This window comes from Cupressus sempervirens, chromosome 5 (assembly GCF_028749045.1).
Source record: "Cupressus sempervirens isolate cs-2001-9-10 chromosome 5, ASM2874904v1, whole genome shotgun sequence".
NCBI classification, from domain to species: Eukaryota; Viridiplantae; Streptophyta; class Pinopsida; order Cupressales; family Cupressaceae; genus Cupressus; species Cupressus sempervirens.
This window is the reverse complement of record NC_143122.1, coordinates 550010759-550147104: the sequence shown is the minus strand read 5'-3', so window position 1 is coordinate 550147104 and position 136346 is coordinate 550010759. Positions and strand designations below refer to the sequence as shown.

Genomic DNA, 136346 nt, shown 5'->3' with positions numbered 1-136346 from the left:
TATTCTTTTATTTTGTACTTGGATCCTAGAATGTTGTATCTTATCATGATGTATATTTTTTAACATTTCATACCCTACAACTTTTGCAAAGGATGAGTATACATTTTGGTTATACCATGTGGCATCTTATGTACTTTTATATTCTTTCATGTAATTTTGTACAAATGGTTATTCTATGACATGGACTTTGTTTACTCATCAGATTTAATCTTAATTAAACTTATGTGTGTAATTCAATGTTATAGAACCCTTGAGAGATGTAATTGCTATTGTATTGTTTAAGTATGTATATGAGTTCTTGCTTATGCTTTGTTACCTCTTGATTATTTTAAATCTTTAAAAAAAATGTTTAGCAAACTTAGTGATACTATAGGTTAATTTATCTTGGGTTCCCTGGTGGGGCATTACATTCTATTTGAAGGTGTAGAATCCATTGGTTGGGTTTATAAGTGTTTGGAAGGGTGAGTTTAACAAATCCCTAGGTTAGAGCCCCTAAATGTTAGGGTTTGGTGAATAGGAGGATAGATGAGTGTGACACCTCTTAAAAACTTGAAAATTTGTTGATTTACATCATAACTGAAGACTATTTTGTGGTTTGGAAGTTTGAGTATGAGTGATCATAGGATTTTCTTCACAAATTGAGGTTATTTAAGCCTAAGTTGGGAGTTGCGAGGTAGTGGATCTATGTATTGGTCCAAAGGAATCTATATTGAATTTGGGATATATTGTGTAGCTTGGAAAAGGGTATTTGAAACCCTTTTTTTTTTTTAAAGTCATTTTGGGAAACTTTGAAGAAATTTTCTAATTACTTCATGGAAAGGGCTACTAAGAACGGGTCTAGATAGACTAGTTTGGTATTGGGGATAAAACACTTCCAAGTATGGCTAGGGAACTTGAATTTAGGTTATGTTTAAGTATATTGAAACACTTATAAAGATCAAAGTCAACATTTAGAGTTGGAACCAAATATTGGGTTGAGTAAGAGTTGTGGCCAAAGATAAGATTGAAGTTTTCAACCAAGATTAATGTTAGGCAAATCATGTGTAGAAGGTTGAAAGGAAATGGACTTGTTCAAAAAATAAGTTGATGTTTTCTTAGTTTCCTAAAATGTTAGGGTTCTCTAATGAAGCCTTTGAGATGTGCCTAGTTCCTTGAGGGTGTACCAACCTATTGCGAAGCCCTTGAGTTGAATTAGAATTCCATTGAGGTGTTTAACAAAGGGCTCTACATTAGAAATCTTTCTTGTGGTAGGGATGGTTGTTGATTGAGTGGGTGTTTCCATAAGGGATAGGTGACTGGCATGAAGGATATCCAATCAGCCAAGTTGTAATGTCCCCTTTTGGGACCTTTACGAATTTTCTTCAATTAGTATTGATTTCATTATATTTTCCTCTAATATCTTTTCCATTGTTTGATATTCAATATATGTGTGTGTGTGTGTGTGTATTTTCAAAGGGTCACATCCTTTCATAATAGTTATATTATATTAATAAGGTTATTTATATATCATAATGTGTATTATATTAATAATTATGTATTATATATTAATAATATAGATTAATATTAATTATATGTGATTATATATTATATATGCATCAGTTTAATTATTTGTGATTATTTAATATAGATATCATTTTCATATACTATAGTACATAAAATAGTTGATATATATGTATATATTAATTATGTATAGCATGACAATTAAATATCTATATATATATATATATATATAATATTTATAATTATATAATATATAACGATTTATATTTGTAACTTAAAATAATTATAATTTATTCTATATAAATTATTGATTATTAATATTATACTCTTTATTAAATTATATACTAAAATGGGGATATCACAGCCATCCCATCTCGAATTTGCTTGTCCTCAAGCAAAAAAATTCACATACAAACTGCTTCGTAGATACAAAACATATTTGCATACAAAGTCCTAAAAGATTTATCAAATATACATCTTTACTGAATGAAAACAAGAATATACACAATGCAGACAAATGAAGACATAGAGCAAACATGATGCAAACACACCCCCACCCCCCTAACATCCACATTAGCATCTAACATTCTTTCATTCTTTCATCCGATAATAAATATAACACTCATTAATTATCATGTGAAGTAAAAAAAGAGAGCATCCACAAAGTAATCTCATAATGTCCAAAGCTAACATCTAACATTCATTCATTCTTTAACATTCATTAACACTACCACATAAAAACATAACATTCAATAACATTAGCACATAAAATATTCAATAACATTCATGAAAACTCATTAACAAATAACGTTATTTAACATTAGCACATAAAGATTTAGTCATTGTCAAATAAAACACATTAAAATTTTATTTTGTTTATTTTCTTCCATCTATTCTAAGTGAAAGAAATAAGTTGATCGTCCCTTTCTACATCACGACCCTCTTCCATTTTTCTCTTTGTATGCACTAGTGGGTCATGGTCACTTGTAGGCAGGTCATGGTCCACTTGTTCAACACTGGCAACATGCTCTAAAATATTAACAAAAAAGGTTAGAGTTATTACTATACTAGTTTCAATTAAAGATGTTTAATTGTATTAAATATAACATAAACAAAACAATAGAAAATGATTACCTGGAGTCTTAGAATCCAAATTAGGACCTTTTCCATGTATAGACTATATTCTAGAAGCATCAATATGTATTCCAATGTCATGTGCATTGGTATCATTTATTGCTTATTTAAAACAAATATAGATAATTTATGTTGGAAAACAACATCTAATAGACTATTGGCAAAGTATTCAATTCAAAATAATTTTCATTTAGATGTTTAACCTCTGTAATAGATCTATCAAAACTTTGATTAGAATATCCTTGATTAATTTTGTAATCATGTTGACCAAGTTAGTGGATTCTATGATAATGGCATCATAATCCTTCTCATCAGAGCTCTCCTCAATGATAGGCATTGGTTTCTTTCCTTTTCGTTGAGCATATATCTATAACCACAATATTATTAGCACTATCAAACTTACTCTAATACACTCAAGAAAATAACATAATAAAATAACATTTTGCTTCTATCTAATTTGAACAATTACAATGAGGTTTACTTGGTAGGAAGAAGAGTTGGGATTATCAATATCTTTGTCTGTGCAATGTGGTTGTTGATCCATGTAGCCTTGAGAGAAAGATCAAATATAAAAATACTATAAAAAAACCTTAATAATAAAATGTTATAGCATAAACTCTTACTATTCATAATTGTATTAAATAAACTATCTCTATACGGTGTATTGACTTATACGCACCAATCCATGAGACTATGAGGGAAGCTCAAGAAAGGGGATTGGGTTCCTGCATATGTTAGCTAAATTTTTTATTCATTTTTTGATTGATAAATGGCCAAAGCCTAGATTAATGATTGTTATTTGTTGTAGTTAATTATTTTTATGTGTTAAGCGACTTCAAACTCAAGACCTCCCACATGATAGGATCACAAATTACCATTATGTTGTAGCCTCTTGCTTATATGTTAGCTAAAAATTACAACCATTAAAAAATGGAATTCATCTACAACTTAGAATGCAAAATAATAGAGATTTACACTATAAATATTTTGAAATAACCATCCATAAAGATATAAAGCTTAGCTTCTATAATTTTTTTCATGGAACATGTCAACTAGGAATTGTACCTAAGTCAAAGCACCTGACCATTCAAAGAGTAGACTTTTCCTTCTAGAAAGGGCTAAATAATTTTAGACATTGTACATGTCAAACTTAACACCTTCTCCTAAACTTGTTTTAACTTGACTTTCAATTTTACATGTCATTGACCTTTTAAGTAGCCATTATAAATTTGCAAGCCAACCTACTACAAATTAGATTAGATTTGTGTGCTCTATTGCATATAGATATTTTAATTAAAATGCATCCCAATATACTAGATTAACCAACAAATCACTGAAAACAATTTGACTAATATTTCTTGTAGAGAATTATAAGATCATTACACCAACCTCGATCACATTTGATTAATTGTATTCTTTTGGTTTTTCCTTAATCTATTTTCTAAAGCCATCATATAAATCCAACTTGGAGTCTTTCTTTATATACATTCATTCATTTAAAATCATAGTAGGACACATGATTAACTTAGGAATCATTGAAGAATATTTGAAAAATATTTATCATAGAGAATCAAGAGATCATGAAATCATCCCACATCATCAATTGCATTCTTTTTCTTATTCTCAATCATTGTTCTAAAGTCATTGAAGCAATTGAATTAAGGGGATAACTCACAAGAACATGACCTTTACAATTTATTAGGGGTGCAGTGACACCTAAGCAATAAATTGGTCACACAAGGACACTAAGCATTCAAAGAGGCCCATGGATATTGATAAATATTTATTGCAATGTCTTAAGGCCCATCATAACCTATTGTAATGGTCAAACTAAGGAAATATATATGAATCCAAGACCTTAGGATCAAATGAATGTAAGGGGAAAATAGTGCCCACATGGGAATAAAATAAATTTTAATGGTCTTAGATAGGATATATTAGCCTCAGAGTACATTTGGAAGAAATTTGAATAAGTTTTAAGTCTATTTAATAAAATGAATGTAAGTTAGAAATTCAAGTTTTTGAATTCTAACTGTTAGTAGGTTTTTGGAGGGAAAGTTGATTTAGACCTTTAAACATATTGTTAATACCTTCCAATTGACTTGGATTGGTTGGAGAAGTTTTTTTCAACCCTATATAGCCTGGTCAAGGCACATGGTTGCAAGGAGCACATATTGGACAACATTTGGTATAGACTATTTGAGGAAAAGCAATATAAGTTCATTGTTTCTACAATTTCTTATGACTCTTTTATTGTTTCCCATTCCTTTTGTTTTTTTAATAATCTAGAAACATCTACTAATCCTTTTTGAACCATTTTTTAATGACCTAAAATAATTGTTGTTGTTATTGTTGTATCCACACAAAAAGTGATGATAGGGCTTGGGAAATTGCTTGATTTCTAATTAGTTTTGCCGCTTTCCACAAGAACCATAATCATCTCATGGACGTAAGACTCTAATGCCAATGATATGATCATGTCACGACCTTTAAAATGGTAAAATAGCTATCAAATTTTCATATAAAGTGGAGAAGTTGTTGGTGATCACCATTTACATGCTTGGAAGGAACACTAATTCATGGCTAATGTACGGTGATTGAGGGTTTAGCCATTGCACAAAACCATGTTGTGTTTTAAATTGTTATTACATGTTGAGAGGATGGAGACACAAGTTCTTTGGGTTAGGATTGAGAGTGGAATGCCTACATTGACCATGCCCTAGTTTTCTAGGGTTTCTAAAGAGCAATTTAGGGCTTTTGCATCTAGAAAGCTCATAGAGTCAAATTAATTATAGATTCATTTAATTGGACACTATTTAAATTTTTTTCCAAAGTGGTAAGGTTTGGGGATAATATTTAGGAGGGGTTCCTTTGTAAATGTACCCCCATTTTAGGCCAAAAACAAGCACACTTATTTAGTTATGGAGTTTGGTCCAAAATATCAAGTAGCAATCTTTTAGTATGTTAATGAAGAGTAAACTTACTATCAAGCTATGCAATTTTTTTAAAAGTCCTTTGGGAAATTTTTGAGAAAATAATTAAACTTGTTGGAGGCCTAATTGGGGCTAATAGGCCTAATAGGTAGAGCTAGTTGGGTTTTCCTTGGAGATGGGCACTTCAAACTTTGTAGCCTATTTGATTGGGTTGGGTTAGTTTAGGTAAGGCCCTTGAAATCTCTAGGAGTTAGTGGGAAGACTAGGTATTTTATTTGGGCTATGTAAGCCTTGAGATTGTATTGAAAATATTAGGGAAAGTACACTACTTTATGCAGTTTTGTCATGGAAACTTAGCAAGCCCTAAATTGCTCTGCATCAATTAGATGGTCCAAATGTGATTGTAAAAACTAATTTCCTTACCAAATTAAAAGGTCAAAGTGATAAAATTGTAGTATTCAATGTTTTGCCAAATCATTCTTGTGACTTACAATTCATATCAATGCATCAATTCAGTTTCACACTTATGAAGACCAATTCTCAGCTTATGTAGGTGAATGAGAGAAAAGTTTGATCAGTTTAAAGGATCTAAAAAATCATCTAAACAAGCCTTATTATAAATTACATTTCAAATTAATACATCAATTCTAATTTCACACTTTGAGAAGACTTGTTATGCACTCATGTAGGTGAACTCGAGAAAAGTTAAGTCATTTAAAAGGCTTTGAGAAATTATTAAAAAATAATAAAAATCCTATATTGTGAAAATTATATTCCTTTCTTATGTATCTAAGGGTAAAATATTTAATAAAAATTATATTTATTTAATTTTCATAGATATAAGATATTTATAAATCTTGTATATTTTCCCATAGACACACATCGATACATGCACACACAATGTTCATATACATTCTACAATTAATTTAGCATCTAATTCATATTATGTATATCAACTTTAGTTGTTTGTTAAATGCTTTATTATTTAATTACTCTATAAATATATATTTTTTGTATTCTTTATTTATTTTATTATCCTAGATATTTATATTTCATGCAAGTGGTTTATTTTCCCTTACAAACACATGCATACATATATCAAAAAAATGTAGGTAAAAATAAAATGCTTTTTAATCTCCATTTTAGACTTAGTTTGATATGTACATTTCTGTACATATGAGTGTATGACTCAAGTTATTCATATGCCTTGTCTACACTTCCATAGTTTTTCCCAAGCATTTGTAACTACAACATCTCACGTAATTACTCTATCCTTTATACTTTGATGGATATCTACAAACTATTCCAAAGTTCCCATTTTAACGTAGGAAGGCTAGATGGTAGTAAAGTTCCCATATCAAAATACATCCAAGGCCAAAAACCCATTGGCATCCTTATTCCCTTCCATTCATTCACATGTAAACATCTACACATTAGGATTGTTTAGAGATTAAACAAATATCAACAAAAGGATTCTGATTGCTATTTAATAACAGTTTACTACCTGTCCAAAATACTTGTGATTATAGCTTGATATATCTATGAAATCTCTTATTATACAATCTAGAAGGATTATATGTATTTTCTTATTTACAAACCATTGCAAACCTTTCCAAATGTCAAATTAGTCAGTCTATACCCCTCAACCCTATTCACCACATTTCCCCTCAACCCTCATTAAGTGTTAGTTTCTCTGATGAAGATTATCTTTTCAGTGTTCAAATTTATCAAACCCCTTAACTAGAAGTTGGTTTATACTATATCACACTGAAAAAAATGATAATAATAGGTCAATCATCAGATGACATAAGAGATGATGCAAGGAAAGTTGCTAGCAAATTATATTTTATTTCAGATTATGTTTTCGTGAAAACATTAGAAATTAGGGTCTTTTTGCATAAATTTAAATGAAAATAACTTAGAAGTACTCTTAGAGAGGTGATATTTCCAATGAGCTAGAATTTCTACAAGAGCTTAAAAAGGATATTGATATGGAAATAAGCACAATGGTTTCAAAAAGAGGAAGAGAATTGATGCAAGAGGCAAAAATAATGATATTCTTAGGGTGCAGTATCAATTCAACCTTGATTTTTGATAGTTCTATCTTTAATAAAGATACTAAACCGGTAAATTATTGATAAGATATACATAGGATCACACTTTAACCCCGATGATAAGAGTTTTCTCACATGGGCATTACGTCTTCTTAATAAAAGGCCAAGATTTATTGATACTAAAAGGATCTTCAAACACCCTATGATGCAATGTGTATGCATTTCAACAATGACCCTTCTTATGAAACTGTTGTCTAAAACCTTTCTCATGAGATAATGTGTTATGAACTCTTCATTAGTGGGATGAAACCCAATTCTAGGAGGCAATTGTGCATCACCCTTATCATAACTATAACCAAAGTTAAGAGCCTCCATTATTGAATTCTCTTCCCAATATTTTCACAAAAAACATAATAAAACAAATGGATTGTTTAATTGTCCTCCACTATATAGGCTAAGGTAGCCCTGCCCAGTTCGTTAGATGCCCACTTAGCTTGTTGCAAAATATGATATGTGGGTTATGAAAACATGTTGTGTTGGCTTCTTATATGGGTGTTAGGAGAGGTAGGAAAATAGGATGGGATGAGATATGTGGAGAGGCAAAGATCAAAGATGAATACATACGAATCTTATTACAAGTCTGAAATAGATTCCCTCATCCTAGTGTGTACATGTGAAAGAAAAGCATCACCATAGACAAGCTTGCTTGGTGGCAGAAGAGTATGCATATATATCATTATCATTAAAGGAGGGGGAAGGGAGGTTTTTTTTTTTTTTGAGGCCTCCTACTGTTCTTGTTGGCCACTAATATGATTGTATGCAAGCCACTTGTACTACACTGTGTATACAATACTCTTCCTTTTCCTTTTCCCTTTCTCCCTTCTCCATTGAAAAATATCATTGTAGAGACATATATCACAAGGGCACAACAAGACACAAAATATATATTCACCCCTAAATCATAAATGAATGGAAAAACTAGGTGGGGGCATAAGTTATAACACAATCAATCAAAATTTAATGACTTTTAGTTTCCCTTCCATTCCCCCAACTCAACAAAATCTTCCATTGTTTATCCCCCTAGGTTTTCTTTATCATTTATTTGTGTGTATGTAAAGAGGAGAAAATGAAGAGCCTACAATTAGAACACGGCATCAAATTTGTGTACAATAAAGAGTTATAGGCTAGGGCATGTATAAATGTTTTTTTGGTGTGTGTGTGTGTGATTCATATACATGTTTACATAGCATGTATGTGTCTTAGGGTTAGTACATAGATATACTAAATGAAAATATGAATGCCATGGGAATGGGCATGTTGTACATTTGAGCTAGGGAATTGTGTTTATGTTGCAACTACAGGAAGTCATCCAAAAAAGATGGGTGCCACAAATTGTGTTTCTTAGATGCAACAAGGGTTATAGTGTTCTTAGGACATAAATGATGGTATTTTTGCACAATCTTTTTATGGTTTCAAGCAATTTCATTTTCAAATAAAATTTGGTTTCAAGCTAGGCACTTTCATTTTCAAATCACATAAATTAAGTTTCAAATAATTTCATTTTCAAATCACATTTAATCAAATTTCAAGAAATTTTGTTTTCAAATCACATAAAATTTAAGTAGTACACATCCTTACTCAAGTAAATTCGATGATATGTTGGCTTGAAATGTTGAGCCACTCACATGGGAATTTTGCATTCAAACCTCATGCTAGAATTGTGCCTTTTGTGTGTGATCGATGTGAACATGATTTGGTGTTTGTCATACATACATACATACATACATACATACATATACATATACATATATATATATATATATATATATATATATATTTGTGTGTGTGTGTTGGCTTACACAATGTTGAGCCACTCACATGGGAATTTTGTACTCAAACCTCATGTTGGAATTGTACCTTTTGTGTGTGATTGATGTGAAAATGATTTGGTGTTTGTCATACACACACACACACACACACACACACACACATTTGCTCATAATTCTTGGAATTCTGACATTCTCAAAATAAATTTTTAGAATTCCAATGACGTTGGGGGGAAATTGAAAAAAATACCAATTTCACAAAATGTGCCCCCTCCATAGGAAATTTCTGTTAGAAAATAGGGCCAAATGTAGTACTAAGAAGACAAGAAAAGTGTCAACATAGAAAACCTTAACCAGTTCTTTAGAGATAATGAAGGTCCTCTTAAGCACCATGAAAACCTCAAATGTGAGCAACTCCCAAAGCCTTGTGACCCAATATGTCTCATGGTAATGAAGTACTTCATGCTTAAAGGCAAATGTAGGTTTTATTATTTTTACCACATACCCTTAATTACCTTTGCAATCATAATTCCATATTTTATCATCCATTGTAGAGAAAATATAATTTCCATATTTGATCATCCATTCTAGAGAAAATATAATTTCCATATTTAATCATCCATTCCAAAGAAAAATCTATTGAGGAAGGGATGGGTTCTCCTAAAAACCAAAGTGAAAAATTGACCCCCCTTCAGTAGTGTCTTATTCTATGCCTCTGTCATTTACATTCAGCTAATGTCAATTTTTTTATCAGCAAAAGGTCAAAGAAAAGATTAATTATTATTATGTGTTGTCATTAATTATTATTATTATTATTATTTATTAAACTCAATTAGATTCGAACCCAAGAACTCTTAGATAGGTGGCTCACAAATTTATTGTTGTGTCGTATGCTCTTGCTTACATTCGGCTAGTGTCTTATTCTATGACTATCATTTATATTTAGTTATTTTTTCACCTAGGCCAATTATCATGTAGGAAGACCCTAATAATTCCCTACAAACCTTTTAGATACTCCTTATCCCAACAAAAAGAAAATTCTCAAAAACCCCAAGATAAAGCCATGTCATGTCTCCCCTAAAATCCCTACAAATACTAGTACTTAAGTGGAGTCAATTGACTCGAAGTGGGAATTAGAACCCAAATAAGAAGAAAGTAAATGCCTCAACTAAAAAATCCAAGTTTACAATTCAAGAATTTGACTTTGACATTGAGGCTAGTAAGGAGACTAGTACCCCCATAATGTCTACCAAGTTTGCTACTTGCCTCATGGGAAAATTGAAAAAGAAGAACATGGATTCAAAGTGGAAGGAGGAGGAAGAAATTATGAGTTAGGAGAAAAAAGATAAAGGAAAAGGTATGGAAACTAAAAATGAAAAATATATGGAGATACAGGTAAGCTTTAAGCCTACAAATAACTACTCCCATGGTTTAGAGAGCATTAGAATGAGACCCTTAGACATAATGAAGGAGATGATGTTGGAGAAACCCATTGCTGCTAACACTACTATTGTTAAGACCTATTGAGATCTTCAATCAGTAACTTTTAATAAATGGGTTGCTACAAAAGATGAGCTCAAGAAGAATAAGGCTATAATTGTATAACTTGAAAGGAAAATTGGGAGTATTTCTAGATTTTCCATATAGGTAATGCATAGTTCAATGAATCATTTGTGTTTGTTGTAAAACAAAGTATTGGGACATGATGACAAAGAGGGTAATTATAAAATTTAAAAAAAATAAATAAATAAAATTCATCACAAAGGATTGGTCTATTGCATTGCATTTAGTGACAATCAATTACAAAGGAGACTCATAGGTTTGTGTCCCTTTTAATGCTTATTTGTTTTGTTGCAATTCACCTCTATGATCATAGTTTGAAGACTATTAATATTTTTTTTGGTGTTTAACTATGACACTATTAGTAATTATTTTTATGTTTATTGATTTCGCCCCTAGTGGCCTTATCATTAGACTTTTAGTGGCTTAGATGGTTGACTAGATAGGAGTTCCAAATATTTTAATTCCCTTTTGATGCTCTTATTGATTGTTATGTGCTGATGTTTTTAAAGTTGACAACTAGATGTGTTGTTATTTTGTTGCTAATGTCAATATGTTAATAGTACACCCTATAATTGTTGTATTAATGATACAACACCCTTTCTTTTTCTACTTTAATGCAAAAAAAATCCCCTTGAATTAATCTATATACATAAGTTTTTTTTAATTTAAAAAAAAAAAAAAAAAAGTTTTTCTTTCTATTTTTAAACTAAAACATTACATAATGCAGAGTATTCATATTATGCTACAAGAATCTAGTCAGTAGCTATCACCCTACACCATTACCTCAATACATTCGAGAACTACATGTATAGTAACAAAATATAGTTAACTGAGAATATTTAGGGTGTTTAGGGGTAAGGGAACTAATTCAGACCAGTTATTTTGCAAGATAAAGAATATGGTGAGAGAGAATATTATATCTTATGGAAAAGGGCACCAATCTTATAATGCTTGGGAAGAATTAGTGTTTCGGAAATAGAATTTGGATGGTCTTAGTCTTGTTCAAAATGGTCCTAACCTCAGGGATTTTCCAAGATGGGATTGTCCTCCTAAGGATTGGTGTAAGATTAACTTTGATGAGGCTTCGAAGGGCAACCCAGGAACAACGGGTTGTGGTGTCATCATTAGGAATATGAATGGGGACAGATTGGGTGGGATGGCCATTCCTATTGGGGTTCAAACTAATCATGTGGTAGAAGCTAGTGTGGCCCTCTATGGTCTTAGCTATGCCAAAAGTTTGAATTTGAATAAGATATGGATTAAGGGGGACTCCCTTAATAATATAAATTACCTTAATAAAGTTACTAATCCCTCTTGGACTATTAATAATATCATTGGTCTTATCAATTCCTTTGAAAATTGTGTAGTCACTTACAACTTTAGAGAAACTAATCAAGTTGTTGACTGGGCTGCTAATGCGGCATGCAAGAGTGATGAAAAGTTAATTTGGAATCAAAGTGATATTATTCCTATCAAGGGGCTTTTATTGACTGAGCACGACAAAGCTAGAAGTAAACAAAAAAGTTTCATTAATGATGAATATGCCATCAAGGATTAATAATGATATGGGCAGGATTGAGAAGCGATAGGTTATTATGAGATGGACAATGTATTGTCATTCATTACCACACAGATTGTGGGTCCTTTTTCTCACTAAAATCCTTGGCTTCAATTTTGACACTGGTCCTTTATTGTAGTGAGTGTTTTTGAGAATTGAGAGCCCTTTTTTTAGTGCGAAGAAGATAGGAGGAAGGAGAAAAAGGATTGAATCAACGAGCTGCAAAGAATGGAAGAAGAATAGTGAGATTTGGGACATTCTGGAATAGGGGAATTTGATAGGATTTATGGAGAAGCTAAAAGGTAGTAACCCTACCATTACCTGATGATTTGTTAAAACTTGGAAAGATGGGAGTATATTGGTGGGTAATCAGAGGATGGAGGTTTTTGAAGAAATTATTGTTGAAGCAATGGGTCTTGACACTAAGGGTATTAACTTATATCAGGATAGGAAGCTTTCAAATCGGGTGGTTGAAGAGTTTGTAGAGATGGTTAAGGAGCGTAACAGGCTGGTAAAAATTGGTAATTCATACTTTAGCACACTCCATTTCCCAGCGTTGGAGATTTGTTATGTTTGTGGTGATTGAGTATCTTACTTTAGGTGGCCACTTTACTAAGATTTATGGACACCATTTTATGTTGGTTAACCATTTTACGCATAGGGTTAGGGTTAATTTACCCTTCTACCTGAGACAATCTTTGGGTAACACTATTTTAGCCATTCAAAATGATCCTGAGGGTGATCATGCTTGTCATAAGGGTTTAATGGTTCTAGTTATGAATCTTCTGAAATCCAAAAAAGTGGATAGTCCCCAACAGAGCAAGAAATCTTTAGATTGTGAGATGGAGGGATGTGAACCAAAGGAGGAATTTGACGAGGATACAAAGGATGAGATTGTTGAGATTGAGATTAAGAAGAGGAAGAAATGTGATCCAAGGAGCTTGTCTAGGAAGAAAAGGAAGGATAAGGAGACTGATTATGAATAAGACACTAATTCTGAAGAGGAGCAGGAAGAGGGTATTGATAAGAGAGGTACATAGGGAAAGGTTTTAGGAAACAAAGGAAAGAATGTTGAAAGGGATTTTGTCCCCTCTGATGATCAACTCCTAATTAAGAGGATGGACAGAAAAAGGAAAAAAGTGCTTGCTCAAGATTTAGATGTTGATAAAGGGCTTAAGGAGATTGAGCTAGATAGGAACAAACGGGGGGGGGACATGAGGATTACCTTGTGCATAACAGGGATGAGGAAGAACAGGTATTCTGAAGGAAATCTTTGGTAACCCAAGGCTTATGATGAAGGATATTGACAATCTAAAGCAACAAATGCAGGACATCTCGAGAGATTTTGATCAGCTCAGTAGGACAGCTAGCTGGGAAGAGAGCGTTAGGTCAGCACATTGATAGACTATCTAAGGTTATAGGCAATGCTGAAGAGGTAAATAATGTGATGAAATGTGTTCTACCACTTGAAGCCAAGAACAAAAATTTGGATCAGCTAGGCAAAGACCTTCAAAAAAGAGTGGATGGTCTAGATATCAGAGTGGGTAACTTGGAGAAAATGGTTAAGAAATTGGCCGATCAGAGCTGCACTATCTTGGAGATAGTGGCTGAAAACTTTAACACCTTGTTAAACAAGCTTGAACAAGGTAAAGGTCAAGACTCTAAGGATATGAAAGAGGACCAGGGTCTAAGCAAGTGAACAAGGGCTAATTCCAAGAAGAATGAGAGTGTGGAAGCAAAAAAATTGGATGATATGAAAGCTTCTGTAGAAAACATGGACATCCTGGCAGACTAAGTAACAGATCTTCTGAAGACACTATAGCTATCTTGGGGCTGTCTTTTTGCTTTCCTTTTGATGTCTTTTCATGCATAGTTGTATTTTGGCCTCTTGTTTTTAGTTTGTCTAGTCTGCTCTTTTTAGGTTCTAAGGCCTTCTATTTTCTGAGCTTCTCTGCTCTTGTTTCTATGATACTTTGTACAAGGTTTTAGGTCCTTTAAAACCTATTTTTACATAATCAAAACAAAATATAGTTAATCATTCCAAATTTTGTCAAACCCTAATAGAAACACCCTATACACAAAAACAAAATGGGACTTGTTTACAATATATATATTTATCTATTTAATACAAAAATAGCCCCCCATTATGCATTTTTTAACTAATTCTATACTATGAACATGATCCAACAGGAAGGTCCAACCAGAAATTGTGTTCTTTCTCCTCTCCTAGATATTTGACACTGAACTCCATACCAGAAAGGGTTATGTTGAGGCTTCCCTTGATTCACCCTTGGCCAAAAGCCCTTTTCTATGTGAAACACTTTTCTTGGTTTTTCTATTGCCATAATTAATATCAATCCTTCAAGCCACTATAGTTTAACACATTTTTTCATGATCCACACCAATTCATCCTTTTACCCTAACTTCAATTCTTGTGCTAGAAGCATGGAGGCAATATCAACCTTGGTACAATATCTATGATTCAATTTGAGACACTTCACACCAAGGAGAAGGTAGATGGTCCTCTAGAACTCCCTATTATCTAGTGAAAAAAATCTCATATACTTCATTGTAATTTACCCCAAAAAATATTGTTGTTGGCTAGCTATACAAAGGGTGAAATTAGCTTCCATTATTATTGCAATTCACACTATTACTCACCATTCATAGAAAAAACAACCCTAGGAAATATCTAGAAACTTAAAGTAAAGATTATAATTTTTGTGTTTGCACATATACTAAAGTCATCATCAATGTGACAGATCAGAAACAAATTTCTATTAAGAAAATATAGATCCAACCATGTCCCATCATTAGTTGGTAATCACTAATTTATGATAATATACTTTAGGTTCAAGATTATTGGGGGTGGGGAATTAGTAATCTATTAGATTAAAAAAAAAACATTCAACACATGCATGCAATGCAAACTAGTGAAACTATCAATAGGACATGTAATAAAACATCCACACAAGTAATAAAAAGACATCAATAATTTTACATGGAGACCACTGGTTAGAGGGAAAAACCATGGTGGAAATTAGTACTATGAGTATTTTGTAGTCTTCTAAAACATACCTAGTTAAAGGCTTAGCCTTGTCAAGAGCTTACAATAATGCCTTATTAGACATAGACCTTGTTAGGTGTCACCCAGTTAAGGAAATTTCCTCTAGCACTATTAAGATATTTAACCTGTTAGGAGTAACCTTATTGGATGCTTTCATACTCAAGCTAATGAGCCACCTTATTAGGAGTAAACTTCAAATCGGTTAGGATTCTTCTCACCATGTTGAGTGTGACCTGATTAAGGGATTTATACTTGAGGACTTCTTAGGATTAAAAAATGAAAGTGATATCATTATAATACTTCTCAATTTCTTGTACACATCCAATTTATCTCAACATCTTCCTCTAATCATGGAAATTCAACTACTGGCTTGACTATACACACTATTCATGACCACTACACTTGCACCTACAATATTTTTTCTTATAAACACATTCTTCAATCTTTAGGTCAACCAACACCTTGACCATAATGGTTTAAACTTGAATTTAATCTTCAACCCACCAAAATATCTTACCAAACCCTAATCTATCCTTTAACAGATCCACTTAATCACCATTTTGAATCATAGATTGATTTAACAAAGAACATATGGCCTTTACTTTTTCCAATGAACACACACGACTTCAAGAAATTTGATCACAATGACCAATGCATGACCAATTCATCGTAACCCACTTTTTCCATATTGTTTCCACATCAACATAACTTTCCATTGCAAAATATTTACCAGAGTTAGCCTAAACACTATCAATTGATGATCAAACATAACTTATTCTAAGTGTTTTTTCATTTTCTCCTGAACATGCTTCAATTGATCCAAAACATGTCTTTCTATAAACCAAATCATGTACAATTTTTACACTGACTACATAACTAAGTATAGATTATAAATCCCAAATTTCATCATCTAGATCATCATAGATTTGATTTACCTAATCAAATCATTCATTGCTTTCCAAAATCTGCTTAATCTGATTTTTTTTTTTTTCACTTAAATCCATCATAACTTTTTTCACATTTGTGTGTAGTACATGAAATCATACATACATCATCTTGATACATCTCTGAATACCCCTTGTCAACCACACATTCCTTTTGTACAAATACTAGACCAATGCTCTTCGTAAACTTTCAACCAACACCCTTCAATTTGACATCAATGACAACACAATAACTAATCAACTGACCATCAAACATGTAATGCAACATCTCTTCAACATAATTTGCATTAGTTATGCTAACAATTTAGCCTCCCTTTAAAAACATAAACACCACCCCTAACTATGCCAAGAAATAGGAGCAAACCCATGTTGTATTGATCATTTGCACCTCATCATTATGAAGTCATGTCCCTGAAAAAAATCTACTACTCTACCGCCATACAAATCATATGTACATTACCAATGAAAGAATATGTCCTCTTCAAACCATGTGACTGCCTTTATTAGTTAAAGGCATTTTAAGCTATAGATGATCACAAAATTAAAATTGTTTCCCTCTTTGAACTCCAAAGACATGAGAAAGGTTGACATACTAAATATCAATACTTCTAAAATCTTCAAAGGCACTTCCATTCGCTTGAAAATACATCGCCCATTTTGATAAAATATCAACTATTTGATTTCCTTCTCTTAGTATATGAGTGAATTTAAATTTTTTAACTATGCCTACTTGACGAATGATATTGGCAATCTTAGCAATCTTCCATGCATGAATCTTTCTTTTTGAAAAGCATTGACTATTACTTGAGAGTCTCCTTCCAAATAAATTCTACCTTAATCGATTCTTGATTAGGCTTTGTCCACATTATGCATGGCCATAAAGGTACGTTATAAATTTCAGATCCTCTTATTATGAACAATTTATATACAAACTTGTTTTGTTACTGTTGTTAAAAATAAAAAATAAAAGGAAAACCTTATTTCTTATTTTGGTAGGTAATGGACTGAAGCCTAGATTATTTATTAAAATTAAGTAGATTTGAACCCATTACAGGGCTACAATTTACCATTGTGTTATAGGCTCTTGCCTCAAAGGAAAACCTTTTCTAAAATAGCTTTTGAAAGAATTAGTAATTTTACTATCTTATGAATTAAAATTGTTTTAAAAAAATAGTTTAAACAAAATATTAATATAATAAATGCAAAGTTTAATTTTGCATACAATTGTTTTTAACATATATTTTAAGTAATTTAAAAAAAATTATTGAAGATTTTTTAATAACATTTAATCCATTTTTTTTTAACTTCTTAGATTTTTTTTAACATACGCAATGATTCTAATTTGTGATAAAATCACTAAGACAATTTTAAAAAAATATATACAATGATTTCATTTTGTGATAAACTTGTCATATAGATGAAATGACCTAAGTGTCTAAAAATCACATATTAACAAAGACACAAAGGTTATCAAAACCCTCAATTTTTATTATTATTGTCCTCGTCTTAAAGATGAATATTTTAAATGTCTGAAAAACAAAGATAAACAAAGACCAAAGACACGAAAATTATAGGATCATTTTCAAGGTGAACACCAACAACAAAATTGATTCTATTTACAGTTAGTAGTTTCAAAAGTTATTTGTTTCTTTTGTATATAGTATACTGTATAATGCCTGTTTCTTTTGTATATAGTATACTGTATAATGACAAACCGTAAACCCTAAGTCCTCAGAACTTGAGGAGTAAATCTTAGTTGCAGATTTATGTTTATTATGACAAATTATAAATTAACACAATTATGTAACTTAGGAATTAAACATCGAATGTAGATTTATGCTTATTACCACACATGGATCATTTTCAAGAGGTGAACACCAACATCAAAATTGATTCTATTAATGGTAAGTAATTTCAAAAGTTATTTATTTCTTTTGTAAAAAATATACTACACAATGAAAAAGCCTAAACCATCAAAACTGGGGAAGTAGATCTTAATTGCAGATTTATATTTATAATGACAAATTATAAATTAAGATGATTATAGTGTACAGTAAAATAACAAACCCCGAACCCAAGTAGATCATAACTGTAGATTTATATTTATATTTATCAATTTATTTACTTAATTTAACAAATTATTGGTTTCTTTTGTTAAAAAAAAAAATGTATAGCAATGTGCCTTAAACCCTCAGATTTGAGAAAACTAGAATATGCATTTATGCTTATCATATAAATTTCAAATTAGCGTGTTTGTATTGATTGTAATCTTTAATTTTTTTTTTACATGACACTGATCCAAACAAGAGACGCGATGCGTCATAGTTTCTGCCTAACACATAATGGTTGTAGAGGTGTAGATGAGTGAGAATAAGGTTAAATAGTTATAAATTAACATTGTGAATGCAGTAATTTTTGCCTAGAAATGCACTTGTGATATGATATGATGAATCATATTTTGTTATTAAGTTCTCGTGTTATATTATTATATATTTGGGTATTTAAGCCCAAGAATAAATGGCCAAAGTACCTAATATGGCACTAACTACCTAATATCATACTGCGATCAATACATATGCTTTAGACAAATATCTGAATTATAGAACTTGAAGAAGTGATGAAGCATTTGGAGTATCACATTATATGTTTAAGCATGTTATGCATGTTACTAGAGAACCATAAGTAGTTGGAAAAACTCCCTCAACGATCAATACATATAAATTTGATGTTGATGAATAAATATGATGTAATAAATAAGAAATAGAATATAACTATTTAATTTTAATACATAGTTTATAAAAACTTAGTAATAATTTACATATCTTTTAGAATTGAATTATTTCTTTTTTGTACTTATTTCTTTAATATTTTTTTGATGTAAAATATAATTATTAATTTAATATCAAAATATATATTTAAGTTTTAAATATATTTAAACAAAATGATAAATTATTGAAATATAAAATATTAATAATAAATGATATAATTTACAAATTGTAATACTTATCAATTATACATATTACAAACACTATTATAAAATATAATTAAAAAATAATATTGCTTAATTTATTTTTACAAAAGTAAAATAATAGTAATAATTTAACTAATTTTATTAAAAAATCAAAGTTTTAAAAAAATTAGAAATTCAAATACAAAGATATAACATATTGAAATTATATTGTTACTGAGAATTAATATTGATTAGACATGTGTGAGGTGGAAGATAAAATGATTGAAAAAAAATCTTATCAACAAATGTGGAAAAGATAAAGTTGTAATTAAGGCAAGATGCAAGATGAAGTTAGAAAATATTTGTATTTTTGTGGAAGAATAGAATGGACAAATAGAATGGATGAAAAATGTGACTTATAAAATTAAAAAAAATTAGAAAATGATATAAACATTTAAAGTTTCATATAATGTTTTAAATTATTTGATTTGATTGGTCAGTGTCAATGTCATATAGAACTTGAGGAGTAAATCTTAGTTGCAGATTTATGTTTATTATGACAAATTATAAATTAACACAATTATGTAACTTAGGAATTAAACATCGAATGTAGATTTATGCTTATTACCACACATGGATCATTTTCAAGAGGTGAACACCAACAACAAAATTGATTCTATTAACGGTAAGTAATTTCAAAAGTTATTTATTTCTTTTGTAAAAAATATCCTACACAATGACAAAGCCTAAACCATCAAAACTGGGAAAGTAGATCTTAATTGCAGATTTATATTTATAATGACAAATTATAAATTAACATGATTATAGTGTATAATAAAATAACAAACCCCGAACCCAAGTAGATCATAACTGTAGATTTATATTTATATTTATCAATTTATTTACTTACTTTAACAAATTATTTGTTTCTTTTGTTAAAAAAAAAGAAAAGTACAACAATGTGCCTTAAACCCTCAGATTTGACAAAACTAGAATATGCATTTATGCTTATCATATAAATTTCAAATTAACATGTTTGTATTGATTGTAATCTTTAATTTTTTTTTTTTACATGACACTGATCCAAACAAGAGACGCGATGCGTCATAGTTCCTGCCTAACACATAATGGTTGTAGAGGTGTAGATGAGTGAGAATAAGGTTAAATAGTTATAAATTAACATTGTTAATGCATTAATTTTTGCCTAGAAATGCACTTGTGATCTGATATGACGACTCATATTTTGTTATTAAGTTCTCGTGTTATATTATTATATATTTGGGTATTTAAGCTCAAGAATAAGAGGCCAAAGTACCTAATATGGCACTAACTACCTAATATCATTCTGTGATCAATACATATGCTTTAGACAAATATCTGAACTTGAAGAAGTGATGAAGCATTTGGAGTATCACATTATATGTTTAAGCATGTTATGCATGCTACTAGAGAACCATAAGTAGTTGGAAAAACTCCCTCAACGATCAATACATATAAATTTGATGTTGATGAATAAATATGATATAATAAATAAAAAATAGAATATAACTATTTAATTTTAATACATAGTTTATAAAAACTTAATAATAATTTACATATCTTTTATAATTGAATTATTTCTTTTTTGTACTTATTTCTTTAGTATGTTTTTTTGATGTAAAATATAATTATTAATTTAATATCAAAATATATATTTAAAAGTGATAAATTATTGAAATATAAAATATTAATAATAATTGATATAATTTAGAAATTGTAACACTTATCAATTATACATATTACAAACACTATTATAAAATATAATTAAAAAATAATATTGCTTAATTTATTTTTACAAAAGTAAAATAATAGTAATAATTTAACTACTTTTATTAAAAATCAAAGTTTTAAAAAAATTAGAAATTCAAATACAAAGATATAGCATATTGAAATTATATTATTATTGAGAATTAATATTGATTAGACATGTGCGAGTGGAAGATAAAATGATTGAAAAAAAATCTTATCAACAAATGTGGAAAAGATAAAGTTGTAATTAATCAAAGATGCAAGATGAAGTTAGAAAATATTTGTATTTTTGTGAAAGAATAGAATGAACAAATAGAATGGATGAAAAATGTGATTATAAAATAATAAAAAATTAGAAAATGATATAAACATTTAAAATTTCATATAATGTTTTAAATTCTTTGATTTGATTGGTCAAGTGTTAAGTGACATGAGTACTAACAATAATATTGGAGGAACTAAGGGACGTTTAGTTCACATGGAAAGCTTGTCCTATTTTCTTTACCCCTCCAAAGGAAAGAGGGAAAAAATGAGAAGCCATGGGCAATGGTACAACTGGAGCCTTGAGGTTTCTGACACCGATAAAAAATGATAAAATAGTTTTTCATTTTATGCACACATGTCGAGATATATTAAGCCCTGGAGTACGGCTGCTGAAACCGGCATACCACCCTTATATACGGCCATCCAGCCACAGTTCATACGATATAACTGGTCCTACAAGTGAACACGAAAAGTTGGAGCTTAGATAAGTTACGATTGAACTAGTTAGGTTTGCTGTCGGTGTTAGCTGGGTTTCTCTGCGAGCCTCTGTAATGGCGTCTTACAAGACTAAGCTTCAAGAGTACTCACAGAAGAGGCATTTGCCATTGCCAGTATACGAGTGTGTTAATGATGGTCCTCCTCATCTGCCAAGTTTCAAGTGCTCTGTAACTGTCGATAAGTTGAGGTTCGAATCCCCCGCTGCTTACAGTCATAAGAAAGATGCAGAGCGGTCCGCTGCTCATGTTGCCATATATGAATTGGCTACCAAACACCCTGAATACGAGTTTGCGGTAATTCTTTTCTGGATTTACTCAAATTGCTCTAAAGATTTTGATATTTGGAAAACAATAAAGGGGTCTTATGTACAGATTTGGTATTTTGCTTGAGTGACCTTTAAAACTTAACATTTTGTGGTTAATCATGGTAACTGAGAAGAGTTGCGGTTATTCATGGGTGCTTAAAAAGATGCTGATATAGGAAGTGCATTTATATATGTAAATGTTTTTGTCTGACATAATGGCTTATGTGCAACTGTGCGTATATGTGAATGTGCTTCAATATCTTTATGACTCTCTAGAAATTTTCATGCATCCATTACGCTATGAAAGCCCTTTTGGTGGGTATGCAGAGAGGAGATGTCATTGTCATTAGGGTGGGGTCAATTTCCTTTAGTATGAAGTGTGCATTGCTTGTGAACAAAAACTTTTATTTTTATAAACATACATCCATTTGCATCCATTGTGGTATGGTAGGAAAGCTCTTTTGTTTTTTTATTCAGAGTTATGATACGGAGATTGTAAGTTGTAGAAGCATTTGGAAGATCTACATTTTTCAGGGTATTTGAAGGCACTTGTTAGAAGCTTATATGAAGGGAAACTTAATTTGTTTATGGATGTGTAGGCTTAGCTGTTATTAGGGCTATCTGATTCCTCTTTTGATGTCGACTTTGTTTTGTGCATGAGAAAGTTTGCATAGCAAATCACTTGGATAAGTTTAAGAAGATTTTAGTGTTGTTTTGAGCCCTTAGCCTTACTAAATCAAAATAAAATAAAATATTATACCATAGTGTTGAGCCGGTAGGTTTGCTTGGGCGAGTAAGACTGGATTTCTGCTAAGACAAAAACCTGACAAGTTTCATTTCTGCAGTAAACTATAAAAGCTCATTGCAGTCACTGTGAGAAATAATTGAAGTCTTATAAATGCCCAAAATCAGCTTCAAGGAAGAAAATAGGAGGTTATAATGGAGGGATTGCGGATAGGCAGGATGTGGAGCCAAATTTTACATTTTTTCCCTTTTTTTCTCGAATACTTGGTTTCATTGAATGCCTTTCAGATTCTCGAGTTATAGGCTGATTTGTGAGTCCTGCTTTCTTGCCGCTTGAGCACCTGTAGAGAATAGCCATGTTTCCCGGGTGAGCCAGCTAGATAGTTTTAACCACCATAACTTGGGACTCCTAAGTTGCTCATGATCAACCCTGTCCGGTCTGCTATACATTTGAAACCTCTACTATGGGAATTTGATGCTAAGGAGATCATGGTTAGCAAGGAAGGAAAGAGTGATGTTGGGCCAGATACTCCTTGCCAGTACAGTTTTGCAAATAAAGGTGCTATTTTTCAAAGCTTAGAGTCCCATAACTATAATATAAACATTAATATGTATACACATGCACATATCCATGTACACAAAGGTGTATATGCATGTACAAATGCTTACAGACAAACACACTCCCTGTAACATTACCTTGTATAAGCTACTCATTTTATTACGTTGGGTGTATAATTCCTAATTTTTGGTCAAAATATTAATAGGATAAAACAAGTCAAGTAATTTCATTTTGCATCCACAAATGTAACACATATAGTGTTGTGTGTGCATACAGACAAATATTGTTGCCTCCACAACAACATTTTTGCAAACGCACAAATGCACATGGAAAAAAGGTACAAGTGCCACACGTAGAGAGACAACCTGATCTCAGGGAGGAAGTAGTTGCAAGAGTTTCCAATGTGGCATACCTTTCTAGTAGCACAACACATGAGTAGAGAGTTGTTGCCAACTTAATCTATGAAGGATGCACTCAATACAATGCAGTTCTAGCACACAAAATACCAGAAAACTATAGCAATTGGTTCATTTCTTAGATTCTTTAAGCACAATGTAGAGATGAGTGGATTCATTAAGAGAAGGAGGACAAATGATTTCCCATTCATTGGACTCTCCCAAGTACCTTACAATGATCATTTAGTCATTAGGTTGAATCAGAACATTTGGTTACCCATTACCTCTTCGTGTAAGAGGGAGATTAGGCACATTTAATCATAAAGCCTACTCATTCACTCTTCAACAACTCATGGAGAGGGCGATAGCAAAAGCTCATCCACATAAGCTCTCATTCCTTTTCACTAGTAAACACATCATAGATGGAAAAGAGAAGAATATGTTCATGTACCATAAGTAGCAAGTTCACTGATTAAAAAAGTTCAATTTTGAACTCAAATGTCGCAGGATTCATCACACTGCACACATACACACATGTTTCTTTTTCCAACATAAGGAGGAAAATTAATCATTGCATTGTCAATCAATTGACCTCAGTGAATACTTCAACATCACCAAAAGTATTAGAGAGATAAAGAGTTTTTTTATAACGTCAGACAGAATAAGATATTGTTTAGCATCATCGTTTGTAATGTTCCCAACACAAAATTATGTCCCTTATTAAATTCTTTAAACAATTTTATAACAAGAAATGAAATAAACGGGGAAAATATAGCCAAATTTGCACAGAAACTCCACAAACTGAATTTTATTGAAATTTTCTGATATAAATACAGATATCAGGTATGATTCATTGGTTTAACATCCACATCCACATCATATTTGCAACAAATTCCACAAATCTACTGGAAACTACACCCAAACAGGATGAATCACTTAGTGTTCAGATCACTTGAAACTGCCCAAAACACACAGAAACTCCTCCAGCTTGCACTGAATGAGCTATTTTGCCCGGGAGAACAACAAACACACAACACCGCCACAACCAAATACTCTTGGAAAGACCAACAGCCCAACTTTCAAGGAAACTACCAAAAACTACTAAAATCTGAATTCTCCTGAAACCTTCAGCTCAAGTGCAATTCTTAGGTGGAATTACTCTATGTTAACAAAGGGTTTTGTCTCTAGCCACCTGAAATTTATTGGTTTTTGTCCACAAGCCCCAATCTCAACACAAGCACAAGCTCTATGTGAGAGATAGCAAATATTCAATAGTTGAAAAACAACTAACTTTTGTATTTAATATGCAGTAGGACTAGAATGGACACACAAATGCCCACACCTTGCTTTGGAAGGTTCTGCAAAGTGGTTGCCAGTAATTGGTTATGAAAAGTATCTTAGCTCTGTCATTGTCATTAATGTTTTCAGTCATAACTGTTATATGGGGCCAATATTAAATTATTAAGATAATACTAGAAGATGCTTCCCAAATCCCCATGCCCCACCTTATTAAATATTAAATTTGTTGGAAAACGTAAATTGACTCATTAAGCCAAACAAAATTAAATATTAAATATGAATATTCTTCCTAGTTCTCTTGATCAACAAATGGGAAAATAGGATGGGTTAATATCGGCCCTGAACTTGCCCTTTTTGGAAAGGGGACATGACACCCTTCCAACATTGTCCTAAGAGTAAGAACTACCCTTCCATTAATAGCAACAGTTCACAAGACATGATTAATGTAATTGCAACATATTGGTCTCAAACTTGCTATTTTTGGAAAGTGGACGTGTTGCCCTTCCAACATGGTCCTAAGAGTAAGAAGTACCCTTCCATTAAGAGCAATAGTTCACAAGACGTGATTTGTGTAATAATTAACCTAAAATGCTACATATAAAAGAGAGAGATAGGGAAATGGCCTCCACTACAATTGCATTTGAGAATACAATAAGATAGAAAAGAGCACAATGTAAAGCCCCCTATGGAAACATTACTCAATTTAGCCCTAAATTCACCTAATTAGGTTTTAGAATCTAGATGATGCTTGGGAATGTGTATTGTTGAAGTAGTATCCTGATCTTGACTCTGCAACCAGGTTAGTATCACAAAATAAATAAACATATGGAGTTACATTTCTTAAGACATTCCATAGATGCAATTTGAAATTACATCCAAACCATGCATCCTCATTATGGAGCATTGGGTGCTGTTGAGCCCGTGCAAAAAGTTCAGGGACCTGGAAGCACATCTGTCCTTTGACCTTCTGCTTAACACGGATGGATCTTTGACTACTTGCATTCCCCATAGTTATGATATCTCTTCTTAACTGGTAGGTTGGAGTTTTAAGAACAATCAGATATTCTCTTTTCTTTGATGGTACTGTATTTCTATTTCTATTTCTGATCTGTTTGATATGTTGATTCTGAGACTGTATTCTCTTGTTGTCATCAAATGCTGATTTCCTTCAATGCTGTCTTGCTTAATCACAGCCTTCTTTACCCCCTGTAGCCTATCCTATGGTTCTTTGAAGATAGGTGACCCTTTGTGATTGCTGCTCCTTTAAAGAGTCACAACTCTTCCTTTGAACCTTCATTATATTTGTAGGAAATCCCAGTCTTTACTGTTTACACTAATGTAGGTCGGCCTATATTAGTCCTATTGCCCAGATATAATATTAAGAGAGAATATGATTTAAAACTTCCACCAAGGCTGCAATTGAATTATAATGAGGGCTGTTAACCCTCGTTTGGTGGGACATGATAGTCTGCCCTTCCCAAGATTGCTTGTGCTCCAGCAATTATACTTTGGGATAATCATGGATAGAGTATTCAAGATGACTCTCAATGGAAGATGGATTGATTTTTGCAGTCCCTAATCCTATCTCACAATTCAACTTCTCCTGGGATGCTTTGATATTACTACCAGTTGCAGATTTGAATCAAGATTTATTTCAGCCTCCAAAATTCAAGCTATGCTAATAAATCTTGAAAACCTAACCCAGAGCTGGTAATTCTGAGACAAGATTTTCTCATTCTCAGGGAGGAAAGACAACTTTTCATCGCGTAATTGCATATTATCAAACTGAAAATTCAGTATTCTCACATTCGGTAACTAATTCAATCAGAAAGTTCCCAAATTTCCTCGCTAACATAAGTATGGTATTAGATTTGGCCTTAAAAATATAAGAAAGACTGTCTTGGTCATGTGATTAAAGATATTGAACACTTTTTTGTCTGCTTTGATGCAATGGAATACATCTTTGAGTTATGGTTAACATTTGTGTTTGTTAATATCTTTGATAGATTTACTAAATAGCATGTGGAAGGCATTTGATTATTCCCTATGGTTTAGTAATTTACCCAATTCTAACTCATGGTTTTGTACAATGCTAGAGAGTCAGAGACCCAAATGGCTTGCTGCATAGAGTCTAATGCTAGTAGTTACCATGTTTCTTGGTAAGAACTCAAAGCAATGTAGATTAGGCAGTGATATAACTAGGCTTATGCCATTGTAAGATTGCTGTAAAATTCTGTTTGGTTTGTCTTAGTTCTGTTCCCATCGATCATACAATGGTGTGCAAAATATGTTGGTAATTAATCAACAACTTCCTATAATGATTAATGGGTAGTATGTATTGTATTGATTGGAGTCTGCAAACAAAAGGGTTTCCCATAGCATTCTTGGAGCCTCCAATGTGCAATTAAGCTGTACAAGGTAAATGTGGTTTATTAAGTCACCAGAAAGAGAGACACCAATTTGGTTTATGAGATTCCCTTTATGCAAGCACTTGGCAAGGGAATCATTTTTCCATGCATCTTATAAATTGTTCAAATGAGGTAAATCCTGCCATTGTTGGTCAAAATAAGCACAGCTTCAAGTTGCTACAATTTTCCCACATTCGGTTCTGCAGGGTAAATTCTTGTGTTTGTTTCTTTTTGTGTAACTAATCTCAGTTACTTACTAGTGGACTCTCATGTTGTACAATTGCTTTTGTAAATCCTGGCACTTCGATAGCTTGGCAACTCTGCATTGAAGTCTGTTTTGAGTAGAGCATTTAAGGAACAAAAATATTCATCAATCACGCATCAGACTAGCATGTAAAGGTCTGTACCAGTGAGAGGAGGATGGAATATCTATTCTACTTATGGATTAGAATGGCATAAGTTTATTTGGCCTTCTGTTTCTAAGGTTATTTAGGTGCCTTATCGGTAGGAGGGCGAAATATTATTCCTCTGTAGATAGAGATATCCATTATCCATGGGAAAGTGGAATCAAGGAGTGACATAACACGTGACTCATGAAAAAGAGATACCTCAAATATTTGAATACTCTGATGAGCAAGGATTCATTAAAATGGAGATAGATTGTGAACATATGTATATGAATGGCTTTGTGTTCTTACAGCTTTATTAAATTCTTAGGAAAGCATTAAGTTTGTATAGCCAAGAAACAAAACTAAAAGAGAATGAGGTTGTATTAGTCATTTCTAGCCACCCCAAGATAATGGAACAATATTTCTATAAATTTCTTACGAACTTTATCCATGTTGAGTAGGAGACATCATCAGCTATGCACTTCTTTTTATTGATTCATATTTTATTTTGTTTTTGTTGCTGGGCTGTTTATTCATCCCCAGTTGGTGACTTATAAACATTATTGTTTAATCACACATGCATGGCGACCTCATGCATCAATGCATTACAATGATTTCTCTTTTTCACAATTTCAATCATTTTGGATTCTGTTTTTGAGCAGTATTTCACCTGGTCCTGCACTTTTTTGGACACTTTCTTTCCCACATCAACAAGCACTTGCAGAGTTTCATATTCCTTTAGTTGCTATGACACAGCTTGCTTCTATCATGGCCGTATAATTAATTTTTTTGTACTCCACCCTGTAGATTTAGAAGAAATATATGGATTCATAGTTTAATATATATGCATTCAGCTTAGACAGTAAATTGTCATAGAGAATAGTTAGCACAACTTGTGAAGTGAGAAAGTGAGCTTTGTCCGCTGATGCAGCAGTATTAATCATAGAAAGATACTGAGTATTGTTAGTAACATGTTTAGGAATATATATGATTAAATGATATGCTATTATTTAGAAAATCATTTATCTAGATGCATTAATGTTAGTCATATGTCAGAGTTGTGAATGATGTATCCCACCACAACACTTTCCATTTAATGGTATTTAGTGGATTTTATGTTATAGCGTCTGGAGTTATCTTTTTATGGGTGTCTCTTCATTTCATTTGTAAATCTGAAAGGTCATTCTTTGTTGTAACTGCCCGACCCTTCATTATGAAGATGAGGAAGGGTCAAGACAAGCATATACATGCTTGATGGTGTTCGCATTGGTGGCTGATTATTGTTTTCAGATAAGTCTAGCATTTGGTAATATTATAAATCAGTTGCTCTGATCCTTCATTAATATAAGTGATTTTTTGGGCGTGGCTGGGTTTTGTCCCCAAGTTGGATAGTTTTTCCAGGATAATCCTGTGTCTGGTGTTTTTAAGTTCTCTATTCTCTGTTTTGAGCAATTTCTTGTATATTTCTGGTTCAAAATGTATTAGGAGGTATCTTCAGCTATGCACTTTCAGTACTTCTAATTTTATTAATTGATTCATATTTATTTTGTTACTGTTGGTTTGTTTAATCATTTCCACTGGTTGACTTAGAAACATTGTCATTCCATCACACATGTATGGCAATCTCGTGCATCAATGCATTACAATTTGACTCCTCTTTTTTTCACATTTCAAATCATTTTGGCCTTTGTATTTGAACAGTAGTTCACTTTGTCTTGCACTTTTTTGGAAACTTTCTTTTCACACACTAACAAGCATGTGCAGAGTTCCATAGTTACTATGACACAGCTTGTATTCATCATCGTCTAATAAGTAATCTTTTTTTTGTACTCCACCTGTTGACGTAGAAGAAATATATGGATTCATACATTTACATATATGCATTCAGCTTTTACAGTAAATTGTCTTCTTTTACGGTAAGAGATTATAGTAAGCACAACCTGTGAAGTGAGAAAGTTAACTTTGTCTACTGATGCAGCAGTATCAATCACAAAAGATACAGAATACCATAAGTAACACGTTAAGCGATATATATGATTATAATGGTATGCTATTAATTAGAAAATCATTTATCTAGATGCGTTTATGTTAGTATCTCAGAGTTGTGAATGATGTAGACTTGTGAATGATGTAGACCAGCATGACACTTTCCATTAAATAATTATCTAGTGTGTTTGATGAGTTCCCTTTCTTGTAGCTTTGCAATATAATTATATAAAAGACCAAATACAATTGTTTTTCATAATGTATGCCAGTAGCTGTTGTAAATGTGGCGTGACTGTCATTCTGAAAAAATGTGTAAAACTATCATTCCTTATGATCATTATAGGTTTAAGTTTGATTTTTGTTTTGTTTTGTTTCTTTAACCGAGTAACAGGGTGGCAGGAATGGTGCTTTGATACCGTTTGTAATGTCCCTTATGGGAAACCTTACTCAATTCGCCTAAATTTCCTCGATTGGGGTTAATTTGATGCCTGGGAATGTGTATTGTTGAATCAATGAATCAGTATCTTAATCTTGAGCATGCAACCAGGTTAATATCACAATAGATAAACATGAAATCCAATAATGCACATATAGAGTTAATTCATTAATGATATGCACTTCACAATTAATCACTAGGGACATGGAAATCCCGCCTTTTAAATAAAATCCACTGAATTCATTAATGATACACACTTAATAATTAATTATTATGAAAATATAACTTTAATAATAATTATAATATTTCAATTCCATCATTAATCATCGTAAATCATTTCTAACTTAACTAGGAGGTAGCCCGCTCCATTTGCTGCTAACCAGGGTGTCTACTATAAATAGTAAGGTTGGCCCTTTTCAACACACTTACTACAACACACTTACTACAATTGATAAGTATATTAAAATGTTGCCAGAACACCCTAAATAACAATGTCTCAAAATACGCCAAGGATTTGGGGATGAAAACATGGCCAACTGCCAATTGCGACACCAGATATCTCCAAAACAGGGCCCTCTAAACATCATTATTAGCATATGAGGACCTAGTGATAGGATAAACCACTGAAAACTGATGCTCATGAAAATTGGGCTCTTCTCGAAGCTTCTCCAAGCTCCCAAACTTCATTAGAGCTTTTCTCAAGCTTTAAATCTCTCTTCTTTGTTCCCCAAATAGAATAATCAAATAACACAGCGAGTCCCCTTTATGTGAGGAAGAAACTTCAACTCTAAACTAGAATTAACCCGACCCTGACCCAAAGATCAACTCAAAATGCCATTCAAAATAAATAAATCCAGAAGGGCTAAGAAGGATCTGAAAAGAATACCAAGATGCTTGAAGTATCAATCTTAAATTCTATTTTAAGAACCCAAATATCAAATATGTTCCCTGAAGGGTCATAAAAGTTGAAATTCATTCAAAATGAACTAAATGAAAAAGCACTAACATTCAAATCTTCTCCAAGAAGTACGGAAATCGACCAAAACACAGGGAGAAGACAAAAGAGCTATAATGATGCAAGTTAATACACGAGCAAAGGGTATCTACAAGACCATTTAGACTGAGCAAATTGGTCAGCACATGGAAATAAGTCTAAAACTTCCATTAGTATGGTTGAGATGATTAAGTGATATTCACGATGTTCTTCTTCACATATCTTTCATTGACTATTAAGTGATATTTCACAATTAAATTCACAGTTGAACCTAAAGCAAAATTTACCACAAGTGGTTCTTTTCCTAATATTTTTGCCACAATTGGTTTTCCAATTGAGAATGACTATCATTATGCTTCTTTCCATGGTAATGCTAGTTGTTGTTTTTTTTTTTTTTTGAAGAATGTGGATTTGGGGATTGCCTGAATGCTGATAAGCTTGGATTGGTTCCTTAGTGAATTTTGTGGTAATGCACGTAATTGCTTGATATGACATCCTGGTTTATTGGTTACATTGGTGGAACTAAGATATTTGAGCACGTAACAATGACACATTTCCAAATTGAATTGAATTCTATGTGGTAAAAGAAGTTGAAATATATAAAATTGTTTTGTGCTGTGCTGGATGGAAAAGCTAGAATTTTGACTTTGTAGCCCAATGGATCCAGGCTTGTTTCCGAGTTCAATTGGTTGGCAAACTTTCCCCAGAAGTTGCCCAAAAAACAGTGAAATATAAATGTTTTGTTTTTATAAAATCACATTTTTGATTTTGTGTTTTCTTATGTCAGCCTTGATAGTTAGTATTTCTAATTAAGAATAGGGAGCTCTAAGTGTTAGCTAAAGCTAAATAAAGAAGTGGTGCATGGGCTTAGTAAGACAGCAACTCAACATATAAATCTATATCTAGAAACTTTATTTGGCATGGAAATAAAAAAAATGTTTTTTTGTGCTACAACATTTTTCAGATTGCCATTTTTTCCTTAATTTGATCCAGAGTAATTGAACTTCCTATATACTTTTGATTTTCCGAGTCAATTCTGAGTCAGAGTAATGCCGCTATGCTCTATGATCCTAGGTGTAGTAGCCAGCAGTATCAGCAAGTCTCAAATGAATTTCAAATGATTCCTTAATTAGGAATGATTATTATTTTTTCTATTGTGATAAACTGGCAGACCTCATCAGTTGCTTGGTGGCTGTTTCTGAGGACCGAAAAATATCATTTCGGTTTGGTTTTTATATTTTCTGTTGCTTCAAGTCAGAATGATAGAAGGTGACATGCCTTGGTTCCAAGGAGTCAATTTCCATTCTGATATCACATCTTAAGTGCACTGCATATTATTAATTAGTAATCTAAGATATAAATTAATGTCTCATTTTAATATTTTATTGATCCTCAACCATTTTGTAGTTATTATGTTCAATAATTTTTATTTTTTATTAGTGCTTATTTCTAGAAGAATTTACATATTGTTCCTACCATCTTGAATGTTTAATTATTTTATTTTCTCATGTTTCTTTTTTACTAGAAGGCTTCAAATGTTTTGCAAACTTTCTTAGTCAGTATTGGGCTCAACTGTGGCAGGCAAATGCAAATTGATGTTGAATTGCTGGCTCAAAAAACTTGTTTGGGCGTTTAATTGTCTTTTGGTTATCGAGAATATGGTGTGATCATTGTGACATATGATGATGTTCTTTTTATTTAAGATCCTAATAATTTCAAACATCAAGGAATATGCTTAATATCATGCTCTATTCAACAAAGCAGGTCACTCTTGGCAAAACATTGCTCACAGAACTTCTGGCAAAGACGGGCAAAGGGTCTCCTACATTTTCTGTTAGAAAGAATGGAGTTGCTCATTCTCCAGAGTTTGTTGCAGAAGTGGAGATCGATGGGGTCTCCTATTCTGGCGGTGTTGCCAAGAATAGGAAAGATGCTGAAGCAAAGGCTTCCTTTGCAGCATTTAAGGCCATCAATGAACAAGTTGGTAGGGTTTATCATTGTCCACATTCTGTTTAGCCGACTGCATATTTAGTAGGGTACACTGATTGTTCTTGTGACCTCATAAACGTTATTCATTGCTACTGACATCACTGCCCCATTGAAATATGGTACAGGTGGACCTTTCTTAGGGCTTGAACCTCCGTCTGAGAGCAGGGAGAGTCAGGAATTGAAACTTCTCCCTGAAGTGTGCAAAAATGTTAAATCTGGATTGATTACAACAAACAGTTCTACCACTAGCAAATTTTTAGTTGGGACCAATTCTAAACAGGCTGAGAATTCCTTACAAATGGTGATCATGACTAATGAAGATGCTGTTGAAAAGGGCCCTGGAATTTCAAATGCAAGTGATGAAAATCCGGCACCTCCATTAAAGCCAGAGAACCAGCTTCAACAAGAAACTATTCTGATCCAGCCAGGGCCGGAAGAGAGTAAAGTGAAGAATGAAGGTGTGCAGGAAGCTGATTTAAATGATTCTGTAAACAAGAGAAGTAGAAGTGAATCTGAGAAGCATGCACAGATGAATGGAACGAATAAAAAAATAAAAAATGAGGACATCTGTGGGATGATTTCCAGCAGCACATCAATGGGCAACTGATACAATCTTCAGTATGTTAAAGATGTTTACATATATCTGGATATCTGTTTGTTGATTTATGGCTCATTGTGTTGCTCGTAATTGGTTTCTATAATTTGTATTAAATGAAAAACAAATCAATGTATTTGTATAAACTATTAATTGAGTGCCTTTTTTAAAAATGTAAAAGTAAATGATTTGTATCAATCAGGTTCCAGTGCCAAAAATACATAATACAAAAGCTAATTGTGAGTCCTGTGAGCAGCACACCTCTTTGATAAATCCATCAGTTACCAGGAGGATTCCATATGAATTCTACACTGACTAACTGACCATGGTCAAATTGTTATGGCAGTTGTCTAACTATGAGGAATTGCAACATAGCTTAAGCTAGCAGGGTGTGTTGTAATTGAAACACGCACTGCTTGGATTTTTGATAGAGTTCATCACATGATATCACTTGATGTTAGGTTATCCAAGCCCAAATGCAATTTAAAAATATGTATGCATCAGCTTTAAAGCAAACAGTATTCAACATGACTATCACAATATTTGCCAGAGTTTGACATAGGCATGCCTGAAGGACATCATGTACAAATGTTTTGAAAGTTAAAATTGAAAGAGCGGATGGGGAAGAGATGGTAGCTAATGGGAATTTAGATGAGAATGCCAGAGCAAGAACATAGTAGATTGTAGAGATAGAGATGGAACTTTTCCATTTTTGATGGCGATGAATAACATAGATAAAGGTTATAAGTGTTCTTGTGAGCCAATGCTTGCCCAAAACTACTTAAGTCTTATTCTATATACAACTGGTTGGTAACCAGTATTGACACAGAGGTAAATATATGTTTTAAAAAGTGTGGCATCTATCTAATATTGGAAAGGAATAAGGTGTAGACGTTTATAAAAACTGTGGCATCTATCTAATATGCTAAAGGACTAAAGCATTAGCAATATGTGTTCACTGTTGTCATTGATGTCAATCCATTGTGTGACTTTGTGCATTAAAGTCAACTGGGAGTGTTGTATGTGTTAAAAGCTTTAATGTTGTTATGATTGTCAACCGTATGGAGAGTTGCATTGCTTGGTGTACAGGAAGCTGAATTATGCAGGAAAGAGTATTTGAAGTCTGATATGCAGGATAGAGTATTTGAAGTTAGAGAATTAAAAGTCTGATATGTACGAAAGTATTTGAATTTTGGTAGGAGCTTTGGTATAGGATGTTCAGATATTGTTCCAATGTCTTGGCGGTGATGAAAAGACAAGTATAGGCGACTGGTATATCTGAAGTCCTTTAGGGATAATGCCTTGTATTGCTCCACACAAAAAGTCGGTAGCTTGCGGTTTTGATTTTATTGCGTGTTGTTCGTGAATGGTTCACTATCCTGTTTTTAGGTCCAAAAAAGTCTAGAGGTTGAGGTTGTGTTTTGTTGTTTGCTGACAGTTAGGCTGGCTGTCAAGAATGTTCAGGATGGTCTAGGACTCTAGAGTACTCAACATTGATGTTTCTGGGTGTGCGGTTTGTTGGACACGTTCTTAACATTTGTGCAGTGCTCCAGTTCAGATATCTTAAGTTGGTGTATTTTGTAAGGGAAGTTATGTTGTTTTATGTTGGGCACTGTCGTCTGTGTTTGTCTCTATCAGACTTAGTGGTGTGTGATGATTTATTTTATGACTTATTGGTTCAGATATGCTTTGAAGGAAGAATTAAGAGGTGATCGCCCTGTGGCATGTTGAGATCAACACAAAGTTGCGAGCATTGGTAAATTTTGGGTGGATTGGTTAACGCGTGGTTATGTTTTGTTGTATTTTTCGTTTGTGCAGACTTTGGATGCTATTTTTTCAATGAGGTGTTGGTGTCTCTAGTGAGTTGGTGCTTACAAATCGAATGGGGGGTTGGTGCATCTAAAACTGTAAGAAATTATTATTTATATAAAACAAACATATTGCTGTGAAAATCGTGTGATTATGTTCTTTATTTTTGAATAGTTTGTAACTGCAATTAAATTTGAAAAATGAATTTTATTACTTATTTACCCTCCCCTCCTCTTTGTGTAATTGTGTGCTCAGCAGTTGATATCAAAGCTGGCTCCTTCAACTAGTTTTACCAACTGGCAGTGCAAACTTCAGATTATCACACATGGCTAAATAAGTTATAGACTTTCTGCAAATAAAAATTGACTATTTAATAGAACAAACTATGCATTTTGGAGTTTGACAATGGAAACCATTATAAGTTCTTTGGGTATTATATTTGGCAAGCCAATGTGAATGGATATATGGCTTAATCAAACTCTCAATCAGATGCTGCAAGAAACAAGGCATATGAGAATGGTGCAAAAGCAAAACATACAATTTTATGTGGTCTAATTGAGCTTGTGCTTGTAAAAATAATGCATTGTGAACCTGCCAAGGGCGTATGGGATAAATTGAAGGCCATTATTGAAGGAGATACTAAAGTAAAAAATGTGAAACTTCATCACATAGAAGGGAATTTGAAGGCCTTAGACTAATAGAAGAAGAGGACATTGCAGCATGCATATAGTAGGTTGATGGGGTAGTTAATATTATATGAGGCCTTGGAGAAACATAGATGAACCTGTAATTGCTCAAAAATATTAAGTTCTCTACTTAGAAGATTCAATCCTAAAGTATATGCAATAGAGGAAATGAAAAAATTAGACAAATTAACTATGGAAGAGTTAAACAGGATACTCACAACATATGCTCACAACATACGAAATGAGGATTCAAGTCGATATTCAATCAAAAAGCGAAACTGCATTTAAAGCCTCAAAGAAATTGAGAAACAAAGAAATTTTGATAATCTCCAACGAAAACATGGATAAGGAGGAAGCATTGTTTTTGGGAAGATGAGGAAAAACCAAGGGAAACTACCATTTAAGTGCTTCAATTATGCGAATGTTGGGCACTTCATTAAGAATTGTCCATATCTAAGAGAAAGGGACAACGATGACGGAGAAAAAGAAAACAAATTCAGCCTCAATTATGACAATAATAATAAGAGAAATAATGGGCGTAAGAAGAGTCTTTATGCATATAGAGATAATAGTTTTGATGAGTGACTAGGATAACTATAAAGATGAAATGCTATTAATGGCATTTGAAACTATAGGGAACACTCTAAAAATTAATGACAATGTGAATTGTTCCCATGAGGAGGAAAGTGTCATGCTTTGTCTTAAAGGTGATAATGATGACAAGACCGAGTCGTAGATGAAATAGAGAGACTTGAAAGAAGTCTGTAAAATATAAACACTTGTTTCAAGAAGAGTGCACAAATGCCAAATCCTTTAAAAAATTAGAAAATGAAAGTATCATGTTAGAAAACTCAAATTGATGAGGCAAAGAAAATGGAAAAAGATATAAAATTATAATTATGTAAGGATGAAACTTGTGATCAACTTGAATTTGTGCTAGCTTCTCTAAGAAGTGAATTAGAAAAAAACTTGCATTAAAATGATTGCAAATCTCAAATTTGAGAAATTATCTCGAATCTTGGAAGATATTGTTAATAGCTAGGGACTATTATTTAAGAAAATGGCTAGGTTGTGAAGAAAAGTAAAAAAGGCACGTTGATACATTCAAGGGTGCCATCAAAGAAGAAAATAGCAAAAAAGGAGTCATGAAAAGAGGAAGTAGAAATATATGTTGAATTCATGATAAGCCTATCAGATAGAAACGAAGAAGAGACGAGTTCCATTAAGATCAAGCAATCCTTCAATGAGCAATAAAGACATGTTCAAATAGGCTATAGGGCAATAAATTGTTGAACTCACATAAGGAATTCTACTTAGAACAAGAGTAGGAATTACCAAAATTGTTGATAGAAATTGCAACTCTCTTATTCCATTAATGGACAATGTTGAATGCTATAAATGCAATAATTATGGGCACATGACATGTTATCGTAGAACCATCTCTGTAAACCCCCTAATACAAGATGAAAGAAAACAAACCCTTGTCGTATGTTGGTAAACAGATTTGTCCCTGTAAGTGTTTCTTTGAAAATGATCATGTTCACCCTATGGGAAGTGATAACTGTGCCAACAGTTGGATAGATTGCAATCTGATCAATAGCTAATTGCAGTCTTCCTCTACATTTGAGAGGGGCAACTCCCTCGTAAGATGGGTGTATTTGTATTTTCATGTACTTTTAACCTGAAAGTACATAATGGATAATACAAAACTAGAGAAAGATTAATAGAAGAAACTTTAATAGTAGACAAACAAATGCTATATGAGATTCCAAAGGATAACAGAGGACAAAGGGGATTGAAGTACAAGATGAGTTGGATATGAGAAATCAATGAAAGAAAGGGGACATGTACCCACATACTAGGAAACAAGTAGTCTCAACATTTTCTAACCAAGATACCAAGGTGTGAATTTGTTTTATCTTTTACATATATCCAAAGTACTTGAAGAGATGATCAATTTAACATATGAGAAATTGATGATAATAACTTTAGAAACATATTCAAGACATATGAATCAAATATATTCATTATTATCCTTTTGAAAATCTACGAGCTCAAAAACCCTTTAGAAACAAATACTGAAGATTAAAGTTTATAGGTTCTTCAAAATCTTAGCAGAGTTTACCTTTCATAAAGTTCTTCCTATTTACATTACAAAGTGTTTATATTTATAGGTTTGGTCATATAACTAACTACTTTCCGGGTTAATAACTAACTTGCTTTTATGCATTTTGGAGAGATTAATTAACCTCAAGATTTTGTGCAAAAAGTGTTGGTTAATAACCTCTACAAAATTAACCCAAAGTTACAAAAGTCACTATTTAAATAAAGATTTTCCAACATTCATTGATAGATAACTGAAAATCCTTTTCATATGACATTAGCTGATTTAACAGTTATCTGAAATAACCATATCTATATCAATGATCATCTGAAAATAACTAGTTTAACAATTAATTGAAGATAACTGTATCCATTATCATTTGAAATAACTAGATTAACAATTAACTGAACATATCTGTATTTATGAACAACTGAAATAACTACATTAACGATCAATTGAAAATAACTGTATTTATGATCTATTGAAATAACTAGATTAACGATCAACTGAATATAACTGTTTATATGATCAACAAAAAATAACTATATCTCTGATTAGCTGAAATAACTAAATTATCGACTGACTATCCTTTCTACATACAAGTAAATAAATGCTTAACAAGAAAAGAAGAAAAGAACATACAAGTATCATTTAGAGGGTCTTAAGTTGGTTGTGCAAGCCTCGGCTTTGGTGAGAGGAGAAGCAGTGACATAGGCTTAACCTCCCAACCTTGGACCATACTTATCCCCACACAATCCATTGAATTAGAGAGGCCCTCCCTACCTTGGGATCGGGCTTGAGATGTTCTTAGTCCAGCCACTTAAGCATCCTGGTGTTTAGAATGTCTGCACAATTATGAAACATACATGTTTGCATAACTAGCACCACTGACACCAAGTGATCATTAGATGGCAAACATGCCTTTAAAATACCTTGGCCAAGGATTGAACGACTTGATCGCCACTGCTCGACTTGACAATAGGAAACATTTATTGGGATGAGCATGAGCTATTAAGTATGTTTAATTAATTAATTATTCATGTATGATTTCTCTTCTACTTTCTTGCAGAGATTCATTCTGCCTCTTCACCTTGGCTATACAGCCGGTGAGTCCTAGGTGTTTGGATTTTCTGAGCAATCTTCTCTATGCATAAATTCTAGAAGGATTTCATTGCTTAGAATACTTATCACGAACTGTGACCTGAAAGATTATGTTCTTGAGACTAAATGAAAATAATATTGGATTCTGATTTCCATATAGCATATTTCTTTTTAGGTTTTATTGCGTTTGGAAAACTCTCCCATAAAAGATACTATTTGACTTTTTCTATGATGATTCTGGATGTTATGAAAGTTAAGAAGAAAAATTGATAACAATGACATGGAATATTCAGCAAATCTTGTAACTTATTCATGGAAAGTAAAAAAGTCTCTAAGCCTATTTGGCTGCTATGGAAAATCGATTTTAAAATATTGGAATATCACAATCTGGAATGATTAACACATAACCTGATATAAATTTTTTTGATTTGTTTGAAGTTTGCAAAATGATTTGAATCAGCTTCTCTCCAGTTGCTTGAAGACATCACCATAGTGTATAGGAACTTATATGTTCAGCAAGAAACACTAGTACGACAAGGAGTACAAAATGATGATACTTATGAATGGAAAATGCAGATTGGTAATAGCAAAGAATCGGCACAAGAAAAAAAAATGAAGTCGGGTGTTATGGGGAGGCGGAAGAAATACTAAAAAAACATAGCAAACAAGGTAGTCGGTGTTTGAAATATATATATTGCCCGCTTTCTTCTCATGGCTTCCATTAAAAAGAAACAAGTCGTGACTTCTTGGCTTCCATAACATAAGAATAATTTGTAAATTTATTATGCCAAGTGTTAAATCGATTATAAACAAGGAAATACTAGAGTTGGAAGGTTATAATTCGAATATTATTATATTATTATAATTTGAATATTATTATAGTTTTATATTTATATATGTACATGTAAATATATATTAGTGAGGTGGCATTGTTATATAATAAGAAAATAATTTGATGGTGCCACTTCATTTTATATCTATATGTACACACATATATATATATAATAATATGGTGAAAGATCTTTTTAAATCTTGTGAGATACATTTTATGTTTTAACTCAATTATTTTATGTTTCTCAAATTATTTATTTAAATAGCGCATGTGGGTCCCATAGATGTAGCTTGTGTTCAAGTCGTTAAGTCCTTACCAAAGAGGTTTAAAGTCATACCTGTCGATTTTGTTGACTAGAAGTAAGTATCCCGTTCCGATGATCTCGTTTAGCAATGCTTCCCTCCCCCCCTTTCATCTTCTTCTGCAATCACCCGTGAAACACTTCCACCATAATAACAATTCCATTATAATTTTCATATAAATATTTGAAAGACTCTAAATTATTAACCAAAATTCCAAAATTATGCAACTACTAAACATCATACAGAAAATAATAGTTAACGACCATCTTCATTAACAATTAATACAACGGGTACAAGTAACTACCTACTTCACATGATCATGAAAGAAAAATCCATTAAAATCAACGATTATGAGCAAGTTATAAGTTAGGTAAAAAATTTGGGATGTAACAATTTTTGTGTACTTCCAACCTAAAAGTACATAATGGATAATACAAAACTAGATAAAGATTAATAGAAGAAACTATAATAGTAGACATACAAATGCTATATGAGATTCCAAAGATAACAGATCACAAAGGGGATTGAAGTACAAGATGATTTGGATTTGTGAAATCAATGAAAGAAAGGGGACATGGTCCCACATACTAGGAAACAAGTAGCCTTAACGTTTTCTAACCAAGATACCAAGGTGTGAATTTGTTTTATCTTTTACATATATCCAAAGTACCTGAAGAGATGATCAATTTAACATACAAGAAATTGATGATAATAACTTTAGAAACATATTCAAGCCATATGAATCAAATATATTCATTATTATCCTTTTGAGAATCTACAAGCTCAAAAGCCCTTTAGAAACAAATACTGAAGATTAAAGTTTATAGGTTCTTCAAAATCTCTGCAGAGTTTCCCTTTCATAAAGTTCCTCCTGTTTACATTACAAAGTGTTCATAGTTATAGGTTTGTTCATATAACTAACTACTTTCTGGGTTAATAACTAACTTGCTTTTATGCATATTGGAGAGATTAATTAACTTCAAGATTTTGTGCAAAAAGTGTTGGTTAATAACCTTTACGAAATTAATCCAAAGTTACAAAAGTCACTATTTACACAAATGGCAAACTAAAACCTACTACATCATAGAGAGGACAGGATATTGGCCTTTTTACAATAACAATGCATTTTTCTTGTAGCAATGAACAACTTTTTCTCTGCTGAAATCAATCCCAGATGAATCAAATGACCAACCTTTTTCATCCAATTGGAACTATGTCTTCATATCTCCAAAACAGTAAACATTGTTAGTAGCAGCATTTGTGTAGAGTCTCTTTTGACACTCTTTTAATTTCCTCATTCTGTTTCCTGTTCAAGCCATCTCTGATAATGGCTTTCAAAATATGGAACAGAATTCTTCTGTATGTATCTTCCTGTGAATTTTGTGAACAATCTGAAATAAATCGTCAAATATGTCATATAATTGACATCATAATAAAATCCTTTACATAATTCAACATAACAAAATGTGTGAAAACACACACCATTATCATAATAAAGTCCTTTACATAATTCAACATAACAACATGTGTGAAAACACACACCATTTTATCCACTTCACGTGCAGAATCTCAAATCATTTAATTTCATTCCTTGACATGACTTCTGTTGAATGAATCACATGCATCTTCAAGAGCCCCAAACTGATATGACTTTGATAGGGAGCCACAAACAAGGAATAAGTTGGCAACAATATTTTCATTAATATGATGAAGTCCTTTAGAGGTATTCTGTCAAACAGATTGTGTGCCTTATCTATGTGTCCTTAGTTTGCTTGTCTGCCAGTGAAGCACTTGGTTCACATACACATCAAACGTTGCATCTCTCATGATGACATTATTTGGCATTTTAGTCAAACACTACGAATAGAAAAGTTTTTTGAAGCCACATTTCAATGTGGCAGACCCCCAAATAGTTAACTTGTATAACCTGTACCTCGACATTTTACTTCCATGTTTATCTATTCCTTGCTGTACGAACTTTCTTAATTCCACAACACTCTGGTTCCTAATCACCCCTGTCGAACTCGTAGCATTCAATGTCAAATATCAGGGAAGTAATTTGATTTGTGTTTTAGTTGGTGCGACTGTCATTTCATTGACAGCTTTATAGACCCTCACTCAGATGGCTGTAACTTTCAACCAGATAATATTTCAAAGATCACTCTGGTGAGGAATGTGATTAACTAGGTTTCCAACAAAATATCCAAAGATCATCAAGATCCAATCGTTAACTTTTGAGTTATGACCTCTGCAGAAAGACTGTTTCTAATGTCATAAAAAACCCAGAAAGTCCCATTCTTCCTGCCTCCAACAGAGAATACATTGGGTTTCTATCCCGCGCAAGACCATTTGGCATGTTCTTGCATATTCTAGTGCATGATTTAGTCAAACACTTGTCACACACCTCATATGCAATTTCATTACTGTATAGATGAGTGACATTCCGTCAAATAAGTCACGTACAATGTCCATGCGTAGCCTGTGACCTTTCCAAATATGGCATTTCTGTGAGGGATTCTGTTAAATAAATAATGCTTTGCCTTCTGCAAGCTCTTCGATGAGTTTACACATCACAGCATCTGATCTGCTATTCCGACTACAAGGTTACTTTTATTATCAACATGTAAAATAATTTCACTTTTCAACACTATGCCAGCAGTGTGGATGATGGCAAAGGCTGGGAATTTTAGCTTTACATGGCAAAATTTTCCAACACAGTTTTTACAGTCTCCTCCATAATTATACATCATACATGCAATAATTGACTGCAAACATTTGGATCAGATTCCAAAGGTTTCCATGGGCTGTTTTAGTCTTTACAATCCATCTACCAATCAATTTTTGTTTTAAAGTTTCAGTGCCATGACAAGCCCGTTTTTGGTGTCCCTGCATTTACAAATTCTTTTATTTCTCTTCCATTGATGGATGTCTGTAATTTTGCTGCATTTTGGCATACGGAGATAACTTTTATAGAGGTAATTAACCTCTTTTTCTTTAAACTTTCACATTTTGGAAGAGGTTAAGCAATCCTTTCATTTTGCATATTCTTGGTACTTTCATTAACCTCATTAGTTATGAATGTAATTAGAAATACAAAACGAGGTTTATGAATGGATAGAAAGTACACGTTTTTGGATGATTCGTTAACCTCATTATTTTTTGGGGTTAATGAATCGATTAAAAATATGTATTTTGGAGGGCATGATTAACCTTAAATAGCTCTTGATCCAGACATCAGATTTGGAAAATTCAAAATGTAGGACGGAGCTAGGAATGAGCCAGAGACTTTGGAACCATAAAACTACCAAAAATTTGATATTTTCTTGACCATTTTAAAGCATAGAAAGATGAAGGAATAGCATAGGGACAATGACTCTGCAAGTGATCTTAGTTGACGAGACCAAAAATTTTGAAATTTTGGTCGGGCTAAATACTAGGCAACATAGCAGAAAAAGAGAAGAATTCAAAGCTATGAAAGAAAAAGAAGGAAGACAAAAAAGAGAGATCTATGTCAATGCAAGTTGCATTACATGCCCAAGATGATGAACAATATGTGGATTATGGTTGTTCCTATCACATTATTCGTGAGGAATGGAAATTTCTCAAATTGAAAAGAGATGTAATTGTGAGTTTCAGAAAGGAAGCATAAGTCTCGGTAACATGATAACATAAATAAGTAATGTGTTGCATGTCAAAGGGCTAAAACATAATCTTTTGAGTGTAAGCCAATTGTTTGATCAAGGTTATACTCTTCTATTTTATGCATAAGGATGTCAGATCAAGAAAGAAGGAAAGGTCATGGCATAATGAAACAGGTCCAACAATCTTTACATCTTAAGTGAAAATAGAGGCAAGAAATCCTGTATGGCAAAAGATGGAAGTTGGCTTTGGCATAGAAGAATGGGTCATATCAATTTTAACATTCTAGTCAATTAGTGAAGCAAAAAAGAGTCACATTCAAATTGAAGGAATATTCATCATCGAAGCCACATTGGAACTCATTCCTATAGATCTTTGTGGACCAACTTAAACTAAAAGTATCTATGGTGAATGATACTTAATCTTCTGATTAGATAAATTGGGATTAGACGACCCAAACCCAACAAAAAGTAACATTAAGTCAAAAGACAAGCAGGAAGGGAGTCACAAGAAGTGAAAACAAAGGACTTTTGAATGGAGCCACAACTGTTTGGAGTTGAGGAAGCTCACCAATACAAAGGAGCAAAGGAACCGAAACTCACTAGACAAGAAAATTCAAGAGCAATGAAAGAAGAAGGAACTAGTGCAAGACCACATGCAAATGTCGGGGAAGAGAAAGCTCCAAGCAACCACAAACCAGAATAAAAGGCAACCAAGGAGAGCCAAAAACAGCCAAACTAAGAGGTACAGCAATGGTGGCAAAGGCAAAAGCAATTGTCTCAAGGCTTGACATCATGTGAGCAATTGGGATTGCGGCAAGGTTTCAAGAAGCCCCTAAGGAAACATGCAAGCAGTAAAATAATCTTCAAATACTTGAAAGGGACTCTGGACTTTGGATTATGGTACCCTTGATGCAAAGACCTACTCTAAGAGCATATAGAGATGATGATTTGGCAGGTAGTGTGGATGATAGGAATAGTACTGGTTGAATGCTTTATTCTTAGGCGATCACTTTGTTTCATGGCTGCATAAGAAACAAGTATCGATCTTCCTTTCCACCATTGAAGCAGAATAGATAGCAGCTGCCTCATGTTGTACTCAAAATATTTGGATGTATCAAACTTTTTTTAGACACAAAAGTGAATATGATCACGCAATATCCATATTTTGTGATAACACGTGCCATCAATATTTCCAAAAGTACAATAATGCACTTTAAGAACAAAACACATTCCCATCGAACTTTATTTCTTTTGGGAACACATTACGAAATAACAAGTGAAGAAGGAATATGTAACTACCTAAGAGAATTTGGCAGATATATTTACCAAGCCTCTTCCTAGAGATAGTTTTGAGTTTCAGAGATCGTGAAGAGGTTGCCATCAATTATAGAGGGGGAGATTGATGACAAGTTGTCGTTGATGTCACGTTTGTGACAAGTTCTGAGTTTAAAACTTTAAAGTAATGAATGGGGATGTAAAGATGGGAATTAGATTGACAAATGAAGAGGGATAAGCTGATTCTCATAATAAATTACTACTTGTTTGAAACTCATGGATAGCGATTGAAGGAAATAAGAGTGATGCAAGGATGGAAATACTACATCCTATAGATGCAATAAACATGAATATGGAGCGCATGATGCTGATAACACTGAGTTTGAAACTCATGGATAGCGATTGAAGAAAATAACAGTGATGCAAGGATGGAAATGCTACATCCTATAGATGCAATAAACATGAATATGGAGCGCATGATGCTGATAACACTATCAGAAGTGACTTTCATGCTGACTTCAAGAAGTCGAGAGCAGCAAGGGCAATTCACAAAAAAGTTGATGGCAATAAAGATTAGCAGAGGTAGCAATCAAGAAAACTACATCTTATAGATGCAGTAAACATGAATATGGAGCGCATGATGCTGATAGCACCGAGTTTGAAACTCATGGATAGCGATTGAAGAAAATAACAGTGATGCAAGGATGGAAATACTACATTCTATAGATGCAATAAACACAAATATGGAGTGCATTCTATAGATGCAATAAACACAAATATGCAGCGTATGATGCTGATAACACTGAGTATCAGAAGCGGCTTTCATGCTGACTTCAAGAAGTCGATAGCAGCAAGGGCAATTCACAAAAAAAAAAAAATGGTGGCAATAAAGATTAGCAGAGGTAGCAATCAAGAAAACTACAGCTAAGCTTGCCTTATTAAGGATGATTGATTGTGTTATATGGCTTATGCAAGTCAAATGGAACTGTGATATATTCTGGCGTTTCGTTTACTGATGTCAGCAATAATATACAAGGTGGGACGATAACCTCAAAACAAAATTAAATGCCCTTCACTAAGGTGCAGTCAAAACCAATTCAATAAAGGTGCAATTCCATGGTGGAGGGTTTTATTAAAGCATTAGCTTATGTGGCTGTTCATTCTGGCAAGAAGTAAGACTAATAGAGTACAGCAAGTATATAGAGGCAGCAATTAATGGTGTTGAATAATTGCCAAGGAATTAGTATTTAAAGGGTGTGATATTAAGGCACAGACATTATTGCAAAAGATGTGTCCTTTTAATTTTAAAGGCATGATCTTTAGAAATAAAAAATATATAAGAGGACAATCTTGGAGATAGTATGTGTGTGGTGTGCAGACAAGTGTAAAAGACAAATCAAGTACATACAGCAGAGTGAGAGCAACTCAAAGAATGTAGTGTCCTTCTCCTGTTTGCTAGTATTTGTTTTGCACTTTTATTTCTCTTCAAGAAGGTTTAATGTCCAGGCATATGGCCAAACACATAGCATGCTTCCTGTTGTGCTCCATTTTTGCAATGAATCTGAAGCTTACTAGAATGTTGATTTTCACATCAATTTTCAAGGCAATTACATGAGTACTCAGCTGTTTCAAATGTATGACATATTGAGAATACCTCTTACAAATTACCTTATTCATTTCTCTATATCTCTGACAGAGAACAGACAGAAAATTGTTTCAGAAGGCAACACAGTATATATTGTATTTTACCGACTTTAAGGAATCAAGGTGTGCTTGAATCACTAATTTTGGGCTCCATTCTCCTCCACTCCTGTCTGAAGCTGTCCATAGAGTTGAACTAGCCAAGGAAATCCTTTGTGTAATTACTTAAGGTCTGATTCTGAAATTTTAATGTGTCCAAACACCCTGCTGATTGTCTTAAAGTTCCACGTCCTTCTTCAATCCGGCCTTAATGCCTTTGTTCTCACTAAATAGTCCAATGCCAATAAATTTGCATTCATCAGGCGCACATATTTGTAGCAATCAATGCCTCTAAATACAATCAAATAATCATGGTACTATAGGAAACTAAACCTCCCTTAAGTCTTCTTATTTTCCCTAGCAATGATTAGAAATATTAATTAATTTAATATTCAATCACTTCAGACAGACAAAGAATATGTAACCAGTCCGTACTACTTCCTTATTTGTTTTAAACATTTTTTTAGCAGACCAGAAACGAAGCATGTCAGAATTGTCTCCTTATGTAGTAATTTCAAGTCCTTCCAAGCACTTACTAAGACAGATTCGAACACAATATGTAACAATACTTCGTCGTCTTTTTTCCCCAGAACATCTCTTGAGCGGTTCCTTTTACAGGTTTTCTTTGGCTTTAAATTGATTTGTCTTTTTCTGAAATAAGCAGTGCATGATCTTCATATGTCCAATTGGGCCACATCTGCATGCAGGAAAAGAATTGTTTAAAACTCCATCTTCAAATAGTTAATCTGTTGCCTCTGCTATATCTTGAAGCTTCCTTATTTGGCTCAGCAACAACATTTAGAAATAATTCTCCATCTACCAGCATTAGAATATTGACCCAGTAATAAAAAAATGAATTTCTATGCCAGAATAATACGCCATTCCCAGAATAGACTTTTCAACGGGAATCAATATGAAATATTAGGTCAGGGCGATGCTCTGCACGCACGCACGCATATATATTAAACTCACTTTATAAATCATACTTAATCCAATGCCCACAACCTTTATAAATTAGCCTTCAGAACTTAATATGTACACCCATATTATTTCATATCATTTTCAATAAAATGCATCAAAGTATAAAAGAATCACCTGAAATACAACATTTGAACAAAAATTATTTGCAAATACAAAATATAAGCAACTATCCATGTATGAAACAACCTGTAAATTCAATGTGAGATACCTGGATGATATCTCCAACTTGAATTGGGTTCCTAACAATTTGAGAATAATCTCTGTTGCCTAAATTTTTTGTAAGTTAATCTGACCAGAACTTACGAATCTGTAATTTTAGACAACGTCAAGTGAGAGTTCTCTCTTTTCAAGAATAGGGGAGATTCTCTTCTTACTGCAGGTGCCTTCAATAAAGGCTTGACTGATACTTATACTAAAGGGGGTTTCTCGATTGTTCCATCACTTTTCCACCTCCTTGTATTCTTCCATCATGTTGTTATTCTTGCCTTATTTGATTCTTTAGTCTTGGAATCTATTAGTAAAATAAGGCCAATGCCTGGATCAGTTGATTGGGTGGAACATACACACATATAGGGGAATCTGTGGACTTTCTTCTAAGCTAGAACTTTTGGCAAATCTGGAGCTATGCATGTTGAGAATAAGAAAAAAGGGCATTGCACAAGCAAAATTGGAGGAAAAAATCGAGGAGAGGATCAGAGATCAGATTTTAAAATGAGGCTAATGAGGAATTTCAATTTTCTCTTCTTCTGAGATTTGCAAATGAATAGGATGTAAGCACTTGGTGTCAAAATAATAGGCTTTTATGCGCAATTTCATATATACAATGGAAGGTCTTTTTTAAAACTTTTACTCAGGATTTTGAAATCTAATTACAAGTGGATTTGGAAAGGTATTTTGCTTTCATTCAGATTTTGAAAGCCCAATTGTGAATAGGAAAGATTCTTCATTTTTTGCTTGAGAAACATTTGCAATTGGGTTTTAGAAACCTAAATGCAAGTAGGGGAATGACTTTCATTCTTCATTTTCTCTCAAATTTTCAAAACCTGATCACATATACTTTCATTCTTCATTTTCTCTTAAAATAAATCATGTGTTTATTAAATTTGCGATGACTCAAAATGAACTGGATTTGAAAAGGAAAAAAAGACCTAAGACGCAAAGAGAAACAAATAACAATCAAGCCAAACAAGAAAAGTTGATCAAAACTTAAAATTATTAAAAATCAAGCACTTGCAGCCAGGAAAATAAAACCCGAAATTGCAAGAAAGACTAAGAAAAGCTCAACAAAAATCTCAGCAAGAAACTCAAGTTAATTCAGGGTACAATCCATTGCCTTCGAAAAATGCCTTCAACGTGCCCACCATAGAGAATTGAACTATATGAATTTATGGAAAGCTTCCTAGTGTTGCCCAAATTTTGCAAATTCAAAGTTGCGGACAAATTGTTGAAGATTGTAGCTGCGACAGAGAGCTTTATCTCTGGAAATATGGACGTTATTATCGTTATTGTCACCTTCAGCTGAAAATGACACTTATGTTTAAATTGTAATATTAGATGTAATGACGTGTCATTCGACATGAGTTGAGGCATGGAAATTCGAAGAGTTGTGATTATAATTGTAATAGTCACGTTTCTCTCCTCAAGTTATATATATCGCATCTTGCGATAGACATTGTACACTTGAACTTTTTTGATCAATAAAGTGATATTTTTGTTATGTGGCTGGGTTTTTCCCTTCATTCTAGAAGGGTTTTCATTGGATATTTCTGGTGTTATTGTTTTAGTTTTGTCTCTTTCTTATTGCTATTTTTCATCACTGATTTCTGGGCCCAAAACTTAACATGTTATCAGAGCCAAATGTTTTTTGAGGGGCAAACTCGTCTAACCCATGGCCACTGTTAGTGATCTTTGCTCTCAGTTGTCATTCAAAGTTTTCACAGGAGATATCTGCATACCTGATTCAAATCTTTAGGTGAACAGGTTTTGCGTATATGATGCTTACTTATATTCACTGCTTTTATTTTATTGTTTCTTTTTTATGGTGCTAAATCGTTATGGAAAATGGAGTGATTCATGTCTAGGTTGTGATTTGATTTTTTACGGTAATATCAGAGCTTGTTTATGGCTTGAGACTTTTGCCATCGTGTTAATCCTGAACTTCAATTTCATGATGTTTTCATGGTGTTTCTCTATTAGATTGGGCATTATTCATTATTGATCAATGTTTATTTGTAACCATAGCATATTGATTCTATATCGAGTAAAATAGAAGGGTTGTCAATTTTCTTGATCTCTTTGTGTTACTTTTGAAGTTCTGACGCTCAAGCGGTGTATGTGTTGTTTATTCAATGGTGATCTTTGCTGTACTTATTCTGCCAGTCGAAGAGGAAATCCCTTTATTTCTCATGCTCTCTTGGTTTTCACTAGACACTGCGATTGATTTAGCGAGCATAATTCTGTGTTGCCCAATTTGACAGTAGATTTCTTTTTGTATCTGCCTCTCGGTCTCTTGGATTAGCATCGATCTCTTTTCAATAAAGCACAGAGATATTTTTTTATCGTCTATAGTTATTTTTGGGAACATTGACAATGAAGCATAAGCAATATTGTTTTCATCTTGTTGGTGGTGTATCCTCTGGCGTTCAATTTTGATGAAATTGGCTCTGTTGTTCCAACTCTGCAAATAGTATGGCATTCAAGCCAGACAAAACTGTCAGTTTTAAATATCCAAAGCCCTCAATAACTGTACTTTTCTTCTCAAACTCGGTGGTACCTGAAAAGGTCGAGCATTTATGAAGGGTGTTACTATTGGTCTTCAACACTAGAATTCAAAATGTGTGCCAATCTTGGAATATTAAAAGTTAATGTATCAAGAAATTGCGTTCATCTACTTCATCGAGTGGATAGCTTACCATCTCATATGTGATATTAAATTCATTATCTAGACGTTACTCGAGTTGCCTAAATCATGCCCGTAAATGGATTCAGCCAGAGTGTCAGAGGCGTAGTTCAATTATGATATTAATAGAAAATAAATAGAATTTAAGGTTGAATTATCGGAGAAGGAAAAGCATAGATTGGTCTTAGCCATGAGTAGTTCTGCGAGGCTGGAAATTGTTCCAGTCAGTAGTGCTGTATGGTGGGAGATTCTGGCAGTCCACATAACTGGTTAAAATTGTTGATTTCTAGGATCACTGCAAATGTACTCACAATCGCCATTTTATTGATTGTGTTCCAAATGCAAACGAAGGCTTATAAATAAGAGAGGATGAGAAGAGACATGTCTCTATGGTTAATCATCACTAGTTAACATATTACTATATTAGTAACATAAATAACCATATATACTATATTATTATATAATATATAACAATATATATCTAAATATATATATATTATTTACAGTACTATATATGTATTATATTCAATACTATATATTATTTAACATGGATAAGTATATATAGCAAATGATGATTTACCAATAACAATAATGTATATTAGCTACAACTTTAACACTCCCTCTTAGCTAGGGAGGATTTGTAGAACACATTATGTTTGTAAGTATATGAAGAGATATCATCTCAGTATGATATTCAATTCACTACAAGGCTAAATTTCTCAAAACTACCTCTTTAGAAAAAAAAGAATTGAAGCAATTATAATACAAGAGTTGAACACCACTTTAAGTGTGGTCTATGACAAATTTAAGTTATGGTGTTTGGCAAGATCTGACCCAAAGAACCATAACAATTGATTTTCATGGTGTCCGGCAAAATCCAGCCCGAAGAACCATGATAACACTTGCTCCAACACATTTTGGTGTTAGGGGATAGATCAACTATTGATAAGGTCTTCACCTTACAATGGTGACCTCACACATATGAAAGATTGTCACCTTTCATTAAACAATTGGAAAAATTTTAATCTTCTTGTGACAACAACTTAATGAAGTCTGTTATGATACATCCGTTATCACGACTTTCAACACTCTGAGACAACAACTTAGTGAAGTCTATCATGAAACAGGTCTACCATTTATAAGATTGTCATCTTACAATGTTTTCCTTTTGTTTATATATGTCAATGAAAGATTGTCACCTTCATTACATAACATATGCCTAATAGTAACCACATGAGCTGAGTCAAGGGGTGGTATAAGGGCTTTCACCTCAATTCTCTTTCATAGAGAAGAACACATTACAATAAATTTCACTTAGAACTTCTCCTTATAGAGAAGATATCATTCACAAAGGATTGCACCTCAAAAATTCTCCCTTTGAACAATGATCCTGGGAAGTCAGGCTCAGTAGTTACTCCCTTTATAGGCTCTCTTCCCCCAAGGATTCTTGTCAGACTCACTTTGAATCTGATATCAATTTTCTGATTTTCTGGTGATAAGTCATCACTTCCTCGTGATATACATAGGAGTAGGCCCATTAACATCATGCAACAACACACATGTATTTTTAGACTCCCTTTGAGTGTCAATCTTCTAAGCTCCTGCGTTGCCTTAGAAGAACTATCATACTCCCTCTTAATGTAGATAGGATAAGATAATAATATTAATATCCAACGAAAAACCACAAGGGTTTATGAGACTAAGCATACCAAACAAAAGAGCTGCCAAAAGTAGGAGCACCAAACAGTGACTGAGAAGAAACAAAACAAGATACAAAGCCAGAGAAAAACAAGGTAAGGACTAAGGATCCTTCCTTATTATAAAGAAATCGGTAATAGAGGGATATAACCATGGACGATCTAGAGTCTTAGAATGCCGCTGAGAACCACTGTGGGAGTGTCACTGCTTGTAAAGACTGGAGCAGTGTTTGACCAATCTAGAATGAGTAATGGATGGCCTTTTCAAACCTCGTGGTGGAGACAAGGGAGAGAAAAAGGCGGTGATGAGCTGGTTTAAAATATGGCCCTGAGGTATTCTCCTGAAGCTGGGTGACCTCCTAAAGATAAAGTGCAAGACACCGCTGGTCAATATAGCTGAAGAATGCTGAAAGAGAAAAAAATCTTTGAATAGGCAGTAAAATCTCCCTCTGATCTCATAGTAGATAGGACATCGAAATATGAAGTGGGTCTTAGTCTCAACCTCTACCAAAGTACACAATTGACAAATCCAATCATCCCTATCCATATGGTGATCGGTCCTAACCTGAAGCCGGTGAAAGCCAACTCTGAAAGAGCCCAAAGAGAACCGTAAGGCGTGACTCTGACACCAATAAAGATAAGTAGGACGAACAATAATACCATTCTGAATCTCAAGAAAATGCTCAGCATAGAAGGCCATTCTAGGGTGCAATACCCTCTGGGATTATGCTAGGTAGTGATAATGCACTGTCTATAGATATCCTGTTTGACATGCTCATTCAACTCCTGATGTGAGGGGAGGAGGTGAGCAAGAGCATCCAGTGAAAACTCGTATGGAGGAAGACGATCAATCTCACTCCGAATCGAACCTAAGAGAGAGGTGGCCTGGGCATACCAACAACGAGATCTAGTACAAGTGTCAGATCTCATAATCTCAAGAGGAGAACAGTATGCCAAATGAGAGTATTTGCGTCGGTCTACTTTTGACTCTGTAAAACCTCGAAGCCGATGAAGAAACTAGATCAAGCCAAAAATGGCTAGGAGTTTGAAAGGATGAGCTCCAAACTCGGCCAAGACAATGCTGTGGGGGTTGAGTTTGTGACATCTAATGATACGTTGTAAAAACAACGTCTAAACACGTTCAATAGAGGCCCAATCAGAAGCAAGAGGAGAAGGTCCCCAGACAAGCGGGCCATAGAGAATGGTCGGTCAAACCAAGAAGTCCAAGAGGGAAAACTTGGACAAAATATCTTGGAAATGATGTCTGAAGCACTGTCTTTCCAGCATGGCCAAGGAACCCATGCCCTTACTAACTCTAAACTGAATAGCCAGTCTCAAGCTGAAGCCGGGTCTTGAAAACTTCACGTTGAGACTCATGTAGGAGGAAGTCATCTCAACCTCCCGACCCTGAAAGAAGAAATGAAGATGAGAGGTCTTTAAATAGTTAAAGATCGTAACCCGAGTCTTAGTCAAATTGACGATGAGCTGTTGCTGATCACAAAAAGAAGCTAGACCATCAAGGAGTCTCTATAAACTGTTGGGAGAAGAGGCCAAGAGAACCGCATCATTAGCGAAAAGGAAAATGGAAAGCAAAACCTGATGTAAATAACACCCGTCACGAAGTTGTGAGGAGTCCTTTAGGAAATCCTTGTGCTCGTCAATATACAAATCAAACAATGTAGGAGAAAGAGGGCAACTTTGCTTCACCCCAATGGTACTCTAAATCAGAACAGAAAAACCCTCTGGAGTCTTGAGTCTACTAGTCACCTTCTCATAAAGTCTCATAATAACAGTGTGCAACATATCTGAGATCCCAATCTCACGAAGTCTTTGAAATAAGGCCATCCTAAGAATAGAATCGAAAGCCTTACGGAAGTCCACAAAACAACAGTAAACCTTTTGAGAGCGGTGCCTAGCCTCCTCAATAATAGCCCGTAGTGTGAAGATATGATCCATAGTCTGATAGTTCGCTCGAAAACCGGCCTGCCCTCCAGCTCTACAAACCCTCTTGTCAAGCTCACTAGATAGAATGGTGTTCAGAGCAGTGGCATAAAGTTTGGCAAATGTATGCCCGATCATGATAGTCGTGTAGTTGCCCGGGCCTAAAGTAGGTCCAAACCTATGAATAGGGTAAACCACATGTCACGACCAAGACTCAGGAAACCTAGTACAGAGCACTCTATTAAAGAGTAAGATCCAAGGACCGAAGCACCAAGCTTGAAAAGTTCTACTTGGAAACCATTTTCATCTACCGCTCTACTGCATCTCATAGATTTGATGGCCTCAATAATACTGGAGTAGGTGAACAAATGACAGTAAGGAGGTGGAGTGGAATGAAGAGGTGGCTGCCCTGGAATATCATAAAGTGTAATGGTGTGGGAGGTCAGAGAGTGGAAGTCAAGGATGGAGGATAGTGGGGGGGACACCAAGGGAAAAGGGTACGTCAAAAGATCTGGGGATTCTGAATAAGCATGGAGCAAAGGGCTCTGCATTGAGACGAGGCAAAAGAACATTTCTTGTGGCAAAGAAAACGGAGGTAAGAAAGGTGCACGTGGGTGAAGGCAAGGGAGTGAGCCTCAAAAGTAGAGTGAATAGAGCAATGGAAAGCTTTACAATCAGCATCAAACCATTTATTCATAAGGCAATTATTCCGACACTTAGCTCTGAGTGAGGGAGGGGAATGGTGAGGGATAGAAAGAAGCGCAGATGTCCAGATGTCAGAGGCAATTAAATCAAACATATCAAAGGCCACATGCGACACATTGAAACTAGCTGGTGTCAGGAATCTCCTAAGATGGTAAGAAAATAGCTCACTATCTCACTTGGGGTAGTGGAAACGAGTAGTGATGCAGGCTGTGTCAATTGGAAAGCGGGAGGACTAGAGAGAAGGTGTCAAGCGGGGTGAAACACAGGTAACAATGCTAAGAAGAGCATGGCCAGCAAAGGGGAGACGAGAAGCGGTGAAGCTACTAATGGAGGAAATGAAGGAAGAAGAGGTGATGACATAGTCCACAACACTCGCACCACCACAATGTGGCCAGTAGGTAAAGAGGTCAGATCTAGGGAAGAAGGATAAATTGTTCAGAATCAACAAAGCAGAAGATTCACAGAGCTGGAGGAGGTGGTGGCCATAACGAGAGAGCAGTCTAAGAACATCATCCGAGGTGCGTTGAAGTCCCATACTAGTCTTATCTATCTTAGAAGTCCAGATCGAATCAAAACCATGATCATGTAAAGGAGTCTAAAGATTCCTGGTCCGTGCATTGAAGTCTCCAAGAATAGTGATATCACCCAAAGAAGCAAATTGTGAGATGCTCTCTTGAAGGCCACAAAAAGGATCCCCATCCTCAGCATCATGAATGGCACAAGGGGAAGAGTTCAGTGAAAAATAACAAACTGCAAGAAAGATGTCCCTCAATTGGTGATTCTGACGATTGATATGGACCCACATGAATCTAGCAAAGGCATCAGAGTGAACAACTAATGTGAACTTGAAAATATCATCTCGATTCAAACAAGCACCACCTCGGACCCACGGACCCCACCTGAAGTACGAACCTCATCTTTGCAAACTGACAACCACTTGTACCCAAGATATCTTGGAAGAGGGTGCATGGGACTCTTGTGAGTCTTTGTAATGGCCAAAATATCTGCGGACCCCACCCCATCATGAAAGAGACTAGGTAATGACCATAAAGAGCCATTACCATTCCAGTAGTTAATAAGAAGAGAAGGGGACTTCCTCTTGTCAGACTGTTGTCGAAACCATCATGCGGGTTTGGAGGTTTTCCTCGCAACCCATCGAATAGGAGGATAATCATGAACAATAGCTCTAAGGTTTCTAATAACAGCCCATTTTCCAGCCCGCCTAGCATTTACCACAATTCCTCGAGCATGTTTTAGCTCTGTAACTTGTGCCTTAGTAAGATCTTTATCAAGATAAATTTTAGAGGGGAGAGAGAACAACTTTCTCTTCTCTCTAAGGGCATGAAGCCTATCTGAAAAAGAGAAAAACCTAATAAAAAGGATATCTCCCATACCAAACCAACATCTATCCAAGGTAATGTTGGAGATACCGAGGTGGTCACAAAGAAAAGAATGCCCAATAGCAATAGGGTCGGAAGTGGGTGCAAGACTTCAAACACGCAAGTTGAGCTCATGTGCACACCACACACGCTCATCATCAATCTTACCATGGACAATCTTGTTTATAGTCAGCTGGAGGACAGTAATATATGTGTTAGTGCAAACAGAAGCCCATGATTTCACCCTCTGTTTAGTTTCCTCAATTGGAGAAGAGTGTAATGTAACCATTTTAGTTTGTTGTTCCTTGATTTTATCCAACCCTTCCAGTTGTTCAATAACAACTTCTAAATTGGACTTTAGCCTTGTTGTTTTAGAGATGAAGGTATCTGAAAAATGTTTGATACTTACTGAGTTTATCTGTGAGGTAGAACATGCAGGTCCGTTAGAGTAAGGAAGAAATTGATCACATAGGCAGTGTGAGACAGAACCTCACAACACAATAATGCCCAAAATGAATCACACACGGGAAAGAGAAAACAAAAATGAAAAACCCATAGAGATGCTTGAGAACAACCGGCGGTCTGAGCATAGATGAGAGGCACACAGTAGACTGAGTAATAATAGCAATGAGCTCAATTGCATGAAGCAAACACCCATGGCCGAAAGAAATCAGTCTGAACACGTGAAGGATCTCATAATCTCAATCATCAAAGATGTTTGCTTCAAGAGCCAGCCTGATCACAACTTTTAAGTTGCCGGTTCGGGTTTGGTTCCAAGTTCGCGGTTCGAAAACCGGTTCGATAAAATTTTGGAAAGGGATTTGGGTTCGTTTGTACAAAAACATGTATATATATATATATATTCATCTTTATGAAGCATGAGTTAAAATTAGAATGTAGCATAGTAGCATAAACACATTTAAACAACAAAAACTTTAAAACAGCATAAACAATAACATATCATGGTGATCATACCATCATATAGTAACATAGTTCAATCAAGATTCAACTTCAACATCAAAGATGAAAGATTCAAAACATTTAAAATATCAAGTTCAAGTATCATTGTTTCACATTTAGAGTTTAACAGTAACTAATGGAATGAAAATCTATTAAAATTCTGAATTTTTAGTTCTAAGTTTTTCAATCTTCATCTTCTTCACATTCATCTTCTTCTTCATCTCCTCCTTCTCCGCCTCTGCTATTACTTGCACCAAGGCCAATGGGATCAGCAACAGAATCAACAATGGTATTGGCATCAAAGTCATCAAAATGATCAATTGCAAGACTGGCAGTGGAAGCATCCAAGTCCGCAATCTCTGCATCTACATCCCACTCCTTTGTCTCCCCTTTTTTGTATTCTTGACTCTTGTGCGAAAGAAGGCACAAGTTGTTATGCACAAATACCAGGTTCTCTGCTTTTTTTGATTGCAACCTATTGCACTTCACTGAGTGGATGAAAGAATAGGTGCTCTAATTTCTTTCTGATGCAAAAGAACTAGCAACCTATAAAGACAACATAGGGTAAGCAATTAAAAAGGAATTAATTCAATCTTATAAAAAATTTCTTTTAAAGATGAAGTGAGCTAATTTTTTAAAAATAAAACTTACTTGTGATATAACTTTCGTTGCAAGGGGCTGCAATGTTTGGAATTTTTGGCCATGGAGGTACCACCAAGCATGAGCATCCTTCCTGAACTGATGATGAAGAGCATCATTACTTAGACCTCTAGCATTGACAAACTCTATGAACTCATCCATGATTACATCTCTTATATCATCATCAAGAAATATTCTTCTAAATGCTGCTTGGTACCCATCAAACACTTCCATATCTCTATATGGTGGCAACCTTCCTGGTAGATCACAATATTGTGAGCTATAGTATTTGGGGGTCAAGGCATAGACAAGCAAATGTAATGGAGTGGTCATTTTGTTCATCTTTCATCAATAATTTTTGCACTCGTTTGAAAAAGGTCTCTTGCGGATCTTGCTCCTCCTCATTTATAACTTGCTTGATCTTCTCAATCATTGAGTCTATGCCATCATAGATCTCTCCAAGGCAAGGCCTATCCATGTCAGTGTACTTAAGCATGCTCATAATGGGCTTGGTGATCTTAAGGAGATATTCCACATGTTCCCACAATGACTTAGCCAATAGCCTATCCTTTATTTTGTTTGCCCTTTCAGTGTTCTTTTGCTTCCATACACTCCAATTGTTGCTGATTACCATACCTTGAAGTGCATCTTTTACTTGCACAAGTCGTCGTAAGACGATTATATGTGATGCAAAATGGGTCTCAGTAACCTGTGACATAAATTAGAGCAAAAAACAACAACTATTAGATGCATATTTTAGAAAACTAAGAAAAGTATACACATTCAGCAGTTACACAAGTAAACTATGAAAAATAAAAAATTGTCAAATATTAAAAATTAAATTACTAACTTGAGTTCAAGTTCATTTACCTTCAGTAGCTCCAATTTTGAGTGGTTCCTGAAAAGAGATTGAGTCATGTGGTGGTTTGTGACAAACATTTGTATGTCCTCAGCCTCTTCATACACTGTTTTGATCCACTCAATTTGGTTCCCAATCTTTTGTAGCATAGGATTGAGTGAATGGACTGCACAAGATGTCCAAAAGATATGTTGATATCGTGATTCAACCAACAAACCTGCTGCTCTACAATTCTTTGCGTTGTCCGTTATGACTTGGACAATGTTTCTTGCACCCACTTGTTCAATGGCCTCAATTAGGATATCAGCAATAAATGGCCAATTTTTTACTTTGCCCGCACAATCCACCGCTTCAGAAACATTGCCCTTTTAGGGGACACTGCAAGGACATTGATCAAGGGACGGTTCCTAGAATCCTTCTAGCCATCTGAAACAATTGTCACCCGTGTCTCAACCCATGAGTCCCTTATGGGCTTCAATTGGTTTTCAACCCATTGGACCTCATCATCCAACAAGGTGGTGTGCACTTTCTCATACTTGGGGCCACAATACCCTTTTGGAGTTTCATTGGCACCCCTCAACATGTTCTTCCAAAATGGAGAGCGAACAACATTAAAAGACAACCCATTTGCATATAGGCATCTTCCCACCTTAATGTCAGCAATTTCCCGGGCCTTATTTTGAAAAAAAGTTTCTAGTGAACCCTTTCTCTTGTGTACAATGGGGACGGATTCAATGTCAGTGTCCATTGCAATACTGAAGAAGGGGTGGTCTTGTACACCTCTGAGAGGGGCTGCATTCCCTTTGCTCTTTTACTTTTATTGCTACTGAGTTCTATAGCTTTGCATCCTTCTCTCTCTTCTGTTGCCTCATGCTTTTCAATATATTTTAACACAATTTGATTTGGTATAGGGACACCATTTTTGCCAGGGCATTTCTTGACTCCTCTTCCAGTATAAACACATAAATGACATACCACACAATAATAAGAACTATTTCTTTCTACACCACATCCTCAACATCTCCAACGGAATGCACCACCTCCTGGAATGGGTTTTATAATGTTTACATACTTCCATAGAGGAGAATCAAAGTTGGGTTCCATTCTTTGTTCGGTGTTGCCTATTGATGAAGAGGTAGATGACATTCCTTTCGCTATGGCAAGAAATTAGATACATATTCATAATCTATATGCAAGAAAATGACAAATTTTGGAATAATGGAAAAGATTCAAGAACATAAGAAGATTGAAAGAGAAATGAAAAAATGGAAAAACTAGAACAAAAACAATAGCAAATGGAATAAGAGGTTACCTTTTGGTCCTTTTCCAGCCATTGCAAGTTTGCAAATGTGTATGAATGATGCACAAACACTTGAAGAACACCAACAAATCAATCTTCAAACTCCTTGCACAATCGGATGCTTCCTCAAAAACTTATGTGCTCTCCTTCAAGGAAAAATAACCTATTTAGAAACATCAAATGACAATGAGAGGGCACAAAACCAATTAATAACACCTTGTTAGGTTACATGGATGCCAAAAAATTATCCAAAATTGCAAATAAAACAGTCAAAGTCACGTCCGTAGCCACGGGTTCGACCTTGATTTGAATTTTTGGATGTGGTTTGCCCGTGTTTGAACACTGGTTCGAACCAGGCTTGCGAAAAAGGACCTTGGTTGAACCAAGTTCGAACCAGACCCGAACTTGGAACCGATTCGAACCAGTTCGTGGTCTGGAGGGGGGGGGGGGGGGGGGGTACCTGTGCAACCTAGATTTAGAAACATCAAATAACAATGAGAGGGCACAAAACCAATTAATAACATCTTTTTAGGTTACATGGATGCCAAAAAAAATCCAAAATTGCAAATAAAATAGTCAAAGTCATGACCGTAGCTGCAGGTTCGACCTTGGTTCGAATTTTTGGACGTGGTTCGTCCAGGTTCGAACTAGATCGAACCAAGCTTGCAAAAAAGGACCCTGGTTGAACCAAGTTCTAACTGGACTTGAACTTGGAACCGGTTCGAGCCAGTTCGTGGTCCAGAGGTGGGGGGGAGGTACCCGTGCAACCTAGTTTTTAAGCTTTTGTCCTAAACTGCCTAATGTGCCATTCTTCTTTTCCTGCAAGATCAACTTCAGATGCAAAGGAAAAGATCAAGGCAAAAAAACTCTTATAGTATGTGTAGAATTACAAATAAAAAAAGAGAATACGGTGAGAAGATAAATGTAAACCCATAGAGATGCTTGAGAACAAATGGCGGTCTGAGCACAGATGAGAGGCACACAGTAGACTGAGTAATAACAGTAAAGAGCTCAATTGCATGAAGGAAACACCCGCAGCCGGAAGAAATCAGTCTGAACACGTGAAGGATCTCATAATCTCAATCATCAAAGATGTTTGCTTCAAGAGCCAGCCTGATCACAACTTCTTTTAAGCTACTGTCATAAGCTGCCTAATGTGCCATTCTTCTTTTCCTGCAAGATCAACTTCAGATACAAAGGAAAAGATCAAGTCAAAAAAACTCTTATAGTATGTGTAGAATTACAAATAAAAAAAGAGAATACGGTGAGAAGATAAATGTAATATTCAAGGTTGATGAATACTTATCTGTACATCCTTCATGATATGCATCAAATAATGGGAATAAAACACTGGTTATTCTTTCCCCTTTCAATGTAAAATTCTCACTTATTCCACTGTAATGTTTCATGTTGGGTCTTGTGCTTGTAACCATGGAATCTGAACTTGTGCTCACTACCAGATGCATTCTCATATACAAATCCAGTCAACTTGAATAATTTCTGATATCACTGGGTATAATTTCTTGTACCTCTATATTATTATCATTCAAGACCCACGTTTATTTTATTTATTTATTTAAGATAATGGGCACTTTGCAATATCTTTGACTTATATTGATCAAGCCTTGCAGAAGTAACTTTAATAAATTTGATGTCTATCAGTTGTTTATAAAAACTCATGTGCTGCAACGAGGACTTCCACTGTTCTACACTCTTGCCAACAATTCAGTGAATAAAAAACAGTACTTATCTCAGTTTGAACCAGAAACACCAATCTCAGTCTTTACAATTCTAGAAGATTTAGCAGCAACGTAGATATATGAACTTGCAAAATATTGTCTATAGTAGCAATGAACGTAAATGAAACATATGCCCAGCTTATGTACTGTTTTAGAACGTTGGAAGAGATATTTTATAGCAGCAAAAATAGGCTCCCCTTAATTCTTGGACCCTTTCTGTAGACCCTATATCTCATGTTTATGCCACTTTCCTTGCTTGGCAACGAACTTAGAACTGATTCCAACCCACTACTTGTAGACTCCTCTTGTATTCCGAACTAGCTCAGTAGATTATAGAGGCGTCAAACGCCATTTAGTCTCAAATCTATGACCCTATGCAACTTCAGAAACACATACCAAAATCAGAAAGTCTTGGCACTCCACGCAAAGTTTAGATATGCAACATTCAACTATGGGTAAAATGCACTCCATTCAAAACCTAGATAAAAACTACTTGATGTTGAACCTGGTTTATCACTTCCTAAAGGGGCATCAATACTTCAAACCTAAATCGCCTTGATATCTTCCAGATTTGCATCTCGGTCAGTGTAAATTTTGCCGCTCTTGTCTGATTATCTTGATTTCCTAACCAATCTTTCCCTGATTCTTCTAAATCTCACAACCAATATGAAGAATATTGGTCTCTAAATTTGAATGCTCTAGGCCAGTCATGGCAAGGACAAAGGTGCAAGAAGTTGGCAACTCCAACATATTTGCAGAGGTCTTGGAAATGTCCCTAGTGTCACTCACACATTTGTGCGCATGTATTTGAAGCATATTCTACACTTTTTTTAATGTTCAAAATCTAGTGCATATTCCTCATCATTTTAACAAGGTATATTTTGTTTCTGTTTATATATTACTGATCTCTTTATCAATCTAATAATCTCTGTAGATCTGTCTTATTTCAGACTGTATTGTATTATACATCTGTTATCGATGTATAATACACATTGAAGACTTGAATATGTTTTGTGTTCACTGTCTTCATTTATTCAATAATAATGTTGCTTGAATTATTTACATAAAATTCCAATCATTGAAGAGTTTCTGTTATCAATATAAATCCAATCATGACAACCAGTCGTGTTTACCCAATCACTGCTTATTTGCCTTGCCAAGTGACACTAAACTCCTTTCGCTCTATGTTTATCGTTGCTTCCATTAAACACATGACCTGTGCATTCCATATGATGTGAACTGTTATATCTCTGGAGACATAAGACAAATTTATATTCCTTAATTTCTTTGTATTATATATTTGCTGGCTCCACACGACATTCTTCATATATCTTACACCAATGTGAGAGTTACTTATTTTATATTGTCGTTGACCTCCTCCTTATGTTGTCGTTTCTTTGTCTGGGATATGCAATCATGACTCTTAATTTTCCCACTGTGTTCAATGCATATTTCTTATCTTTTATAAGGATGAGTAGATGTGTATTTAAATTGGTTGTTACTGTTCCTTAACAACAAATAACGACAAACTATGAGATTAGTCTGGTCGTTCACATAAGCATTCCTTAACAGACAGCTGTACAATTTATCTTTAAACCACCAGCTGTGCATAGCATGTCATTAGTGAAACAAATGTCATAGTCGGCCCTTATTTAGAGACCTCCCTGTGTGCTACCCAGCTTGATGCCATCGCAAAAACATTTCTTTAAGTAACCGACAGGGATTACAACATAGAATTTGTTGGAACACCCAAATGATCATTGCAGATACACAAGCTTCCATCATTTGAGGATTTGTTATATGTTTTCATCAAACTCTGAGTCAACACTTATCCTAACTTTAACATTTTCTTCAAATTTATGCCTTGGACCAGGATAGCACACAAAGTATCAGGTTTGACATAATATGAAGAATAGTAGATTCTAAATTTTGGACAGAGGTGTTGATTAATATCACAAATATCTACAGATTTTCTGCCATGAAGTGCAACTACCAAACTGCCATGTATTTCCAACATCTTTCATTAAAGACTAAGAAAAATCAATACAATTTGCATTTGCATACATAGCTTTCACTGGACAATGCTAACACTGCCTATATTGTGGAACCAAATAGATGCAGATGAACCACGAACTGCGAAACAATCACTAACTTAATGAATGGTAGCAGAATTCCCTCTGGTATCGAAATGCCCAAGGAGGAAACGCATGTTCTAGTCCTAGGTAATCGATGAAAGCTACAAGATATTGATTGTCATAGTATATGTTGTGATTATGAATAGCTTCTATTAAAATGTGTTCCTCATTTAACGTTGTCAGATGTTCTTTTAATATCTTTGACATTTCTTACACGCTTGGTTTGCAGTCTATTAAATATCTTTTACAGTTTCCAATCTCTGAAGACCCTGATCGTTGAAAGTGCAATGACTTGCAAAATTCCATCAAAACTGATTATTATTTTCTGATCACCATTCCCCTTTCAGACAATTGTCATTACTCAGAAATATTATCGGTTTACACTAGTAAACATATCACGCTCTCTGATTTTCTCACATTTGCAGTCTGGCTCTGATAACATGTTGATTTCTAGGATCGCTGCAAATGTACTAAAAATTGCCATTTTATTGATTGTGTTCTAAATGTAATGAAGGCTTATAAATAAGAGAGGAGACATGTCTCATAAAGAGACATGTCTCTACGGTTAATCATCAATAGTTAGCATATTAATATATTAGTAATATAAATAACCATATATAATATATTATTATATAATATATATAACAATATATATAATACATATATAATATATATCTAATATAATATAACATATATATATATATATATATATATATATTATATACAATAATATATATTATCTAGCATAGATAAGTATATATAGCAAATGATGATTTACAAATAACAATAATGTATATCGGATGGAATTAATCCGACTAAAGCTACAACTTTTACAAAAACATAACGATGAATATATGAGCACTTGCGTCATGTATCAAGCTGGAAAGATCACCCGGACTAGAGTCAATCAAAAGGCTATTATGGTTAGTTTCTAAAGTATACAAGTTTGAGCTCATAAGTCGGTCCTTCATTGGATACAAATCACAAAAGAGATTAGAATATTTTTTGAGTATTGCTCAGAAATCTGTATAATGTTAATTTCTTATTTTTACTATGGATGATTTTATCAGCTTTTAATAATTATTTTGGTTGTAGGGTTCAACAAGAAGTAAAAAGATAAAGATGTTCCCTGATTGATTCATTTAGAGAGAGATGCTCAATCTCAAAGGGAGGACGTAAAAACAATGATATTTAGGAGGGAGAAGTTCAGCTTTAGAGGGAGTTGTTCAGCTTCAAAGGGAGTCTTTATAGTATCCCTTTCTCTCTTCTACATGCTTCTAATATTTGTGTTTTTGAGTGGAAAAGAGTTTCAATTGTGATTTTATGAGTTATTATTCATGTGAAATCAATAAATGAGATTGTAAGATCAACTATGATAACTCTTTCACTACACGATAGTAACATCATGTTGAAAGAGTTCATGATGTCATCACGTTGAGAGATTCTGTGATGGGAGTTGGATGTCATGTTGAGAGATTCCATGATAGTTCACGTTGAGAGAGTTTGTGATTAAAGGCTTAGTTGTGACTCTTTCAAATTTGTTGAGTGATTCCATGATTATGAGCAATTGTTAAAGGTCTTCATGTTAAGTGATTCCATGAATATGAGCAATTGTTATAGATTTTCATATTCAGTGATTCCATGAATATGAGCAATTGTTATAGGTTTTCATGTTGAGTGATTCTATGAATATGAGTAATTATTACAGGTTTTCATGTTGAGTATTATAGAGGATCTATATGATGAGATTTTATCATTGACATTTTGGTTGCAGTCTTGTGTGATCGTTTAGTTAAAGATCTCTCTTTGGCTAAGAGAGAGTGTCGAAGATTATAGTTGCGATAGAGATCTATATTTTGGAAATTTGGATGTTATTACCGTTATTGTGACCTTCAGCTGAAAAGGACACTTATGTTGAAATTGTAATATTAAATGTAATGACATGTGTCATTCAAAATGAGTTGAGGCATGGAAATTCGAACAGTTGTGATTATAATTGTAATAAAGAGTCATGTTTCTGGAATTGGAGAGATCTTCGGTTGGAATGTGAAGAGTGTCTCCTTAAGTGATTATATATATCGCATCTAGCAATAAGCATTGTACACTTGAACTTTTTTTAATCAATAAAATGATATTTTTGTTGTGTGGCTGGGTTTTTCCCTTCATTTTAGAAGGATTTTCCTAGGATATTTTTGGTGTTTATTGTTCAGTCTTGTCTTTTTCTTATTGCTGTTTTTCATCATTGATTTCTGGGCTCAAAACTTAACACAACTATCCTATGAGTTTTTGTCTGTAGGAAATTGAAATTGAAACAAGACACTCTGAGAACTCTTCCAAGGAAAATTTATAAGCTGAGCATATGCCAAGCGTGCCCAAAATGAAGCCCAAGTTGTTTTATTATAATCCTCCAATAAGACTCTTGAAATTCCCTCTGTTTGGCTTTATATTTTCCCTCTAATTTTTAAATTGAACTTTGAAGAAAATAAGTATAAAGTGATATTTTATTATACTTAAATTAAATTAAATTAATTAAATTATTTTGCCATTTCAATATTTCATTTAGTTTTGTCAATTTAGTAAAAGGTTAATTTAATTATTTGTCACTTTAATAAATTGAGGACATTGCAGTCCTCTCTCATAGATTCACCCTTAAACAATTTGTGCCTGTTTGTTGAAACCATATGTTAGGATCCCATATCAACCTCAGGAATGCAACTCCACCAAATCACTCTGCTACTCTGATTTAAAAATTACCATACCCAAAGTTGTGAAGCAACTCATCAAGAGCCCCCTGCAGTATAGCATCAAACATGCCAGTGCTAAGATCCCAAATCTCCACATTGTTATAACTGTCAAATATGAGGAGGTAGAAGTATTTGAAGGAACCATCAACACCGAACACCTCTCCAACTGCAATGATCTCCCGTGGAAGTGCAGAAAATTAAACCTTTTAAAGACAAATGTCAACACCAACGATGCAGAGGAACTAGTACAACACTAAACAATCGAAAATACGATATACCACTAAATTCATATGAAATGGTGTCAAGGACGGCACCACCCAATAACTCCTAGGAGCAGCAGTCAAGAAGAGTAAACACTAAGCCCAAACAACCCAAGTGGGGTTTGAAACTAGGATGCCATAGCCTGCAAGGGAAAAGTTAGGAATTTTCTTTGCTTTCCTTCTTTTGGGAGCATAGAGTCATATCAAAATGAGGGGAAGATTTCTTAGAATGCTTGCCCACAATAGGGATCCAATCCTCTTCCACCTTGGCAGCCTCATCATGCCGAACCTGTGAATCCAAAACAGAGGATCTAGAACACATGGGAGGGCCAGCACAATGCTGAGACACAGGGACATCAGCAGAACAAGAACCAACTGTAATGACATCTTTAACATACTTTTCTTCAATTGCTGGTTTGAAACATTGTTTGCCTGTAGGCTGAACCATAATTAGAATGTTATCATTAGACATCCAATAGAGTTTATGTTAGGATTAAGCTACGGACAGAAATAACAATTACATGCAAATATAATCAATATCAGAAAATAATAGATCACACATAAAAGAACACAAGACACCAAGATTTAACGTGGTTCACCCAATCCTTGGGCTACGTCCACCAAACAACAAGTCCGATATTATTACGATCCAGTAATTACAATCTGATTACAATCCGTAATCCCTTACAGCTCAATACCACAGCAAAAACCAATTTTCGCATCACAACTATGAAACAATCCTTAACCCTAATCTCTTTTATACAAGTATTTTTACCACTTTAGGGTTATGATTAATAATTATATGTCGGCCAAAAATCTTGATAAAATAGGGCCCAAAGAATTTATGAAGTATGTACAATACTTTTTTGATCAGTCACGACAATCTAACAATCTCCCACTTGAGGACTGATCAGACTCCACCCTAAACAACAATCTCCCACTTGGAGACTGATCCTATAGTTATGCTGCTACTCCATGAGGCTCCCACTGGATCAAACCACCTTAGACTTTGCTGTTCTTTTATTCATGTTCAGTCTAGAAGACCAATCGAAGCTGAAGAGGAGTTCAACTTCTCCCCTGTTACTACCTTTGTCAACATATCTGCTTGATTGTCATCTGTATGTATCTTGTCCAACTTTAACTGTCCATCCTCCAAAACTGACCGAATGAAATGGTACTGCAACTGTATGTGTTTGGTCTTTGAATGCAAAGCTGAATTCTTTGCAAGATGAATGGTACTTTGATTATCTGTAAACAAATAATTATCCTTCCGAGGATGTCCCAATTCTTCCAAGGAGAATTGAAGCCATATCATCTCCTTGGTTGCCTCTGTAGCAGCTACATACTCTGCCTCTGTAGTTGATAAAGCATTAACCTTCTGTAACCTAGAAACCTAGCTCATGGCTGCCCCACCAACAATAAAGACATAACTTCTAGTACTCCGCCTGGTATCAATATCTCCTGCCAAATCTGAGTCAACATAGCCCTATAAATCAGTAGTAGAGCCCCCAAAGTGTAAACACTTATTGGATGTTCCTTTCAAATATTTGAGAATCCATTTGAGCACATTCCAATGCTCAATTCTTGGATGACTCATATACCTGCTAATGACTCCTACTGCATGTGCAATATCTGGCCTTGTACATACCATAGCATACATTAAGCTTCCTACAGCTGAAGCATAGGGTACCTTGAACATTTTATCCTTCTCTTCTTGTCTCTTGAGACACATCTCCTTAGTCAACTTCAAATGACTAAGTAAAGGTGTGTTGACAACTTTAGCATTCTCCATAGAGAAACGTTGCAACACCTTCTTAACATAATCAACTTGAGATAACGTCAATTACCTATTCTTCCTATCCCTGCAAATCTTTATACCAAGGATTTGTTTTGCTGCCCTCAAATCTTTCATAGAAAATGCATGTGCTAACTGGTGTCTTAGCCCCTTAATATGTTCCATGTTAGACCCAGCTACAAGCATATCATCAACATATAAAAGAAAAATAATGTAGCTATCATCATCCAACCTCTTAAAATAAACATAATGATCTGAATGACACTTGCGATATCCGTGCTCATGCATAAAACTGTCAAATTTCAGATACCATTGACGAGGTGCTTGTTTCAAGCAATATAAACTTTTTTTCAATTTGCACACTAAGTTCTCCTTACCTTTGACTTCAAATCTCCATGGCTGAACCATATATATCTCTTCATCCAAATCACCATGAAGGAAGGTTGTTTTAACCTCAACTTGCTCTAAATGCAAATCTGCAGTAGCCGCAATACTTAAAACAGTACGAATAAAAGTCATCTTAACAACAAGAGAAAATATCTCATCAAAATCAATGCCTTTTTTCTGTGCAAATTCTTTTATAACTAACTTGGCTTTAAATCTTTTCTTACCTCCATCCTAGTCTTTTAACGTGTAAACCCACTTATTCTGTAAAGCCTTTTTACTTGCAGGCAATTTGCATAAATCCCATGTCTTATTCTTTAGCAAAGAGTCCATTTCGTCTTTCATTGTAGACTCCCACTGAATCTTAGTATCCACCTGCATAGCTTCATGATAACATTCAAGTTCACCAGCATCTGTTAATAAAATAAAATACAAAGAGGGAGAAAATCTTTTTGGAGGTCTAATTTGCCTTGTTGACCATATAACATTCACTGGTGTGTGTGGTATTTGTTGTTGCGGTTACACATAATGAGGAATGGCTGGAACATCATCTTTTGGAGTATCATTGAACACTACATAATCATCTTCTTTCTTCCATGTTGCTGCAACAGATCTTTGTACAACACTTTCTCATTGAACATGACATCCCTGTTTCTTACAATTTTATGATTTTCAAAATCCCAAAGCCTATAACCAAATTCATTAATGCCATATCCAACAAATACACATTTCTTTGACTTAGCTTCCAAATTGGTTCTATTTTCAGAATCTATGTGAGCAAATGCTTCACAACCGAAGGTTTTGAGAAAAGAATAACTCACTTTCTTACTAGAGCATGCTTCCTCTGGAATGCCACAACCCAAAGGAGTAGATGGGCCTCTATTAATCAAATATACAACAGTATTGACAGCCTCCACCCACATGTGTAAGGGTAACCTAACATGCAACCTCATGCTCCTTGCACGCTCCATTACAGTCCTGTTAATGCGTTCAACCACTCCATTTTCTTGTGGAGTCCTTGGAACAGTTTTCTGTTTACAAATACCATTAGTGGAGCAATAATCTTCAAATTCATGACTGCAATACTCACCGCCATTATCAAATCTGAGACATTTTAATTTCTTACCAGTCTCATTTTCAACCAAACATTTCCATTTCTTAAAAGCTTGAAATACATTATATTTTTGTCTAAGGAAATAAATCCATACTTTTCTAGTTGCATCATCAATAAATGTAACATAATAATGAGAGCCACCAAGGGAAGATACTTGAGCCGGTCCCCATACATCGGTATGCACAAGGTCTAATTTTTCTTTTTTGTTTTCCTTTCCAGTCTTCACAAAACTCACTCTCTTTTGTTTTCCGTACAACTTTCACAGAAATCCATTTTAACACATTTTAGACCTAGTAAAACTTTATTTGAATGAAGCACTTTCATACCTTTCTCACTCATGTGCCAAAGTATTTTGTGCCATAGCACTGTATGAGAATTTACAACAGCTATTTGTTCTCCCTGCTCAACTGCAACAATTGTTCTTGAAAATTTGTTTTTCTCCGAAACAATTAAAATAGAAGGAACAATATGACCTGTACAAAGATATAAGGTGCCTACTCTCACACCTTTTGCTACTATAAGGGAACCTTTTGAAACCTTACAATTTTTATCATCAAAAGTAACTACACAACCCTCATTACCGAGTTGCCCTATTGAAATTAAATTCCTACTCAGCCTTGGAACATGTCTTACCTCATGTAGTAGCCAATGATTCCCATTCTGCAACTTAATCTTAACTTTTCCCTTTCCAAAAATTTGATAGGGTTCATTATCCCCCAAATAAACAAGCCCAAAATCCCCTTGGACATAATCAATGAAATAACCTCTATGAGGTGTAGCATGAAATGAAGCATTAGAATCTAAAACCCATGAATCATCAACACTTTCTAAAGACAGAAGCAAAGCATCCTCTTCGGATTTGTCACTTACCACATTTGCCTCCTTGTCTCCATCTGGTTTATCTCCTTCATTTTTCTTTCGATTCCAACAATCTTTCTTTTTTTGCTCTGGTTTCCCATAGTACCAACAATCATTTGGTCCTCTTGATTTAGACCTCCTCCCCTTTGACTTTCCTCTTGATTTCCTACGATTTCCATAATTACTTCCTCTCTCAGTCATTTTGTCTCGACTTTGTGTGTTCAAAGTACTTCCAGATGTAGATTTGCATGAGGATTTCCTACGAGTTTCCTCACTCAAAATAACACTGATCACATCATCATATTTTAGGGTACTAGATTCGGGAACATAATTACTCATAACCATTACCAAGCCATTTCGACTTTCAGGCAAAGAACACAAAATCAAAAGAGCCCTAATTTCTTCATCAAAATTGATACCCACAGAAGATAACTGACTAGTAATAGTATTAAACTCATTTAAATGATCTGCAACAGATCCACCCTCTGCCATTTTCATATTAAATAAACGCTTCACGAGAAATACCTTGTTTGAAGCAGAGGGCTTTTCATACAGTTTCGCTAGGGTTTGCATCAATTCTTTTGTCGTCTTCGCTTTTGTAATATTAAATGTCATCGATGGTGCCAGGCATAATCAAATGCTTCCAAGTGTCTTTCTGTCTAAAAAATCCCATTCGTCATTTGACATAGATCCTTGATTCTTGGTTTTGCCTTCCAATGGCTTCCACAAATCCTTTTGATAAAGATAGTCTTCCATTTGCATCTTTCATAATTGAAAGTTCTGCCCATTAAACTTGTCAACCCTCAGCTTACCCTCATCTGCCATCGCTCCCACTCAACCGTGAGACTTTCCTGCAGAGGATAGTTGGAAAACAACTTTGCTCTGATACCACTTGTTAGGATTAAACCACAGACAGAAATAACAATTACATGCAAATATAATCAATATCAAAAAATAATAGATCACACAGAAAAGAACACAAGACACTAAGATTTAATGTGGTTCACCCAATCCCTGGGCTACGTCCACCAAACAACAAATCCGATATTATTACGATCTAGTAATTACAACCTGATTACAATCCGTAATCCTTTACAGCTCAATACTGCTGCAAGAACCAATTTTTGCATCACAACTATGAAACAATCCCTAACCCTAAGCTCTTTTATACAAGTATTTTTACCGCTTTAGGGTTATAATTAATAATTACATGTTGGCCCAAAATCCTGATAAAATAGGGCCCAATTTTTTTTTTTTCCCGGGCGATGCCCCAAGCCACAAAGAATTTATGAAGTATGTACAGTACTTTTCGGATCAGTCACCACAATCTAACAGTTTATGATTACATACTCTATTTAAAAATAAGCTTATTCATTTGTGTATATCTATAACCGAGAACACAGAAAATTGTTTCAGTCAACAACACAGATTATATTGTATTTTGCTGACATCAAGGAAACAAGGTGTGCTTGCATTACTAATCTTGGGCTTCATTCCCCTCCACTCCTGTCTGAAGCTGCCCATAGCGTTGAACTCGCCAAGGAAGTCCTCTATGTAACCACTTAAGGTCTGACTCTGAGATTTTAATGTGTCCAAACACCCCGACAATTGTCTTCAGTCCCATACGCCAAAAAAATTAATTTAATTGAATATTCATTCACTTCAGACTCAAGAGAGACAAAAAATAGTAAACCAGTTGAACACTTCCTATTTATTAGTTTTTCACAATCTTTGTGGCAGACCAGAACTGAGGCATGTCAGAGTTGTTTCCTTATGTAGTAATATTCAAGTCCTTCCAAACACTTACTAAGACAGACTCAACCACAATATGAGACAATAGTTCGTTGTCTTTTTATCCCAGAATATTTCTTAAGCAGTTCTTTCTAACTTTTTCTTTAGCTTCAAATTGATTTGTCTTTTTCTGAAAGAAGCATTCCACGATTCTTCAGTCCACGATTCTTCGAAGTCCAATTTGTGGCCACATCTGCATTTAGGATTTTTTTTTGTTTAAATCCCCATTCTCAAACAATAAGTCTGTTGCCTCCACGATATCTTTAAGATCCTTATTTGGCTCAGCAACAACATTTAGAAATAAGTCTTGATCCACCGGCATTAGAAATATCAACCCAGTAATAAAATTTGAACTTCTATTACAGAATAATACAACCACCCCAGAATAGACTTTTCAATAGGAATTCATATGAAATATTAAATTTAATAGTAAAATCACTTTATAACTCGAAGTCAAGTCCAGTTCCTGCAACCTTTATAAATTAGCCTCAGAACTTAATATGTTCAACCATATTATTTCATATTAAGTCTTCAATATAATGCATCAGACTATATGAGAATCAACTGAAATATAGAATTTGAACTCTCAAATTATTTGCAAATATAAAATATAAGCAACTGTCCATTTCTGAAACAGCTTGTAAATGCAATGTGACATAAATGGATGATATCCCCAAACTTGAACTGGGTTTCTATCCAATTGGAGAGTAATCCCAAGGGTTTCTGTCCTTAGGAAACTGAAACTGAAATTTGAAGCTCTGAGAATTCTTCCAAAGAAAATTTATAAGAGAAGCATATACCAAGCATGCCCAAAATGAAGCCAAAGCTGCCTTTTATAATCCTCCTACAAGTTTCTTCAAATTCCCTCTGCTTGTCTTTACATTTTCCTCTTTTAATTTTTAAATTGATCTTTTGAGTGAAATAGTTATAAAGTGACAGTTAATAATACTTTAATTAAATTAAATTAATTATTAAGTCATTATTAAATGTTTCATTTAGTTTTGACAACCTAATAAAAATTAGTTTACATGAATCGCTTCAATAAATTGGGGACATTACCAAGAATATCATTTCAGATTTTGAGGAAGAAATAAATGAGGAAGTGATTGCATTTTTTGTAAAAGATTTCTAATCAGATCATAAGAGAACTATAGCTTGAATCAAGCGGGAGTTTATATAGAAGAAGTTGTACTGTTTAGCAGAATATGATCAGTCTTATAGTAGGCTTGTATGAGATTTTTTTTCAGATTGATAATGGGGCTGTAACTCTTTTGATTATTGTTTGAATGAGGGGATGGTGTCTCTAAAATTGAAAGAAATTATTAATATTATTTATATAAAATAACATATTGCTGTAGAAATTGTGATATTACGTTCCTTATTTTTGAATAGTTGTTGTAATTGCAATTAAATTTGGAAAAGTAATTGTTATACTGATTCGTTGCTCACCCCTACACCGCTCAGTATATATAACTGTGTGCTTAACACTATTTGGGCTTGAGTAAAGGACTTCCATTAAGTCGGAGGCAGGATGGTGATGTTGTGATCGGATTTTGTATGCCATGAGTGCAAATGCGGTCTCTAATGGCATTCATTGACATGTAATTGAGTGTATGAGGAATGTCCCATTGGTTTATATATCACACTGACTAAATCTGCAACTTGAAAGTCTCAAATATTATTAGTACAATCATTTTGAACAGTGAAATTTGTAGATAGTTATGAGGCGATTGGAATCAAACAAAGATGAAGCCAGTTCCTGAGAAACAGAGAAGATTAAACTGCCAGAAACATGATTGTGATAATTTTGTCTAAAGAATTGTGTTTCTTGCCTGTGGAGGTTTTGCTTCAATAATGACAGTTCTTCCCTGATTTGGCCAAAAGGAAAAGTAATGCTCACGAACAATTTCATTCCATGTTCTTTGTCACTTGGGCTCTCTGTTTGATACTTGTTGAGTTTATTTAGGCACACTTTTGATGGGTAACTGCAAGATATTCATTGGCATCCAATCGATGAAGTACTTTCTTTGTTGAATGTGTAGATAGTTGGTGATGTGAGTGAAGCTAACTGTGCATTTGGAGCAAGTTACGGACCATTTGCAATTGTTATGATTGTGTTGAGCTGCTTTCTGTTGTCTGTAATGCTCTTGGCAAGGCAACAATCTTGTAATTTTACAAAGGAGATAGTGGCAAAGACAAGGTCTTAGTTCTTAACAGTTCTTCTCACATTGATTGGGTTTCTCTTGGACAAATTACTGTGTGGAATTATTATCTGCATGTTGTGCAGTCCTTGTTTTCATTCATGTTTACAACTATCTGCATTAGTTACAGAACTTGAGGAAATCGATTCTAAGAACATCTTGATATTTCTTAAGCAGATGCAAAGGGGATATGGCTACTCAATCAATTAAGTTTAATTATAAGAAATGATTCATCATTGGTGATTTAGCCAGGAGTATCTATCTTTATTACTGATCACATTACGTGACAGTACAGTCTGTTCAGAAATATCAAACTACATGGCCATTTTAATTATCAATAAAAAAGTTAAAGATGGGAAGATGCCAATTAGTTACAACTCCAGCAACTGTGATCCAAAATTTAGAATGAAAGAGAAAGAATTATAATAATATTTGTAGATGACCAGTATCGGTAGGAATTGATAAAACTGGTAAGTTACAATAGAGAAATGATAGGATAGGAAGACCCTTGGTATTGTTTCTTTTATAGAAGATATTGTACTAAGCACTGGGTGCTTAAGAAATGTTATCTAAGAGTAGGAGTGAACCTTGAGTGCTTGAACAAATAAATTTTGAATTATAAGGATCGACCACAAACATTAACAACCTTGTGAGGGAACACTTCCAACATGAAGCAGATGGAGGCTGAAGGTGGAGATCAAGAGCAAAAGATCTTTCGCGACAAATGACGATACAAGGCTTGGGCCAAGAGAATATACACCATCATCATCTCTCTCTATGAAGGAGCCAATGTAAAAGCATGCCTTGATTATAGTTGAATTTCCTGAGCTTTTCCTAGGGGGAAAATGGGCATTCCTCCTGTAACTTCTCAGAGGCTGAAGGTGGATATCAAGAGCAAAAGATCTTTCGCGACAAATGACGATACAAGGCTTGGGCCAAGAGAATATACACCATCATCATCTCTCTCTATGAAGGAGCCAATGTAAAAGCATGCCTTGATTATAGTTGAATTTCCTGAGCTTTTCCTAGGGGGAAAATGGGCATTCCTCCTGTAACTTCTCATTACATCCCTAACTGATGAATCTAGGATGGTAGAGAGAAACCTATTAATGTGCCTTTGTGACCAAGGTTGATAGAGTTGTATTTTTGAGAGTGAACCATTTTTGGTAAAGTTAGCTTCACTGAACTGACTTGAGTGCAACCTCAGTGATATATAAAAGACAAGCTGTTTGTCATTCTTCTTGAAATGGAATTGGAAGACATTTCCTAAATCTGGTAATTAAAACAAGACACAAACTTTACTTCGTTTGTACTCTTGAACATTTGTTAAATGTTTAGAACTTTTCTGTGCATGGAAGGTTATAGTCAAGAGTGATTCTATAGTTTTAAAGTGGTTATTTAGAGCTGCTTAGAGGCAAGTCTTAGTCATCCTCTCTTTCCTATAATAGGTGAAATAAAGCTTTTAGTGGAGCATGCACAAAGATTATATATGCTTGTAAGCAGAAAAGGTCCGAAAATCACTTTGAATAGGCTCATAATATTTGTTACAATTGTAATTTTGAGAACACATCAAAGAAATATTTCCAAGAGCGGTTCTGCATTGTATTGGAGGATTTTTTTAAAAGCTTCTAGTGTATTTAATAGCATTAGTGCATGATCCTTGGAAAGCAAGTCTTGCACTATGAACGAACAGAATCATTGAGAAGTGGGAGATGACAATGTGAAACTTGGCATGATTTTTTTGAGCATTCTTCTAGTGCAGCCATGCATATTGTTATGTAATTCTCACTCCTTAATCCTTTCATTTATTTTGTAATTTAAAACAATTTCCAGGGGCCCCCCTCCCATTACATACTACACAAAGATACATTATTAGAGTAGAAACCTTCATTAGCCTAATACAAACAATGAAACAAGAATCAGCATAAAGTAAAAACCTAGATACCAAGATAGGATGAGGGAAAACTGACTTGGAATAAAAGAGAGCCCCAAGAAATTAACATTATTTAGATGGTAGACTGCGTGAGATAACAATGGAAGGCCCCTAAAAGTCTAAAATCCAGCCTAGCAAAACCATAAATGTGATGTCCCCTATTGGAACTTTACTCAGTCTACCCTAAAATCCCAACTAGGGTTTGGGTCGTACCTGGAAATGAGAATTGATTAGGTCTCTGTAATATTCCCTAATAGGAGGCTGCCAATTCCCAATGATTATCAGATTAATAAACAATTAATGATTTATAAAATTTTTGACAGTTAATATACTTAAGGCCTTACTTCTCTCACACTCATCAACCCTAAGGAGGATGGGGATTTACTTGTCATAGGGCGCTTGGACAACAATCTAGTAGTAGGCTTCCTCAAGTCTTCAGGACCATGTCCATATCCCATTTTGGGATTCACGTACCTTGTGAGGATTTACTCCACCTTTCCCTATACGACACCAACCTATCCTTCTAAGGGGTAATATCAAGTGATTACGGAATGGCTAGGAGTGTACTAACTCTAAATGGATTATGAACAGATGTGTATATATAAGTATAAATAACATACATACATATATACGTAGATACACACATACATACAAATATGTGTTTATGTATGTCATGATGTGTGTGTGAGAGTGTGTAGTTATATATATATGTGTGTGTGCATGTGTTTGTGATTTCCCTGTTATAAACTGATAGTAAAGTTACAGTATAAATGCTGGACCATATAGTGGTCCCTTAATAGAATTCAGATGTAATACCAACTTGCTGTTATGCCTTGCTTGTCAGCAGAAATATACAGGGATTTATTTCTTTTGTGATCTAATGAATACCAAATATAATTTGTAATCCCTGATTCTTTCTCCTGGGATGAGTATTAAATATATTTTATATTCTCTGCTTCGTCCTTTGGTAAAACTTATATATTTCTATGAATAAGCAGAATTACTATAGCAGACGTTGTAATATACATACAGATTGGGCATAGATATTTAGACTTCACACCACTTAGCAGATGCAATAATACAGTAAGAATATATCTCTGTAGTTTCTTTATTAATATCTATCTCAGACTTGCTTATGATTTATTTTCTCTGCGCCCCTGCTATTTATTTTCTTTCTCCCGTTGCTCTTGTTCTGCTATTCAAACTTATATCTTCTAGTTGGAGTGACTAGTCATGTTGCAAGAGACATGCCTCCCGCCTAACTGTTATCAACCCTTCACTAATTCCAACTTTTCTCATTGGGTTAAGAATTGTAATTGCTGATAACCAATATGTCAAGAACTTGTATTGTCTTTTATCATTAATTGCATATGCAATGATATCCTTAGGGCATTATCAGACAGTCTGGCAATAATATAGAAGCAGTGGCAAGTAATAAATATTGGATCCCATCAATCCTACACCACAACATTCCATGTCTGTATGCAGAAAACAGTATTTACGGGCATGGAATTATCATTCTGAAAAAACTATATCCAGCGATCGTCCCTGAGATTGCCAATTGCAATCATATCCGATATTCAGCAGCAGAATTAATATATTGTTGACACAACAGATATTATTGCAGTTTTTGTTATGCCAGAACATTGGATGTTACAAGTATAAGAAGTTGAATATATCAACCAACAGAAGCAGCAGAAATACATATATGTATATGTATGTATGCATGTCTGCTGATTCTGTTGGTTGATATATACCTTTCTGAGCAAAAAGACTTAGGATTTTCAAATAGGGGGACACAACATTGGACATTGCCAAAAACCTAGACAAGGTTGTTACATCTCATTTAACAACACTATGACTACCACTTGATGTTGCACTCGAACAAACTATGTATGGTACCCAAGTGTGTCTACCACTTAATCATTGTTGCACTAAAATATGGAATTTTAACAAACTCACAATCATTATGAATTGAGCAACTAGAGCCCTCACCCAAGAGAGGAAGAGTGGAACTAAAGGTGAATTTTCAAATCCCATGTTAGTTAGTGATGTTTAGGTAGAAGAGTCGAGTATTCAACGACTATGGTTATACCAACAAGAGCTTTATTCAGCCCTCAAAACTACATCTGACACTATGAGGCTTAAAAAATGTGGCGACGGTTGAGAAAGGATTCAAAAGTAATTACTTAGGGAAGATGAACCTACACAAATGGTCTTTGATTGCCATTTCCAATATTTTAGAATCCAAATGAACAATAAGGTTCATGCAAATTGATGTTTGTCAATAAGACATAGAGTCATTCATACGCTCCTACCTTGACACACATTGCCCATTTCGGAAGTTCCTAGGCTTGAGCAATCAAAAGCTATTTTAGTCTTATAGCAAATATAAACCCCCAAGAGTGAGGGACTTTGCCACCCCTTTTCTGTATCTGGGCCATCAAAAAGACATGCTGTTACAAAAATAGTATAGAGAACCCACCAAAGTTTTCAATTCATAAGCATCAAGCTTGGTTGAACAACACAATAAACCACCCTACATTGTTAAATAGAGCGATATAAAACGACTCTTGATGATATAGCTTTGCACACAAGATTCCATGTCTCTCTTGAAGGAATGTCATATGGCTACTTATCACCCATCTAAGGATAACTCGATTGCCATAAATACACAAACATGCCATTAGAAGGGAATCTATTTGAAAGACATCTCAATATGTCGGCTTTTACAAGCTGACATCCCATTAGGATGCAATTATGAGGACTTTTCATTTTGAATATCCTCCAAATTATCCCAAGCAATGATATTTATAGAAAGGAGACTTGTCATTTGTTCAATGTCTATACCCTGATTAGCAATAAAACTTGTTACTTGAGTTGTAATGTCCTGCCAAGGAACCCTTGTAACAAAGGGGTTATATATGCACCCAATGATTTTTTTGAAACAAGAAATTAATATCATGTAACTACGTCCATCACACAACCATATAGCATATGCAAGATATACTCATGCAAGAAGATGCACCACGTTTGTCACACAATCGTGCACAAGCAAAAGATGCACACTTCCCAAAGGTTCAAAATCAACTCACATACTTGGAACAAAGAACACATGCTTACGAGATTACCTTACAAGGATTTAGACACCATCTACGAATCACGAGAGACTAAGAAGGCCAAAATCCACAACTAGATGTAAGAGGGTACTGATTCATCCTCAAAATCCATCTAACCGGTGCTCATTTGAACCCAAAGCAAATGTTCCTTATATGGTTAAATATACTATGTTTATTGCTAACCATAAGCAAACAACCCAATAACCATCAAGAAACACACCATAAACATAAGCAACTCATTCAACTTTCAAATCTGATTGGGTAGACAAATTGGGCACAAATGTGAAAGCAATAATCATTATCACACAACAAAGAGAAAATGATAAGCTTGGCCACTTGGTCTGTACTGAGGACATGAAAAAAGCTCTTCGTCTACTTGGTCCATACCAAGGATGGGAGATAGGGCCTTTGTCCACTCGTTCTACACGAGGATGCTATGGCCCAAGGGTTGTCGACTCAATGTACATTGAGGACCAAACACAAGGTGCATTGTCAACTTGGACTATACCAAGGATGGTAAATACATGAGCAACAATAATCACTAAGGCAAACGTTGGAGGACAAATATACTCCTAAACACTCAAGGCATGCTAGTCGTGTGTAGCTAACAGATTTGTCTTTACAAAATAATCTCAAAGTGACTCCTAAATGTCCAATCTAGATTCTGTCACTAACAGTTGGGTCACTTTGTAATTGGAATACACAAGTGCCCTCTGAATTAACTGGGTACAGCTCCCCATACAAGATTTGCAATGAATGTAACATGAATGATTTTAACCCGAAAGAAAGAAAGGTGATTTAACATCTGCTCATAACTATGACACAGATGCTGAAAATGGATTTACAAAACAGAGAGAAAAGAAGTGAGAAGAATTGGAAAAGATTGTGCAAAGTCAATCCTTTTGACCCTCCTATTGTTGGAAAATAACAATGAGACTGAAAGCTCCATTTTCAGGAACACAGTTACATAATACTCAAAGGTTTTATAGCAACTGCTATTACGAACATAACAGTATTTAAAAATAATTAAAAAGACTCAAAAACTCTATTTTAATCAGAGGAAAACATTTAAATTCAAAGATTTCATTAACATTCTTCTCCTCCCTTCAAATACTTAACCAAAGCTGTAAGAACAAGGATTATTGAACACAAACTCCCTGAAAATCAAAACTTCGTAACTTATACCTATTCTCCTTTTACAAATAGTAGTTCTGAAGAATGTCCCTCCCTCCTCTCTGTCACTTACAATTAGAAAATTAGAAATGGCTCTCCCTTTTCTCCAGTAGCACAATGTCCCTTGGCTCAAAGGCGGAACCACTCTCTTGAAGACTTCTCACAAATAAATAGTGATAACAAGTCATATTCAGTTTCCATAACTGAATCTTGATAGCCTACACCCTTTTTATTTGGCTTTCATGGTTTTCTTCTCTTAAATGTTTAATTAAATATTATCCCACCAAAACATTATGAATGAAACTTAGGGAAAGAGGTGAAATTTCCATCTTCATAACTAGGTAATATTGGCAGGATATGTTCTGTTTTGAGAAGCCAGGGAGTGCCTTGCTGTCATCATACTTTGACAAGTGGCACGTACAGAAGAAGGCAATTTTACTTAAATGTCTCATCTCACCTTAATATATTTGATGACTCCTTTAGATTTTGAAATATATTCTTCTAAGCACAAAATATCTTTCGATGCCCAGTTGAACATATATGTCTTGCTTGTTCGGTAATTTGGCTCCTTGTTTTCTTTCTGGCTCAGGGGTTAATATCAACGATCTTCTTATATGCTCTGACAGTGATACTCAATATAAGGCTCGAACACTTGCAACATTTTCATTCTCATACTACCCTTCGTGGATGGAATGTATGAACTTGTCTTGGGCATGGATTAGGCCAAACAGTATAAGCTCAATGTCGTATCCCATTCATAGTGACCTGGAATGCAAATTTCTATGGGTTGGTCCATGTAGGGTCTCGATTACATGAATGCCAATGCCCCACTGATTTGATTTTGTCGTGTCGTTAATCTATGAATCGATGTTCCCTATTTCCATTTTACTCGCATAGCATACAACCCAGTGAACCATGGGTGAAAAGTCGCTGAAGATAGAGAGGTTTACTCCACAGTATTTGGAACTTGATGCCAATGACTTCTGCAAATACTCCGATTGGAATTAGAATATCCTTCACATTCTAATGTTGGCATTTTTCCACATATTTGCACTTTGCCCAAGCTTTTTGCACAATGAACTCATCTCTGTGGGTTTGAATATATCTTCCACTGGTCCCACGAGCTTAATAGAATTTCATGGTGGAGGGGTCACCTGTGCTTGTGATGATGAAAATAGAGCAGATAAGATTCAAGAGACCAGACCCAGATAATGGGATTACTATTGCAATCATTTTGACAGTTTGATTTTTGACCAATGAGATTTTATATGGACCATTTTGATTTCTCAATACCTTTGGGTGATTCGTGATCAAATTGCTCCAGCATGCATGTACCCATTTCATCGATCTTCTACCTCTGTCTGTGGACATTTCATTGAACAATTTTCACCCATTCCATAGATTTATAGTGTGAAGAATCATGATCTCTTATTGTGAATGGGTTTTTTGGCACTTCTCCATGATGTATCGGGTTCTAGTTTACAAGTCTTTTCATGACATATTTTGTTGGTTCCAAAACATTCTTTGCCTTTACTTTATTAGCCACAACCTACTAGTTTGAAACGTCACACCATTCCGACTTCCCTTGGATCTGTGAGCTATGGTTCAATGACAATGTTATTCGCAAAAACTTGTGGCCCGATCTTTGTTGATAGCCTCAGTACTTTCATAATTAGGATGAACTTCGTTGTGCCTCGATGTCTGATATGGATTGCAAATACCATGACCATTTCAAGTTGTTAGCTTCTCTGTGCATTGGCATTTTGACAAACATCTCACAACTATCTCCAAGCTATGTTAGCATGTGAATGTCAACTATACCCTTGTGTCGCCCAACATCTTAATCATGATGGACTCATTCCCTTTCCTTTAAAATAGTATTCTATTGCTACAGTGGATTTGCATGAAATCTATTGAAATGGGTCGCTCTGTAATGGGATGTTGACTTGGCATATTGCGGCACTTATGATGAAGATTTTGACCCCTATTCATCATCAATCAAGTAATCTCCTCTTTTAGACTGTCTATTGAATTAAATTGCATCTCGATCTCCATTGCATTTACACAAAATTCTAGTAATATGCAGTCCTATGGTCATTGGTATGATTCCCCTATGACATGTCAGGCATCACTAATGTGACCATTCTATGAATTCGGAGTTCAACCATTACATGTTATTAACATGATCTATTGTTCCATTCATTTGGAACCTTTTCTCATCAAACCGAGAAAGAGCAAGTCTCTTGAAGAAAAGCCAATCCTTCTAAAAGTTATTCTGCAACTGATTGTATTGTTCCTCATTGCACCATCAATGTGCTCATAGCTTCCTTATACCAAAGTTAGGTTTTGAGAATGAATAGATTCTTAAGTTTGAGTGGGAGTTTAACACTTGTAGAGCTGAGGTTTTGTCCCAATTGCTTGGTCCTCAAAATACCAATGAATAGAAGAAAACAACCTTGATGATTTGTTGAATATAACTCAAATATCTGAATCCCTGCACCATGACTTCGAGTTTAAACTATCACTTTCAAAACAGTGGATCTGATCTTTTGGACTGGTTATATATTTTTGAAATATGGGCCTGTGTTGATTTGCACTTTTGGGAATGATGACGTTTGATGAATTCACATAAACTGGTTTGAACCACTGAACTCGTGCTTCGGGCTCAAACTCTATATTGCTGAACCTCTGCACTGAACCAATGAACTTAAACTCGAAGCATTTTGAACCTTTCGAACTTGTTTGTACTAATCAAACTATCTTTAACCTTTGAACCTCGGATCTTTGAACCCATCGAACTTGTTAATACTAGCTGAACCAGTTTGAACTAGTTTAGAGTGGTTCAACACCTGTTCTTGAACTTACCAATATCTGGTACAGAAATCAGAGGTAATCATGGACATCAGAGACAGAATGACTGATTTCAATATTTTTTAGATAGGGGTCGATAAGGGTTCTAACACCGTGTAGACAAGAGTATAAACCAAGTAAGAAAATGTGTAACTGGCCACATTGCCATGAGTATGGATTCCCACGAAATCCATCACACATCTCGTTAGAACATGAGAGGACTCAATGCTCAAAAGTAACAAAATACTCAAATTCCAACAAAATTTGGCAAAGTGAGAAAAATGGCTTTTTAACTTAAAATTGGTCGATTCAAATGGCGATATCAATTATCCAGAACTTGCTCAAGCCAATCTGTATCCACAATCATATAAAGAAGTTGGAGTACCACAACCTCCAATAAAGCGATCCCGTAAACATAATGGCATACAAGTTCTGGAAGACATGCAAAACAAGACGTGCTGAAAAACCCCCAAAAATCAAACATCAAGTAAACTCATCAAATTAAAATCCGTTTGCTCTTTAGGCATTGAATGTCACATTTCTATAGTAAATAACCAAAGTGGAGTGCTCTCGAAGAATTGGATACTAGAACACCTCTAAAACCACAAATTTGTGAAATTAAAACATGTAAGTGCTCATAAACACCCAACTAGGTAATGAAATTAAGCAAGATCATAGGGGAATACTAGTTCTCAACCCTCTCCACCAGAGTTGGAAAACTCTCACTTAGCAACAAGTCGCCAAACCCCTAAAAGCTTGTTCGGGAAAAAATTGGCCAATTTTTTCTAAAAAATCGGGAACCTAAAAAATCGCTAAAATTTATTTAAAAATACATTTGTTTTGAAAATCCACTCAAATCTGCCTTCAATTGCTTGCAATCACCTAAGAATGCCTTCGAACCCTTCTTCTCTCCCCTCCTTAAGCCTCTAAATGAACAAATGAAAACTGGCAAACTAAAAATCAATTTTTTTTAGCCTATATCAGTGCCCTGCACACGCAAATGGCTTTTTATAAAAAACTCGTGAGTTTTTTATTAAAACTTGCCGAGAACCCTGCAAGTAATTAGTGATTTTTCCCAAGGAGCTGAGTTTTAAAATCCACGATTTGTTTTGCCAAAAACTCGCCTGGCTGGTTAACTTGGCGAGTAATGAAAAATCAAAGATTAATCTGCGCGTGTGCCAACTATGCTCTCCACTATTGCTACAATTTCCAATCAAAATTGCATAGTAATTAAAAAATGGCGACTACCTTACATGAAGTGAAGAAATAAAAATGGAAGATGAAAATGCATTCGCTGCAAAAAATGGAGGACTCCACAAGAAATTAAGGATTTGTTGGAATGAATCCAACAAGCCACTACCCACAAGGATCTGATGCATGGATTGAACATACCAAGAAGATATGGATTTTCTCCAATGCAAACCTGGAGCAAAAATCCCAATTTCTCAAAAACAAGAATGAGAAGATATAAAGTCACTGTTGGCTAAAAGAGATTATAAAAAACACTTGAATAAATCAAAACCAACTATAGATATTGATTCTATTAAAATGAAATTTGATTACAGCAAATTAGATCACAAAAGAAAAATAAATCTTAAACCAAAACAAACCAGCATTTTAATTCTGTATTGTTTGCGACAACTGCAGAACTCTAAATGCACAAACACATGAGTCTAACACAATATGCATATGAAATCCAAATTTAAAAACTCGTGTCCGAGGGAATAACAATGTATCAATTACGAATACGCCGTCCATAGAAGGATAATGTTGCCTTAACATGAAAGGACAGTGAAACTATCTCCTATGGCATTGCTGGGGATATAGACACGCTAAAATCATGCAACTCGGGAATCTGTTAGTACATGTTTTCTGAAACATGCAAACATCAAGCGCAGCTGCTCACAATATATATAGCAGAAGCATATGTAATATAGCTAAGTTACGAGATTCTTTCCAGCACAAAGTCTGGTCCTTGTCCAATTCTCCCCAAATTCGCCTACAGAGACGCAGATTCGCTGCAAATCTGTCAAAAGAATCTGGGCAGAATTTGGAGCGAATTTTGAATAATTTGCTGCCCAACAGCCGAACCCAAGCTGAATTTTGTCTCAAAACAATTTTTTTAACTTTTTAAAAGTGTACATCAAGTGCAGCTGCTCACAATATATATAGCAGAAGCATATGTAATATAACTAATTTCCAGATTCATTCCAGCACAAAGTCTGGTCCTTGTTCAATTCTCCCCAAATTTGCCTACAGAGCCACAGATTCGCTGCAAATTCTGTCAAAAGAATCTGGGCAGAATTTGGAGCGAATTTTGAAGAATTTGCTGCCCAACAGCCGAACCCGAGCTGAATTTGGTCTCAAAACAATTTTTTTAACTTTTTAAAAGTGTTTTTTTTGCCTCATTTGGTCTATTTGATCCTCCCAACCCTAAAAGTGACCACTAAAAGGGCCAAAAAAGATGAGTTATATGTCATTTATGCATTTGTGAGTGAAAATGAAAACCTGCCTATAGAGAAAATCCAAATTGACAATTGGTGAAGTCCAAAATGACGATTATACATGAATATCTTTAAAAAAACAATGATATATTTTTGAATCTGGGGATTAAAATCTGAATCTCAACTTTTGATCTAGCTTGGTTAGAAATCCTCTAACCAATATAAAAAAATTCAGATAACTGCACTTATCTTTTGATGATTTCTTTCATCCTCAAACTGACCCTTGATATGAAAATATGTCCCATGCATGCGACCAAGCAAGTGTATGATGTTGTATGTATGGCTAAATGATGCACTAATATCCTATTGAAATGAAACATAGACATGGTGGTGTATGTTGCTATATTGCTTCACTATTAGCAGAGTGGTGTATAGACTTATCTGTTGCTGCATACACACACATATTTTTAAAAAGGAAACATATGTTTTGGTATGGATCAACCCAACCCAAAAAATATTTGGACGAATTTCGAACCCAAATCTCGAACCCAAATATAAAAAAATTCAGATAACCGCACTTATCTTTTGATGATTTCTTTCATTCTCAAACTGACCCTTGATATGAAAATATGTCCCATGCATGCAACCAAGCAAGTGTATGATGTTGTATGTATGGCTATATGATGCACTAATATCCTATTGAAATGAAACATAGACATGGTGGTGTATATTGCTATATTGCTTCACTATTAGCAGAGTGGTGTATAGACTTATCTGTTGCTGCATACACACACATATTTTTAAAAAGGAAACATATGTTTTGGTATGGATCAACCCAACCCAAAAAATATTTGGACGAATTTCGAACCCAAATCTCGAACCCAAATATAAAAAAATTCAGATAACTGCACTTATCTTTTGATGATTTCTTTCATTCTCAAACTGACCCTTGATATGAAAATATGTCCCATGCATGCGACCAAGCAAGTGTATGATGTTGTATGTATGGCTAAATGATGCACTAATATCCTATTGAAATGAAACATAGACATGGTGGTGTATATTGCTATATTGCTTCACTATTAGCAGAGTGGTGTATAGACTTATCTGTTGCTGCATACACACACATATTTTTAAAAAGGAAACATATGTTTTGGTATGGATCAACCCAACCCAAAAAATATTTGGACGAATTTCGAACCCAAATCTCGAATCCGCATCCGATCCGGTATTTGAACTGGCAAGTTAGTAATATAACAATAAAATTTCCAGCAGAACATTGACACTCCAGTGATGTGATTAGACATAAAGAATGTTGCAACATTGGTCGGCCCATTTTCCACTCCCTAGTGTACATTTAATTTAAATAAACATTACATTTTAAAATAAAATATTTTATTTAAATATAAAGCTTTTGAAATAATCATTTACAACAATATGAGCATAAATTAGTGAAAGTCTGACTGAAATATACAATAACATATAAGACACAATATAACAGGGAATCTAATAAAATCATCTTGATAACAATAGATAGTCTCGAATGTTGGATTTAGCCTAGAAATTAGATAAACAACAATAAGGAAAAAAAACTAGATACAAGAGAGACACAAAATATCTTTGGGAAAATCCTTCAAGAATTAAGGGAAAATCCAACCACACTAGAAAATATCACTTTATTGATCATAAGATTTCAAGTGTATAATATCCTTCGTTTGATGCGATATACATAACAATAGGAGACTCTTAACATTACAACCGAAGGTCTCTTGAGTTTTCCAAAATATCTCTTTTATTTTAAATACAACTCTATGTATTTCCATGCCTCAACGCATGTAGTATTACACGTCTTTATATTTAATATTACATTTTATCATAAATGCCCTCTTTTGCTGAAGGTGACCATAACGATAATAACATACATATTTCTACAGATAAAGATCTCTATTACAGCTACAATTTTCAACATCGAACACAAAATCTACTAGATATCATCATAAAGAATCATGTCACATCAATAACATAATCATGCAGATATGATCAAAACTGCAACAACATGATCTAAACTTCCATCATAACTAAGATATTGACTATTATGGTAAAATAATGAATGTGTTGTAGTTGTATTAAATAGAGGTAATGAAAACTCGTATAGATTTACAAAAACGATGTTTCTAAAAGAAACAATCATAAATGAAAGACGGAAATAGAAACTACCTAATAAAGTAAAAACTAACTAAGATGACCATTGAAGAGACATTATAATATTCTAATACCCCTCTTCAATGGTCATTGTCTATTTGTTGTCTTTTGGTCACAAATTTTACAAAACATTTTGTTGCTAAGACCCTCCTTGGATCTACAAAAATGTTAATGACCAAGAGGCCAAAATCCATCTAGAAAAAACAATAGTAAGCTTTGCAAGAAAAGATAAGAGCCTGCCATTGTCTTTGCCACCAACCCTTCCAAAATCGATAAAACATTTGACCAAAAATCCTCACAAAACATCGAACTTGATGTTGGACAACAAAGCTACTCTTCTGTGGAGACAAAGAGAACCACTAAGAACAACTAGCACAATTTGAGAAAAAATCGATTGACCCTCCAAACTTTGCAAATAAGCATGATGCCCCAAAATAGAGTGCAAAAAGCCATGATATTTTAAGGAGAAAAATTGGGAAAGCTATACACAAATTTTGAGGTGAAAAATTGATCAAAATTAGACAACAAAATTTGAGACATAGACCAAAAAATAAAAAGCTTCAATTTTGAGGAAAAATGGTAAAACCCAACATATAACTTTTTAGGAAAAACTTATTAAGCCGCCAGATAATTTTTGAGGAAAAAATTGTAAACCCACAAAAGAATCCCACACAACAATGAATCAGAATTTTTCAGAGGAAAAAAAAAATGAAAACCTATCATAGAATTTTTAAAGGGAAAAAATTATGAAAACCCATTAGAAAATTTTAAGGGAAAAAAATATGAAAACCCATTAGAGGAACCTTCTTGTGGCAAAACATGAGACTTTGCATGCTAAAACAGCACATGCAAGTAACAAAATGCACATGCAAGCAACATGCAAGGACGCACAACTCACTTGCAAATCAAATTTATTTTTCCAAAGTTAGAAATCATGCAATCAAAACCCTCGACCAAGCGCACAATTTTCAGCAAAATTCTTCGAAGATGAACCACAAAGTTTTCATAAAATACCTCTAACAGTTTTGTTTCCAAGAATCGAATAATAGAAAAATTTCTAGAGCAAAAAAGGCTCGAATTTTTTGCTATTTTTTTTGAAATTCCATCAACCCACTCTAATACCATATTATGTTAAAATAAAAAATGTGTTGTAGTTGTATTAAACATAGGAGATGGAAACTTCTTATATAGATTTACAAAGACAATGTTTCTAAAAAAAATGAACTAAAGACGAAAATGGAAACTACCTAATACACTAAAGACTAATTGAGATGACCATTGAGGAAACACTATGATATTTTAATACTGACAACCAAAATAATATATTGTCATTGAATGCATCTCAACATGCAGATAATCACAAAATAGCACAAGAAGAGTATATGTTGGATCAAAATAATCACAAAACAAGTGATGAGTAGGACAAGGAATGAAGCAAAAGTGATTCTCTAGGGAAGAATAGCCTATACAACCATTTATTGATCACCGCATCAAAGACTTTACAATCAGAGAAAGCAGTAAATATTGTTAATACATTGCTATGACACTTTTAAAGTCATTCACACTGTTGTCCTCCGACACAACTAGTCATTGCTCACCATGTCTAAAAATTTGGAATCCAAACAAGCAATTTTTTATTGTGTCAATCAATGCTTTGCTGTGACACTACTAGAGTCATTCACATCATCATCCTCTAATGCATCTTTAACTATTTCCATAGTTTTGGGTAAGAGCAATCAAAGTTGCTTTTAGTTTTGCATTAGATACAAACTTTTACAAAGGAGAGGGTCTTGAGGACCCTATTTTGTTTGTATGTTATCAAAAAGAAAAAACCAACATGGAAAACAACAAAGACCTTCAAGTGCTAGCAAACCATAAGCAGAAAACTCAGCCAGAGTACATTGGAAGCCACACCACATTGGGAATGGAAATGGATCTTTTTATATTCCATGATAACAAGGAATCTGTATTTTGGGTCTACAAATGACTTGTATTAAACAAAACTACCCTGTTCTAAATGCAAGAGGCACCCAACTGTGCTACAAATGAGGTGTACATACATTACCCTGCAACATTTGAGTTTGTGAGATCTCCTTTAAGAGAATAAGCTCCCCACCATCAGGCAAAGTAAGAAAGAGTCTTGATGATAAGCCTCTCACATGAAATATCAATAGCTTTCATAAACGGAATGGGCAACAACCCAGATTACGTAAGTGAGTACCAAATCACTGAGTCCCAACTCTGAATACATAAGTGAGCACCAACCCTCCTCTAATCACCAATTCTGATCAGCTGAAACATCATACAAAACTTTTGGTGATAAGCCTCTCAGATGAGGCTCCATGCTTAGAGTGAATAACATGGCCACTCATCATCCATCTAGCATCTCTAAGCATAAGTTGATTGTCCTAAATACACAAACATGTGGTTAAAAGGTGAAATCCTCCAGTATAAAGCTCTTTTCAGAAAGGACATCTTAATGCACTGGCCTTTGCATCCACACATCGCATTAGGATACAATTATGGCGGTTTTCCTTTTTAAATTGTACCTTCGTAACTATCCCAAGCAATGATATTTTTGAAAGGAGAGTTCTGATTATCATGTACACCATATTTAGCATTAAGATCTTCTGCCTGATTCTGCTTCTGATAGCAATAACAGTTGAGCTGCTGCTAGGAGAGCCTTGGCCAGCCAGTTATTTCAAGTTCCTTGGAACAAACTCTAAATAACAATAGCTGAATTCTTTGCACAATCAGATTCTTGCACCCAATTGACTAGGCAATATTCAGACCTTGTACAGCTTCTGCCCATTAAGTCTCAATCTGATTTAGATTTGACGAAAAAAGAGCCTGTAACAAAGCTACCTTATGTCTGATGTTAACCACAACATATACTCATTGAGTTGCCCTCCAGAAGCACCTTTCTTCTTGCATCTGTTTTGTAAAGGGCATCTTTGCTCCCTAAATTGGTACATTTTCTTGTTTAATGGTACATGAAGTTTTTACGGTCAAAGTATTTTAGTTTGGGCTAGCTACAACGTGGGAATGTCTTCCTATCTATCTTTCCACAATGGGTCCAATTTGTTTGTCTATAAGGACTCTTCCAGAAAATGTTGGATATGAACAAATTATTTCTTATTTGAAAACTGTGATAAAAAAAGAACAAATAGTTTCCATTGAAAGCAAGGTCAAGGTTTCATCTGAAGATACACAAGGCCATGGTTCTCTTTGTTAAAACTATTATCGAGGAGTTTGTCTATATATAGGAGGCGGTTTCCTTGTCTGAAAAGGTGGCATTTATTATTTTTATACAAAATAATGTGGTTTAGGTGGACCAACACTTTATTTTAATTGAGATTGATTTCTTCACTATTGGGAGTGACCTGCCTAAGTGCTTTAGCATTTTGTGTACTGTTGAGTGGTAAAAATGGGCTGTCTCAAGTTGCCTTGAATTTCTACTTGTTTTTTCCCCAAATTCAGTCCATATGCATTTGTTAAGCAGAGTTGTACTGCTTTCACAGCTATAAAGTGCTCTTTAGGTTGTTTGTTATTCTTTCACTAGCTCCAGCCTATTTCAGTTCCTGCCATTGTGGAATGCTGCATAATTATATGACTCGGAAAAAAATGAAGTAACCTTCTTTTTTGCAATAGTAACTTTTTTCCCATCAAATTTATGTTACTAAAAACTAAACATAAATATTTCGATGGTGCATTATTTATGGTGTATGTTTACCATCATTTATTGCACTCTTCGTTTATGATGCATATATGTTTTGTTCTTCATGTATGATATATTTATGACTAGACTGTCAATGCATTTGACAATTTGGCGTTGTGCAGGAGTTGCCTCGGAACCTTTTTTCATCCATAAATTAAATTTATGGAATGCCAAGAGACCATTGGAAGTGTGCTTAGCATCAGTGTTGTAGGTTGGTGCGTACCAATATGGTCTATGGATGTGTTCATGTATTGATGGAGCTGGGGGTGGGGTATTTTTGATGAAGTCGATGTGACTTGATTTTTAGCTTGCAGATTTGTGTTGTCACATTGTTACGAAACAGTATCCAGCTTACTGTTCATAATAATTTTGAGCTCAGTTTTGATGTCGGTGTCATAGATGGATATGATTCTGTACTTTTCGTGACAAGAATTTCTGCAAGTTGACGAATATTAACAGGGATTATAACTAGTTAAAATCAAGTATGCATTTTATCCTACAGATATGTTTACACACAAATAAACCCACACAAACATGCATGAATTGGGCTTTAGATATTCACGTAACACAAATATATATTATATTAGTTAGAAGGTAATTTGTATGTTTAGAGTTTCTTCTGTTTGCACTAAACAGAAGACATGAATCTGCATGGTTGAAGTTATTTATTCCAGAAAAAAGTATTCTTGATCATGATTAAAAATTACTGTGGGAATTGATTTTATCTTTTTACTGCCATTTAGTCACTATACCTTCTTTGCCATGAAGTTTATTGTTACAATTAATGTTGTTTGCAAGCCAATTTTACTGACACTGTTTTTTTTGCTCTTGGTAAAATTGCAAAGTTTGCATTGGATACTAGGCTATTGGAATATGATGCATGCACCTATTGTATTACTGTATTACCCTTTGGATGACCTCGCATTACCCATTTATAGTTTTGGTGGAAAGCTATAATTAACATTTATCAATGACCAAGTTATTATCAACGGTACTCAATAGGATGCCCAAAAACAAGTGACCAATTTATTTTCTTAATAGGCCGCTCAGGTAATACAGGCAACGGCACTTTGAGATCTGCTCAAATTGAAAGATGCCACTATGGAAGCTGCACCAAACTGGCTGCCCATACCTAAAGAAAGTGATGTAATAGTGGCTAAAATGCAATTATTATGTTGAAGTAGTTTACAGATTTGATGCAAATTCAAAATTTGGTCCTCCACAAGCAATTCTTATATTCTCCACCTATTCAATTCACAATGAGATTCCACAATGATTTCCCGTCAATCCTCAGTTGTTCACCAAATGAGCTTAGATAAGCCAATTTTGATTAAGTGGTATTGGTCTGAGATTTACCCTTTGATGTCCAAACTATTAGTGGGAATGAAATAATGAACAAGCAGGCATCCTTTGGTCAAAGTGCATTTGCCTATATATAGCCCTCAGAATGTCCATCTTTTTTCTAAATAACAAGTATCCTTGAACTTTTAGAATACCTCTTTACCTTCAGACACTTAATGAAAGTATGAAAAACATCTCATTTAAAAGTAATATAATAACTTCACTAACATTATTTCCCCTTAAGCCATATAGCCCCGAGAATGTCCATCTTTTTCCTAAATAAAAAGTATCCTTGAACTTTTAGAACACCTCTTTACCTTCGGACACTTAATGAAAGTATGAAAAACATATCTCATTTAAAAGTAATATAATAACTTCACTAACATTATTTCCCCTAAGCCATAGGAAATGTGAGACATGCTTTTGGAACCTCATAGGAACTTATCAAACGATAGTTCACTTTCTTTGGAATTGTTCTCCTTCAAGCACTATCATTTTGGATGCTTCAAAAAGTGGGGTCTCTTTTTCATATGGCATCTTCAGATCGAAATCATTTTATTGCAACAAGTACTTAGCAATGGCTTGGTCCCTCATTTTTCCTTTAAGTTATATTGACAGTGGGTGACATCATAATGAGTTTTCTTTCATCATCTAATTGTGGCAGTCCGTGGAATGTACAATATTCGTCTCAATGCCGCTTTGATCCATGACATGGAAGTTGTGAAACTACTGTTTTTTTTACTAGTTTTGGCTCATAAACTACTCCTACATTAGTTATGATTTTATAAGGGCTATCAAAACTTTGGCTTCAATTTCTTTTACTGCTTTTCCTTCAATGAAGGTTGTATGTAGATCATATCTCCGACTTAAAACACATTTTTGCACCATTGATTCACATAACATTGTTGTTCATTCCGAGTGTTGAAGATGATTTTGAAGATGACCATATAGAAGTCTTGACATTTCAGATGGTCTTCAAGAATTTAATTAGCTGTCCAATTATTTGTGCACATCAAATGGTAAATCCATTAGCCATCATCACTTTGAATTTCTCAAAACGTTCAACTAGGCCCCTTCTTGCCTTAGTTCCTTTGCCTTCAAATTTGTGTTAGTCTCATTGCCAATCAAAATGATGGTCCTTCTTGCCCTAGTTCCTTTGCCTTTAAATTTTTGTTAGTCCAATTGTCAATCAAAATCAAAATCTTGATCCTTTTTCTTGTGATCTCTGGCCAACCTCTTCGGTGGCACCCTCACTAGTGGTTCGAGCTTTTGTTGTAGTTGTAGCCGGTTTGTGTTAACAAATTGGTGACTGTACTAGGGAGGGGTTTGAATCCCACCAGTGCTCTTTACTCGCCTCGTGGTTGCATGTGTCCCATGCGGACCTCTTAGCTCGGGGGGCGACACTGTTATGATGTGGGACCCTCAACCCCTCCCTTCGGACATGTGCAGACTCTAGCTAACCTCTCTGGTGGCACCCTCACTAACAGTTCGAGCTTTTGGTGTAGTGGCAGGACTCTATTTTGGATTTTTTCGTAGGATTGTGTAAGACATTAGTCCAAAATAGTGTACTCCAAGGTGAGCCTTCTTTTGATCACCTTTCGAATAATAGATGGTTACAATAGTTCATTTTGCCTTGATCCTCTTCTTTTTCACATTGTTCATTCACTCATATATGAGGAGTTCCTTTTGCTTCCTCATTAAAAATGACTTTAATGTAATGCACTTAGAGGAGTTCCTTTTGCTTCCTCATTAAAAATGACTTTAATGTAATGCACTTAGCCCTTGTTTAGGCATTTGTGACACCACATCTAATGTTTTTTGCAATGGAAACAACTTTTATTTTTGTAGCTCATTTCATTTGTCTTCATTCTTTTTCAATGTTAATGAGCTATTTTGTGTACTTGACTCTCTATTTTGGATTTTTTTGGAGGATTGTGTAAGACATTAGTCCAAAATACTATACTCCAAGGTAAGCCTTCTTTTGATCACTTTTGGAATAATAGATGGCTCCACTATTTCCAAAATTAAATCACAAAATTTGATCCGCTATTTCCTTTGTAGTGCTCCATTTGTCCATAGTGTTCTTGGTGGGCCAATTCTTGAAAGTATAATTTTTGATCAAACCTATTAAATTGTTCAACTATTATTCTTTTCATTGAATCGTAAATAGTAATGATGATGCTATGGCTTTGCATCACCATGCCAAGGTATAACTATTCATTGTCCACCCATTCTAGGCAAGGAAAACCAAAACCGCTTTGGGGGAGGTATAGTCGACACAAATGGTTTGGCAATAGTCCAAATAGTAATTCCCACGTATATTTAATCCTTGGTTTTGTAGAGGATTTTCTCAACAATATCCCATTGGCAACCAATCCTGTCTACATATATGGTGTAAAACTGATATGATGTAAAGAAGATGGATTGGACACCATGAGAGAGTTTTTACCCTTGCCCACATCTTTGCAAGGAGGGGTAGTATCAATAGGGCAAATATTAATATGTTTGCCCAAACATATTATAAGTAATAATATGGGTAGAGGTGGAAAATGAGATCCTTGGTATAGAGGAGTGAAATTTTTGGCTTACTTGGGTTGTTTGAGTGAAATTTTTGGCTTACTTAATGGAATTCTCCAAAGAAGAATTAGTAAGAAGCTCATCAAAATTTTTTGATCATATAATTTGATCCTTTTGCACTTTATTACAGTACCTTGTCTGTCAAGAATCTATCACCTATTTGTTTAAAATGAAGAAAATAGGCATTGAATGAAATGGGGCTTATCAATACTACAACAAATAGCTTGATTATTCAAATTTCCTAATGACACCTAAAATACTTGCATCTCCACTCCTAACTATAATTGTAATGTCTCCCCTATTTTCTCTTATGCATAAGGTACTTCTTGATAAGGTCTTGATATTGTGCCTATAGTTGTGCCCTTCGTAGTTTGAATGTGGATCAATGTTGTGCTTTGATCTTGTTCTGGATACTTCATTTATGTAGTATGTGGTTTTGAATGCTTACCTTATGCTCAATTTGGATAAATGCTTCATGATCATTTTGGATTGAATTATATTTTTGCATAGGGATGTATACTTCCTTTCTTGTTTGTGGTTGCGAGAACCAAATGTTTCAACATTTGATTATGATCATGAGTTGGTTATGGTGTGATATTCTAGCCATTTTGGATGTGATTGTGGCATTGGAGAAAAAAATTAAGGAGATAGAATATTGTTGTGATTAAGAATAACAATTCTAGCATGGAGATTGATGTGAATCTAATAAATCATTAACAAAGTTTTGTTTTACGATATTAATTACTTTACATGGTAAAGTTAAATTTAGTGGATTATTATGATGGTGATATGATGTTGACCATGTTTAGGGAATATTTATTTCCACATTGGTGCAATGAAATAATTTTGATGTTGTTAGTTCATATAGTTAATGAGATCAAATTGTTTATCGTGCTTTAATTGATGATTAGATGTGAAAGTGATGATAATATATGATTACAAAATATGAAAATGTAATATATAGGATTATGCACGGAATGGCATTTTGTAATTGTAAGTAAATGTTAAAGTGGAGGCTTTCATTTTTGTAATATTGTTGTGAAAATGATATTAGAAACATGTGATTTTGCCAAAAGTGTATTGTGTATTATGTTCTTTCATTCCTCATTTGATTCAATGATGCAAAGTTAGGTCTAGGTACTAATGTGGGTGTAAAGAGTGGCTTGTATCACACACCCAACCCAAAGTAGTATGCAATCATAATGACAAGTTTCATAAGCAACTAATAACTAAAACTTGTCATGGGATAATATATTAATGAAGACAAGTGGATTCTCCAAGTTTGCTTGGAATGCTTGTATGGTCCTAATGATATATTGAGAAGGCATGCCCAAACATGTAGGTTTTGATTTTTACTTTGAATAGTATGCTAATATTTCCCAGGTTCTTGTATGATTGTCATTGTCGCTCACTTGAGAGAATGCTTGGTTGCATGCATTGCTTCTTAATGAGTGTAAGTGATGGCATTATGTGTCCTTAGCTCTCCAATATCTAGGTGGTTGTAGAATGAGTAGCACCCTATGGATTTATTGTTGCTTATAAATTTTGATTATTGTGTTGTGACATATGTTGCATGGCAATTTTGAGTTTTGTTCTTGTTAATGCCTTGCCTTTATTTTTGCCAATAGAGGCTATTTCCCCATTCGTTTATGATAGTTATTATTGCTCAAGACACCTTTCTTTCCTATTGGTGCTTTATGATATGGTGTTATACTGGTGTTGACATCTCTTTGTTTGATGTTATTATTCATGTTTCAATTGTAGCATTTATGTTGACTATATGCTTCTTTCCTATTGGTGCTCTATGATATGGTGATATATTGGTCTTGACACCTCTTTGTTTGATGTTATTATTCATGTTTCAATTGTTGCATTTATGTTGACTATTTGCTCCATGTTGGCATTGTGTAAACCTCATCCCTATTTGGCTTTTTGTATGAATATTTTAATAATTCGACTATCTCTACGAGCATGCTAGGTTTGACTTGAGGGCTCCATATGTTTGCGTGACATTGCTTACCAACATTGGTGACTAGTGGACTTGTTACAAGATCATCCTAGCAGAGTTCATCAAGCATTGTATAGGGCATGGGGCTTTATAGATATTGATGATTTGTATATTAAACACTCCAAGTGGAGGATGATGTAATATGATGGTTTATAGATGATAGTTCTATGTGATCCGATATTGGGATCAGGTACAATTTTTCAATTTTATTCTTATTTATTGATGTATCATGATGTTATTGTAGGGATACTTATATCGGTGCTTTAAAATGAATCTAAAAGTGTCATTTGCTCGTGACTAGTGTAGTGTGGTTTATGGTTTTTTAATCCAATCTAGGTTCATTTAAGAATCCAGTAAGCTTCCCATAGGATCCAATAGTTTTCATTGAGTGTGAAAGGAATTGTTTAGGGAAGTTTAAGTTGTTCTAAACATACATTTAGTAGTGCCTTTTTGCCTTCTCAAGTGCCCTTTAATTGAACAAAACTGTTGTTATGTTAAGCATAAGCACCCTTCTACTGAACAAAAACAACCTACTAGTGAACGAAGATATACAAAAGTGTCCATTTAGCCATAAAACTTGCAATTCATGTCGAAGAGGGTTTTGGGAACTCACAACATTCAATTGACTCCAATCCAATTATGTTGTAGATTTGGACAATTTTTGTAGTGTTCAAGTGCAAGTCGGTGTTTGATGGAATCCATCCATGATTCACAAGACCTTGGAAAAAGGTTTAGTTATTTAAGTTTTGAAACTTCATGGAGGGTTTTAGACGATTCAATCAATCCCTATATCATGCCTAATATGTTATAATACCTTTTCCTTTTCTTGGTTGTGTTTCATGGTTTGAATCTTGTACTTATGCAATGTGTCTCAATGACAATGGACATAGTCTAGAGGTTTGAGCTACAAAACTTCACATGTTGCATGCAATTGACTTAAATACTTCCATTTTTTTATTGCATACTTTTAAAATGTTTTTAACCTCTTATCTTGAGTTATCCTTGGTGGAGGATTGCTTCTAGTATGAAAGCTTAGGTTGTAGTAACAGAATCTTTGGTTATGTTAGTCACCTATGAAGTTGATGTTGTTAGTGCATGGTTGCCTCTTCAAGTTAGAAGCTAGTGATTAAATTCTTTCTTGGGTTACTTGGATGACATTTTCAAGCACTCTCTATGCATTGATTTGTATAACATGTGGTGGAGGAAGAGTACCTTCTAGATCGTATGCACCCATTAGTGATATATATACACACACACACACACACACACACACACACACACACACACACACACATACTTGAAAGCCTTTTAAGAAGGCTACTGGTGATTATTGGTGTGTTACTCCATTGCCAGTGTCTGGTTGGTTTTCATGTGATTTAAGTATGGATGGTTTTGGCAACAATAGTTATTTTGACTCATTTGACCTAGCATGATAGTTGATGAGTGTATGTTGTTTAGGGCTTTTATGAATCTTCTATATCTCAGGGAGTTCTAGTATGACGATCTCCTTGACGATTGAATATTTCTTTCATGGAGGTTTTGTGGTCCTTGAGTAGACTTACTGCTTCTATCCTTAGTAGGATAACATGATTGTTCACTTGTTGATTAGAAGTGAATGTTAATGATTGGATCCTAATTGAGCTTGTTTGATTGCAGTTGTTGGTGGGTGTTGTATTAATTATGATAGAAATATAATTAATTCTTTCTTATGATAATTTGATAATTATATTGGAATGCATTGTACATTAGGTCTAGAAATAAATTATCACTGTACACGTGATACAATTACAAGAGAAAGTTGTGTAAATCCTCTTAGTAGGCCAGTTGGATAAATTATAGGCATCCCTAAATTTTGTTGTTTATTATATTTATATGATAACCATTGTGGCCTGTAATCTTGAAACATATGAAGGAGACCATTCATTTCATCTTTATCTTGTATGTTGTGCATTATGAGCCATGGTATGCTGTTTTACTTACCTTATGTATTACCACAAACTATTTCTATTGAGAATTTGACAATATTTTTCATGTTGTTTGTGACCTTGTGTGGATCTTATCTTGAGAGTGTACCATTTTTAATCACACCCCTATGCAATTTATCACTTAGGCCCCATTTTAGCATGTATGACCTCCTACATCTAGTTCCACTCTCCTAGTTCAATTATATCTTGAAAGCGTCTTCTCCTTTCAATTTTGGACTACATTGAAGTGACCAAGGTTCCATGGATGCCCTTCTCTTGGGAGTAGGTTGACTTGGGTGCCTCACTCCTACCAATTTAACCCTAGATTCAAACTGTGTAATAGTCAATTTTTCTAAGTGAAAATTTTAAACATTCATTGTTTTCCTCTAAGCTTTGCACCCTTTAGTTCTTGGGAGATGTATATGAGAAAGATATTCTCTTCATTTTGAAATCCATCATCAAGTAATCACTTTTAATTATTTTAAGCGTTCAAGCAATCCAACACTAAAGTATTCAAGACCTTCATATCTAACATTGTGACAAGCTCTAATATCCTTCATGGAAGCTTCAATAGTCTTGTGGAGTCATGCTATTGCACAAACACTTGTATTTTTTTTCAAATAACATTGTATTAGCAAAGTATATAGCATTTCAATTTTTAGATCTAGCCCATGCTACATATGAGCATGTTTTTATTTCAATTATATATCCTTCATGCAATCATGAATTCTTTTTCTCACTCAAGTCTTGTGGAATCATGTTCTCACATCAACACTTGGGATCACATTCAAATAGCATTATACTAAGAGATTAAAAATTTACATTCTCAAGTCTAAGATATGCTACATAGTAGCATGCTTTTATTTTAATTATATACTATTTCAGTTTCATTGTTGATTCTAAAACTAACATTTGACTTAGTTCAATCCCTTTGCACACAATATTTCCCTTCTTTTCTATGTGCAGGAACGATAGGTGGATGTACAACAAAAGTTGAAAATGAGTAGGAGTAGATCTATAGTCTTATGGTTCTTGGGAGTGAAATTGTTAGGAGTAGACCAAGCTAGGTGCCTTAACCTAGGATTAGGATGACCTAAGGATATTGCTCCCTCCATTTCAATTTTTTTTTAGACCACAGGCCAGATACAATTTGTACATCGTAGCTTGCTGTTAGATTTTTTTTAGTTTTCATTTTTTCTATACATGTTGAAAGTAATATTTTCTTCTTGTTCCAATCTATCTTCTTCATTCATTTTCTTTGATTGCATAGTCATCCTTCAATCATCATGAAGATCCATTAAATTCACCTTGCACCCAAGGATCTTGAGGCAAGTGGACTATTTTCCTTCCAATGCAATGGTAAATAGATCTAGATTCTTAGTTTGTTTATATAGGCCGATGAACTTTATTTTGCAACCTTACATTTTGGTAAACCTAACTCATCTTAAAATTTACTTAATTTTGATTTCAATGTCTTAGATCTAATACATGTACATTTCATTAACCTATATTTTTATATACAATTACTACTTTTTATACATTTAGAGACTTGGTTTATCAAGGATGAGAGTTTGGTGAACTTGACATATCCTATAGTTTGATTTATTTTGATTTAGATATCTTGATATGATTTATATGAATTGCATTAACATATATTTACATAATGCCATTTTAAAATTTCATACATTTAGAGACCTAGTTCACCAAACATTACCTTTTGGTGAACATAATGCATCTTACATCTTACATAGTTTTGATAAAGATATTTTCTTTCATTTTCTATGACCTCATATTTGTAAAATATACAAAGAAATTACATAAAGTTTCATACATTTATCACATTTATTCATTATGTTTTAAATGATATTAGTTTCATAATGCATATATATTTTTTCCTTAGTTTTGTTGTGCTACGTTTCTTAGTTTTATTGATCCCTTTTAAGGACCTTCCTATCTGTGAGGACATATTGGTGGAAGAAGATATTATTAACACTACTCTCAATGATTGACCTATTAAGAATTAATAATTGGAAAAAGACACTTTGGAGAAAGAGGATAATATCCTCAATGCTCAACCTTCCAAAAATGAAACCTTTGAGAAAAGAACCCAAACAAGTCAATGAAGTCCATGTTTTTAGTAGTAAGAAGTTGAAGATTTTTGTCAACGTACATCAAGACGTTCTCCAACTTAAAATAATACTAGTGATTGTGCTGAAAGGTGTTCAACAACTTGACTACCATGAAGTAGCTTACACATATAACAGTAAGGATAACTAGAAATATTTAAATATTCTCCTCCGTTCATAGCCTTTCCTCATCTCCCCCCTTCACTTCACAAAAATGTGGCAAGGAGTATAATCTTATTGAGAGTTTTTGTTCTACTCTTGTTTATATATCCCTCTGGGACTTAATTAAACATTTTCCCACATACCATACAATGCTTCAAGATGATTTGAAAAAAATCGTTGTTCCTCCTCTTTTAGGACCTAATGATGTGGCAACCTTATGAAGTATACTAATATCATGTTCTACCAAGATGACTTCCCTTATTTATCAGTTTAAAATCAATGTGATCCTCTTATAATTGTGGTCCTTATTAATAAAAAAAAGGCTATGATAAGAAATTTAATAGATAATAAATCCAGTTTTGATATTTGCAGTACTTATTGCATAACATCATCATGGATCCCAATCTTATCCAAAATAATTATCCCCTATCTCTCTAGCTTAAAAAATCTTGCTAGACAATCCTTAGGAACTATGATCTTACCTATTGAGATTGGTTATGCTATTTTGTCTACAACTATCATATGTCCTGCCTTATACTCTTACTTATAATTTTCTTCTAAGTAGACCTCAACTTCATGCTACTCAATTTGTCCCCTCAAATACTCTTTGTAAGATCAAATTTGTGTATACCAATATATTATATATCATTTAATCCACTTATATATTGAAAAGTTACTTTAAATTGGAACATTTTTATATTGATTCATGAATACAAGTGGTACACCATATCTTACCTCTAAAAAAAGAGCTCATAGAAAATGGTTGCAGGTTATTAGATTTTATATTATGTTTTGTGAGAAAACATAAAGTTCCCAAGTCTTACACTAGAGCCTCAAAAGCGCCTAGTGTGTTACTCGTTCAACCCTATTCTCCTATCATTTCAACTCTTAGTCTTGGACATGGTTTAGGATGTGTGGAACACAGAATTAATACTCATGAGAGACCTAGATCACACTTGTCTAAGGAAGATTTAGGTTCCCAAAATCCTCCTTTGTTGATGTCCTCTCCCCTATTTCATAAAATAATTATGTCTTTTATGCCTCACTTTAACCAAGATAACATCTTTTCTAACCTTCTTTGTGCCAAGTTGATTACCCGACCCCAACAAAATAGGTCCAATATCATAAATTTTACACACATCCTAAGGTATCCAATTCTCCACTTAATAATCACAAATTTTAGTGTGAAATCATTCTTACATGCATTCAGTTATAAATATTTAAACGATTCCTCAATTTTATTTCTATATAGAATTATAGGCATGCCTCTTTAATTATTTCATCTTTAATAACCACTAGTATAAATAGTCTCTATTTTATTATCAAAAACCTTTTGTATTTATCCTTATATCAAACCTCATTTTCATACATATTTTGGGTACCACCATATCCAAATTGAACCATGATAAAAATACTAGCCTTAAATAGTTAGGATAGGGCGAATGAGTTGTTAATGGGTGATTTAAGTCACCCCAAACTTAGGAACCACTTCATACTACATAATTCATGGCCCAAATTTGAAAGATATAAATATCTTAATTTTTTAGTAGGATCCCTAGACCTATGTTGATCTCCTTTGAATTGGAGCCACAAAATGGCTTGGTGACATATATAAACAAGACTACCTCCCTTTTTTTAGTATACTATCAACTGAAGGATACCTCAAGAAGTGAATTCAAATCAAGGAAATAATCAAACATTCAAAGACTTAAACAATTTAAGGTATACAAGTATTCAAGGCATTTCACCCCTTTCACTGTGTCTATCTTTATGTAAACATGTTCTTTTTGATTTCCTATTAGGTTTTTGGAGTCATTCTATTGCTCAACACTCATGATTCAATTTCAAGAATAATTGCGTTGTCAAGATATAAGACATCTTATTCTAATATGTAGGCTTTGCTTTTTATTTCAACATGCTATCATTTATAATACATTTTCAATTCAATGTCATGGTCAAGTCCAACATAGGGGATTAACTTAGGAAAACCCCTTTCTACCATTTTTTTCCCATTTTCCATGTGCAGGTGGCAAGAACCATGACTATAGACAAGGATACAAGAAGGTTTAAAATAGAGCTATAGTTAACTAAAGTTTGACTAGATTCTACTTGGTGTAGAGAAAGTGTAAGGAAACTTGGCAACAAAGAATATAACCATTTCCACATAACCCATAATAGATCTGAAATAAACATGAAATTAAAATCCACATGCAAGAGAATAGACAACATACCACAAAATGTGACACAAGATATACCCTGGGAAACCCTCATTGAGGGAAAAACCCAGCCTCCAAAAGCATCCATCACCATGTATTATTCAGCAAAAAATACCATTGCCATACAACCATGGAAGCCTTCATGGCCATAGCCACAACTGAGCAAACTATGTGAACAAGCATGAATCCACACATCCCATGCCATGCTTCCAACCTTCACAAATGCTCCCTTGGCTAACCTGTCAAGCCTTGTCCCGCTCAACTCTTGCCTTTCTCTTCTCCTTGTCACTCTCTCTGTCTCTCTCTACAACAACTACCCTTGTGGCTGCTTATATAGTAGCAAGTCCCACAAAACCACCAAGTGGTATTACATAAACCATGTGCTACCTAACCTACTGACCCCGCATTTAATATTGGGCATTTAATTCTTTTTCCCAATATTAAATAATTACATAAAATATTTTTACAATGTTACAATACAACTCATCAAGAATATTCCATGGGAATCTTTGCATGTTGCACATCCATCTAGATGCAACATTACATAATAAAATAAAATAATAAAATAACAATATTATGCAATGTGTGCAACACCCATTATCTCAACAGAAAGTTGACTCAAAAAATGACATCCAACTGTCCCCAACCTTACCAATATTACAACAAAGAATTGGTAAATGCTTTATACAAGAGAGCGTCGAGGCCCCTAGATATAGTCTTAGAATTGGGTTATTAGCCTATTAGTTGTCTATGTATGAAAAAATTTCCCTCCTCTCTCTTCCTAACACTAGATATCACATTATTTATTCATTTGTTCAATTGTCTTCCCTATTAGCTAATTATCATTGCATCCTCCTAGTTCTCAGTTCTTCTTGAGCCCAGTGGACCATCTTCTTTCTAATGGAAGAGAAGATAAGCTTACTCTTCCTAATTTTTCCATACAAGAAAATGACCCTATTTTATTTTGTTAGTATTTGGTGAAGACAAATCTTTACATCTTAATTCTAATTTTGATATATAGATATGATTCGTATGCCTGATATCTTTTTTATTTCGTGTTTTTAAAAAATAGTTCAATCTTGAATTGCACTTGTCAACATAATATACAATAAAATAATATTTCATTTCTTGCATTTTTGTTTCATCTCCTGTTTATCAAATTTAGTTTGTATATATTTACATCCCTTTCATTTATGTATACCTTATGTGCATTCTATAAATGGAGTTTTTATCTACATTTTCTAATTCTTTCAATTTTCCTTCAAGATTTTCAATATGTTCCCTTTGATGCACATGATGGTAAGATTAGTTCTTCATTTCATTAATACTTGCAATATACCCTCTCCCAAAATTAACCCCAAAAGAGGAAAATTTGGTCCAATAAGAGATTATCAACACATGTACTAAAAAATATACTTTTTAGGGATGAACATTTAAGGAATTATGCTAATCCTTCTCCCAAAACATTTTTCTTGTATGAGGATATTTCGGAGCAAGAGGACGATATTATAATTCATTTTTTAATGTCATCTTACCTCATTACACTTAAATAAATTCTCTTCTAGAGATGAAATATTAATGGGTATCCCCTTAATCTTATTCTACTCATAAGGATACTTTTGAAGTGGATAATATCATTAACACTTCCCTTAATGCTCTCCCTTATAAATATGAAAAAAAGAGACGTACCAAGTCAATTCCATGTATATTTTTGGAAGTGAGAAGATTACCATTAGTTTCTACCTTTGCTAATATCTCACTAAAACAAAAATAAACCAATAGAAATATTAAATAGTTCTCAACAATCTAATTATTATCTAATAAATCCCATCTATAATACCAAAAAAAACTTGAGAAAAAATTAAATATTCCTCACTTCTCATCCTTTTCTTCCCTCACCTCCTAATCCTTCAAAAGAAGTTGTAAGGAGTATAATCTTATTGATTAAATTCAAGATGCTCCTAATAAGATTTCATTTGAGACAAATCAAATTCCACACAGACTCACACACACTCCAAAGTATGCTTTAAGGCACTTTGTAAAACCTCATTGGACCTACAAATGTGGCATTCTTGGAAGAGTGCATGAATACGATAGAAACTAAAGTTGACATTGTGTTCTCCCAAGATTAGTTTCCTTCTTTAAAATTTAAAAATCAATATGACACTTTTATGAAAGAGATTCTTATCAATTAGAATGCTACTATAAGAACCTTGGCTGGTAATGGATCCAACCTTAATGGTTGTAGATTCAACTTGTTACATTAAATCAAAGCAAATCCCAATCTTATGCAACCCTTTGATTTTTTCTCTATTCATTGCTTTGACAATATTGATAGAGAATTCTTAGGTACAATCATTTGACCTCTTACTATAGGTCCAATTAAAAAACCTAGCATTATGGTTGTCATTCCCAATAACTATAATAATAGAATTTTTCTAGGGAGACATTAGTGGTATGCCACACAAATAGTCCCTTCAAATATTTATCACAATTTTAAGTTCATTTATAAAAAATAAAATTTATACTATTTTAGGCAAACATAAATTAAAAAGTTTCTTACAATTGGAACATTCTTCAATTCCTTCACCAATACTAAGATATACACCATCTCTTACTCCTAAGGTGAAATTAATAGGAGATGGTTGGGTGCTCATTAAAATTTATTCTTTCTGTGATATTGCTATCAGGATTTAACTGTGTGATTTTGATTCAAACTCATTGATCCATATTTCATGAGTTTGACTCAAAATCACATAGTTAAATCCTGATAGCAATATCACAATTTGACTTGCTTTGGAAATTATCTCCTACTTATCTTTATTCTTTCTTTCATTGGATAATATGAAGTTATTAATTTAAAATAGTTTAGTGTATCACCTATTTAAAATTCTATCAATTCAGCTCCTAATATTCCACATGGTTTAAGATGTGTGCAACAAAGCATAAATAAACCTACATCATAATTGACTATGGAAGAGTTTGTTGAACAAGTAATATAACTAAGAGGGGGAATCAATTATTCCTACATATGATTTTTTTTGATCTTTCATTTTCTCCCAACTACTATATTTTGCACCAAATTTTGACAACAATTTGTTACACTAGTTGGTGATACTTCATTAGGCACATGACTAAACATGCTACTAAACAAGCATTGAATGTTTAGATGGTTGATTCCTTAGTCATACATCCAACATCAATGAACATCACAATACCAATGCCACAATCACCAAAATGGAACAATGATGATAATTTTTTGATTGGGCCTCTGCTAATGTGTTGTCTTTAGAAAACTGACGCCCTTTTCAATGAGTTTTCCATTGCATGTATAGCATCCACATAGACATATTTTTGAATTTATGTTGGTCGTATGATGGCATACATCATATGTTCTATAAAAAAAATTCATGTTACATCAAAATTCTGATGACTTGTGAATGTTACTTTTGATGAAGCAAATCTGGGGGCAATAAAACCACAATTCATATCCATGGACAACAAGTGGAGCTAAAAAAACCATAATTTCCAATACACATTTATATTTTTGTTAGAGATGGATGGGTTTTTAGGTTATAGACCATTATAGATGTCAAAGTTTTGACTTTTTATGGATGAGGGAATGTGCCCAACAAACTAATGGAAAAAAAACAACTAATAGACTAGAAGATTGCTAATCAAAACAACTACAAATGGCCTTATTAAAGAACCAACAATGAGTTTTGACCACCAATAATTTTATGAATATCCTCAACATATACAACCTTTACCTCTACATATAAGAGTTTCTCAGAGAAGGTATATGCACAAGTGACAAACTCATAGATTTGTTGAAGCATTGTTGGGAGCTTGACCCTACCTCAAATGTACTACTGATGATTTTGTAAGATTTGGATATATCACTAGTACATTTGTGGCTAGCCCATCTCCCAGAAATGCTTTATCAAATTTTACGTTCTCGTCCCTTGTGCATATACCTTCTCTGATAAACTCTTATATATAGGTGAAGGTTATGTATGATGAAAATATTCAAAAAATTGTTTGTGGTCAAAACTCCTTGGTGGATTTTAAATAAGGGAGTTCTTAGCTATTTTGATTAGAAGTCTTTTGGTCTTTTAACCATTTCAATTTTCTTTCTTGTTGAGGGCATTACTTCACCTATATGAGTCAAAATTATGATGTCTACTACAATCTATAATTAAAAATATATAGACATCTCTAACTCACGTGCAAACATGTCCTAGAAATTATGTTTTTAATCTCTGCTTGTTGTCCATGTTTATGGATCGAGGTTTCAATTTTTGTTGACTTTATTCCTCAAAAGTACCATGTGTGTGTGTGTGATAGTATAAGAAAAATCATTTGAGCAAGACCAATATTGATATTTGATATTGAATTAGGGTCACCTCCTACATTGCCTGAAACCAAGAGACTGATGCAGTAAACATATGAAATTAACATTCATCTTCAATGACCAATTTAGATGGCATAAAAAGGTAATCTAGAAAAAATAGGCAGCATAAAATGATAATCAAGGAAACATATACATGCAATGCCTTAAAAAAATGAATGACAACTGACAAAGAAATGACTGATTCTAAGAGACTATATTACAAGACCTATAGTCAATAACTATCCTTGATAAACCATATTTCTTAAGCATAATGACAATAAGAAAAAAGAAAAAGAAAAGGAAGGAGCATAACTTAGAAAAAAGGGAGATTCATTAAAACATCAGTTATCATGGAATTTTCCATGAATTTAATAACATTTTTGACTCCATATGTCACACACTATAAAAACTTGTCCTTTTTTCATCTTCAATGACCAATGTACATGGTATAGAAAGGTAATGTAGAAAAAATAGGTAGTATAAAATGATAATATCACATTCTAATATACACCAAAGTGTGAGTTGTCTTACCAATAGTTTCACATTCTCCAATGTTAAGCTACCTTATTCATAATTCAAGGCAAAGACATTGAAGTATTGATTTGAAATGTAATTATTAAACCAACTCAAATAAACAAAATTTTATTTATTTAATTGCATACAAATGTGGTCAACCACAATTTTGAAGTTGTAAAAGGACAAAAAATACCTAATATTTTAGTCATACGATAGGGTTATTCATTTTATTTAATCACTGCAAAATGTAAATTGTGTTGTTTTATGAATTAGTTTTGTTTAATGAATTGGATGAGCATGTGAAGTTTTTGCAAATTATAGTTACAACTTACAAGTGATAAAGTTACATACCTTTCATTCTGGGTGCATAAACAATGGATGCAAATAGTTGATTGACAATCATTATTTGCATCCAAGATAATCCCAAGTCATGCCACATTTAATGAGAACCAGGTATTGTAGCTTTAATTTCTTATACCTCACCATGTTTTTTTTACAACTCCTTGAATATCTCCATATTCATAACCTGACAGGACAAGAATACAAGGCATTTCATAAGGCAAAAATTTCTCCATGCAAATTTTTATGTAAAAAACTTAATATGAAAAATAAATAGTTTCATTACTTATAAACAATATGTAAGAAAATCTGAGCTATACTTACTTCACTATTCAACTCGTTGAGGGAAGAGGAAGAATCCCAAGCTTTGGTTAGAAGAAAGAGCTTTCCCACATCTAGTTGCATCCTCAAAGTGCATTCTATCAGCACTAGAATAGGAAAGGGAGTGGTTTTAATGGTAGATGAATAAATTTAGTAGACTATATCATAAAATTTTAAAGATGAAGTGTCATATACCTTTGGCAATACACCCTATTGCTATTATGATAAGGAAGTTCTTACCTTGTTGGTTTATGATAGCGATGTTTAGATATAAGAATAAGCTATTTAATGCAACTCTACACATATTTTAATGTATGTATATTAGTTCTTTGTATGAACTGATATACATACACTCACTAACATGCTATTATCATATTATGTCATTATGATCCTTTACACTAATTAGATCTAAATACATATTAAGGACTTGCAAATTAACTAATCACACCCGACTAGAATTGGGTCTCTTCAAGAGAGGTCATGAATTATATTTGTGTCTCTTCAACAAGAGACATATGGTTCATAATCATGTTCAACCATCTTATGTCTTTGGACTAAATATTTATGTGAACCGGTATCAAGAGAATAATCATCAAAATTGATAAATGCATTGTTCTCTTCAAATTGACAATATAAAAAATTGAGTTTCATACATTCAAATTAGTTATACAATCTGAAATAACATTGTGGATTTAGATCTACATTTATTAGATAATAATCTACAAAACAAAAATCGAGTATTAGTATATAAATCCCTTCATAGGTTGCATCAAATATGCAGAATAGCCATTGTTTCATCAGTCTAATAATCGGTTGTATATACTCTTATGTTAGATGTTGTTGGAACTTGGTTTGCATTTAAGAACCTAGGTATGAAGAAGAATCAACTCTATGGTATTGTTGTTGAGCTTGTATATCTCTTTCTTTAAATAATGCTGAATTTATGAATAGTGATTATCATACTCCTTTAGATATTTATATTTGTGAGATTAGTGAGGATCTGAGCTAAATGAAGAAGAATAATATTTTGTTTTTTTGTTTTTAGTATTTACATTTCTATTGCAATAATTAACTAGATTTCCACACACACACACAAAAAAAAACAAAAAAGACTAATTTTGATATAAACTTCTTATTAACAAAAGAAAACTAGTGACAATCTTTCATTATCTTCACTCAACTGAAGGTCGTCTCAAAATGTTACCACCATTATTACAATATAAAAATTTCGGTTCTATATGAATAGTCATTATTAACCTACCTCTTCTCTATAGTTAATTTTTTTTTTTCCCTAATGCAACACTATGACAAGAAACTAAATAAATGTCATATATGAACTTTCATTAGTTCAGTTAACAAAAAATAAATACTAGTAGGTTTAGATGTATAGATAAAAAAACAATGGAGTTTATTTTCTGATTAAAGAATATTAGTTGTTCTATGAAGGATAAAAATTAATGTCTTAAGGTTACATAATAAAAATCATTAGGACATTTCATTGTGTTCATCTAATTTAATAGTTTGAGTACCATTATCATCAGAACACGCTCACACATGACATAAGAGATAATATCTAAAAGTTAATAAATTCTATATATATAACCTAGGAGATGGTGTTAGAACTTGGTTTGAGTTTGAGAACCCTTGGGAGTTGATAGATTGAAAAGGCCCCATTTTCATGAGGGTTTGGTGAGAGTTCTAAGCCAAATTTGGCGATTTAGTGAAAAATGAACCCTTAAGTCCAAATTGATTGTGAAATAGGCTAATTAGAGATGTTTTGAGATGCTGTTTGAATATTCCAGGGATTGGAAGCAAGCATTTAATAAAATTGCTTTGGAAAGGTGGGTTGTTTGAGGCCTAAAAACTATCAGTTTTTCCATTTTAAGGGTTGTGATACAAAATACCACAGGGTAATCTTTTGATATGTTGGACTAGAGGAAAATGGGTATCTAAAAGTGTATTTTGTTTTGGCATTTCTTAGGAAAGTTTTTGAGAAAGGAATTTAATTCAGTTGGGGATGAGCCTTATTTTACCTTCAGTTGGGGAGGATTGTGTGGGACTTTGAAACTTGAATGTTTGAATTGAATTGATTTAGTTGAGACCTTAGGAACCCTTGGGGGTCATAGAGAAGGGTAAATTCAAGTTTGGTCCATTTGGGCCTATTGAATGCATTAAGGAGCATTGGGGACAAGCCCCATTTGTTTCAAACATGTCTCAAAATTAGTGAGTAGTGATAAGAGAGTTTGATCTAGATGTCATTAGAATTTGAGAAGGTGATTGGATTGTACAAAATATTGGATCATTGGAGTACGTGATTAATAGGTCTAAGAATGAGAATGGTTGGATCTAGTATATTATCGAGATTTTCTTTGTTTCAAGAATAGTTTAGTATTCTCTACTTAATAGGGCCAACCATGTGAAGGTGGAAGATGAACTCTTCCCACCCCTCAACATAACTCTAAATTCCCTATTAACATCTAACATTCATTCATTCTTTCATCCATTAATAAAATGTAATATTTATTCATTATCAGATGAAGTAAACATCAAACATCCAAAGCTAACATCTAATATTAATTCATTATTTCATCATTAATAAACTATAATATTCATTCATTAACACATCACACTAATTAAATCATAATGTTCAATGATATTTATTAACATTAATGCATAAGATATTCTATTGTCCAACATCATCTTCCACATCATTTTGTCTGTTCTCCACCTCATCTTATTGAACACCCCTTGGAGTTGAAATACAAAAGGTCATGTTAATAAAAATATCAATTTTAATTAATTTTCTAAAAATAGATTAAGGATTGATCACATATCTCTACATTTCACTCATGTCACTGATCTTATTCTTCATCCAACTCATCATCATGATAATCATCTCCATTGTCATCATTGTCCTCATTATCGTCATCAACATCACCATCACCATCACCATCACCATCACCATCACCATCACCATCACCATCACCATCACCATCACCATCACCATCACCACCACCACTACCACTACTATCACCACCATCATCTCTATCATTATTTTCATTTTTGAGGTCATCATCATCATCATCATCATCATCTTCTTCTTCTTCTTCTTCATGAACATCTCTGTCAAGATCATCATCAACAAAATATCGTTCTTGATCATCATCTACTCAAATTCTATTTCTTTAGTATCTTGTTCTTCTATCACATTATACTTTATTAACATTCCCCTTGGATTATGTCTAACAATAAAAGGCTAACTCAATTTATGTGGAACCTCTAAGTAAAACACCTGCTCAGATTGGCTTGTAATAACATAGGGCTCATCCCCAATTGACTCAAATAACCTTGTGTTAACCACTGTAAATATATTTTAATGTTCAATAACAATTCTATTAAAATTTTGATAATTTCTCAATTAGATGACTATTTTAGTTTTTGAAGGATTTATAGCATCGTTATTGTAATCAGGAAACTTATCCCATCGATATGGTATTTTGTAAATATCGATGTCTATTTCTTTTTTATTCTGCAAGGATTCCAAGTTTTCTTTCTGATTCTTTTTTGAATGAGCTTTGATTCAGTTCTATTAAAATTAATAATATATATAGTGGCTTGCCCACTTTTGCCAAAAAAAATAAAAAAATTCTATTAGGATCATTTTCATTGAATCATAGACTATACCCATTTGAGAAAGAAGAGAACTATTTTGAAGGAATTGAAGTCACACCCAAGTATATTATCCAAAATTCCATAGTATCAATTTTTTAACTCTTGATGATGTATATCATTTTTGGATGAAATATTAGTCACCTTGAAGACTATACTTATCCTAGAATCAATTTTTTTAAAGTGTAATCTAAAATTGTGATGCAAAATTCATAACCATTGCACCACATAGCCTTGTGGTGTTTGAGCTACAAAAATATGTCAAACATGTAAAAATAATTGCATCGTGACTTGATAAACATACAAGTCATTAATAAATTTATACGTACCTCATGACCTCTTAAGTCAAATGTTAAATCAATTTCCTTTTGCATAACATTGGAATCTCCATTGCAATGAGCTTCATTAACCAATGAGGAAACACCTTCCCATGTTACTGTGTGACCAAATAGTCATCATAGCTCAATCCATACAATCACCCAATCAAGATTGTCTACAAGATACAAATGTAATGCATCCCACTCTCAATCAACTATGCAAAAAATGAATAGGTGACTTACCAATGATTTATTTTGTAGATTAAGAATGAATTAACTATAATAACATCTTATATTTACCTTTTACTTTCCTCAATCTACCTTTCCCCATAAGGTTATCCCCTTCAATATGGTTAATGGGGTTGGGATCCCAAATGCAATCTATATGGAAATTTGTTGCAAAGTTAGGAAGATATTCAGTAACATACAACATAGTCTAGTATACCATATATCCATCCACCATCGGACCCTCAAGACGTGCTCTTTGTCAAACCAAATCTTTTAAAAATTTCAAGTGCCTCTTAGCCATCCACATTAACCTAGTGCATATAGGTCCAAACATTTGAATCTCCTCAGCTTGGTGTATAAGGTAGTGTTCTTGTGTAGTAGAAAAAGTTGAAGGTAGACACTTTTACATTTCACACATTAGATGAGGAATTTATCTCTTCCAATATTTTAAATCATCTTTATCAATTCCTTTGGATGAAAAACACCTACAAGAGATTCAAGATAGAAAAATATATAGGTACAAGACTTTACAAAATAATATACAATATATTACATAACAAGAAAATAAAATGGTGAATATAATATACCTATACAAAAAATTGAACAAATATGAGTACTTACCTAAATTTTTTTCAAGATTGTATATGACTTGCTTGACATTATTTTTGAAGTGGTCTTGGAGACCTAGAGGTAGCACTTATTGCAACAATTATATATTGATTATTTCATTGTTTTCTAATGTAATAGAAAAAAAACTACATGCAGTTTACAAATATATAGTAGATAAATAACAAAACAAATTACCTTGATGAAAGTATTCCAATCATGCATTTTCAACCCTAGGCCAAATTCACTTTTCTTTGATAAGAGATTGCTTATGTTTGTAGCAAATCCTGTGGAAAATCACATTGTATGACTTCTTTTTTAGCATTACTTTGCTTCTCTGTTAATAATCAAAGAAGGGAACTTATATTTTTCTAATATCCATGGGTATTTGATTGAATAAGAACTTTCATTTCATGAGTGGATTCATTAATGTTAGTACAAATTTGGACAAATTTTCTATGTCATGCCTTCCATCCAATATTTTTCATAATGTCTCTGTTGTATTCTTTCCAATATGCATAGTATCAAACAAATGCACAATTTGTAGATAATCATAATAGGGAAAGCTATAAAATTGTATGGGATAAGTTTTTAGTCCCTTTGGAAGGTGGTCATTGATGCATTGATGACCTTCACGATCATTAATTACTTCATTAGTAAACAAAAAAAATAGAAAAATATAAATTCCAAACATAAATTATTAGGTGGGATGACATTTACTTGATGATTAATTCTATTATATTCCAATTTCCATAGGCAAGGTGTCATCCTTTGTGGCTTTGATGTAGTCTCTCCTTTCCCATTAAAGAGATAATTTTTGGCATATTGATACTTATGATTCCTATAGAGGAAGTGCCTACACTCATCAAACACCTACTTTTCTAAAGTATTTGAATGACGCAACTTCATCTTTGGACCACAAACTAGACATGAAAATTTTCTCTTTATTTGAAGTTCACAAAATAATGATATAATTGGATTAAATAGATTAATTTTCATAACTATAATTATCATGCACAATTAGAACACTTTATGATACCACTAAAATGTGTTAGGCCTAGTTCATCATGTATTGTCGACACAAGCATCAAATGAAATTGAATTTGTCTTGTCCTACTAGTCTAGAGACATCATATATAGTGACACACTTTCATAACTCCAACAACTCATCAATAAGAGGATCCATATATACATTCAAATCTTGAACTTGGTACTTACCTAGTTGAATGAACAACAACATTACGTAATTATTGTGACTTACTGCAAAATTTATAATTACACATACTTAACTATTAGATGAAAAAATACCTAAAATATGTTGGAAACTACAATTATTATGTTATCATTGATGTCAAACCTTATTGGTAAGATAATTTTCCATCTGAGAAGAGTGCCATATCAAGATGATTGATGAAGAGGATGTGAGGACATAATAAAATGACCTAGAGGAAAGGTTGATTTTCGAGGAACTACAATAGGCATCTGATTAGTTAGAATTTGATAAGATAAAGTGATTGTTTAATCATAACTAATGTGAAGAAGATATCTATAATAAATCCTAGAAGAAGTGATCAAAGAATGACCAAACACATAGGCTTGACTGAGAAAAAGAGCAGAAGATTAAGGAACTTTAAGTTTATGCCGAGTGATGCTAGTGTCGATCAAGCACCAACATAAGATGAGAAAATATACTGTCGACTGAGCATCAACATTAACCAAGTGTAGTATAAGTGTCAAAAAAAAAGTTAGTAGTGACTGAGTAATCCAATAATGATCGAGTGTCAGGACCCAATGTTGGTTGAGGGATAACATTTGATAGATTTTGAGGAAATCATGATTTCTAGTTGACACAGTTGATTTATTAGAATATGTAAAGTGTGTTGAAGATAAGAATGGATGAACTGGAACATTTAATTCAAGGGAAACCATGTTAAAGCATTCCTATGCAAGAATTCAAGGAGAACTTTGGAGAAGTTTCTAGAAGAGAAAAAAGGAGACAGAATGATAGAAGAATTCAATGAATCTGACTAAAACCTAAGATCTAAGGTGATGTTTAAGTGAAAAAATATTAGAATTACCTATTTAAGAAGGTTTAAGGGCTAACCTAACAAGGTTAGAGCTGTTATTGGTGTTATTGATTGGAAAACTTGAGCAAGAGTTTGAGAAGAGTTGTGAAGAGTTGAAGTGTAATTGCTTAGAGGGTTGCCAAGAAGATTAGAGATAGAGATGACAATGGAAGCCAACCAATGGATCAACATATGAACTAAATTATAAACTTAATTTTTAAAGTAAGTTGTATTCATTAGATCAAATTACTATTACTTTCTAACCATTGCATCAGTATTGCAATCCTTTAATCAAGGTTGACTTGACAGTCATATATAAATCCTTTAGTCAAGGTGGCATTCTAATGTAATGTTATTAACCCCCTAATAAGGCTACTCCTAATAGGGTGATTAAATCCTTTAATAAGGTCACATTTAACAATTTATTTTGTAACATTTAACAGGGTTGGCTCCTAACATAGCTCACTTCAGAAGAGTGAAAAATTGGTGACATGTTACTGGTAGTTTTTTCCAAATTGGGTTTCCATCTTAAATCCTAGTACCATACTTGTGTGGATTTCATTTGAGATGTTTTACTATTAATGTTTTACATTCTTCAAGTTTTTTACTATTAAGACAATGGACTGTAAGTTTATGTTACTGATTATCTACTATAGAGATCGAGCTATTGAATGTTTAAGTTTGAAGTATTTAAAGTGTTTAAAAGTTCAATTGGTACATTAGGACACAAATATGACTAATTCACCCCCTCTTTATCATTATAAAAATTGGTATCATAGCATTGGTGTTTGTAGAGAAAAGTTTGAAGGTACTTGAAGCTAAAGATTAAGATGTACAAAAATGAGGTGCCAAAGTTGAACAAAGAGACCTTACTTGTGTGGTAGAATTTGATGAAGTTACATCTAGCAAAAATTGGAGATGGTGCAATACACTATGTGGAATATGCATATGTGACAATATCAATTCCTCTGACAACTCAACAAATGAAAGAGAAGCAAGAACACAACCAAGCTATGTTGGAGATTGCGTCGATCCTTAGCTATGCCAAGTTTGATGACATAGAGGATTGTACTATTGCTTAGAAAATGTGGAATACATTGTAGACTATCCAGGGGGGAGACAAAAATGTTTCGAGAGAAAAATCAGAAATCTTGAGAGGAAAATTTGATGAAATGACAATGGTAGAAGGTGAAAATATTGTACAATACTCTAGAAGAATCAAAGAGGTGGTAAATTCTATAAGAGGATTAGATGGAAATATTTGTGATGAGATTTTGATCAACAAGGTACTAAGAACCCTACTTCCTATCTATGCTAATAGAGTTTATGCAATACAAGAACTGAGATGTACCCCTGGTAACAATCTAACTTTGGAAGGTGCAGTTGGTAGACTTACTACTTTTGAATTGTCAAACTTTGATAATTCACTCCTACTTCTATTGAATATGCTTTCAAATCTCAATTGGTTATTGGTAAGAAAGGAAAAGGAAAATGTGTGAATAATTTTAGTGATGCTTTTGATGATGAACTTGATGAGCTTGAAGCATTGATGGTGATAAGACTTCCAAGAGGTAGAGGAAAATATAAAGGTAAACTTCCTATATTTTTTTTCATGTAACAAATTTAGTCATGTTGCTACAAGGTATGTCTTGATAGAGAAGACAAGGATGAGAAAAGGGAAAGAAAGTACAAAGGTAGAAGAGATGACTGAGACAATAGGAGAAATAGGGACTACAAAGACAAAGGTAAGAAATATTGTTACATTTTTGAAGAAGAAACTGATCATGAGTCTGATAGTGACGAAGAAGTGGTCTATGTTGCTATGAAAGAAGATTATAATGATGATGAGAAAACTACATTAATTTCATATGTGAGTAAAGGTGATAGGTGGATAATTGACAATGGCTTCTCACATCACATGACTGGTGTTAAAAGTAAGTTTGAAACCATGGAGCTATACAAAGGTAGTTGTGTAAAGTTTGGTAATGATTCATCATGTCTTTTGAAAGGTAAATGATCAATACAATTGACTGATAAGATCAAGTGTGACAATGTTTATTGGGTTGAAGGACTTAACTTTAACTTTTTGAGTGTTTTACAGTCGAACAAATCAAGATACAAAGTTAAATTTCATCACAAGATGACAAAGATATTTGATACTACTGGTGAACTGATTGAATTAGAGATCAAATAAGTGGTAATTTATTCTTTCTAGATTTATCTGATGAGACATGCTTGCTTGCACAAAGTGAAGATATATGGTTATGGTATAAGATGTTATTTTGATAATTTGGTAAGAATTAGTAAGATGAAAAGAGTAAGAGGATTACCAAGATTGAAGAAATTTGATAATGCTATGTGTAAACAATGTCAATTGGAAAAAATGATAAAGTCTAGTTTCAAGAGAAAGACATACACATCTAATGATATTTTGGAATTGGTTCATAGTGAACTTTGTGGACCCATTGAAGTACAAAGCTTTAGTGGAGACACATATTTCATTATATATGTTGATGACTATTCTAGAATGATGACTAAAGTGTTTCTTAAAGAAAAATCTAATGCATTTCAATTATTTAAGTGTTATTTGACCAAAGTTGAAAAGGCAACAGGTAAGAGTATGAAGTTATTGAGATTTTATAGAGGAGGAGAGTTTATCTCTAATGAATTCAACATATTCTAGAATGATACAATAATCAAATGGAAGATGCCAACACCAAGGACCCCTCCCCAAAAATCAATAGCTAAAAGGAGGAACATATCAATCATGGACTATGCTAGAACACTGATGATGGAGAAGAACATGTCACATTAATACTGGAGAAAAGCTATAAGTACAAAAGTCTATACCTTGAATTGAGTGCAATTCAAGAAAGGTACAAATATTACACCCTCTGAGTTATGGTATGGGTATGGACCTAATGTAACGTATTTTAAAGTCTTTCCAAGAAACTGAATGATAATAGAAATGGAAAACTTGATGCTAAAAGTGTTGAAGGAATATTCATAGGATATTCCACTAAGAGAAAAACTTACAAGTGTTTGAACTCTAGCACTAAAAAAGTTTTGAAATGTGCAAATGTCAAAGTTGATGAATATGTAAAAAATAATGAAATTGAATACAAGATAGAACCTAGAGATTACAACACATTCATATATGTCAATAAAGGTGTTCCCTGTACCTTAGTTGAGCAAGAGAATAAAGCTATCGAGCAACATCAAATTGTGAATGTTGAGTTACAACAACAGGCTGTCAAGTAACATATTGTAGGTGTCAAGCATCAATAAAATGATTCAAAGATACATGTAGAAGATGTTGAATATCAGGAATACAATGTTGAGAAAGAAGAACCAAAACTAGAACTAGAAGAAGAGCCACAAAATGAACTTGAGATCAATTTTCAAGACGAGCTTATGAAAGAATAAAGAAGGAAAGAACCTACACTAGCAAAATATGTGAGTAGACACTATGCACCTAAACAAATAATTGGAAACAAAGTCTCTAGAGTTATGAAAAGGAAAAGACTTAGAAGCAATACATGTTTACTTTCTAAGATTGAGCCTAAATCTATAAAAGATGCTTTGGAGAATGAAGATTGGATTCAAGAAATGAATTAAGATATTGAATAGATAGAGAAGAAAAAAACTTGGACATTGGTACCTAGGCCAAAAGACAAGAATGTTATTGGAGAAAAGTGGGTATTCAAGATCAAGCTGAATGAAAAAGGAGAAGTCATAAGGAACAAAGCTAGGTTGGTATGCAAAGGATATGCGTAAGAAGAAGGTATTGATTATGGGGAAACATTTTCCCTAATTGCAAGATTGGAAGGAGTTAGAAAACTACTTACATATTCTACTTATAAAGGATTTAAAGTGTATCGAATGGATGTCAAATCTACATTTCTGAATGGAATACTTAAAGAAGAGGTTCACATTGAACAACTAGAAGGATGTTTTGATCCCAGCAAGAAGAACATGGTATGTAAACTGCACAATGCTCTATATGGATTGAAATAAGCCCCTAGAGCATGGTATGAAATGCTACACAATTATTTGATAAAGATTCAATTTGCTTGAACTAATGATAACAAAAATTTGTACTTGAAGACTAATGGTGATAAGGGGATACTGTTAGTTGAAATATTAGTTGATGATATTATATTTGGAGGACAAGACACATTATGCAAATTATTTGCAGATGCAGTGAAAGAGGAATTTGAAAGGTCTATGATTAGTGAGATCAAATTTGTTTTTGGATTAAAAGCATATTAGATAAAGCAAGGTATCTACATTACTCAATCAAAATACATCAAGGAGATATTGAATTTTTTTGGGATGGAAGACTCAAGAACATGACATAAGCTATCTAATAATGATGATTCAGTTGATGTGAAGCAAACATTGTATAGATCAATGATAGGGAAACTATAATATGCTATTCGTAGTAGACCTAATATTTCCTTAGGACTTGGGATTGTTGCAATATTTTTTGAAAATCCTAAGTAGAATCATACGATGGTAGTGAAAAGGATATTGAGATATTTGAAAGGAACATAAGACTATGGCTTATATTACAAGAAGAATGCCAAGTTTGAACTGAAAGTGTACACAGATGTTGATTGGGCACACAATTTTGATCACAAAAAGAGTACAAGTGGTGGAGCTTTCTTTCTAGGAAAGAGACTAGTCTCATGGAAAAACAAGAAGTGAATTATATTTCACAATAAAAAACTAAAGCTTAATATGTAGTAGCAAAAATGAATTGTTCAAACATTGTATGGATCAAGAAATTGTTGAAAGGTATGAAGGAACATATCACTAATCATGTTGTTATCTACTGTGACAACACAAGTGCTATTAATATATCAAAGAACCTTGTAATGCACACAAAGACCAAACATATTGTAATCATGTATCATGACTTGAGAGAGCTAGTTCAAGATAAACAAGTGAGATTGGAGTATGTGAACACCAAGGAGAAAATAATTGATATTTTTACTAAGGCTCTCCCTAAGGATCCTAATGAGTATCTAAGAGGTAAATTAGGGATGATTCCCCTAGCTAAGGTTACTTAAGCTAATATGGAGCTTCTTATCAAATAAGTTGATTAGAATATCTTACAATTTGATGCATAAAGTCATACTTTATGAGATGCCTAAAGTAGTGAAGTGAGAAGAATATAATGTTGCATCAGTCATAAGAGTAGATGAAAGAAGGTGAAAAATATTATGTACAAACATGAAGATATGTACATGATTAAGATGTATGTAAAATATGGAGTGTCTTTGGCATTATTGTCAAAGAGGGAGAGTATGTCGATTACCATAAAAGATGAAGAGAAGTCATACATGATAGAGGGAGAGAAAGTTATTCAGAAATAGTTGTTGTAAAGAAAGAGAATATGGTGTTTCCAACAATACAATGGGAGTTTATGTGTTGCATATCAGAGCTCGATAGATGAGAACCAAAATGAAACTAAAAAGGATAGATTGTTGGATAGGAAGATTAGAATTAGAATAAAACTAAGGATATTCATGAATAAATGATACTGAACACAGAGGGAGATGCTTGAAGTAGTACATATTTTTGATTGCATGGTAACTAGAGATATTGCTATCAATGCCAAAGAGGGAGATTTTTAGAAACTATAATTGAGATAATTGTTATGTTGTCATTGATGTCAAACCTTACTGATAATATAATTTTCTATTTGAGCAAAATGCCATATCAAGATGATTGATGAAGACGATTTGAGAAGGACATAACGAAAGGACCTAGAGGAAAGGTTGAGTTATGATGAACTACAATGGGTACTTGATTAGTTAGAATTTGAAGAGATAAAGTGATTGTTTAATCATAACCTAAGTGAAGAAGACAATTGTACTAAAGCCTAGAAGAAGTGAAAAAAAATGACCAAATGCATAGGCTTGATTGAGTGAAAGAGAAGAAGATTAAGGAACTTAAAGTTTATGGCTAGTGATGCTAGTGTCGATCGAGCACCATTATAAGTTGAGAAAATATAGTGTTGACTGAGCATCAATATTGACCAAGTGACATTATAAGTGTTGAAAATAAAAGTTAGTAGTGGCTGAGTAATCTAGTGCTGACTGAGTGACAGAACATAGTATTAGTCGAGGGACAACCTTTGACATATTATGAGGAATCATGATTTCCACCTGACACATTTGATTTGTTGGAATATATAAAGCATGTTGAAGATAAGGATGGATGGCAAGGAGTATTCAATTCAAGGGAAAATATGTTTGATCATTCTTATGCAATAATTAAAGGAGAAGTTTGGAAAAGTATCTAGAAGAGAACATAAGAGACAAAATGATGGAATTATTCGATGAATGTGACCAAAACCTAAGATCTACAATGATGTTTAAGTGACAAAAGATTCGAGTTACCTATTTAAGGAGGTTTAAGGGCTAACATAACAAGATTGGAGCTGTTGTTGATGCTATTGATTAGAAAACTTGAGTAGGAGGCTTAGAAGAGTTGTCAAGGGTTGAATTGTGATTGCATGAAGGGTTGCCAAGTAGATTAGAGACAAAGATGACAATAGAGGTTAGTTAGTGGATCATCATATCAACCAAATTGTGATATGAATTTGAAAAGTAAGTTTTATTTTTTAGATCAACCTGTTGTTACTTTCTAACAATTGTATCAGTATTGAAATCCTTTAATCAAGGTTGAACTAACAGTCATATGCAAATCTTTTAATCAAGGTGTCATTCTCATGGAATGTTCTTAAGACCTGTAATAAGGCCACTCCTAATAAGGTGATTAAATCCTTTAACAAGGTCACCTTTAATAGTGTATTTTGTAACCTTTAATAAGTTTAGCTCCTAAAAAATCTCACTTCAAAAGAGTAAAAAATTGGTGACATGTTACTAGTGGCTTTTCCCAAATTGGATCTCCATGTGTCATACTTGTGTGGATGTCATTTGAGATGTTTTACATTCTACAAATTTTTTATTATTAGGAAAATGGATTTCAAGTTTATGTTATGTAGTATCTACCATAGAGACTGAGCTATTGAATGTTTAGATCTAAAGTATTTAAAGTGTTTAAAAGTTTAATTAGTAAATCAAGACTTGAGGATAAATGATTCACCCCTCCTCTCAGTTATTTTAAATCAATCTAATAGAATAATAATTGCCAACATGATGTGCTCTCTCTTTATTGACATCTATGGAGGAATGTTATCATTGACAACAAAAATAGGTTACATTGAGTGATCAAATTTCATCTCTCCACATAGATTCACATCATTTGCTACCAATGAAAGCCTAAGATTATAAGGCTCTTCTTTAAGGCGTACCCACTTTTCCTCTATAAAATTCAATGTTGAATCATCCATAGGAATTCAAATAAATTCATATCAACTTCTATTTTATGCATGATAATCCATAAATGGAGCCAAGCTATTGGACATGAATAAATGTTACATATATGGAATAATGAGAATATAGAAAAAACCTTGCGAGCAACCTTGTTTGTTATTTGATCTATTTGATATCTAATAGTCCAACATTTAGAGAATTTTCATGTAAATTCATGTTCATTATGATATATAATATAATCATTGAGACATGCATCTATTGCTTGATACTCCACTTCAATATCTTTCATAATGGAAGATTATTCTCGGTATGAGCGAGGTAGAATATGTGATGATGTTAAAAGAAAATCACCTATCAAATATATAGAAAATAAATAGAATTTATTTATATAAATAATATTAATGACACATGATTCACTCTTTGCTAACTATAATAAAAAAATGATGATAATGGTGATGATAATCACCTATGGTCATGATGATGATGATGATGATCACCTATGACGATACCAAATGTGTAATAAATCAATGCATTTGTACCATCATCTTCAAATGTGTTTTCTAGCACATGATTATCATCTTCCATGGGAACATTATCTTCATCTTTGATATTCACACCTCCATGTTCCTCCACTTATAAATCCATATTCTCGGTGTTGTGGTGGTCCATATCGTGTTCCATAGGAAGGTTGGACTATATCAAAATCATCAACATTAATAAACTATGATCATGATTGCATCATCAAGAGATTTATTTTATCTATAAACTGTTAAGATGTTATATAAAACAAATTACCAATGGATGATAATAGTATAAAACAAATTACCAATGGATGATAATAGAACCCCCATTCATTGTGACCATGATCGCTACAATGTCTCTTAGCTATTTTGATGTTAATTCTTCTAGTCTTTAGTTCCTTGCAATTTTTTTATAGAAAATAACATTTTCTATCACATCTTCATTTGAAGTTAGACCATAGTCTAGCACGTGCATTCCTATTTTTTCTTTACTTATATTATGTGACATGATTCGACAGGCCAAAAGAAAATAAAATTGAGCTATCAAAATTTTTGTCTATAACTATCAAAAATTAAGAAAAATGATGTCGCAAGTACATTTGAAGTCTTAGACCTAGTTATATATAAAACTTGAAATATTAGTTATGAATTTTTTTTTCATTATAATTACCAAATTGAAATAATTGAACATAGAAAAATTACAAAATGAACCAAAACCACCTAAGACATAAAAAATAGATGACTAATTTATATAAAAATAGTTTGATTCAAAGAAAATTATATGTCAAGAACTATATTAAACTGCAGAAGACCAGGGGAAAGAAGAATAACATCATAATTAGACACTATGATTAGAAGTATAACATGCAATAGGAAGCTTTATTATGAAATAGGTCTGTAAGAGATTCAAGAACTTGGATGTACAAAGTCCTATGCTATCTTCATGTTCAACCACTGGGATAGACAACTCACTAATTTGCTAACTAACCTCATTATTTATAGTTAAATGGATATTTCTCTTAGATCCAAAAACTAAAACACAATTTCAATTAGATATTTATAAGTAAGTTAAATGATAGATTGGAAAAAAGTACTATTATTAATTTAGAAATATTATCAACAATGATGTTTAAGCAAAGAACAATACACATAATTAAACAAAGAATAATACTCATGATTAATTTGTTTTTCGATAAATTTTCTAAGGAATTTGTTGTAGATAACAATGGACACCAACATTGACATGACCACAAATTATATGAGGGAGCTAAAGGGCATTACCAAGTGAGGGCCCATGTTTCTTGTGACTTATTTCCTAGCTTTATCAACAATGTGTTTACTTAGGCTATAATGGTTCTAGGTATGAACATGACAACCCATACTGGGAGAAATTTTAACATAACCTTGGTGGAAGAAAACTATGTTGATTTGAAATTTTAACATTTATAGTATTAGTATCAAATTAATAGGTTATATAGTTTACATTTTGCTTAATTTTAATTGTATCTATTTTATTTGTAAGCATATTTTTAGCACCTGAGTTTTAAACTTTGAAAATCAACCCTATGGGAAGAATCCCTAAATTGTCTTGGTCTTTTAGTTGGTCTTCATTGCTAATAATGATGTCCCTATATGATTTGATCTATGAAAAAGCATTGTTCCAAGGCTATATTTAACTTAAAAGTCAAATTAGAAAGTTCAAATTTCATGTCCAAGTTCAGATGCAAAAGTTTAAGGTTCAAAGTTTGAATTTCAAAATGAAAGTCTTGGTGCAGGGGCAATATCTCTAAATTCAACTATTGTTTTTCTTTCCATTTTGGATATGTTGTTGACAAACAATTGTTGAGATTATCACCACAGCAATTGAATTTTTGAGTACATGCCTATCAAAATAGACCAATAACCTCAAGTTTATATTGAACTTGAACCTTGAACCACCTAGTTCAAGTTCACATGTTTGAAATGTGCAAGTTCAATTTTGATGCTCAAGAGTTCATTATTTTGAAAACTCAACTAGTTCAATAGTTCAGAGGTTTTTTTTCAAACTTTCAGGTCAACAAGTTATCATATTGAACTTGAACCTTGAATTGCAAAGTTCAAGTTCAAATTTAAATTTAAAAGGTTTTGATGTGTAGGTTCAAGTTCACAAGTTCAAACTATCCAATTATCAACAACAACAACCTATAATTACAAATTTTCTAAAACTAAAGAAATGGGTCTTAATGCGGGGAACATAACTTTTATCTCCACTATTGGATCTTTCTAAGGTTTGGATATATTGTCCAAAACCAAATTTTCTAAATAATGAATGCTGGGATGTGTACAATATGGTCAAAATCAAAAGTTACAATGACTTGTATAGGGTCTATCAAGTAGACGACCAACCGCAATTTTTTCGCAATCATAAAAATAGTCATGTTATGGGGAACATAAATTTTAATTATATTGTTGGATTGAGCTAAATTTTGGATATGTTTTAGAAAATTTAGTTCTATGAATCCTCTCCAAGATTCTTTAAAATATTCATCATGGATCAAAAGTTATGAGTGTCAAAGTGAAGCATTGTCTAAACGGTCAATGACAATCATAAGATGACAACACTTTGTCACTAGCCTATGCCACCTGTAAAAAAAAACACATGGGATGCATTTCAATTTGGTAAACATATCTTTTATTTTCCATGTGACTCTAAAATGGGTGAAATATGAAAGCTGAAAAAAATGATAAGATGAAGATGATTCATGATAATAATGAAAAGGATTTCCAAGAAACAATTATAGAAATTGAAATGTGACAATGTAACATTTATTTATGGTAAAAATATCAATGCACCAGGAATTATTTTTCCACTTTCTAAGAGTCTTGTGGCTACAAGGGAGAGGGAGAGAACACATTCTAGGTGCTAATTGTAGCAGAGAGAATGGGGAGATAGTTTCTTTTTCTGCAATTTGATTATAATAATAGGGATGATTTGATGATATGGTCATATCATTTTGTACATGAAACAAAGAGTTAAATCATAGTTTGGGTATGTTGGTCCAAATATTTATTTCTCTAATGAAGATAAATTGTATGGTGATATTTTTTAGGTTTTGGTTACTGTCTTGTATTTCTCATTAAATGAATGTTTGAGTATGTAGGTTTACTCATCCTTTATGTTACAAAAATAGTTTCTTTTCATTTTCTCTATGATGTAAGATTCAACAAGTGGTCATGTGGTCTATTATTGTTATTTTCCTTTTTTCCATTTATGAACTGACTATGAGATTCATTTCATGTTGATGATTGAATGTTACCTGGCTTTGTGTCATCAGGTTAATGGCATACCAATTCATTTAATTAATTGTATATCTATTGAGAGGGAGTTGTACATCTCAATTTAGAGGATGATTATCAATACAATGATAATCTATCCAACTATTAGTATTCTTTGTTCTTCATGCTGGGTGTCTTGAGTCATTCCTTTTATCTCTCTTTGAAGGTCAAACCTATTTACTAACATTATCTATCAAAATTTAATTGCGAGGACATTATATATATATATATATATATATATATATATATATATATATATATATATATATATATATATATATATATATATATATATATATATAGAGAGAGAGAGAGAGAGAGAGAGAGAGAGAGAGAGAGAGAGTTACCATCAAAAAGTAGAAATCTATCTCAATTTTTAGTTAATGTTTCATCTACAATTATAATAATATATTAGTATTATTTGAAACTTAGATTAAAATATTAAGACACAATATAATCTAGAAATAACATCAAATTTGTTTATATTTTGAATTAAGAAATTTCATTCCATTATCCTTAAATAATGTTGCATAAAAAAAATCTATAATAAAAAAAACATATATGTGAATGACATTATTATATTTCTAGAAACATAAGTAGCACCAAACAATTTGTTTGATGTGTTTAGGGTCATCATGTTTTTTGAAGTATTTTTATTTGGACCTAACAAGGTCATGTGGACCAAGAGTCAAGTCCATGAGTCAATGCTAGTCAAAGGACCTAAGGGGAATGCCCCAGCGAGACTCTTCAAAAAAATCCATCAACATTTGGAACTACTCCTCTACAATAATCATCATTTAGCAATTAAACTTAATAGTCTCAAATGATCATATTCATAACATTTGGAACTAGCTACATCTCTACAATAATAATCATTTAGTACTTATGAGATGATTGGATGAGAGGAAATAGTTGAAATCTTAGATTGACACAATTTTTAGATGATCATATGAAATGAAATGGGAATGTGAGTAGAAAAAACTAGAAAGACATTGTGTACATATGAAGGTATGAAATGGATGATTTTGGAGTACATAGTACATAGAATCAACATTCAATATGTAGATGTCATCATTCAAAATTAAATGGGTGTATGGGATTATACACAAAATGAGCAATAAAGTGTTCAAAATCTAATAGGGAAAGTAAGATGATGAGAGTAGGTGGTGGGTTGGGGGTGGTGAATTAGGATCTATACAATTTTTATTGCTTCAAACATAAACCATGTTCTACATAATTAGCCACACACATCTCTACCTTAACCTTGAACTGTTATATGCAATATTATATATCAACATGTAATACCAGATCTAACATCTAATAACATGAGTAAAAAATGCAAGAAATAAATCAACACATAGCACAAATATTAGGTAACATAGAAACCCTCCAAGGTGAAGGTAAAAGTGTGGTGGGGGTGACACCCAAAAAATCTTCACTACTCATCAATAAAGTGTGCTTGTTAGGGCTACAAAGTTTGATCACTTCTGATGATCTACACTATGAGGGGTATGCCCTATTAATAACTTACATGACTTATTTAGTCTACCTTGATTAAATAATTTTAACCACACAATTAAGTGAGCACTTTGTTAGGAGATTTAGATAGGCCTTTTAGGACCACTCTGTTAAGAGGTTTACCATGAAACATCTGTCTAAAAGTATCGGTACCTTGGTCTTTTGGTATGCACTTTGAATGATGATGAAAAATATTCTATTTATAATATAATATCACCTCTCTATGATAGATCTTCAATAATGTCTCTCTGTACTACTTAGTCACCTTACAAATTCTCATCACTTTACTGAATTCACTTTCAACTTCACATCCAAACTTATAACTTGTAACCTCTAAAGTTAGGTATTAATAACCTCCTTAAATAGATGTTTAGTGAAGCTTCTAGATCTCAACCAACAATCTAGATTTATCCTTTTTTTTTTTCTTAGTCCTTTTAATTTTCTAATTGGTTGATCACCTCACATAGGGATTGATGATCCTTAATTATAGCATAATTTTATCCTTGATTAACTTCTTGATCATAAAAATATACTTCTAGCTCAATAAAAATATTTTACATTAATATTTGTGCCATTCCAAATATTTATACAAAACTTTGTTACTCGATACTAATAGCTTACTGATGCTTGACATATACTAACACTTCATGTTGTCCCTTAGCCTTGACTATACTTGGCTTCTACTAAGTTGCTTGACCTCTATATCACTCAGATCATGTTGCCTCCTAAAAAACTTGGAAACCACAAGAGTACTTGGTGACACTTGGTTTTCTCGACAGTAACTACTGCTCAAAAATAATTGAATATTCATACTGCACCTTTACATACCATTACTCGACCTGTATATAATCACTCAGTGACAATGTTGACCAAATAACTTTGCCTTGTAAATGAATAAGCATTTTTCACTAACTAATAATACTAGATTTCCTTTAGGGTCAACAATCTCCCCCTTTGGAATTAGTGGTAAAAACACTTTGTCATGATAAACAATTTGATATGATGAAAATTCAAAAATAAGTACTCCCCCTTAGAATATAATCCATACTTGTAACTCTATCCATATATGTATATTGTTGTACTTGGATTTTTAAAATATTTTCAAAAATATTTATATTTATCATACTGAGTGTCAGACTAACTGATTCCTTATTACTCCAAAAATATATACCAAAATTTCAAATCAAAATTTGATAACATACATACAATACATGATAAAAAATTTTCATATATACTTGCTTACTTGATCATGCACATTCCCTCTTGTTTTTGTCACTTATTAATTGAATACATTTTCATTTGGGGTTCTAATAGGATTCTAAATCCCTTTAGAAATGGATGATACAATTTGATAATGATTGACATTGTGTTGTCCCAATTGGCCTTCAAAGTGTGAAGTACTTTTTTTTCTATTTCAATCTTGGCTGCCATATTCACCACATTGTTTGCAATGGATAAGTTTTGATCCTTCACAAGATCCTTATTAGTCTATATGTTCCTTTGCATGACTTCTATATGATGTAGAAACCTTTCTTGAATTTCGTTTACCTCATTTCTATATAGCACTCTTCCTATAAATGTTTTGACTGCCTCCCTTGTAAGAATTTGATCTATGAATAATAGATTGAGTTGGAGTTGGGATGCATGTTCAACTATTTTCTATCGTTATATAACTCTACATCTATCTTATCCATTCAATCCCTTATTTTCAGTGCCTTATAGATTACAGTAAGAGGGAATATCATCACACAACTTTTCAAACAACGTATTTTCATTTGTGTTAACTTTTCTGGCTCAGTGACAAGAGTGGAAATCTTAACTTGTTTGATCAATATCTTAATAGATACTTTTTCCATCACTCTGTTGTCATACTTCCTCTCTACTCTTTGAATCATTTTTTCTTGAATATAAATGCCAAGATCATTAAATTTCTCCACAATTTTGACTATCTGATCAAGGATCAAATCTTTTTCATTTAAATCATCAATAAAAATTGTATTAAAAAAAGTATCCTTGATGTCATATAATACTTGCCTCTTTTTATGTTCTCTTCTTAACTTGTCTTGCTTAGCCTTTCTTTTAAATAATTCACTCAATATGATCATCTACTCCTTACTTAAATTGGACTTATCCCAATTAGGAATAAAATTTATTCATCTAGACTGATAGGATTACCTCTTATGGTTTGAGGTGAACGTTTCACCTTCTTCTTCAACTTCTTTCCCTTGGAGTCTAGTTTGCTCAAGCTCCACACAGGTAGATGTAAAATTTGAGTGGAGATCTCCAGACTCAGCTTATGTAACTCTCAAGTCACTTTAACTTTCTTTGTTACATATTCAAACTTCTTCTCTTATGTTCTCACAAGTGTACCTATCTAATGTATAGATTCATCTTGTCTATTCTCTCCTTTTTTAGTTTGGAGCTCACTAGTGGAGCTCAACTGTCCTACCTCCTTCATTCCCTTAATTTGAAGTCCTGAGGAAATTGGTCTTTATCCTTTATTAGACTTGTCTAATTTGAAATTTTGGCTCTCATCTTTCTTCTCATCTCCTTTACTTGTACTAACATTACCCACTATGGTATCTTTTGTATTGATCGACACACTTTGTTTCTTGAAATCACCAACTTGTACAATACTTTGGTTATTAACTAAACTTAATGTAACAAAAAGAGTAGATGAAAGTTCAATTAGTCAAGTAGCCACCCGTGTGTCAATATTTGGTTAATCCTTTATTTTAACTAACATAAGGTTAAGGTCCATCAAATTTGCATGAGATGGCAACTATTTTGACTTGGTTTGAACTAGACCTTCACTTTGTTGTACTGGCCCAATCATGAAATCCTTAACATGACCAACTTTAGATTCATCACAAATAACCATAGTCTCTATCTATCCTCCACTTAGCTATATCAAATTTTTGAAAGTATCAAGAGGATTATCTTTCCCATCATCAAAATCTTCAACCTTATCTAGTTCAAAATTTTCTTCCTCATTCTCTTGACCATCATCAGGCATCAAACCATAAATATTCTTGGACATTATTTTTCTTTCCTCAAAAATATTTTCTATCTTATTCTTCAGAATAAAAAATGATCTCCTCTTTGGTATAAGCCTATTTGTATAATTACTTAAAGTTAAACAAAGATGACTTTTATTCAATTTTGGCATAGCCTGAGCTAATGTAGTTTCTCTGATTTGTCTCTCAGTGGATAATGAAAATTTTCACTTCCCATCAATCTTATTATATAATTCCTCTAGAATCATTTTGCCTAACTCTATAGGTCAATACTTAAAATTCACCATCATATTAAGTACAACCTCTTCTTCTTTAATCTTATCTTCCCAACTCAATTTATCATATTTTATATACTAAAAACCATATAATCTTGTAGTGCTCCTAAGAATTTCACATGCCTCATCAATGTTCTGGGGATTTTATGCACTGCCACCTTGAATTGACGTAAGTCTTCTAACTCAGTCTTCTCTGCTTCATCCTTCTTCTCATCCTTTTTCACAATGCGATTTCTCCTTGGTCTCTTTTCATATTTTCTTTGCTTATCTTCCCCAATGGTGGTCTTTCTCTTTGTTAATCTCTTCGCTAGGGTAAGCTTAATTATCTTTACAATACGTTTCCTTGGAGATTGGAAATTGTAATAATTTCCCTTGTTATTTATCTTGTTACCCTTTGTGATGTGGGTGTAGGTTTAGTCACAACCTTCTTAAGGCTCTTCTTCACATTAGGCTCAAAAATGATAATTTGCTTACTTATTTTAAATTGTGGCTAGGCAATCACTATCTCCTTGCCTTTTACTTCTACATTTTCATCATCATCATCATCGCTGTTTGTTCTATCCTCACCTTTTCCTTCAACAATCTGAAAAAGGCATCTCTTGCTCAACCCCTTCTCCCAATAATCTCTCTAGGTTCTTAATTATAGCATTTCTTTTTATTATTCAACTTAGGTACATTGAATTGAACTATTATTTTCACCTTTGTTGTCTCATACCTTCTGAATGGCTTGACATTCTTGTCAACCTCTTCTACCAACAATGTAGTGATAGGTGCAGTTACTTCTATTAGCATGAATGATGATGATATTCCTATGGGGGAGTATTCTATCATTTCTAGAGCATTGAAGATATTGACAACATGAATTTGTGTTGCATTCATGACTATGTTTGTTAATGATGTCAAATTGATAGAGTATAAGATAAAGATAGAGACCATATAGATTGAGTATTGAAGATGAGGTCAAGTGAACTTGAGAACATGTTATACAAAGTGTCCTAATTTAGTGGTTAAGTGAGCATGTAGAAAGTTGAAGATTGGTAGAAATTATTTAAGATTTACAGAAGACAATTTGCAGATAGAGTTCATGAGAAGTAGTTTCTAATGATTATATTATATCTCACAATAGGGATAGAATCTAGTTGAGAAGAGTTAGACAAAGATAGAATACATCTCGATGATGATATTAGTAAGTACACAAATTTCAAGGTCACATGTGTGAATTTTTGTAAAGACTGTGAGCTGACAATATTATGTAATTATGAAAAGATGTAACGTAGCATGTTATCTTAATGGGGTCTATTGTAATTTTAATTGGGAAGTCTCAGGGATAACTCAGTGAATTAGTTTGAGGACTTGGTATAAAGGAAAGTTATTTTTCTTGAGATGAAATAAGTAAGTATCCGAGTTGATCAAGTGTGTATGCGATAAGTGAAGAAGATATGTAAATGCGAGTAACAAATCAAAGGGATTATTGCGATGCGAGTTTATAGTTCTAGTATTGATATCTCAAAAGTGTGGAAGATGCATGGTAAGAGGAAAAAACAAGAGTTTAATTTTTCGAGATTAGTTGTTTTTCTATTATTCTAAAAATAAAAACAAAAGGCCATTTGGACAGTGAGTTAGGTGGTATTTCCCTTGAAGCTATTTGGACAATGGGTCCTTCTACCTTCTACAACTCCTAACAAGGTTGGAATCTCCTCATAGGGATTCAAAGTCTCCAAATAGGGATTGATATGTATTGAATGTATAGGTTGAAAAAAAGCTGATTAGATCATAGACAGTGGTTGTTCACATCATATGACTAGTGATATGAATAATATTTCTGAGTTCAACAATTGTGATGGAGGAATTGTTAGACTTGGGAGAAATTTGGCTTGTCATATCAAGGGAATTGGATCTATTACTCTTGATGGTAAAACTAATGCAAATGATGTTTATTTTTTTGGTGGACTAAAACATAATATTTTAAGTGTTGGCTAGTTGGTTGAGAAGGGATATCAAATACTGTCATGCCC

At 33.6% G+C, this 136346-nt stretch overlaps 1 protein-coding gene across 2 annotated transcripts; it reads left to right on the top strand.

Moving 5' to 3' along the window:
• The first annotated feature begins 22024 nt into the window (after positions 1-22024).
• Positions 22025-94085, top strand: LOC149557112 (double-stranded RNA-binding protein 6-like). 2 transcript variants are annotated; one of them, XR_016364842.1, is made up of 5 exons: positions 22025-22372; positions 33358-33577; positions 33708-34200; positions 35996-36084; positions 93610-94085. XR_016364842.1 is itself a non-coding variant. In XM_089831825.1 (4 exons), exons 1-3 carry the CDS (start codon positions 22133-22135, stop codon positions 34187-34189), a joined length of 942 nt encoding a protein of 313 aa, XP_089687951.1. In that variant the 5' UTR covers positions 22025-22132; the 3' UTR covers positions 34190-34200; positions 93610-94085. The 2 variants fall into 2 exon arrangements, 1 of the variants encoding a protein (XP_089687951.1); XM_089831825.1 differs by lacking the exon at positions 35996-36084.
• Positions 94086-136346: the final 42261 nt, after the last annotated feature.

Excerpts from the sequence above, each read along its gene's own strand:
- LOC149557112 (XM_089831825.1), top strand. The coding sequence starts at position 22,133 with ATGGCGTCTTACAAGACTAAGCTTCAAGAGTACTCACAGAAGAGGCAT. Across the intron at positions 22,373-33,357 it reads ACCCTGAATACGAGTTTGCG|GTCACTCTTGGCAAAACATT; the intron begins GTAATTCTTTTC and ends TCAACAAAGCAG. Across the intron at positions 33,578-33,707 it reads GGCCATCAATGAACAAGTTG|GTGGACCTTTCTTAGGGCTT; the intron begins GTAGGGTTTATC and ends AATATGGTACAG.